Source organism: Lycium ferocissimum, chromosome 4 (assembly GCF_029784015.1).
Source record: "Lycium ferocissimum isolate CSIRO_LF1 chromosome 4, AGI_CSIRO_Lferr_CH_V1, whole genome shotgun sequence".
NCBI classification, from domain to species: domain Eukaryota; kingdom Viridiplantae; phylum Streptophyta; class Magnoliopsida; order Solanales; family Solanaceae; genus Lycium; species Lycium ferocissimum.
The window spans coordinates 22,162,417-22,280,349 of record NC_081345.1 but is presented as its reverse complement, the minus strand read 5'-3'; the positions used below and the strand labels follow the sequence as shown (position 1 = coordinate 22,280,349).

Below are 117,933 nucleotides of genomic sequence, written 5' to 3'. Positions count from 1 at the left end.
ATATGTTTCACAAGAAAGTATTTAGTTTTCTTTTTCAAATTTGTCATTCTCATATCTCCAATAATAATTATATCAACATAGAAAGAAAAGAAAATCATAATTAAGGATACCTTGGTGAAAAGCCTTCTTAACTTTTAGGTAGTAGATTGCCCTTCTTTTAGGGGGCATTTAGCCATAAAGTGACTCTTGTCTTTTTATTGAGTGGAGGGTAACTCAAGTTTTATTATTAAGTAGGTGATGTTTTGATTAGTGATTAAGAGGTTTTGACGCTCAAAGTTTTTATTTTGATACTTTGACCCTTAATTTTATTTTTAATACTTTACCCTCAAGTTTTATTTTTAACACTTTGACCCGACCAATATAAGCCTACAATACCAAAATGGGTCCCAAAAAAAAAAAAATAAGAGCGATATGGCTAGCCGCACCCGTTTTTACCTTTCTTTCCTCCGTGTTCTTCTTCTTCTTCATCGTCCGTTCTTGTCCTTCTTCTTCTTCTTTTCCATCCGCTTGTTCTCATTCTTTTTCTCTCTCCATTCTTCTTATAAATTCCGTCTTTGCTTCCACTATTGCTTCTTCATCCATTGTTGTGCCATTTTGAAGAATCAACAAAAGAAAAAAACTAAACCACCAGATTTACAATTTTTTTGGCCGGATTTCGTTTAGTGCTCATACGGGCATTACTTCATAAGTATTCTTGCTTCCATAACTTCTTCTTCTTCCATTGGTGCGGCATTTTGAAGAATTTGTCAACAAAGAAAAAAACGAAACTAGCAGATTTTGCAATTTTTTGGCCGGGCATTACTTGATAATTTCCGCTCATTTGGTAAAGTAAGATATTGCCGTTTTGTTTCAATTATTTATCCGGGTTTCTGCCGTCGATTTTCCAACAATTTACGTTAGCAATTGTACTTGTTGCAACAAGTGCTAAAGGCGCTATATAAGAGCTTCTAAATTTTTGCAACAAGCTGTTGTAGTTTCGGCAGAAGCTGTAGTTTATGCAATGCCTATTGTAATTCTTGCCACAATTACAATTGTTATGTAGTTATTGCAACTTCTATACTAATTGTTGTTAAATACGTAGTACGAATAAGTTGCAACAGATTTGTGAGTTGTTGCAAGTAGTGTACTACCTGTCGCAACAAGTATCTTACTTGTTGCAACAACTCATTGATCCGTTAGATTCGCCAATCCAATGAACCCAAAAATCGGACCCAAAAAATTGTAAGTCGACTCAACAGATTAGTTAGTTGTCGGAACAAGTGTATTACCCGTCGCAACAAGTAATATACTTGTTGCAACAACTCACTAACTGATGGACGCCTTCAACCTTTTTTTGGATTAAACGTAACTCAAAAAGCAAGTCGACTCCAACCGCATTAGTTAGTTGGTGCAACAAGGATAGTACCTTTTGCAACATGTAATCCACTTGTATGAACACCTTATTCATCTCGTTCCAACAAGTCATTAAGTTATTGTATTTTGTTACTATATAACGTCATGACCTTTTTTAAAAAACAAAATATATATTCAGTAGCATTAATGGGGGACTCAATAACAATAGCAGTTGATTGCACATGAGTGAATGGATCGAGAAGAACAATCGATATATTTAGCATGGAAGGGTAGTCACGTTAAAGGCGATAGCGACGAGTGTCCAAAGAGATGTTGTATTTGATGATTTTGTGAACTTAATCATCACCTATTGTGAATAAACTTGTGAACCGAAAGATCTTGTCATCACTTACATACGCATAGCTCTTTTGAAAATCGTAGGTCTTACTTTTAAGATAACCGATCGTGATCGTTTGTGTACTTATTTGAATGTACGTAGCCAGGCCCATTTTAAGGGTATACGTGGTTGGAAGCACGGTAGAGAACCATAATTTAGTTCAAAACCAACAAGATGTGTTAAATGATAAATTGGATGGGGGATATGGATATGGATATTCCGATAATGAAAGTGGGGGTGAAAGTAGCCGATTACTATACCCGAAGTTTGCGAGCAATACACCGTGTTCTACACACAATCTTCGTTGTAGCCATGTTCAAGATGATGAAACAGTTTTTATAAAGGAATGTCATTCAAGAACAAGGAACAACTAGCAACTATGTTGGAACTTGCTTGCGTGAAGAAAAGATTTTACACTCAAGAAGGTGATTAATTCGCGCACTGCGTATTGCTTTTTATGTGTACATCCGGAGTGCAAGCTGTGGTCGAGGCTGAAGCTTTTAAGTTCGACATATTTTGTATTACAACCTACGTAAAGTATCACACATGTGGTTCCGAGCATATTACTAGCCATAATCCACACGCCACAAATTCATTTGATGAATACTTCAAAGATAGGTTTCCCGATGGTAAAGGCCCATCTACAAAAGATATGAGCCAATCATTCCGCACGAATTGGGTTGTAAGGTAAGTTATTGGAAGCGTCCGGAAGGGCATGGAGATTGCAAAATCTTTGACAAGGGGGACACATGAGCACGGTATGCAAAGGCTTCGACGCGTACCGTTATATGCTTCGTCCGCAAATCCGTGAAGTAAGACGGCATCAAGGTCGATGCTAATAAGTTCAAGTACTTTTTTGTAGCCTACAAGGCTTCGATGCTTGGTTTTGCGCAAATGAGAAAAGTCATAGCTGTCGACAGACATTCTCGAAGAGCAAGTATGAAGGAGTGTTGTTGTTCCGCCGTGGCGCAAGACGCGAGAATCATGTTTTTCCCGTGGCATTTTGTGTAGTGGACAAGCGAGTGATGCCTCGTACAAATATTTTTTTGAACAAATGAGAAAGCTTTGTAGATGATACCAAAGAGTTGTGCATAATTTCGACAGCATCCAAGTATCAAAAAGGCAAGCTTTCAATTGTCTTCCCTTTTATCTCATTATGGTTGTTGCATGAAGCACCTGAAAATCTCCGAACCACCTTTCACAATACGAAGGTCGATTCAGCTTTTATAAAGCAGCAAAATCGTACAATATAGATGAGTTCAATGACCATTTCAATCAAATAAGAGATACCGTGCCTGGGGCCGCCGAACATCTTGAACGTGTTGGATTCCGTCGTACGCGAGTGGTGGCATTCTTCCCCCGAAAATAGGTATTCATACATTACTTTTTCCAACAAGTAACACATCCGTCGGAACAACTACCTCACTTGTTGCAACAGATAATTTAGTTGTTCCAACAACGCACTTAATTGTTGCATTTTGGTATGATACGTAGACAATAATCAAGCTCTCTCCAACAAGTAACACATCCGTTAGAACAACTACCTCACTTGTTACAACAGTAATTTAGTTGTTCCAACAACTCACTTAGTTGTCGCATTTTGTTATGAATAATGCAGACAATAATCGAAGCTCTCTCCAACAAGAACACATCATTGAACAACTACCTTACTTATCGCAACAAAATTTAGTTGTTCCAACAATTCACTTAGTTGTTGTATTTTGTTATGACACAAGTAGACAATAATCGAAGCTCTTTCTAACAAGTAACACATCCTGTTGGAACAACTAACTCATTTGTTGCAACAAAGAATAAATTAAGTTAGTTGTTCCAACAACTCACTTAGTGTTGCATTTTTGTATGACACACAGTAGACAATAATCAAGCTCTCTCCTACAAGTAACACATCCGTTTGATATTTGCCAATTAAGCTGATATTTTCCAATGCCTATAATCGTTTGTACGTTAAGGATTACGTTATTGTTTATTTTCACAGTATAATCTTATGACGTCAAACATTGTCGAGCTTTCATGAACTCAATGTTCAATGTTGAAAGAGAGTTTCCCATTACCGCTTTATTTGATGCCATTAATGGAGATTTGCAGAAAAATTTCACAGAGGCGTACGGGAGCCATCGACTCACCAAACATCTTTGTTCCTTCATTGAAAAAAAATTTCAAAATTTGTCAACCCCTGGGGAACAAGTTATTAGCCCATCAAATAGCCAACCACAAGTTCGCCATTATCGGTCACGGTATTAATACAATCGATCCGCAAAGTAGATCTTGTACTTGTAGAGTTTTTGGCTCCGGACAAAATACCTTATCCACATGCAATGGCGCGCCGTGTCCAATATGGTGACGACTGTTGATTTATGACTACTCATCTTCATATTATAAGGTGGAGAATTACATAATTGCATATTGTGAGAAAATTTGTCCTGTGCCTTCTGAAGAATCTTGGGAAGTTCCTTTGGAGATTTTAGAGAGAGAGATACCTCCTCCATATGTTGATCCAAGCAAACCGGAAGAAGGCGGACAAAGAGGAGTCGTGGAATCGGGGAATCATTTCCAACGAGAAAAAACAAATGCTCCTTATGCAAAACAGCTGGCCACAAAAAAAAACATGTCCAAGCCTAAATGCTCCATAGTTGTAAATTGCATTATGCTTTAATAATAGTTATCTGTTGGAACTTTATGACAATTTAATGTTATTGTTTCTTAGCATGGTAATTTATGTTCAACTTGTTCAAATCACAAATGTGTGTATTTGTTAATAAATTATTGAATAGTTTCCGGTAAGTAATAAACCTGTTGCAGCAACTAAGTTACATGTTGGGGTTTTTTCAACTAAGTTATGTGTTACAACTTGTGATTATCCAACAAGAGTAAGGATTTGTTCAACAACTTAATCACTTGATACACATATACTACAATTATTGCAACAGATTTACATGTGTCGCAGGAACAGATACTCGTACTTGCCGCAACGGATACTACGGTTACGTAACAGATACTACGATTATTGCAACAGATTCCTCATGTGTTTCCGTAAAGCATACTACACTTCATCGCAATGTAGATACTATAGCCGCCGCAACAGATACTTACGGTTATGTTGCGACGGATACATCACTTGTTCACCCATATTTAATGATCAACTATTCGATTCACCCATATTTAGTGATAAACAAAGGAAATCAACCATATTTAGTGATAAACAATGGAATACTTAATCAATTTGATGTATTTTGAGTCAGCAAAGAGGATCTCCTAAGTCAGTATGAACTAAATCAAGTGATCATTAGAGTGAATTGATGTGAACTACTCGATTCACCCATATTTAGTGATAAACAAAGAAAATCAACCATATTTAGTGATAAACAATGGAATACTTAATCAATTTAATGTATTTTGAGTCAGCAAAGAGGATCTCCTAAGTCAGTATGAACTAAATCAAGTGATCATTAGAGTGAATTGATGTGAACTACTCGATTCACCCATATTTAGTGATAAATAAAGGAAATCAACCATATTTAGTGATAAACAATGGAATACTTAAGTCACAATGCAAGTACATTGTTGCAATAACTAAGTAAATTGTGGCAACAGAAGATCCATATGTTCCAACAGATTCCTTACTTGTTGCAACAACTAAGTAAATCAAGGCAATGTACATCCATATGTTCCAACAGATTCACTTACTTATTGCAACATCTTCGACGATTCTTTGGGATTATTTGCAACGAGAAGATCCATATGTTCTAACTGTATTCCTTAATCTGCGGCAACTAAGTAAATTGCTGCAACGAAGATCCATATATTCCAAAGATTCCTTACTTGTTGCAACATCTTCAGCGATTCTTATTTGCAACAGAAGATCCATATGTTCCAACAGATTCCTTAATTGTTGCAGCAACTAAGTAAATTGTTGCAACAGAAGATCCATATGCTCCAACAGATTCTTACTTGTTGCAAAATCTTCACATCTGTTGCAATATTTGCACTAGTTGTTTTATTTTTTACCAACAATTTAGGTATTTGTTCCAACATATCTGTCACTTCCGTAAAACTACTGAAACAACTTAAACAATATATAAGGGTACTGAGCATAGAATATATATTTAACAAATTTACATAATGTGTTCATCTATCATAATTCAAATGCAAGCAAAATATGAGAGAAATTGTTTAATGCAAACATAGTTTAAGAGAAATTGTTTGTCCCCACATTAGCGCTCCAACACCTTATCAATAATTCCACAAGCCCACCTCCTATCAGATCCTCTCCACAGTATTGTCACTCAATAAGTAACGGCTTGGTCATATTCGGGCGGTAAGCAAAGCTTCAACAAAAGCAAGTGACCAGGAATCACATGCCTTATTGGTCTCATTGCGGGGGATATCCTTCTTCCGATCATACTTCCATGATTCATTCAAAGAACTTTTCGGTGTAAGTGTGAGAACATGCCACCTCGCTTTAGCAACTTGGGGAACAAATCCAATAACGAGTACGTGGCGTAAGAAATCACTGTCTTCATTACCTGGGATGTTGCAATCATAAACATTTATGATACCCTCCTCAATGATGATCTCAATAGTGACAAAATGGTTGTCATTAATATTCATGATAGCTATGATCCATTTGGCACCAATCCACTCGCAGCCACCTGGGTAGGGCACAACACCTCTGGAAAAAGCGAGACCATCATCATCCCACCTAGAGCAAGTCTTTGATCATAGGGCACAGAACCCATATTTGTAGACTCATCGGACAACCCTAAGTACACATTGCAAAATGGGGTGATGGTAGAAGTTGAGTCCATGATTCTATCAAGAATCATAGTGCTCGTGGAAATTGTAGCCGCATACGCATTAGCAATAAGATTTCATCTACATACTGCAGTAAAAATATCAAAACAAATACCCACTTGCCTAAATGTGTAGTTAGAGTTGTTGGAACAACTAGTGAACTTGCTGCAACAGGTTATTCACTTGTTGGAACAACTAGTTAACTTGTTGCAACAAATTAGTAACTTGTTGTAACAACTAGTTAACTTGTTGCAACAAGTTCATTGAATTACATGACTTGTTCAAACAAAGATACTGAATTATATACATATATATAAGTGTTGAAACTTACCCAATCCTCTCACCATTCGTGCATGTTTGTCATAACCTTGAAGTCTTCTCGCCCCAAATTCATGCATCGAGTATAGTGCTCTCCCACTCTTTTGGATTTGATCAAGGTTTCAAGCTTCTTTCTTTTTTTGGGGGTTTACACGCTTGAAAATATCAACTTTTTTCAGCACTTGTGGCACAACTTCAAAGCAGGAGGAGTAGCAATAGACCTGTGAGTACTTGTTTTCCTTGCTCTTCAATCAGCAAGTGCCTTGAAAATTGTTTTTTGCCCTCTTGCGAATCCCAATAGAGTGTAGGGTGAGCCGAGCTTTTTGGATGGTCGGACACCCTCTTCCCCGGACATCAAACTCTTTATAAGCTTGAATTCGTATCTTTTTGTGCCTAAAGCAACTCTTCAACCTTATTTATCGGACCCTCCATTTTCGGCTGCAAGTACCGCATTCACAAGCACAAGAATACACCTTGAGGAAGCGGCACCAACCGAAGAATATCTCACCCAACCTATAAGGGATATACGTGGTCCGCCCACCACCACTACTTTGGGGAGTATACCCACCAACTCCACTACTAACTCCATCACCACCACCATCATCATCTCTTCTTTTATCAGCAAGACCTTTCACTGCTTGTCTTGCAACATCAACAACAATATTCATATCAACAGCATCACCAGCGCCATCACCATCACCATCACCACCACCACCATCAACAACACCAGCCCTTATGATGGTTGTGGCTCCAGCTAATTCATTTTTTATCTGATCAATCAATTCATCATACGCACGATTCCCTATGCCCTAAACTAACAAGACATGGCATCCGCACCTCTCGTTTTGTCGGATAAGCCTTGGGTGCACAACCTACAACAAACAAACAGATATATTCAACCAATAATTGTGTCACTTTGGAACAACCCCATATGTTTCAACAACCTCCTAAAGTTGTTGCGAAAGATATTCTTTAGCCGTCGAAAAAACCAAAATAGGCTCATTGCGGCTTCCTCTCGCAACTATTGTGATATTTTCAACGTATTGTGAACTTGTTGCAACAACCGAATAAGTTGTTCTAACATCTTAGAGTTGTTGCAACATATTCACTATCTCGTTAGAAAATATCGAAACGATTCTTTTGCAACTTCAAGAATCGTTTTGATTTTTCCAACATATTTTGAGGTTGTTGCAACGGATAAATGTATCCGTTGCAACAAGTAAGTAGTTACTTGTTATAAAACTATTCGGGATATTTTTCAACGTATTCGACTTACGCTTGGGGGGTTAAAAGGATCAAGATTCATTTTTTTGTTGTTGTTTTTGGTAGTCAACCATCTGAGGATCCTTGGAAAACAAACTTCTTCCGAGTAGTCCCTGACTTGACTCCGTAGGTGAGGAATGGCTTCAAATGCCCAAGCCTAAAAAAAATTATGCCACAAAAAATCAGAATAATCAATGAAGGAAAACAATTAAAAAGATAAAACATTGAAGAAAGAAAGTTTACCACGAAGGCCCAAGGGAAGCCATAGATGTTGGAAGTCTTCACATTAGGGTTCAAAGCTTTGCACAAATATTCAACGAGTCCAACTTAAAACTTTTATAACCCCATGGATAGTTATTGAATGCCTCATGATCCTCCGAGAGTTTAATCAAACCAAGTTCTATATTATTCTTTACATCCCTTGCCCAAAGAATAGAATTCACAAACCAAACTAAGCACAATGACTCCTTGTGCTTTCTTGACATAGTTTCTGACTTCAAGTCTGCTAGAAAATCCGCTACCTTGTAGCTCTTTCCACAAACATCCACTAAATCCAAATCATCATCAACCTTGGCTTTGCCTTTCTTGGTCGCCTTGGATGACTTAGGTGTCTTGGCTCCTTGGATGACTTGGGTGTCTTGGCTCCTTCTTTAATGTAATCGCAGGAAGAGGTGAGAAGGAGCATGACACCTCGGTCACGTGATTATGGCAAACTCCTTGATGCCAAAACAACCGGCATGCCACGATGGCTTATCCATATCTCATCGTTTCTTTGCAAATAATTCTTCGTTTGAGAAGATCATACACAATGGTCATTTGAAACCTTACATTGTTGTTCTCAGGCAAATCTAGATGCATGCCAAAACATGTGGCCCTGAAGAAATCCTCCAAGTCCTCCTCTTGAAGTATCTTCCTAAAGTAATCAAAGAGGCTTTGCCATGACCGATTTTACAACAAGATCACCATTCAAATTACCTAGTTTATCCATCGGCATTGCTACACTGAACTTCTCAAAGCTCGAAAGTTTTGACAACTTCATCGCGGGAAGGTCTCACAATATCACTCCCAATAGAAGAATCAATGTACATCGCCGACCTTTCAAAAGATGCAGTTTTATCCTCTTCATTGTCATCATTATTTACATCATGTTCTTCTCTTTCTTCTTCTTCTTCTTCTTCTTCTTCTTCTTCTTCTTCTTCTTTTTCTTCGACTTCTTCTTCTTCTTTATCTTCTTCTTTTTCTTCTTCTTTTTCTTCGGCTTCTTCTTCTTCTTCTTCTTCTTCTTCTTCTTTTTCTTCTTGTTCTTCTACTTGATCTTCTTTACTTTCTTGGCCAGAAACTCCTACTTGAGAGGTTTCTTTATTCGCTAGTTTGTTCAGAAAGAATATTTGCCTATTCAGCAAGATCATCTAATAATGCCCCCTTAGCTCTTTTACTAAGTATAGATGATTCTCTCCTCTTTTCTTTTTCGTGAAGACATTTTATCTTGATATAAGCAAAAACACTTTGATTGATTTGTGCACCATTTAAAGTAAACAAATAATGAATTTTTACAACGCTATGTTGCAAACTCTATCATATGTTCCAACAATGTAATAAGTTGTTGCAACGATTATACATCTGATTGAAAATATCAATACGAGTTACGGCTTCCTCGGCAAGAATCGTATTGATTATTTCTGGATAATCAGTTGCAACAACCGGTTGTTGGAACATATGATTGAGTTGTTCCAATATTTGCCTATTCGTTTTAACAATTTTCAACAGATTTTAAATCTGTTGCAACAACATATTCACTTGCCCCTCGGCAACTTTTGGGTTTTTACCAATAGATTAGAAATTTAACTCGAACCGTAAAAAAAAAAAAAGTAAGGCCCTTTTTCCTAAAACTTACAAGGACAACAACGGGACAACAACATCTATTTCAATATCGGGTTATCGGTGTATTACAAACACACAACAGTAAAAAAAATTGAACAAAATACACATGTTGCATAGACACACCCTCCATATTCTTCCTCTTCTTCTTTAATCAAAATTAATCATTTTCGTACTTTTATTTCAAAACCCTAACTTTTGAACCGTAAAAAAACATTTGTTTCAATACAAACACATAACCATCACAAGTTAAACAAAATAAAACCAACCTTAAGCTGTCAAACAAATGAACGCAACAACTTACTCAAAAAAAAATCCAAAAAAATTCAAACCCCTTTTTTCAAAACCCCAAGGAGAACAAGAACACAAACAGTACCAAAAACCATAATTTCACAACCACATACACTATTTAACAACACAAACACAAGTGGAACAAATAGAGCAAATACGGGTTTTGTCAAGCCCAACAAGCCCTTTTTTCGAACTCCTAAGGAGAACGAGAACACAAACAACACCAAAAACCAGAATTTCACAACCACATACACTATTTACAAACACACAAACCCCAACAACTCGAACAAATGCAGCAAATAAGGGTTTCTCAAGCACTGAACAACAAAATAAACAACATTGTAGACAAACCCATGTTATTCTTCTTCTTCTCTGACCAAAATCATCATTTTCTCACTTTGATTTCAAAACCCTAACTTTAAAAGAAGAAAAAATTGAGCGATTTTACCTGAGAGAAATGGAGAGCAGCAGTTCGTTGTTGAGTCGGCTTTTGAAGAGGTTAACGACAACAAAGAAGCATTTAGCGATTGAGATCGGTTCATGGGTTTGAACTTGAAAGTTTGAAGGAGCAGTTGAGATGATCGTGTGTTTTGAATGAAATTCGTGTGTTTTGATATGGACCGATGTTGAGTTTGAAATAGATTGGGGGTTGGATTAAATGGTTTGGGGTCTTTTTTGTATTTTATAAAAGATTAACAAGTTTGGCAAAATACATTTTCAACCCCAATTTTCTTAATTCCAAATTTAATTGGCTTTTGACTTCATGTGGTCCCTACAAGTCACCTCTAGTAATTTCCAAACTTAAAAGACACCTTCAGTTAATTTTTCGTTCTTTTAGGGGTGGTCTTTAATTTTTGTCCCTCAAATTACTGGTCTTTAGTTTTTGCCCTTCGCCTAGAATACCCCCAGGTTCTGAGTTTGAACCCGACTTTAATTAGTCATAAAGTAAAAAATAAATCGCAAGGCAAGGCTTCGTGAAAAGTCTGTCTTATACGGCAGACTTTGCCTTAAGGCATAACTAAAAATCTGCTAGATATGGCAGAATTTGCCTTATAAGACAGACTTTTAGTTATGCCTCAAGGCAACGTTTTCCGCATGAGGCAGACTTTAATTATGCCTTAAGGCAAACTCTGCCGCATAAGGCAGACTTTTTGCAAAGTCTTGCCTTGCGATTTTTTTTTTTTTTTTTTTTTACTGAGCGAAGGTTCGAACCCAGAATCTCGGGGGTATTTTCGACCACCTTTTTAAGCGAAAGGACGAAAATTAAAGACCAACAATTTGAGAGGCAAAAATTAAAGACCAGTGCCTTTGAAGGACAATCCGCGCAAAAAATAGTTCCTTAATTCATGTGCCCAAGTTTAAAACCTTAATTATTTTGGACCAGAGGGAGTATATAAATCATTTTTCTGTGCGGAATGCCCTTCAAAGGCACGGCACGTCTTTAATTTTTACCCCTCAAATTGGTGGTCTTTAATTTTTGTCCTTTGCTAAAAAAAAAACCTTGGTTCTGGATTCGAATCTCCGCTTAGTCAAAAAAAAATTATAAAAAATCACAACGTAGAGTTTGGATTCGCAAGGCAGAGTTTTGCCTCAAACTCTGCTTGATCAGGCAGAGTTTGCCTCTCTACCTTAAGGCACAGTTTGAAACTCTGCCTGATCAGGCAGAATTTGAGGCAAACTCTGTCTTAAGATAGAGTTTTACTTTTAGGCATGGCAAAACTCTACTTTCAGGTAGAGGTTTGCATTAAGGCAATTTTATTTTTATTTTATTTAGTTGAAATTTTGAAAAACTCTGCCTTAAGGCCTAACTTTTGCTACGGAACTCTGCCTTGTGATTTTTTTTTTTTTTTGATTGAGCCAGGATTTGAACCCAAGACCTCAGAGTATTAGGCGAAGGTCAAAAATTAAAGACAACTAATTTGAGGGGAAAAAATTAAAAATCAATGCCTTTAAAGGGCAATCGTGCAAATGATCCTATATAAATTGCAACAGAACTCTCGCGACTTCTTGAATTGAAAATTAAAAATCCCATTAAAACTGGTAAGTAGTGTTTGAATTTTGTGTATATAGACTAAAAAAATCCCTTTTTATAGTATCAGGAAGTCATCAGATAACATAATTAAATAAATGTTCATAATAAGTGATACCCCTGTGTCCTAATTTAAATATTTTAATTTGATTGAGCACAAAATCTATACTATATTAAAAGCACGAAACGCCTTAGAAATGTTGTTTGAGAAAAAAATTACAGTAGACAAAATAGTCATTTACCTATTTTCCTAATATTTAGGATTTTAGAATTAATTAAAAATTTAATTTTTAAATAAAACCTAATTAGGTTAGAAAAAGGTATCTATAAAAGAACCTAACGTGAGCGAGCCGCTAAACTTTACCACAAATCTGTAATTTCCGTTTTACTTCATTTTTGTGTGGGCTTATTAGGATTTTCATGTATTGCTTCTTCCATTGCATAGATTTTGCTTTTTATTTATTTTCTGTTCAAGTGTCATCATTTTTTTCAATTTTAATTCTATTTGTTTTACTTTGCAGCCACAAATAATGTAGACAAAAGTAAGTAGAATCAATAGTTTACTTTTTCTTTTTGGATCTACGATAGGTGATTCGAACATTAAGTCTTATATTATTTTTTAATTGTTTTTCGGTTATATTTGCAGATATACATGTTGATTTATTAATTATACAAATTTTATACACTTCCGATACCAATCAATCTTACAATTGAAGTTCTGCAGTCATTCGAATCCACGCATCATACGCACAAATATCATTCTTTTACAGTATTTTAATTTCCTTTCATCATGAACTGTCGATCAAAGATTAATTCTATTTATTGCAAAAATTATTTTTCAGCTCTCAAACCAGAGAACTTTGGTTACGGGATGAAGAGATATCATTTATCCCACCAATGTATTGTTCGCCTTTTTTATCTCTTAAAATGTATTTTTAGAAGATAGAACAGACTAACAACATGCTTATCTCACATGGACTTGCTAACAGTCTTCGTCAAATATTGAAAGATTGATGGTTCTTAATTGGAAAAAGGGTCAAATTTATCCTCCAAGTATGGTTTATAGTTTAAATTTGCCCTTCGTCAAAGTTTGGGATCAAACTTGTCCTCTCCGTCAAAGTTTGGGATCAAATTTGCCCTCCCATTAGGATACTTGATAAATTTGCCCTTATGTGGATGGAAGTCTAACTTGGACTCCATAATACAAAAAAATTAGCCATGTCGGATCCACATAGGCTTCACGTAGACTTCCAAACCCAAATCTCTTTTTAACCCATTTCCCAATCCCAATTCTCTTAACCCGTCTAGACTACTGCTTACACTATGGCACCATGTAGTAATGTGAAAAGCTAGAGTTTTAATCGCATCGAGGTACACACATAATGCATATGATAAAATAGGAGTCATGTAAGAAAAATTCTACAACAGCAACAATAAATGTTTAATACGACCAAGGATTCGTTGTTCTCTCCAGAAACATAGAATTTATCTGACCAGCAAAGCTTTCTTGAACATGACATCTATCTTAGGTGAACTTCGACGGAGCTAACTTAACTCATTGTTGTCGCCTCCTTGTCAAAACTTCTCAAAAACTATTCAAGAGAACTGATAATGGATTTTAAATGGATTTTCATTGAAGAGAACTGAAAATGAATTTTCAAAGCTGAATTGCACAAATTTATTTTGTTGTCTTGTTATCACTTTTGCAGGATCATAGCTTTTCTGATCTTATTTTCGATATACGTTTAGGAATGTATTCTAAGAAAAAATATTTTCCTCTGTTCAGAAATGCTCTGAAGAGTTCATGAAGAAACCTTTACTATGACAAAACAAATGCTGCAGCCTGCAGGGGCATTTTTTTTTTTTTCCAAAAGAGAATTGGGTTAAGAAAATTGGGATTGAGAGTCTACGTGGAACCTATGTGGATCCGACGTGGCTAATTTTTTTGTGTTGTGGAGTCCAAGTCAGACTTTTATCCATATGAGGGCAACAAGTATCCTAATGGGGAGGGCAAATTTGATCTCAAACTTTGACGGAGGGCAAATTTAAACTATAAATCATACTTGGAGGGTAAATTTGACCCTTTTCCCTTCTTAATTTACCAAAAAGACTTTGTCAATTGATAATTTAGGTAACAATTTTTCTCTCGTAATTCTTCATTGCGATAGTATACGTGACATTTTTAAAATATTTATATTCATTCATGAAGCATAGGAATAATATTAGCATATTTTGGTTTAAATATATGAATGCAAAATTTATTGAAGACCAAAACAAAGAGTAAGAAGCCAAACGTACAATTACTACCGATATAATTCATTGTATAGCCACGACTTCAGCACAGGAATTGAAAGTGGCAAAAATTGAGAAAAAAAACTGTAAGTTGTGCGAGGAGAAAAAAAAATAACAAGAAAGAGTCCTATGCCTAAAAGAATTAAAAGTGATAAAAAATTTAGGAGAGCAAAAATGGAAGAGTCCTCATATTTAGGACTTTAAAAAGTAGTTTCTTATTACATCTTTCCTTATTTGAATTATGTAGGAAGTCCTAATATTTAGTCTTTAGGATTTTACCTTATATATATATCTCTTTAAAATCATTAGAATTTTACCTTTCATATACAGTCAAATCTCTCTGTAACAGCATGGTTGGGTCCAAAAAATTTCAGTTGTTATAGAGAATGGCTGTTATACACCTATAACAGCATTGACATTTAAATAATACTTCGTTGTTATAGGCAAAAAAGATGCATAAAATCTAATTTTTATTTTTAATTGTCAAATTATAAGCTTAATCACATTTTATACAACGAAGGAAAATCGTTTAATGATGAAAATATATATATTCATATGATATTTTTTGTCATAAATAGTGTATTAAATGATCAAATATTTGGTCAAAACTTATACTCTTATTATTGGTAATCATAGATATTCCATTTTTATAAAGATGGTTAATTATTATATTACCAAAAAAAAAAAAAAAAAAAAGATAGCTATTATATGGGAGGTAATTTTACAAAGAGCGTATTATTATAAAGTTGGTTGTTGCTGTTATAGGTAAAATGCTATTACAGAAAAGTAAATTATAACATAAAAAATTGGTTTCGAAAAATCTTAGTTGTTATAGAGAGGTGCTATTATATGCGGGTGCTGTTATAGAGAGGTCTAACTGTATCTTACACTTAAATTATATATAAATGATAAACAAAATACAATAAGGGAAAGAATAACATTACAGAAGAATAAAGACGGAGGACGTGTTTTGATTTGTCCTTTCTTAGTGGTTTCGTAGACGTTGTTAACTTGTAGTCTAAACTAATATAGACATACTTTTATTTCTTTTATTCAAGTGAACATTTTTTTTCTTCTAATTTCTTTAATTGTAGGAGTATTGTTTTGGTCTTTGCAAAGTTAAGTTCAACATATCGATATCTACATATTATAAAAACACGAATCACTTTAGCGAATTGTCGTTTACCTTTTTTACCCTTTAAAAATAGATTTCACTCTAGATAAAATAGTAATTTAACTTGCTCGCGTATATTTACGAGTTTGGAATCAACTAAACCAAAATCATTGAAAAACCCCAAATAGGGGCACACATCTATTTGATTGAGAATTTTACGTAATTTTTCATAAAACAAAAAAACAATCATTGTGTATTACCAAAAGAAATCGCTGTAGAGTTCAAAGTAAAATTTAAGATTAAATATCTAAAATTTGAGATGCACTAATATTAAGAATTTGGACCAATAAAAATAATATTGTTCTTTATTTTGAGAACAAATAATTAAATTTTTAAATTAATTAATTAGTAAAAGAATTTAATTAAATTTTCTTGGGATTGAAAAAATATAAAATATATTATCTTATTAAGGTTTTTTTTTTTTTTTTTTTTTGTAATAAGTACATTATATCATTTATGGTTAAAGAAACTTGGAAATAGAGCAAAATCGACTTCTAAACCAACTAAAAAATTCGTTATTAAATGTTTTCTTTGTTAGAACTATAAATAAAATCTTAATATTTAGGAATTTATGGGCCAATACAAATGATTCCAAATAAGAAAAACAGGAGACATAGTTATATTAATATTATATGAACGATGTACCATACATTTTGTTCAATTCAGAGTCCAAAAGTTACTTAGGCCTCATTTGTTTGTACTTATAGGAGGTCAGAATCTAAATGGTTCAGACCTTAAGCCATTACGTGCATTTGTTTGCATTAAGATCTAAGCACTTATTGGGTCTGAATAGGTCTTAATCATTAAGATCTTGAATCAAGTCTTAATATCATTAAGAGGTATTTTTGTATGTAACTTTTTTATCACCAGCTCCAACCCTAACCCCAACCCCAACCCTCCATCTCAACCACACCCCCACTCGCTCTCCACTCCAACCCACCACCCCCACCCCACCACCAACCCCAATCCCACCCCATACCTGTTATATCCCGCATTTCACGCATTCGGATAATTCAAGAAAATTGCGGGAGGTTGAGTACAAGCTTACATTTTAATCTTGATTTGCACACAAGTTGTTTATAAGAGTTATGGAGGCGGAAATATCGAGGAAGGTTAGGGGTAAAAATTGGAATTTTGGAAAATAGCTACTTGAATTACAAGAGTTAGTCATAAAGAATTGGGCTTGAAAAAAAAATAATAAAAAGGAAAAGGCCCAAGGTGGTGGCCGGCCATAGCACTATGGCCCAAGCCATGGTGGTGGATTAAGTGCGTATGCTAACAAATAAAGAGAACCCAAAGAGGGCTCATGGAGGAGAGAAATACCCCCTTGTCCAAAAAATTAGTTTCTCCTGGGTTTCCTAGTCAAGGTTCTTCGACGTGGGATAGTTGTTGGCCATGGTAATTAAGTCCATGTGCTAAATAAATAAAGAGGGCCATGTATTTATTATGTAATACATGGAACTTTCAAGAAAACAAAAGAGAGAGCAAGAAGAGGGATTTTTCTTTTAAAAAATTTATTTTTAAAACGGCTATGGAGGAGAGAAATAGCCCCCTTGAAATCTTGTCCTAAAAATTAGTTTCTCCTAGTTTTCCTACCAATTGGAAGGTGCTCTTCGACGTGGGATAGTTGTTGGAACAAACAAAACACTTATTCTTGCCAAATCAACTTCTAGCCGTGTGGTAGAATATTACGGTTTTAAATAGTTTAGTGGAAGGAGAAACATCGTATGTTCTAATCTTTTCTTTTATATGTTAAGCATAGTTTATGTATGTTGTTAAGTGTGGAAATGAATGAAAATTATGAGAGCATAATTGTTGGAGGTATGGCCGTGGGTTTAGAGGATTGGCCGTGCATGTGTGTGTGTGTGTTGTTAAGGTGATGAATTGATGAATTTAGCATGTTTTTGTGTTGTTGTAATGTGTAGAAAATGAATGAAATCATGGAGGATGCATATGTAGTTGTTGGCGAAAACATTGGGGGCGCTTGTTAGGTAAGAAATGAAGTCATGTTATTTAGTATTTTGATCGTCGTCGTTATGAATTTTATGAGGTAAAAATAAAGCTTAATGATCCCGAGTTGAAGCTAAAGCCGTGTGGGCTGATTTAAGAATTAATATGGCCTTAATGTGGTTCTTGAATTTGTAAGAATAATGATGTTAAGGCATGGTTTGTTGATGTAGTTTATGAGTTTTGGAAGAAGAAAAATAAGTTAGCATTGTTTTCGGGTTTGGAGAGCATTTCGGGTAAGGTGGTGGTGTAGTTGGTTTGTTTGAAATGTTGTATGAATTGTTTATAGTGTCCTTGAATATTGTTTGAATGATCTCGGATTGGTAATTGAGCGTGTGAATATTGATGTTAGTTTGATTATATGCGGTTGAATTGAATATAAGTGAATATCGTCGCATTATGTGAAAGAAGGTTGTTGATGCTAGAATGCGTTTGAAATCAATAGTTGATGTCATTAGAATGTTTTGTTGGTATTATGGTTGATGAATTGGGCCGAGCCATATTCTCGGGAGGGCGCACTTACAGGGGAAGTGCTGCCGAAATTTCTGTAGAATTTGGTGTACGCATGGAATCGGGTTTTTAAATGCTTTTGGGCTAATGTTGAATATTTAATGACGTATTGTAGATCTTGGAGAGTTCGCGACGTAAATTTGGATTAGCTTGGAAAGCAGGCAAGGTATGCAAGGCTTACCCTTTTCTTTGTTGGCATGTCTTAGTTACGTTTAGGTTATGATAAGTTACGAATTTCGAGGTGTTTCCATTCCTGTGATCCGAGCAACCATATGAGCTTATTCATTTCTTGATGTTCACAAGGCATTTAGTTGAACTAAGATTCTTATGTTTCTAGAAGATTAGATTTTAAAAGCCTTATTAAGAATTCCGCCACAAAAGGGCCCGAACTTCAAACGTCCGTAACTCTTGCATACGAGCTCGGAACGCCCCAAAACATAATAGGTAAACTCATGAGACATAACTTTCCCCTAACTCTCGTAGTCGGGCTCGGATGGGGGTCGGCACCCGTCCGTGGGGCCCGCGGCTCTTTTGTACTATTCATGATGATTTTTCGGAAAAAACTTAATATAATTTCATTTGGTTTTTCCATTACATTTTTGGAAAGTGTTTTTTTTTAATTGCATATGGTCTCTCACGACTCTGCTCGTGCACTATGGTCACTCCTTTCACCGAGTCCCGGGGCCGGATGTCATCGTGCGCATTATGTTATATTTCCGGAGTATGATGTGTCCGGTTCGCCGAGCCCCTTCTGGCGGGAACCGTGGATAATGGAGTTATGATGTGTCCGGTACGCCGCGCCCCTATTGGCCGGGTACCGTGGTATATATGTGACGTGCTGTGTGACGGGGATACGGAGACATAAAAACCTTCTGGAGTATGATGTGTTGTGGCGCCAACGACGGGCGGGCGACCACAGTTCTAAGAGCCTTATGCATGATCTATGTTTTATGAGTAAGCATTTTAATATTTTGAAAGCATTTTGATATTTCGAATATTGCATTTACTTTCTGCACCTCGGATTTTGATTATGACTCCGTTTACTATATTTTATTTCATGCCTTGTATACTCAGTACATTTTTCGTACTGACCCCTTTTCTTTGGGGCTGCGTCCCATGCCGCGCACGGTGTGTGTACACGGAGGTCCGTCGGTCCCAGACATCTGCTCTGCTACTTGAAGTGCTCCTTTGATTCGGAGCCTATACATTTTGGTACCGACATTTCTACTATCTGTACATATGTTTGTTCATGGGTACGGCGGGGCCCTGTCCCGTCATATGATTCTGTTACGACTCTTAGAGGTCTGTAGACATATACGTGTGGGTTATGGGTAGTTACCGGTTCCTTGTGTTCTTGTGATCTCTGTTCTGTACGCCCCTGTATGATGTTGGCCTTACTGGCTTACGTATGGTATTCTCCGCTGGATGTTGTGACCGCGGAATGTATATATATATGTGCATGTATTTGTGATAGTTACGGGGCGATGTGTCACTATTTGTAAGTATAAGATCTGACTAGGTCACTTATGGTCTGATGTTGGACTCTGAATACGCATAATCTGTTTGTATGTCGATTATGGTTAATAGGTACGTCTGGGTGCCCAGCTCGGGTACCAGTCACGGCCTACGGGGTTGGGTCGTGACAATACCACCCACCCCCACTCCCCACTTCCCACTACAAACCCCACCCCTACTAACCCCGGCCCACCATCAACCCCTAACCCACACCACCCACCTTCACTCCTCGCCAACCCCACCTCCACTACCTCCCACCCCTCACCCCAACCACCCACCACCCACTCACCCCTCCACCCCCACTCACCACCCACCACGACTACAAAACATCTCCACTATTACTAGTGAGCATAAATGTTTCATTTTTTTTTAATCAAATAATATTTTTTAATTAAATTTGTATTTATTTTCTACTATTTAGTTACTTTTTAATTTGAATTGTATATTTATTATGTTTAAATAAATACATTATGCATATTCAGATATTGAAAAACAAACAGTCTTAATCATTCAGTGTTCAGACCTAGAGATAACATCTTAATGATTCAAATGTGTATTCAGATTCAGACGTCTTAAATAGGAGAAAAATTTATTGGAATTTGGTCATTAAATATTTCCTTATTTAAATTATGTATCTAAAATTTAAGACTTTAAAATCAATTAGAATTTTGTCTTAAATAAATTGATAAAAGAGCCAACTAAATGTTACAATAAAATTCGTAGACATTCTTTGAAGTAGTATGGCAATTGGCAAGTGACATCACAATGGTACTCTAAAGTTCAAATATATTCTTGATGGACAACATAATTTTAGTTTTTTTGATATCTATGAGAAATACTTTTGATCAACAAATTTATTTACACTCAGTATTTGCACCAAATTACACTAATTTATTATGATTAGCGAAATGTCATTCGCCTTATTTACCCTTTTAACATAGATCTCACACTAAGAAAATAGTCATGTAATTATTTTTATAATATTTAGAACTTGAACATCTATAGAAATTTGGTTTTTAAACATTTTCGTATGTGGATTATGTACCTAAAATTAAGAATTAAAAATCAATTAAACTTTTGCCTTAAATAAATTGTTAAAAAAAGACAATTAAACGTTACAATAGTATACATTCATTGAAGTAATATGGCAATTGGCAAGTGACATCCAATTTTCTTTTCTTTTTTGGCTGTCATCCTAATGGTACTCCAATTATAATCTTGATGAATAACAATTTTTTTTACATTCATTACTATTTTACATAATTTTTTCTTTTTGTATAGATTTTTAATTTACACTTAGTATTTGCACCAAATTACATTAATTTATTTTGATTATCGAAATGTTGTTTGCCTTTTTTACCCTTTAAAAATAGATCTCACACTAGAGAAATAGTCATTTAATTATTTCATAATATTTAGAACTTGAAAATCTATTGAAATTTTGGTTATTAAATGTATCCTTATTTGGATTATGTACTTTAAATTTAGGACTTAAGAATAAATTAAAAGTTTGCCTTACATAAATCGTTAAAAAGGCCAATTAAACATTAATAAAAAATTCGTATACATTCTTTGAAGTATTATGGCAATTGGCAAGTGACATCCTAATGGTACTCCAATTGTATTCTAGATAAATAACATAACTTTTTAATACTATATCTATGAGCAATATTTTTGAAGAACAGTTTTTTTTTTAACATTCAATATTATTTTACATAATTTATTCTTTTTGTATAAATTGATTGATTTATTGACACGTACGCTAAAACTAGTTTAAGGCATAAAAGGAGACTTTTGAATCTTGTGGTCGTGTTGTAATGTACTAAACTGTCCTTTGAATCTTGCAGTTTTAAACTTGTCATATAGGATGTTTGAATTTCCAGAATTTCCAACTTACTAAATATAGAAAAATACACTCTTTTTGGACATAACAAAAGGAAAAGTAATATGGAGGAATACTATTTACTTAAAAAAATAAAGTAGGCAACCTGTTTCAACAAAATAACACAAATTATTGATACAACATTAATCCTTTACATTGTTAGTGCATGTAAGTTAAATTCTTATACACACGTTTTTTCTTTCTCCTTTTTCATTCTAAAAGTAGTACTCCTAAATAGTAGGTTTTTTTTTTTTTTCCTCACTCTAGAAGACCCATATATAAAACTCTCACTGATAAAAGACGATTTCACACTTATAATTCGAACATGAAATCTCTACTTAAGAATGGAAGAGTACTTAGCACACCACCACAATCTTTATTATAGTTGGTCTCCTAATTAGTTTCCAAACTCTAACCAGGAGTATTATTCTCAAAAAAACAGAACAAAAGCATCACCATGATCATTGTTATTCCTTTTTCACCATATGATTATTTCTATTTTAGGTTATTAAACCCACAAAGCTCCTGCAGTTTTGAGTTTAGGTTTTAAGGCCCCTTGTAGATGAAGACTCATCACCTCACTTTCTCCACCCACCATTTGGCCACCAATGAACACTGCCGGAACCGTTGGATTGCAGCCAAGTGTCGAAAGCGCCGCCTCTATCTCACGGCCACGTTGCATCTCATCGAGCTCGTAAACCGTCGTGTTAACGCCAAGGTCCGAGAAGAGAGACTTAATGGAGAAGCTCATGCAACAACAACTCTTGCTGAATATAACTACTGGCTTTTCAGCTACCATTTTGCTTACTCTCTCCATTAATTTGTTGTGAATTTCAACTAGTAGAAATGTAAATAAGTGTTGTTTTAGCTAGCTTTGGAGATTGGTGGTTTTTGTTGAGATACTTTGAGTTTTAAGGTGAGGAGAAATGGAGACATATATATAGACTTCCGTGACTCTACATGATTGGAGAAAGCATCCCAAAAGAAGCTACTACAAATTAGATTTTTTTTATTCTACTACGTTGGATGTCAATGCAAAAGTAAACTTTTAGCTAGGTAATGTGTGAATATAGTCCTTAGAATCTGAAGAGAAGAAATTAACAATATAAAGAGACTTTATGTGGTATTTCGGGTTCTTTTATAAATATAAAGATTTCTTATTAAAAAAATCATAAATATAATTTGTACAGTACTATTTTCTTATAAAAAGCTACAAATTGACTCTCATAATAGGATAACGTAACAAGGGGCGGCTTGACCCCTGGGCCACTAACGCCATTGCCGTAGGCCCCAAAATATATAAGCCCCCATATATTATATACATTTGAGATTTTATTTTAAATATTCCATCAAAATTTAAATGAATATTATGCTTATTATTAATGACAAGTAGTACCCAATTTAGATCAACTATTTATTGCCAGCTTCGTCAACAATCATTGTCATTGTAAAAGTTTACTCACATTCGATTTTTACACCAAATTAATGAACACGTGAACATGCCTTTACAGTCTGTAATTTACTAAAATCAAATTTGGCTTTACTTGAGGACTTAAATATGATAAATTACTCTAGTTTGGTATAAATACCAGGAAGTTTTATTCTTAAACTATTTTATGTTTCATTACTCATATTCACTTTTCAGATTGAATTTATTATCATCTTACAACGGATTTTGTACCTGCTTTTAGCTAATTAGCTCCATATTAATGTTTTATACTCAATTTTGAACGGAAAGTTCCAGACGAAATTGTATAATTAGAAAATAATACTCTGCTCAATATATTCTATCAAAAAAAATATATTACTTATAAGAAGTTGATTATAACAAAATGTATTAATTAGAATCTTTGCATTTATAAGGTTAAAAGATAAAAAAGTCAAATATATAATTTTGAGGTCTAAAACTAAGATTTCGCTTTAGGCCCCCTAATCCATTGAGACTCCTCCTAACGTAACTCGACGCCTCATGCATAAGAATTTATCAACCCAAAACCTTTATACATCATTTAAGAGCCGTTATACAACCCATGAGCGGGGACAAGAGTATATCAAGTTGGAGTAAACTTTATCAAATCCATTTCGGTTCACTATTCCATAGAGATTTTAGCAACATGACATAATTGTTGTCCCTTATGGGACATCCAATATCTGAAAAATAGAAGTGGTTAAACATGCATGCTTTTCATTATAATAAAGACATATATTTCACAAGTATTATACTCTATGTTCTGATGATGGTGCCTATTATGAATATTTCTTTAGCGTCGGCCTTTTTTTCTGTTTTAGGCAAATAAATTAACACCGTCAGAAGATATATATATTTGGATTGTGGTTGCAGAATCTCGTGAGAGCATTTGTTTCAGCTGATGCATATACATTGGCACCACATGGGGGAAAAAGTTTCATGATGCGCGATAATGATTCTTATCTCATAACTATCAACGATTGTGATGGGTATTGGGTACGAATATAAGTACTACTCCATGGTTTCTTCGAAATTTCAGGTTTGAGCCTTAAGAATGAGATTTTATTGCCTTTGATATGGAGCGTGTTATTCTCAAAATAGAATTTTAACCAAAATAAAAGTAAGTGCCAACTGCCGGATGAGAAACTAAGAAAAGATTCTTATCTTATACTGAAAAAAAAAAGGACGTGTCGTTGTACGGCTTTTCTCGTTGATGATAGTTCAGTCATTTCTTGTTATCACTGCTATTGCTAGACATGAAATCTAAGGAAATATGGAAGAAGCTAGGTGTATAGAGAATCAAGTCGGATAAGGAAAAATCTTGATATAAATTCCCAATTGTAGAAAGTGACTTTCTTGTATCAATGAATGTTGATGTATCAATCAAGTAGGAATTAAGCATCTGATGAGTTGGATTGGATTTATCCAATGGGGAACTTTCTGTGGTCCAATAAACAAATATTCGACATTTCACTCAACTAAGCAGAAAGGCAAATTAAAGGCGAGGAGAATCAGGATATAGAATTTTGCAATGACTTATTGATAAGAGCAGTGGGTACAGTCAATAACATGTGGAAAAAAACACTAATTCAACAATGGATTTAACAGTATAGGAGTATATAATAAGACATAAGTCATGCAAGATATGTAATTGCTTAACTGCTAATAGGCGAACACTATTTTTTTTAGGCTTAATGCATTTGCCCCCGAACTTGTCCCTTTTTTCCATTTTGACATCTTAACTAAGTGTTGTTCCTATTGAACCTCTGAACTCGTCCTCAAGTGTGTCTATCAAACACAATCTTGACTTACATAGTATTCTATTTTCAATGTAGCAACAAGCTAATATATATTCTAATTTAATTATGCCATCTTTTAGCTAAGATTAGCAGCAATTGAGAGGGGAAAAAAGAGTAAGCTCTTAATTAATTTGTTATGAAAGAGCAAAACCAACAAACCGACACTCTCTCGACCTATTGAATAGCTTACCACACGTCTAAAATATTACTTCACCTTCATTACCACAATTTAATTTTTGCTTCTAATAAAAATCAGATTTAGAGGGTTTGATAGATACACTTGAGGACGAGTTCAAGGGTTCAATAGGAACAATACTTAGTTGAGGTGCCAAAATGGAAAAAAAGACAAGTTTAGGGGGCTTGTAAAAAGCAAAATAGTAGGGAACAAGAGATGAGGTCCACAGGTATTATCATCGTCTGAGTTTTTCCACAAATTCTTATATCCATATACAAAAGAAATGACATAGGATTATCCTATGTGCTACATTTTCTTAGCAACTCAAATTTATGTTTTATAGAATTTCGATGGCATATCAAAAAGGAATGATCATTTTAGTCGAGCTAATCAAATTGAATAATAAAATATTTTACACGATTCTACTAGTCATTGAGTATTTATAGTTACTGTATTTTGGTTGAACCTAAGTCAAATTTAACTACTACACATTCAACACCATTCTACTAGTCATTAGCTTGTTAGCCACCATCTCCGTCCCTATTATTTGTTTTAAGGTTTTTACATACTCACTAAGAAAATCATTTAATAGCATCAATCAGTTTAAGTATTATTTCACTAAGTTACGATTTATATCTCCTCAAATTAGACCATACTGTACTACTCTCCTTAGACTTTAGATCATTAATTTGGAGCAAGGATAGATTTTTTTTTTCCCAATAACTAATGCTCCCTTGATTTACCAAGGGTGCGCACTGTGCAGTGTAGGCACTTATTTTGGACCAAACTTAATTAAAAGCTAAAAAAACATTTAAAATGGACCGGAGATAGTACTCCGGTAGAAACCTTAACTTCTGTACTAGTCATGAACGTTTGTTGCTAATTTGATACTAGACAATATCATTGCTATTGCTATATTTTTCGTTTTTTTAATGAGATTTTCAAGTAAGCTGGAAAGGCTACTCTGAAAATACTTCATCATGAGTTCAAAAAGTCGAATCACTTTTATCAGGCCATTTCTCACACATTCGAATCTAAGTCATGTTGATCCTAACTTAAAAAAATTGTTCCCTTGTCTTATACGATATGCTCATGGTTCTGATGAGTTATGTCCTACTAAAGGGCCACATTAACTAAATTTTGGCTACAAACTGCCTATAAATGGCCCCAGTACATCTCAAAGGTCGGAGTTTACTTGCTGCTTGCTCGCGATAAAGTTTCATATCAATCTACAAAATATTCCCTGAACTTTAGAAAGGCAGATGAATTTATCTAGTTAAAAAGATTTGAGTAGATATTGATTCAACAACTGTTTACGTTGGCAAACATGCATTAGAAAGCTAGAAACAATTTTTTTGGTTCACGCTTTGAATTTTTAGAGGGAGAGTAAGATTTACGGATTAGATTAATGGAATAATAAGAAACGATATATTTAGATGGTGCGTCTTGAAGATTTTTAAGAAAGTCAACGAACTCATAATATGATATGCTAAACACGGGTGTCAATGGCACGGTTCGGGTGGTTATTTTATAAAATTTATACCATACCTATTTTTCGGTTATTTTATTTAGTATAACCAAAAATAGACTTTTCGAAACCGTCCCGTCATCTCGGTTTTTCTTCGGTATCGATACGGTTCGGTTAATTTTTGGTGTTTTTTTAAAAGCAAAAACTTCATGTAAAAGTCACTAGTAAAAGTTAGAATACGATACTCTGGTTGAACTTTGACCAAAAACTCTCTAGACATTTTTACTGTTTAAAAGGTGATAAATCAAGAAAACATGAAAGACGACAAGAAAGAGATTGATCTCACTATTTTACGATAGTATAAAATAATGTTAAGCAAAGACAAAACATATAGTTTGAATCACACAAGTGAGAAGAAATCAATCAAGATGAGACTCAAGAACTGAGTTTACTAAGATTGAGTATCCAATAGGAGAAATATAATTAAAATCATACAAGAGGAAAGAAATCTAATATCTTGTATTTTGCTATCCAAAATCGTTCGAATACCTTATAACTTAGATGTTACTAATCGAAATCCTAGTCCTAGAACTAATTTAGTTTTAATATATAGAAGTAGTATAATAGGTTTCAGTGTTAGGACCTTGGGCGTTAATTATGTTGACAGCTCATAGTTGTTTCCAACACCCCAGGCAAAAGGCAAAAATTCTAATATTTTATTATTTTTAAACTTAATATATAAAATATATTTACCTAGAAATATATTCTGTACAGTTCGGTATTTTTTCGGTTTATTTTTATAAAATAAAAACCAACCTAATTATTCGGTACGATTATAAATTTATATAAAAACCGTCAGTTTTCTTAAAGAAAACCTAAAAATCGATTCGGCACGGTTAAGTCGGTTTTTTAAAAACTATTGACACCCCTAAATTGCCAACGAAAGAAAAATACAATATGATAGAAGGAAAATATAGAAAAGGGACAATAAAGGGGTTAAGTCATCAGGTTATGGTAGCTTACTGGAATAATTTTGTACAAATTTTACTATTTGAAGATAGACAAGTAAGGGGGGAAATGAAAAGGAGCTAAAGAAATGTCTTCATTTCCTATAGAAAAATGCAACAAACAAAAGCCCTGATCATTTGCTTATCCTATTTCAGACAACACTCATTTCAATGATTTATTTTGACTTTGGCCAAAAGTGATTCTGACCGTTTTCTGGTACGGAAGATATTGTAAGTAGTTGGATGAAAATACCTATTCCTTGTAGTGAATGAATATTCCTTGTAGTGAATGAATAGGATTCTTTCACACTTAATTAGAGATTTTGAGTTCGGGTACTGGGAGTGGAAGAAATCTTGATAGCTAGCTTGAGAACGCTTCACCCTCTAATGGGTCCCTTTCATGCAAGCTTCAAAACAGCAGCTATGGTCCCGCAAAAAGTGTAATATGCCTAATATTAATTCAGTCTCCGTACCTTACATTTTTGGCAGAGATGGGTGGATAGTCTCCTCGCATTTTTGACAGAGATGGGTGGATAGTCTCCTCTGATTGTCATGTCAGTCCTGGTAAATTTTTCACTTCATATGTGCGACCAAACCAGTGTTACCAGACCGTTAAAAACAACTAGAATTTTTTTTGTTCTGGAAATAGTAGGCGTATATATAACACAAAAGCACACAGATTGTGCAAAAGTTACATCCCAAAAAGTAAAACAAAAAAACCAGTGTATCCCTGACTGTCTATGTATTGCTTCTATGAACTCTAGCAGGGATTATAAACAACAAATTGTGAAGAATATCTCAGTTAGGAATGTAGCAGTACAGCTCTGGGAGTTGGGACTAGCCCCAATGGACTTGCATTTTTACGTCTGACTAACAAATTACAAACTAAATACCTATCCTTCTTCCACCAGTCAGATAACATCCTGGACAGAAAATCTCAATGCCCTTGAGTCAATAATTGCCAGGGAAAAGAGATGAGAGCATCAAATGACGTTCTGGATAAAATACCAGATGATTAGATCACTAAAAATAACCTTTCCTTCCATTTGGAGGTCCCAGCCAGTCAGCTTACCTCCTCATCTCTCTACTCATTTCTACTCTCACTTTCTCCTCTTTCCCTGGAAAAAGGAACAAATGATGGTTATACACAAACGTGGAACTCATAAACAGTACTGTAACCGGAATAAGAAGAAACTAAAAGAAGAAATACTTACTGAGCCGACATAGTCATCCATTGACAATTGCTTCCGCTTCTTCAGAGCAGAAGGGCTTTCAGCTGCCTGTCTAGCCAAAGTGCGCTTTGATGGGGTAGTGTTCTGTCGAAATAAAATAAAAAATTAACATCAATCTTATTTGCCTCCAAGAAATGAGTCAAGAGGTTGCTATTTAACCTTAGCGAGCTTCTTTTCTTTGCGTGCCTGCCTCTCCCTCTCATCAAATTCTTGATTTTCCCTCTCAATTAACCGAATAAGTGCATCGCATCTTCTGGCAAGTTCTTGAGTGGTACGAGACTTCACAAACCAATCAAACCGAAACAAGGGTGATGTGCGAAATGCAGCCTTCAGCTCATCCCAATTTCCATAGCCAAGCTTGTGAACCATACATATCTGTAGAATTAACCAAGATAACCATTAGACCTGGCAACGGATAAAATCCTAAAAGTTCACCCCACAATTTCAGTCCACTCACCATGAAACGATCACACTCCTCGTTATACAGCTTCCCTTTGTTCTGACCATACTGGATCTTCAATTCCAACCATGGATTTTTGTATCGATCCAGTTTCTTACCAATTGCTTTCATAATCTCATCTCGCCGTGAAATTCTAGCCTCTCCTCTTTCAATGTTCTTAATAATCCTATCATAATCTGCAAGCATTATATCCATTAAACTAAACTACAATTCTCCAAACACGCTCAAAATGTAAGCAAATATTAACTCGTAAATAATTATAATTATTTAAAAGCCTAGTTTTGCATCATCAATTACCGGGCATATTTGTACAAGGCTGCTCTATCTAATAAACTAAAGAAAATAAATATTACAAACAAACCTTTTAATTACCCCACCCCCAAATCAAAATTACAGCTCTGTAGTCTCAGTCGTCCTAAACAGTGTTCCACAAATTTCAACTCTATAAAATAATAGAACAAAACAGTTGCATGCTCTATGTAATGCAAGTTCTCTTTTTCAATGGTGTTTGGATTGGATAACTTTTTCAAAAATCAAAACAAAACCAAGTTAGTTGGTTTCCAAATCATTTTTTGGATTTCGGAAACCAAAGATAACAAAAATAACCCGTTTCAAAGGAAACCTTGTCTTCCTCAACTGCCCACAAACTTATCAACACTATCACTTCGAACCCCCCTTTTTAAGAAAATTACCCTTTCATTATGACCAATATACTTTTCATCCATTCAATCATCTTATGCTATTGTCTCAAGGTGTAAAATTGCAATTTACCTTTTGGTTAGTTCGAGTTTTTATATTAGCACCAAGGGTGTGGCCTAGTGGTCAATGAAATAGAAGGAGAATCATAAAGTCCCAGGTTCAAAACTCATCAGAGGCCAGAAGCCACTAGGCGATTTCTTTCCATATGTCTAAGCCTTGGTGGGCAGAGTTACACGGTACCTGTGTTGGTGGGAGGTAGCAGGTATCCGGTGGAATAGTCGAGGTGCGTGCAAGTAGGTCCGGACACCGCCGTCACCCAAAAGGAAAATTCTGGTTATTATATTGCTACGGTACAATGCATTTTTTTAGTCTAATGCATGCAATTCTAATGAATTGCAACAATATTCATATTGGAGACGGAATTAATTTTGTGGCAGCCAGTGCTAGTTTTACAACACAAATTATAATATTATATGGAGCATTGTTAGCTTTCTGTTTGCCGAAAAATTACAATCCAAAACTTCATTCTGTTTCTAGAAAACTGCCATCACACACATCAATATTTCAAAAAAGATCTCCAAAACTCCAGAAACTCTTTTTTTTAAAAGGTACGATTTATTTTAAAAGTTACCGAGATGGTACAAAAGACTGCATCATAAGCAGTCAACACCTACAACATACACCAGAAACTGTTTTGAAAGAACAAAATCAGAAACTGTCCAAACGCCATTAGAAAACCAAAAAGTAGCACGTTCTCTCGCATGTTCCATATACTCGTAACACTAATCATCATCCAATCTTAACAAATATGTCATGTAAAATGTGGACATTGCTTTTATTCCCCTTTGATCCCCTTTTGTTGGAGCTATTGCTCTTTTGGTGACTCGAACCACGACCCTGGGTTGTAGGTGGGGGGTGCTAATCATCTGAGCAACCCCTCTTGTCGTGGACATTGAATTTAAAAAGAAGGGTGTAGCCAATAGTTGTTCCTTTAATCACAAATTAACTCATCAACACTTACCATTTAGTTCTTTGTATCTTGCTTTGAAAACTTGCGCATATCTTTCAACCTCCTCCTCTGTTTTCCCTTCCATTTCAGCAGAAATACTTTTTAAGTCATTGCGACCATACTTCTCACAAGCCCTGATAAAGGTATTGAAGTCTCTTCTACTCCACATTGAAAACCCCTAGATATCAAAACTTGTCAACCTCCAACTATAATAACTATAATAAAGGTAATTATAAGCGCAGGATGAGTTAGTAGATACACTTACCTCTTCCAATAGTTGATCCTTTTCTTCCTGCTCTTCAGCAGTTAAAGGCTCTCCTGCATCTATATACATGAGACAAATTGAGAACATACTCAGAAGAGGCAGACCTTAATTTTTTCCCATTTAGAAGTGGGAAAAAAAAAAATTGAAGCTGCTTTAAATGGTTAAAAAAGATACCTTCAGGTTCTTCCACCTCTATACTGTCTTTAACCTGATTCTTCTGGTGTGTTTGCTGGAATAAGTAACAACTTTATAAGCCAACAAAAAAGCACATGAAAGGTAGCAGGGAAAACTTGAGATATCCAAAGCTTAACCAACCATAAGATAGCGCACTTCCTTCTCGTACAACTCACTCAGTCTCTGCGTATTGAAGAACTGAAAGTCGTGCCTACAAATGGTAAGGATAACCAGAACTGTGGTTAGGGGAAAATGTAATCAGGTTGCAAGATGCATATGCTCGCAGAACCTTCATTTTGAAATGCTAATACATATGGCCCATCAGTATCAGGAGAGAACAAAAGTAGTACGCAAATTAAAAAAAGTGCAAACACGGACTTACAGCTGCGGCATCCGAGGAATCCGAGGCTCTTTAGGTCTTGCAGGGCCACTTTGACGCATGGTTTGCTTGAAGTATTCAGACTCTGAATAACTATAACGCAAAGGAGAGTCATGTTTTAACTGATCGTAAACTAAGTTTCAGTACATAAAAGGTAAAATTCAGCAACATAAGAAGCATACTTGCGCTTCCTTTCTCTTTTTGGAGGTTCTACCCAATTGTCGCTGACAATTTTCTTGAAATCCACCTTGTTTTCGTCCTTTATTGACACAATGCAAAGGCAAGTTAAACATACAGAAAAAGTAGCTACCAAGCAAGGAGTCACCAGAAAACTGAACAAGTAAGCAATGTTACCTTCTCATCATCAAAGTCGTACAATTCAGCAGCTGCACAAAGTCGGCAATCTATAGTTAAAGAAGCACAAAATTACAAGAGCAAACAGAAATGATAAGGAAGCAAAGCGCATACTGTCGTCCATCTTAAACTTGATAGCATCCTCTGTAAACTTCTTCATCTTGGCATCAAGTTCAGCTGTTGCCTCTTCTCCTTTAGCTATTATTCTATCTATATCCTCATCAGTAATGGTGCTATCTTTAGCACTGAAAACCATTTCAGCACCAAACCGCACCATTTGCAGTAGCTCATCCTTGTTAACAGCTGTATTATGCATCACATGATACTAACAGTCAGTGATTTCATATGCATCTCAAAAGTTATCAAGAGGAAGAATTTGTATGCAAAAATAACTTCACCTTTTTGCTCAGCTAGCCGCCCCTGCTGGATAACCAATGCATCAAGTGCAAGCTTCTTGTAAGCCCTTTCAATCACCTTTTCCTCAATGGTATACTGCATGAATAATTGAAAAGCATATTTCACCACATCACCACAAGATCCCAAAGCAGCATCTTTTCAGTGCATTAGAACATTAGGGAAAGAAATCGAACCTCAGTGCAGAAGCGGAATACTTGGACTTCCTTCTTCTGGCCAATCCTATGGGCCCGGTCCTGAGCCTGCAAATCAACCTGTGGATTCCTGCAATTTCATTAATGCAAAGATGAGATTCAGATAGCATCTTGTTTTCTAGGTTGACAAACCTATAATGTAGAAGATCCTCACCAGTCACTATCATAAAGAATAACAATATCTGCTGTAGCAAGATTAATACCAAGACCACCAGCTCTGGTTGACAATAAGAAGGCAAATTTTTCACTCCCTGGTTTGTTAAAAGTTTCAATAGAAGCATCACGATCCTCGCCACCAGTATTTCCATCAATCCGACAATATTGGTGACCTCGGTACAGCAAGTAGTCTTCAAGGATGTCCAATAGCCTAGTCATCTGAATTAGAAAATCAGAAGAACTGGTTAAATCCGAAACTGAATATCCAGAAAGCTGTTGAAACTTCAGAGAGGTGCAAAAAACGAAATAATTAGCGGGTGAAACCTGTGAAAATATTAAAACCCTTGAGCCACGTTCCTTCAATTTAGGAAGCAACTTATCTAAAAGAACCATTTTCCCTGCATCAAGTCACGTGAATGATAAGGTATGTAAAAAGCTGCTGCAGAAAATGGCAATTAGACACTCCAACAACCCAGATGCATTCAAAGATATCAAAATATTACCCGCATTTTCTACGAGATGCTCTCCTGTTGTGTATGGAGGTCCTGGCTCAGCACCTTGGAAAAGATACGGATGATTACAGCATTTTCTTAGCTGCATTGCTATATTGAGAAGACGCTTGCGCTCCCCTCCAGAATTGACAACCTCAAGATCTTTCTGTAGCAGAGCCTTGTAGTACTGCTTCTGCATCTGGGACATACCAACCTTAAGAATTGTTTCTTTTTTGGGAGGCAGACCTTTCTCCACATCAGACTTCAGCCTCCTAAGAAGGAAAGGACGGAGGACCTGACCAAGCAGCCAAAGTTGAAAACTCAGTTTAGGTTTATAAGGCTTTTCCCTCAAAGTTCAAAGACAGAAAGATCATAGAGTAACTATTGTTCTCTGTTCATCCCAGTGTTTAGGATGGCTAGAGGTGAGGCATGGCGACAGGGGCTTGCCTCACGCCTCATGGCGCGGCGTGGCGTGCGCCTTTTAGAAGCGAGGCGAGAATTAACACAAAAAATTAAAATACTAAATATGCATATATAAATACCCAAAAACTCAACAAAATACTAGCAAATATTTCAATTGAAAAACTAAAGTAGATAGTTGATACTAAAGTCTAAAAGTCTCCAACTACATAGTTTATACAACAATAAAAGGCAAAATTTCATATAACTTAAATGAATAACAATACTGAAATGGAAAAAAAAATTGCCAGAACTGGGTCACCGGACAGCTGCCGGAAAAGTCAGATCTGCCTGAAAAAGGCTAATCTGCTGCAGCGGCTGCCGGAAAGAAAGAAGAAGGAAAGAGACGCAGCTTACCTGAAAGTGGAAGATGGAAACGCAGCTCTGTTTTGTGAAAGTGAAAGTGAAACACAGCTCTGTTTTGTTCTCTTTATTCTGTTTTATTTTAAGTCAGCCACCTTTTTTTTTTTAAAAAAAAAAATTAAAAGGCGTCGCCACAGCTCGCCATTCTCGCCATCATCTCGCCTTTTAGAAAACGCCACGCCTTCGCTGTTCCTGGCGATGAAGGCTTGCCTCGCCACGCCTCACGCCAAAAGGCGTAAGGCGAGCGCCTTCCTAAACACTGGTTCATCCCTTCAACCATAACCTTGTCCTATACTTTTTTTTTGGGTGAGGGGGAGGGGGCAGTGGCGGAGCCAGGATTTTCACTAAGGGATCCAAATATAAACAGCTAAACATACGAAGAAGTCAAGGGGATTCTACATCTACAATATATACATAAAAATAATTTTGTCCTCGTATATACAGTGTAATTATTCAACAAAGGGGATTCAGATGATACTGCTTGGTCCCAATTATAGAAACTACTACTAGAAAGCAACACACCTTATGAAGCTGCTGGACCACCTCCTGCTGGTCACTCTCACCAGAAATCTGGAACCACTCATCAAAAGTCTCAGCTGAGCTAAAGATCTCAGGCAGCAGAAAGTTCAGTAGTGCCCAGAGTTCATGAAGATTATTCTGTGTAATATCATATAATTCAAACATCAATTAGGCTGAAAGAGCAGACATAGAAATGCACATCAAAGACTATCAAGATAAAAAGCTCATTGACATTGCAGCAAAGATGCAAAAAATGGATCGGGAAGTAATTTATAAAAATAGTAAATAAAGCTTGACTAGCAGAAAATCAAGGTGCAAACATATTAATCGGGTTATATTATCAGCATTAATTGGAAAATAGTTTCAGTATTCTTTGGTAGGAGCAGTATTTGAAATCTGAAAGGTTGGGGTAGCATTGTATCATATTAGTTTGAAAATTTTAGATAAGTAATTTGCATTCCCAGAAATTGGAGTAAAAGATGCAAAATAAAAAGGTCAAGTAAATCGAGAATTACTGCCTACATACAAGGAAAATAGTATAAGCATCACCTGAAGTGGTGTCCCCGTGATAAGTAATCTATAATTAGTGTTGTAGAGCCTCATTGTTTTTGAAAGAAGAGAATTTTCATTCTTGATCCTATGTGCCTCATCAATTATGATGTAACGCCAACTGAAGCGCCGTAAGGCGGACTTCTCTTTGATAACCATCTCAAAGCTTGTAACACACACATCAAACTTCCCTGCAACAAGTAACTCCTCACGTATGTATCTCTGTAAATAAGAAAACATCAGAATAGTCTGAACAAGCAATACAATGTGCAAAAGAGGAAAGAAAAAGAGCCCATATAAGTTGTTGCTTACCCTTTCATCAGGATTTCCAAGGAACTTAACAGCACGTAAAACAGGACAGAAACGTTTGATTTCGTTCATCCAATTGCCAAGCGTGGATTTTGGAGCAACAACCATGTGAGGACCAGTTATTCCTCTAAATTCGTGTAGGTAGCCCAGCAAGGAGATGGTTTGCAACGTCTTACCAAGACCCTACGCAATAATAAGAAGATTAAATGGTGATGCTTCTCCTTAAGGTCATAATTGCAAAATGTAGGAAGAATGGATCATCTCATTACAGTTGGCATATGACCATACTAACCATTTCATCAGCAAGTATTCCATTTATTCCATTCTCATACAGTCGAATTAGCCAGTTCAAACCAGCAAGTTGATAATCCCTCATCTTCCCTTGAATACCTGACAAAATATTTATGATGTAATATTTGGATGCTTAAAGAAGAATGAAATGAAGGAATTAACAGAGAAAATTTGGCTGAGATAGAAGCATTTATCCAATGCATTTCTAACTTCAACTGTTTAATACGATGTTATTTTCCCAAATACGCTCATATTTACAGCTTTGAGCAGGGCTAGCATGCTTCAGATAAAAGAAGTATTGGAAAATTCACTAAGTGTGACCCTACAAGCTTGGTTTTCTTTAGAATTCAGTTAGCTTGGTTTTCTTTAGAATTCAGTTTCCCAATCGATGCTCGATAACGCTAAGGTACATAGAGGACTTGATAAATCTCCACACCTCTAAGCCCCACTTATTTCCTCAGCCACCTTATATAGAATAAACTGCTAACAAAAACAGCGTGAATGCTTCCTAGATAGCACTTGCAATGAGGACTACAGTTTCTGTTGTAGCCATCCATCACTAACTCACACGTTTAACTAAACACTATCACTTGTAACGAGAACTTGACTAAAGAGCCTTGAACAGAGCTACTAAAACTATAGACCTCACAGGATGATAAATTGAATAAGTAACTTCTTTTTAAGTAGGACCTATGCCTCAGCCTTCTCAAGATGGACCTCCCAGTTTAGTAACAACTTCATAAAACACAGTTTAATAACAAGAACATATGACAAATACACTTGCATCAAAATATATCTTACAGGAGGGTTGTGCCACTAGTCGTGTATTCCCAGAAAGTTCATCTTCTTCATCTTTGAGATACTCTTCATCTTCTTCCTCTTCAGTTACCTTTGAGGCATGACGACCCCTGGAGAAAGAAAAGGTCATCAAATTAGCCCATAACGAATCCATATACAGAAGTACCTCCGGTTAGTGGCAGAAATTTTCCCCTTTATATGACACGACATAAAGCATATTGTGTGAAGCACGTGTAGACAAATAATCATCTGAAATAACATGCTACCCTCCAAATTTAAAACCAAGTTGTATATGACTGTTACTTCAGGGCTTCAGAATATAACTTATCTTTTTATGTTAAGGAAAGTTTTTTTATTCGATATTCACAGTACAACGCCAGGAAGTGCAGAACATGTAGAAAAAAGGAATCAAGCCCCCTATTTTAGATGAGGAGTCAATGAAGCCCGTCAATGAGTCAGCATCATTTACATCGAGAAAAGGAAACAACTTAACAAACAAGCAAACAAAATGAAAGTCCCCACCAAATTACACAAATAGGAATGCACATTGTGTTGATTTCACGTTGTGAAAGCACTTGCACATAAACTCCCAGTAATAGGTAAAGAAGATGGCATTCTATTGTAAGGAAGAATCAAACAGATAGACCTAAAAGACTTAATATCTTTTTCTTCTTGCTTGAACCTCAGTTCCATATCACTCACTCCATGCACCTTAACATAAACAATCGAATAACAAATAAATTCTAGCTGCTTAGCCAAAAGGCATTGCCCGAAGTATTTAAGTTCTATAAGTCTCCGGAATCACAATATCTGCCTGAGATTCAGAAAACTAACAAATAAAGGCTCAAACAAAGTTGCTCATACCTTCCTTTTGTCTTCTTTTGAGCGGTGGACTGCTCACCTTTGGCAAAATGCGCAAATAACTCAGTTTGCTGCAAGAGATACTTCAATCGCCCCTGTCCCTTGGTATTCTGCCACATATACATCAGCATTCAGTACCACCTTTATGATTAATTAAAACGAAAGAAAAAGGCCACCAACAAGTATTGTCACTGAGATACCATGTCAGCCTCAATGGCAGCATTCTGTGAATCCAACATTTCTTGTATTTTCTGCTTCTTGATCCTCTGCATCTCTTTCAACCTCGCCTTTTCGCGCTTTGAAATTTCATTGGCTGCAACCTCTTCCTACAGGTAGTAAGTACAGCAGAACTTGTGACTTAACATGAAAGCTGCTAGAAGCATCAGTTAATCCGTCATATCCTGTTGTTTGAGAAACAATCTTCTATGTTGGATTTTTTATTGCTTTTTCTGTCAAATCGCCCATTATCCTACTACACACATGGTTACCAGATACGAGACTCAAAATCTCGTGCTGAAGAGTGTGGAGGTTCGAGTCCTCTTCAAGGAATAATATTGAGAATTGAACATAGTTTTGGTTTGCTAAGTAATTTAATAAGGAAATTGCTCAGTGTTTCACTTTAATATGCCAGAAAATATGAGTTAAACCACGAGGAAGAGATCCCATTCCAATAACGAAATCCATATTAACTTTACTTCCCCTTGATTTCAATAGCTCCTCCTAGAACGTAACGTGCACGCATACTTGAAAACATAACTTCAGTCTAAATGACTAAAAAAAGGCCACGTGTCAATTTCAAGCTAGTTAAATTCAGCTAATGTGAATCGTCACTATCCACTTCGCTTCGCTTGGACCTATTTCATTCCAATATTCAATAATTTAGGTTCTCTAATACTAGAGGTTCTCTACATTTTCCATTGATATACATATCTCTAACTAAGCTAAAAAGACTTCTAGCAATCACTGGACCAAATGTAAGCACACCAACATGGTAAGCATTAACTCCAACCGATTGCTAAACCCTAGCTTGGCCAATTTGGCCACGCATTAACAAAATGAGACACGTTATAAGGCATTATTTCGGCACAACCACCAAAACCTGGGGGACAGCTACCCTAATATTAGAATCACCATAACAAATCTAGCAAACACATGAGATCTGCCCCATTACTGCGTCGAACAACCAATTACTCATCAAATTCTCAGAAACCCTAGATAAAATTAACAATTCAGTTTTTTTTTTTTTTTTTTTTAATTTTGTTTTTCATAACAGTGGTGTCCAAACACACACTAATTCATCATCAGGTCCTATATAACCCTACCAAAGTTTAAACAGACCACAAATAGAAAGAATTCACGTAGCAATACTCTTAAGTAACTCAATAAGGAAATTTCTCAGTGTTTCACTGTAACATGCCAGACGAAATATGAATTAAACCGCGAGGAGGAGCTCCCATTCCAATGGCGAAATCCATATTAACTTTAGTTCCACTAATTTCAAAAGCTCCTCCCAGAACGGGCACGCATGCTTGAAAACACAACTTCAATCTAAATGACTAAAACCCCTAGCATGGCCTATTTGGCCACGCATTAGCGAAATGAGACATGTTATTAGGCATTAATTTGGCAAAACCACCTAAACCTGAGTACAGAAACCCTAATATCAGAATAACCAATAACAACTCTAACAAACACATGAGATCTGCCCCATTACTATGTCGAACAACAATTACTCATCAAAAACATGGGAACCCCTAGATGAAATCAACAATTAGGTACTTCTTTATTTTCCTTTTCTCATAACAGTAGTGTCCGTTAAACAGATCACAAATAGAATGAATTAACATTAAATTACCTCATTGTCCTCATCATCTTGGTCTGCCACATCGGTAGCACCGTCGTCGTCCTCTTCATCGTCGTCCTCAGCAATCCTGGCAACAGCTTCAAGTTCCTCTTCATCTTCGACGTCATTAACCTGATCCTGTACTTGCTCCTCCTCAGAACTATCTGATGGAGACTCGTCCGATGATGATCTGGCTCTCGACTGTTTCCCCATGGCTAGGGTTGGGTTTCTCAGTAAATGGAACTTGCCGACTAACTAGCGAGTCGTTACTTGTTAGGTTTGGGAATATTTACTTAGCTTGCTAGACGAAAAGAACAAATGTAGATGTTAAAATGTTGTTAATATATGATGTAATGTGCCCATGAAATGAGAATTCCCGCCACTTGCTGGTATTGGATGGAATCCCGTTAGGTCTTGGAGATTTGTACCAATAGAATGATTTTTTTTTTTTTCACAAAATAGGATTATTTGAGATTAGTCGGTTACTATTTAGCTTTTGTACACTGGACGTTTTGCATAAATTTCTTTTGATTGATGATATACACTAATGGAAGAATGTAGAAAATTTGGGCTTATTTTCTCAAGTTTTGTTGAACTGTCAAAATTTTGTTATTGTTGAATTGGTTGTATGTTTCACTGAATGGGCAAATCTAGCGTGTGTTGTTCAATTGTACATAAACTTTATTGAATGATCAAAAGTCCGTGTTATCGAATTGGTCATGAGTTTTGCCGGATGGATGAATCATGCTTGTTTTGTTTAATTGTTCATTCTATCGTTTTTTAAAAGTTTAGTTTATTGGAGAACATCTATCTATAATTTATAAAATGGTAAAGGTATTTAATTCAAGCCATTTTTTTGCGCGGAGTGCCCTTCTTTTGGGGTGGTCTTTAAATTTTTATTGTGGTCCTCATGCTTTGGTCTTTAATTTTTGCCCTTCGCATTGCAACTTTGAGCTTTCGCGCGATTCCGAGTTCGAACCCCCGCCAAGCAAAATTAAAAAAAAAATCGCAAGACAAGGTTTGACGAAAACATACTTTTGTTAGAATTACAAATTTTATCACGGGTGGGGTAGACTTTGGCGTAGTATCAGATAATTCCTTCACAGATCATACTTTTAATGGGCAGACCAAACTTTGTGTTAGTTTTTGTGCTAATAAAATTCCTTCACAAAGTTACGAAAACTTTTAATGGGTTTTGGGCCTCAAGATCTTGTACACACAAGTATATGACAAGTATCGGTCCCGTACTAGGATGATTAAAAAAGTATGCTCTATCAAATTTAAACTTGCCTTGCGAATTTTTTTTAAAATTTTTATTGGCGTGGGTTCGAACCTGGAACCTGTCTTTTAAAGATTTCAAATATGGGGGCAAAATTTAAAACCGGCCAAAGAAGGTGCATGCAAGTCCCAATTCAAGCTAGATCACTATTTTTTCCTCACTGAGAAGGCCCATCGCCTACGGACAAGAAAACATACTTAGATGGGTGGGGGCTTCGGAGCACATAGAAAGATCAATAGATAGACCAATTTGTGTTATTTTTTGTGCTAATAAATTCAAAAGAGAGTTTTGGGCCTCAAGATCTTGTACATACAACTACTAGGATGGTTAAAGTTGCTCTATCAATAGATTTATAGAGATTGGAAGATGTCTTTGAAAGGGTTAAAACACTATGAAGTCCATGTCCCCTCTTGCTTCAGGAACTAACTTCAGGCCTTGGTTTTAGATGAAGCGACATCGAAATAATTGTAAATACAAGTAAAAAAGGAAAGACAATAAAGTAAGAAGAAGAAACTGGAAAGACTAAGAACAGTAAGATGCGAAAAGACGACGAAGGAAGATGAAAGGGAGAAAGAGAAAGAAGAAGAACAGTAAGATGCGGAAAGAGAAAGCAATTGGTTATATTTGGAAAGTTTCTTAAAACACGGATAAATTAAAAAGATTGGCTTAAAAAAGAGACATGCAATGTCATTTCCTGATAGGTTTACGGGCCGAGCCATGAGTAATAATTTGTAACGTGCTTTCATCTAATTGAGGAGGGAGCTATAAACTGGGCTTAATTTACAAATAACGTTTTTAGGCCACTTTTCATATTTTATCCTTATATTGAAAAGTCTCTCAAACATAGCATATGCTCTTCACAACCAAAAGAATAGAAAAATGTAACAACCCAATCTACATGTCGTGATGGACGCCTAGAGAGCCACCTGCTCAACAAGCGAATTTACTTTAATAGTATCAGACAACGACCCAAAGATATTTAAAAGCAGTTTCTCTGCATAACGGAAGCCCCAGAATAATATGAAGTACAAAATGTACCCAAAAATCTTTAATACATAGTCAATGAGCATCTAACTCGACTCTACATACAAAGATAAGTCATAAATCTTATATGAAACAATAATAAAAAGAAAATCATTCGCCACCACGAACAAACTGTGGTTGGCGCATCTCACCATGATCTAAAACCCGCCTCGAACTGAGATCAAATATGTCTTGCAGTTCCACCAGCGGTAGAATCTGCACCATGCGATAAGTGAATTTTCACGAGCATAACGCCCAGTAAGATTCCTGACTTGCCCCTCTATCTTACTTCTAGTAGCTAGCCTTCAAAATAATGTATGAAAACTAAGCGATGTATGTAGCAATACTATAATTTGATGAAACGCAAAGCTCATATTTATTTGGTGAAACTTATGTAATTTGATGAACTAAAACTTCAGGAACGTACTGACATAATTTGATATTTTGAGTTTTAAATTAAAATATGAGAAATAAAGTTTCATTTCTATTTCTTCTTACTATAATTTAAGATCCTGAAAGTTTCACATAATTGTATGCCTAAAAAGGACTTTGAGAGAGGTTCATGCAACAAAAAATAGAATTCATTAATTTAGGCACAAAATGACAATCTCATGGATCATGTAACTGTTGTTATTCTGTGATCATAAATAGAGAAATCAGGAAAAATTGAAAAATAAGTTTAATAAAAAACATAAACAAACAAAAAATAATTTAGAGGGGAGAGAGTTTTTTTAAAATTTATGTTTTTGATTAAACTAACGTTTTGTTTTTTCCTGATTTTTCTGTTCATAATTACAGAATAACAACAATCTTAAGGAATTTAATCCCCTCAATATACTTGAGGTTTTGGATTACTTTCTCCTAGGATAGAACGAATATACTTGTTATTCAATAACGGTACCTCAAACACCAATAATTTCGTCGAACTCAAAAAACAGAGCAAATCACACAACTATACGATATTTTTATTTTTGGAAGAACAAAGCAGAGGAGATGAGAGAAATTTCAGAATTTTTCGGTGCATCAAATCTGATGAAAATGACTAAGTATTTATAGCCAACAAAGTAAAGGAGTGCAGATGTGTGAATCAATTTCCATGAAAAGGTGCATTGGTCCATTTTCCATTCACACCCATTCATAAAACCCCAACAAGTAGAGTAAGTTCCCTAAAAGGTCACTCATTTATTGAGAATTGCATACTACTATCATTTTTGTTTCTTTTAGGACTAGAATATCACCTAACGATCATTATTTTCCTCATAATATACTAAACACAAAAAACACTTCTTCTCTCCTAGTTAGCATGTCATGTCACATAAAATTCTATTTTTTAATAATATTTTATTTAACTCATCTAATCCATTTAACTCAACCCAAGCCAAACCCATTAAACCAACTAATCATACACATCTAAACCGGTTAAGAAACATAAAACAACCGTAATTTTTTCTTGTCGTTCATATTATTCAAGATGTAATCTTTTGACGTTATATGTGCAAATTTAGTAGAACCTTTACCAATTAGACTCCAAGTAGTTGAAAAAAAAAATTAAGATACTTAACTTCATATGTTGATACAATGTGATAGAAAATAAAAACGTCACGCAATAATAGCTAAAACTCCGCAATGCATTTACCTTGTATCAAGGATTGCAAAATCAGTATCAGGACATTCTCTAGATTGATATTCTAAGCCACAATTGTCGTCACAAAATTAGACTATTTTATTATGATTCAAAATCTTTTAAACTTTCATAAAATTTTCTGGACCACTGATATATTGTTATAATGCCCATCGCAAAGCGCAAGTTGATACAATGTTGTATTCATCAGGCTTATTGCATTAACCTATTGCTAGATGTGGAAGCAGTTCTTCATTTTTTTCAACTACTTGGTGTCTAATCGGTAAAGGTTCTGTTAAATCTACACAAATTGCTATCAAAAGATTAGATCTTTGAATAGTATAAACGACTAGAAAAAGTTAGCTTGTTTGATGTTTGCTAATCGAGTTGGATGAGTATGGTTGGTTGGTTAAATGAGTTTGAGTTGAGTTAAATGGATTGGATAAGTTAAATAAATTTATATTAAAAAATAGAATTTTATGTGATATGGCATACCAACTAGGAGAGAAGGCAAGTTTTGTGTGTTTAGTATATTCTGAAGAAAATAGTGATAGTTGAGTGTTGATGATATTTTAGTCCTAAAAGAAATAAGGAAAAATGTGCAAATATAGTCAAACCTCTATATAACAGCATTGTTGAGTCCGAATTTTTTTTGGCTATTATAGAGAATTACTGTTATACACCTATAACAACATTTGTCATTTAAATAATAGTTGGTTGTTATAGACAAAAAAGATGCATAAAATCTAATTTTTTATTTTTCAATGTTATAAAAAATTGACAAAATTATTTAGATTTTAAATCTCAAAGATATGCATACTTCACTACTTAGACATTAAAGAAAGATAATACAATTTCAATAAATTCATAATTGAATGTATAAAGTTTTAAGCTCTAAGTCACACATTTTAAATCTACTAGAAAATTAAATTATTTCAAGAATTATGGAGGAAATTTATAATTATAGCTGGTTTCGTAGGATCCGTTTTAAAAGGATTAGGAATCAAAGATTTGTCTCTTTGCTTACTCTAAAGAATAGGACTCATGCTCCTTATTCACATTATTTACCTTTTTAAAAATTATTTATAAATAAAAATAAAAAATAATATTTTGCCATAAATATAGTATATTAAAGTATCAAATTAAATATTTGGTTAAAATTTCTACACTTATTATTGGTAATCATAGATATTATATTTTTCTAACGACAGTTAATTAATATTTTACCAAAAACAAAGGAAGATAGCTGTTATATGGAGGTATTTTACAAAGAAATCATCGTTATAAAGTTGGCGTACTCTTGTTATAGAGAAGTAAAATATAACATAAAAAATCGATTCCGAAAAAAGTTAGCTGCTACAAAGAGATGCTGTTATATGCAGATGCTGTTATAAAGGTCTGACTGTATACCCCTCAACATTATGATTTAGAGCATATATAAACCTCGTTAAAAAAGTGGTGTATATATATTCCTGCAGTTGCACAATGGTGCAAATATACCTTTTTTGCTGATATAGATTTTATTTTTAATTAAAAAAATGTCACGTGGCTTTAAGAAAACAAGTCTACCTAATTTTTTAGTAGACTTATCTTTTTTAAAGCAACGTGATAATTTTTTTTCTCATGGGTCGGGTCTGGTTCGTTTAAAAAATGGGTAGTCTTATTTTTTTATTTAAAGCCAATGAGATATTTTTTAAGACGAATGAGACAACCCCCGAGAAAAAAAATTGTCTCTTGGCTTAAAAAAAAATTCTACTAAAGAAATGGGTAGAATTATTTTTTAAAGCCACGTGACATTTTCTTAATTAAAAAATAAGCTAAATGATTATAAAAAGTTTATGGCAACGAAAAGGGCATATTTGCACTATTTGCATAACCATAGGGATATATTTCCAGCATTTGTATAATGGCAGGGGTATATATGCACCACTTTTTTAACGAGGAGTATATCTGTTCTAAATCACAAAGTTTAGGAGTATATTTACACCTTTGCTCAAAAAACAAAAGGGATATTATTAGGCAATTCTTAATACATGATTGACCTTTTAGGGAAGTATCATGGTAGCATATCGGATCGGATGGTTTATTACGCTTAATGGTAAAAAATAAGCTAAATGATAATAAAAAGATATCGTTTGTATCGGCTAAATATAAGAGAAAATGAAATAAGTGATAAAAATAATGACCCAACACATTCTCACTCTTTTGCCTATAGTTGCTCATTGAAAGTGCAAAAATGAAAGCCACGTTTGAGAAGTTTTCACAGATCTGCTTCTAGCCCATGTAGTTGGATGCTGGAAGATAGTTCTCTTCTGATATATAAAGCACAAATGCATTAATTGGTGCCTATGTGGGAACTTGCTAGTTGTAGGATCTTAATCGGTTCATTCAGCAAACAATACTTGTGTCTTGCGTGCACTAGCGATTCTTGACTTGCTGTGCTTTACCCTTTAGGTAAATTAGGGTTATTTTCTAAGAATTAATTAAGTGAATACACTATTTACTTTTGATCAAATGGGCTTGGCTCGCCGAGGCTTATCTTTAGGTTTACAAATTATAATTACCATACATATTTTATATGTTTAGGGGTAAAAATATAATAAAATATGATAAATTCTTAATAACGATTTACCCATAAGAAAATTAAGTAATCCGTCCCCCGCACCGATAAGCCGTTAATTATAAAATTTAAATCTATTCCCCACCGTCAGAAGATAACCCAATACCAATAAGCATTTCATTTCATGTGATTCAATTTTAGTAATCATGGGGATTTCATCATGTGATTCAATTTTAGTTCCATAGCGATAAAAAGTAACGAAGATAGGACACAATATTTCAAATTATAGGGAAAAATTAGTGTTACAAAAACAAATTCAAAGGGTATATCTGAAATTATCCTTGAAGGAAAAAAAAAAAAAGTTTTCACGTGAGGTAACACGTGCACAAGGAGGGAAAGAGGCCTAACCTTTGCCCAAACGCGATAACGAAAACATTAACGACCAGCAAACACTCTGTGATTTTAAATTTTAATTACCACCGCATCACGGCTTTTTCCGAATGCCACGTGGGAATCTATTTTTTTTTTCTTTTTCAAATATAAAGGGAGAAATCCACGAGTGCACGCAACCACCAATCGCCTACTTGACTTAAATAATTGTCTTTTGTTAAGCCCAAAATAGTTGACCTTTGTTCCTTGTTCCTTCATTCGTTCTCTACTGCAATTTTTTTCCTGAATTTTGCTCCTACAAGTTATGGATGGAAGAATTTTGTTAAAGGGAGTTATATTCATGTGCTTAATTGCCTGTTCAACTGGTAGAGGTAAATTATAAGTGCTATATACACTACTTGTTTTGATTTGAATTTTTAATTTGCATAAGTTATGGGTGCAGTACATTATAATTGACTGTATTGCATCCATCTAAGAACTTCAATTTTTATCAGTGCAATAGCAAGTGAATTAAATTAATATTCTGGCTTTAGTCAAGCCGAACAGTTGCTATATAAGGACAAGAAAAGCTCAATAGTTGAGTTAATTCCTTAGATCATCCAAGTTATGAGAATTACAGTTCTGTTGTGTCTTTTTTGGGACAACAAAGTCATCCAAGTATGCTCATATTTCCTATTAAATAAATCAAGCCGGAAGGCTGCTTAGCTTGGAAATTGAGGGCTACACACATTTAAGTAATCCTCAGGCATGAATTGGGGATACTTGAATTTGTTCTCTTCTTAGCCTTGGTAATGCATAATTAACCAACAAGACACTATTTCATGACTGGGAACAAGAATGGGCTAGGAATGGTTTAGGTCTTTAGGATGCTAAGGAAGACAACAATCTAATGAAGTTTATGACCAAGACTGATATTTTTGGCCGAGGTAGAAATTTAAACCTCCTAATATTTCAGCTGATAGCCTGAGACACTGGGCATATTGCATATACTTTGTAAGCTAATTGTTGTGTTGAGTCACCGAGATGGAAAGAGTAATTCACACTATGTATCAACAGATAAGTAGTGGTATCGATGGATACTTTGAAGTATATCTATGGATACTTTGAAGTATGGTTATGGACAAATGGAAATTAAAGATTCAAAGAAAGCAACCTAGACAGGGTTGTACAGGCATTGTTTGCTTTGTTATGTATTTAGATGTAATTTTTGTGCGCAACAATGAATTATTCCACTGATGCATTATATTTGCAAAATGATAATTGGCATGGTTGGTTATGATAATAGATTTATAGATAGCTACTTACAGTTAAGTTTTTTTTTTTTTTTTTGGCTGTAGAACTCAAAGTGAAGGATCAAGGGACAATCTACAATCACACGCTTGCCACCATATTGGTGGAATATGCTGCAACGGTAAGTTTTGGGTACATTTCGAATAAGTGAGTAGGATAGAGGTCAGAAATCTTTTAATGAAGGTTAATCGCCTACATCTTTTGGTAGGTGTTGTTGTGCTTAGCTGGATATCATGATGGCCAAAATTGGACTTTACCAATAAACGATTGACTGATATCCCAATTTCCAATTTCTTTCTGTGTAGTTCTAATTTCTATATTCCTTAAACTCTTCTTACTCGTTTTTGCTGCATTTGATTTGTGGTCAATATATTCCATACTTCATCTGTTCAGGCTGTTTTATTAGGGGGCCAATTATATCCATACTTGTGACTTTCTTGCTGGAATTTCGTCTCCTAGAGAATAACAAACATGATCTCTGTATTTTTAGGTTTATGTGTCAGATTTGACAGAACTATTTACTTGGACATGCCCAAGATGTGATGATTTGACGAAGGTATCCTGTTCGGATTGTTTTGTAAATATTCTCCAGGTTGAAGAGAAGCTTTATGTAAATTTCATCCCGTTCTCTTCTTATCTGATTAATTTGTCCAAGCCTTCACCCTGTGCAGGGGTTTCAAATTTTAGAGCTCATTGTTGACGTGAAGCGATGTCTACAGGTGAATATCGAATAATTCATAAGCATGCCTTTCTCTCATTCAGAGGCACTAGTTTGGTTCTAACTATTGATCTCCATTGCAGGCATTTGTGGGGGTGGCTCCAGATCTTAATGCCATTGTAATTGCCTTCCGAGGCACTCAGGGAACCAGGTTTGATTCTATTCTCAGCCATACTCATCACCCATGTGGTCCCATAGAATAAAAGATGTCTTATTTTGCAGATAAGAAGTCTGAGTAGTTTATTGAGATGGATATCTTAGTAGACATATAAGAGTTGTTAGTTTATTGAGATGGATATCTTAGTAGACATATAAGAGTTGTCCTACATAGGTCCCGTTCAAAACCATTTTTCTAGAAAGGGAAAATTGCTATCTACTTTTAAGTTTTAACAGACGTATGACAAATGAATGGACGTAAGAGCTTTTATAACCAAGCTGATAAAACCATGCAGCAATCTGGATCTATTATTATGTTGTTATCTTCTAACTGTTTGGATGCAAGTTAGATCCCTAGCAAAGTAACAATTTGGAAAATGTGAACGACTTCTAAACAATCATTCTCTGTTTTATGGGTTTTAGCCAATATGATTATATAGCAAACCTGTGTTGTCTAGCAGAGTTTGTGAATTACAAGACGGATAGATATACTGCTCGAATTATCCGTTTATTCAAGTATTTTGGTTTGCACAAGTTGTTTTTTGACTGATGCTTGATCACAAAAACATTTGATTGATGCTCGTGGTGTGAAGCGAAATTTTCTGATTAGCTACTTCCAGTGTTCCTAATTAGTGTTAGTTCAGACAGGCATTGCAACCCACAGCTAGGGCAAAGATAACACCTTTTACTGCATTCAAAGTACACTTGGAGGTCTTTTTGCTGTTTTTTCCTATGCAAATTCAGAACAAAATGTTTAAAAGGGTTAATTTTTGACTGATGCTCGTGGTGTGAAGCGAAATTTTCTGATTAGCTACTTCCAGTGTTCCCAATTAGTGTTAGTTCAGACAGGCACTGCAACGCACAGCTAGCTAGGGCAAAGATAACACCTTTTACTGCATCCAAGTTACACTTGGAGGTCTTTTTGCTGTTTTTTCCTATGCAAATTCAGAACAAAATGTTTAAAAAGGTTAATTTTTGACTGATGCTTGATCACAAAAACATTTGACTGATGCTCGTGGTGTGAAGCGAAATTTTCTGATTAGCTACTTCCAGTGTTCCCAATTAGTGTTAGTTCAGACAGGCATTGCAACACACAGCTAGCTAGGGCAAAGATAACACCTTTTACTGCATCCTAGTTACACTTGGAGGTCTTTTTGCTGTTTTTTCCAATGCAAATTCAGAACAAAATGTTTAAAAGGGTTAATTTAGTCAGTAGGTATTGTATTAATAACCCAAACCATCTTTTGATCTTGGGGAAAAATGGATCTTCTGTAAAGATTTACAGAATAGACAAAATATGAAGGTAACAGCATAAAATTTCTCATATTTCTAAGTCTTATTTTGGATCTCATTTTCAATTTAATACGGACCACCCCTCTAGCTTCTCATGTTGTGAAAGGGAGCTCCCCTACTGTTTATGTTAGTTAACAAGACCTTTGAACCTAATCAACTTAGCAAAATATGTTATTAAATTACCATTAGTACCCTTGGGCAAATTTTCTATTTTCATGCTATAAATTCTTTGATGTTTACAATTATAATCTTTTGAAAAAAAAAAAAATAATAATAAAAAAATAGCTCCCTGCTTCCCTTGCCAGTTGCCATTGCCACCTTGCCCTTCCCAGCAAACCTAGCCAAAGAAAAAGGGCACACATAGCAAAGAAGGTTTTTTGGTTAGATATGCATTTAAAGTTGATGCCATTGACTTCAGATGAAAGGAATGAGAGGTCTGGTCACCGTTCAAGGTAGAGGACGCCCATTTAGTTTTTTAAGTAGGAGGGAAGTCCAAGTAATTCAGGTTTCTTTCTTTAATAATGGAGGAGCATACTGTGAAGGTGGAGAGACTGGGAAGTTGACCAGACCTTCAGGTCTAATAGTCTTTTTGACCTAGCTTCTAGGATGGCAAAAGTGCTTATTTTAGAGAGTTGAGGTGTTTGGCCAAGCTTTTTGGAAAATATAAGTATTTTTGAGTAGCAGAAGAAGCTGTTTTTCTGTAAAAAGTAGCTTTCCCGAAGAAGTACTTTCGGAACCTTGGCCCAACACAAATTGGTGCTCTAATATTGGCAAAAGTGCTTTTCAAATTGATTAGCCAAACACAAACTGCTACTCTCCCAAAAGTACTTTTTCGAAAAACACTTATGGCAAAAACACCTTTCAGAATAAGCAAAATTTGGAAGCTTGGCCAAATAGGCTAACTGTAAGTTGTGGAGTGTAGCTCAAGAGATTCTCTTTGCTCATGCTGTGTGATTATTTTTAAAATCCACTAAGCACTGGTCGATCTTCTCATGTAGAAAGTTGCATTGTGCTGTATGCATCTTCAACATATTGATAACTAAGTTCACATGTTAACTTTTTTGATACAGCATACAGAACTGGGTTGCAGATCTATATTGGAAGCAGCTTGATATAGAATATCCTGGAATGGAAGATGCAATGGTGAGTGTGCGACACTTCAATCTCTTCTGCTTCTGATTTGTGTATTAATCTTCTTTTTTTGCGGGAAGATTAAAGTCAGTTTTGCATCTTACAGGTTCATCATGGATTTTATTCTGCTTACCACAATACAACATTACGCCCTGGAGTGTTAAGTGCTGTCAAAAGAGCAAAAGAGCTGTATGGAGACATTCCCATTATGGTTACAGGGCATTCAATGGGAGGCGCCATGGCTGCATTTTGTGGATTGGATCTCATAGTATGTTTTAAAGACTTGCTGCTATTTTTGTCTGACTTCCCATTGTCTATATATTTTGCCTTGCTTTTCCAATTTAGATACTTCTGCTTATAGAATACTCTTGTAGGGATATTACTTTTGCACTCCCTGACGAATAGTTACCTGTCCCAATTTCCCAGTTTTCTTCACAAATTATGATTTGATACGATGTGTTGTATCTCTCTTTTACTAATCTTTTTCATTGATCAGTTGTCGACGTTCGTACTTATAATTAGAAAAGGTGGAACTGTACTTGTTGCTCGAGGAACTTGTGAGATAACAAAGAACTGGAAAGAAAAGCTAGTGATTATATTGATTTATTTTATGTATGCTTATTCCAGGTAAATTATGGGTCACGGGATGTTTCAGTTATGACATTTGGACAACCTCGAATAGGGAATGCTGCTTTTGCGTCCTACTATAGCAAATGGGTGCCAAATACAATTCGTGTCACACATGAACATGATATTGTGCCTCATCTGCCCCCATACTATCACTATTTCCCTCAAAAAACTTATCATCATTTTCCTACGGAGGTAACTGTTCGACAAGCATAACTCAAATATTTTTGTGCCTAATTTTGAACTGCTTGAAATCTGGCCGTCATTTCAGTACTTGGAAAAGTTACAAGGAATGTGATAGCAACCTTCTGTGTAGTTAATATCTTGAGTACAGTGATTTAGCTATTCAAAAGATGCAAATGTATTTATTCAAGAAAACAATGTAACACACAGAAGACTGTTGATTTGTACTTGAACTCTTGCTATCTGTTGAAAGATTATTATATATTTTTATACACTGTTGTATGTTGCTCGCAATCCCATTTTATGCTCGAATAAAATTGAAAGTAAGCTGTCATTTATTTAGTAACTTTCATCAATTTAATGGCTGTTGTCATAAATTAATCCTTGGTTTTATTCTTGTTATTGAAATCTCCGATATTGCAGGTGTGGCTCCATAACCTTGGGTTTGGACTTCTTTCTTATACCGTTGAAAAGGTCTGTGATAATTCTGGGGAAGACCCTTCTTGTAGCAGGTAACTTCTCTCTGTCATGAGCTTATCTGTCATCAATTTACAGGAGATCTGCAAATTGGTGTATATTAAATGTAGTGCCTATGCTTTATTCTTCTGAAGGTGGGAAAAAAGACAAAACTAAATAAACGGATTATGCATCCATATTTCACTTTGAAACTCATGTAATTAACCTATTTTTCTTGGCGGCTGTCCGTGCACTTTCCGGAAATGACGGAAATACAGTCCAGTGCCGCGAAGGCGATATTCTGAATTGTGATCAATCCATAGATACCGATAGAAAATAAATAGGAGTGCATGCTGGTCAGATAAAAAATCAGAGGAGAAATCATTATGGAGTAGCAAATTGGTATTAGTAAAGGGCACACTGCATCATTGTCAGTGTCACTATGCTGATAATGTTTCTCATTCTTCAGTCAAAAGGAGGGTTGATTCATTCTACGAAATTGTGAAGAATAGAACTGTAGAATCTCTGTGAAACACTGAGCACAAACATTTCACCTGGAATGAAAAATTGGGACAGAGAGGATAAAAATTGAAAACAAAGCTAGAAAAGAGTTGATACTTTGTCCTACTAAATTACCAAAGAAGACAGAAGGTTGTAGTTTCTCTTTCGAACAATCACATTTCTAAGAGCTTTATTGGTGTTTCTAAGTACAACCGTTTTACGTCTCTCACAGTCAGATGGTTTTAGAGCTTATTCTAGAAAGGAATTACCTCATTCCTATTTTGTTGACCTAATTTCTATATATTTAGTAGATGACTTTCTTCTTTCACCATGATCTTTTTAGCTACTCTTTTTCCATTTTTGATTCAATTATTGGTGTTTGTTCTTGTTTATAATTTAGTTTATAAATCTATGACCTTTATAATTCGAAAATAATACACCAATCTCCGATGATAAAACTGAAGATTAATCAAGTCAACCCATTTGAACTGAATTAGGTCATACGAATCAGTTAGGAGACAAGTTCAAAAGGGTTCTTAGAGAGGTTAACTATTTGAATTACGATATCAGTATAGATATTGATTGTCTGATAACCAGACTCTATAATTCTATGTGAAACATGTTCAGTTACCAAAGGAGTGGCCAGCCTGGCCCCGCCCTTTTCTGATTGTCTTTGTGTAGTGGAAAACTCGCTGAATTTTGCAAGAGTTGTTGGCCTGTTTGCTAATTTTCTAAAATACTCCAGGTCAGTGACTGGTACAAGTATTAAGGATCATCTGAGGTATTATGGTGTGAGATTAGGAGGTGAGGATGGATTCTGCAGAATTGTGGAACGTGGTCTTGCTGCATATGGCACAGTAGATGTTGATGGAAATGTCATTCTATCCAGAGATATTCCTGCTTCTGTTTTGAGGATGAATGTGGAGTCAAATGAGAAAGGGCGATCGGTATAGAGGTTTTTGGGATTATTTCTTGGCTTTGGGGAGGTGAATACCGGTCCCTGGTAAGGCTTAAATTGGAGCTGTATACCCTGTCAATTGTGCAGTTTGGTCATAAATTTAGTTCTTTTTTCTTATGTGTACATATATTCTATTCTATGTAAATAAACAAGAATTTTTTTACTATTGTAATGAACTCCGTGTCATTCATTATGATACATTCAGTTACACTAATGAGAATTGTGACTGTTCAAGTTTGAAACCGAAGTGACGAAGCTATAAGTGAGATTATCAATACAGTTCAATTAATCAGAAAGCTCTCACAAGTCGCAACTCAATGAACCCCCAATCAACAGCAAGAGTTTCACTTTGCACATAAAGACTATTTTAAGAATTATTAGTTGGATAATGTTATCAAATAGTAGGAATATGTTTAACATATTTATGCTGCATCGACTGATTTTAATCGACACCATCTAGCACACACTACTCTACTAATAAATAAGTTGAAAATTTTCATACGCTGATTGTTTTTGCATTTTTTTTTCAATAATTAATTTGACAACATAAAATTAAAATCTATAAATTCATCTATTTAAAAATACTTTTAAGAGATCTAAACACTCTCTGAAAATATTACCAGTTGTTTTTCTTCTTTTTTAAGAAATATATTAATTGAAAATTCTAAATCAGTGAGTATAGCTTATCCATCAATTTTGTGAACCTGTCCAATAGAGCAAAAGGAGTTTAACAAAAACAGATCATATCCGGAAGGCGGATCAGACAATAGGAACGTGGATACCATTGGAGGGAAAGCTTAATCGCGCTCAGTGTTCATTCATGTAAAATCAATAAATGCAAGCCGGGAGCGAAAGCACCATTGTAGTTACAGTTTGACAAAAAGGTAATTTAAGCTTAAATTCTATGTTTGTAGTAAAAGAAAATTAAAATCAGTAAATATCTATTCAAGAATGACTGTTATTCAGAATCATAAACTAAAAATCTTGAATCTGCCTCTAAATTCCAGATATGTGTCTTCTTCGTACACCTTTTTATTACTTGATTAAGTGACACGTATTCTTCACTTTACGTAACTTTTAAGTTAAATTATTTTTTTAATTTAATTTAAACGTCAAGATTAAATAAGAATTTTTCACCAGCAAAATGTCAAGCAACTAACCTTGGTCAATAGCTTTGCGTATCTAAACTGTTTTGTGTAAATGCCCATAACACCGTTATAACCTTTATTTTCCCACGAATCTGGGTTCACTATTCGCCAAATAAGAGTGCTTGTCCTTTTTGTCTCCCATACCCCACGAGCCAACTAACCTACCTTATCCTCTTCCCTCATCCCCACGCCACCCTTTGGAATATTGTAATACTCCATCCCAATTTATTCCACATCTTTTCCTTTTTAGTACACATTTCTTTATTTGGAAATAATTTAATTTTAAATTTTACTTTTACCTTAACAAGTCTTTAGGTTGTTTTAAATTATAAGAATTCCAAAGTATTCTTTTATTATCTAAACTTCATGTCCAATCAAATTGCATTACATAAATTGGAACGGATGGAGTATTTGCTTCTTTCCATTTATGATATGGTATAATTATTTGCAATATCTTAAGGGGATAGTCTCACTCAAATAATTAAATACCTGGATATAAATGTCCTTGTCCACTTGATAAGATGCCATTTTCACTTTGATTGAATTTTGGGTTTTGATCTATCCCTCACCTATTCCTCTGCCCTCCTCCCTCGGCTAATTACCATTTTACTTTTTGGTAGCGGGGGTGGTGGGTCTACTTTAGTTTCGCTGCAAAATAATGGAAAATTCATGCAATGAACGCCTTGATTTTGGCAAAATGGGTTATGGGTACGTAAAACATAATGTACATTTATGCATTTTTACTATATAAATATTTTTAACTTCAGATTTAGTCTGTATTAATGCTAGGATGTGTCTCTCTAACTATTTGATTAGTGAACTAAATGATGAAATGTCCTTATTTAGCTAACTTTGATTTCATGTGTAACATTCTTAGTGTCTGATTGGGAATTTAATTGTTCTCATCTTCTTCATATGGATATTCCTCTAAATTTTGGCAAAATGGGTTATGGGTACGACAAACAGAAAGTACATTGATGCATTTTTAATGTACATATATATTTTCATAACTTCAGATTTAGGCTGTATTATGTGTATCATCAGAGAAATGCTAAGATGTGCCTATAACTGTTTGATTATTGAACTAAATGATGAAATGTCCTTATTTAGCTGGTGGGGAAACTTCGATTTTATATTATGTGGATTATCTCTATATAAGCTTCAAGATTCAAAACATTCTTAGTGTTTGATTGAGATTTGAATTATCCTCATCTTGTTCATATTGATTTTTCTCTATAGGTTGTTTTAGAAAAAAATGTCTCTTTTCCTCTTTAATTTCAATATCCTACATGTCATGTTTAAGACCACAAGATTAAGAACATCTTGGTACATTACACATATCTTTAGTTTAAGACCACAACGTTTAAAAGTTTTCTTTACTTTGTTAAACTCCGTATCCAGTCAAACTAAGACGAACAAATTAAAACGGAGGGAGTATTTATCTTTATGTGTTTCGGTGTTTGTCTTAAAGTACCATGGTGTACTGATTAATTGATTTGTGGATATGTGATAGATGCAAGCACTATAGGAGAAGATGCAAGATCAGGGCACCTTGCTGCAATGAAGTCTATGATTGTCGCCATTGTCACAATGAAGCAACGGTAACTTTATTGGAGAATCCGCTTTTATCGTCTTTAATTTACTTACTGGTGACTGCTGTATTATCAATCTGATGACAGTTTGTGCTGTGTTTATTTCATTAGAACTTGTTCCACAAGATCTTTGATCGGCATGAACTGGTTCGACAAGATGTCAAGCAGGTACTGTTTTGCGGTTTATTCTTCCTGTCTATATATTATTCCCTCAGTCCCAGTTTTATGTGACACTTTTTGCTTTTCAGATTCAAACTATGTAAAACTTTGATCATCATTATTAAACTATTTTTTCAACATATGACATGAGAAAAATTGCAGCTTATAGTACTTTTTGTATAGTTTTGAATATCTAAATGTTAATTTTAAAATATTAAGTTGATCTAATCCAAGTTAACTCTTGGGAAGTGAAAAGTGCCACATAAATTGGGACTGAGGGAGTATTGATTTAGAATTCTTACATGAAGTATGTGTTATTTTGGCATATCAGGTCATTTGCTCAGTTTGTGATACAGAACAGCCAGTACGTGTCCCTTGATCTGAATAAAGCTTTTTTGAAGTTGATTTTTTTTTTCTTTTCTTGTTTGGTGATATAGATTCTCACTGATGTCTTTCTCTATTTCAATTTAGGTTGCTCGCGTTTGTACAAATTGTGGTGTAAATATGGGAGAATATTTCTGTGAAGTGTGCAAATTCTATGACGATGATGTAATTATCCTGTGCTTCTACTGAATGAGATTCATTCATTACCCTTAAGCCTCATAAAAGCTGAATGTCCGTTGTTCTTTAGTATTTGGACACTTTTACTAACTGCCTATATCAATGCTCTTATTTCTAAAATTCCACTGTTACAGATAGACAAAGAGCAGTTTCATTGTGATGATTGTGGAATCTGCAGGTATACACTTTGCATTGGTAGTTTTATCTAGAATACTTGGTGCTTCTGAGGTCTGCTAATTATAATATTATCTTTTGTGCAGAGTTGGCGGTCGTCAGAACTTTTTTCACTGCAAGAAGTGCGGTGAGCATTAGAATTTTGTATTATTTGAGGCTCCAAGGAAACTGCTCTCTTTTTCTTAAGTTTGTGATATGTTACTTTACTTTTTCTTTATTTGTTAAACTATGAACACATGGGTGATTCTGTACTGCGGGACTCTATTGGGTCTCATCCCTTACAGTATTCTTCTATTCGTTCCTAACTATTGACTCGTCTTCTATGGGACCAGAGAAAGGATTACTAGTGACTAAAATCATTTGGGCAGTATATGAATTGATTTCTCCTTTTAGATCGTAGTCGTAAAGAAATACCAGATACGGGAGCATATTACTCTATAGCTGCTATTCCTTGGTTCAAATAGTTCTTCTAATGTTTCAATTCTGTTTTTTGATTTGGGAATGTGCTTGTATATTAGAAGCATGGAACTTTGTATATGTACTGGAAAATGATGAGTCAATGCTAAGATTTTATATTCTCACTCTATACTAGTTGTAGACACGATTGCTACATGCATGGTCCATCCGTCATATATATCTTTCTTTGTCTCCCGTCCGAAGTGTCGAGTAATGAAGTTTTATCCCAGTATTTCCTAGAGTTCTCATTATGAAGCTCGGTCTAAGTGTGCTTTGATTGGTTGAATAGACTCCCTGCTTTCTCATGTCACTAGTTAATTAGTTTGTTGGACAATGCAAGCAGAGAGTTAAAGATGGAGAAAAGATTAAAGCTTTTCAAGTTTGTTTCTCTTACTTATGGAGTACTTGTCAAGTGGGCCGGACTGGCCCACTCTTAAGACCAAAGGGTGTTGCACCTAGGTGAAAGGGGTAGGGGTGTAGGAGGGGATAGCTGGACCGGCCCCCTTATAGACCAGTTCTGGCCCACTTCCATACCAGCCCCCTAACTAGACTTTTTTACTTTTTACAAACTTGCAATTTATAAATTGTATTGAAAATATAAAGTTCAAAGTTATACTTGATAAAATTTAAAGCTTTTAGCCTTTGAGATTAATTTTTTAGTTCTTTAACTTTTTGTGTTTAAATTTTGGAATTTTAAATTAGAAGTTTTACAACAATAGTCAGGCCCACTTACCAGTTACCAGCCCACTGAACCCCACTTTCTTAAGGGGTGGGTGGTCTCACCAAAAATTCCGAAAACCTGCCCCCAGCCCTTGACTGGCACCCTACCCCAACCCCGAGATCCCTCTTCCCCTTGGCCCATCCCAGACCGGACTGTCCTTGTTGACAGGCATACTCTTGCTAAGTTAGGAAATTTTCCAACTATACTCAAATTTTACTTTTCTTTTCTTTTTGGTACAAATTCATATTAAGCTGTGGCTTCTTCTATCTTTATCATTTCATTGCTGAAAATGTTAAAGTTTCTTACCTTATGCTGTTCATTCTGTAGGCTCTTGCTATTCAGTTAGTTTACGTAATAACCACTTGTGTGTGGAGAACTCCATGCGGCATCACTGTCCCATTTGTTATGAGGTATTGTATATTAAGTGTTGTTCCTTCACTGTGGATCCTGCCACCACTTCTTTTCATTCATGCTACGATAATTTTTGAAATGCAGTATCTCTTTGATTCTCTTAAAGACACAACAGTAATGAAATGTGGGCATACGATGCACACTGAGTGCTACCATGAGATGATAGAGCGTGACAAGTAATCACTTAATGTTATCTATTTATGCTGTTTGTTTGATTCTTACTACATAAAAGGGCAAAGTTTATGTTATCTGACTTTCATTCTATCTGGTACTCAGATGCTGCTGTCCCATATGTTCCAGATCAATAATAGATATGTCGAGAGCTTGGAGAAGAATGGATGAGGAGGTAGGTTTTTTGAACTGGTGCAATAATAACTCTAGGAGGTTGGTTGAGTCCAATTTCCAGAGAATGCATATTATCATCTAAATTTTTCCACGCTTAAGAAACTTGTGCATGGTTGATTACCTTTCAAGCCTGCTAAAGAAATTGCTGTTATTTCTTAAGGGATCAAACTTATATAGTACGTAGAGCATTAGTTTTGTAATTGTACGAGGTTGATCTGGGTTCAAGTTCTCGAGGATGCAATCTTATTGTAGAAATTCTGTGCATGCTTAAAAGCTTAGGGAATGTTGGTTACCCTTCCTAAGCAAATTTCAAAATTTTCTCTTAATTCAAAGGGCTCACACTTCAGAACAGGTTTAGCATGCTTACAAATGTTTGGAAGTGTTTCAAAACTTTTTTTTTTTTCTAGTTTCAGTTAACAAAGTATGTGCTGGAACAGAATGTTTTTACTCTACTTGTATCTCCCAAGGTGAACTTATGCTTATGGGGATGATACTCATTTCCACGTGATCTTTTTGCTTGTCATTTTATCTTATGACATTCGTAGTTACTTTGGTTGGTCGCTGTTGAATATTGTGTTCTTGTGAACTGGCTTAAAAATTTTCATCTCAAGCTAGAGATGCTGTTTCCATTACATTGCAGTTTCACTTTAAAACGGGGATACTGGAAATTGGTAACTTTTAAATTAATTGGACTTTTGCTTGAAATTTATTTTTAACTTGTTTTCAAGAATTTTGGAAACCCAGTTGAACTCATAACCTGCCTCAACTTCAAAATCTTCTGTTTCAGATTGAAGAGACAATCATGCCTGAAGATCTTAGAGACAAGAAGGTACATACACTTTTTTCTTAACACCATTTTTTTGGCATTGTACTGTTTTGGAAGTCTATTTCAGAGGGCTCTCCAGGGATGGGGTGTTTAAGGTTCTCCACATTAATGAGTCTGTTTTGCTTAAACACAGACTTTTTACTGATTCCGATATTTATAGAAGAAATAATTGAAGTCCATGCTGAACCACCTTAGGGTTCAATCTTTGTCATCCATGGCACACATCTTTGCTTCTTACATTAACTGTGGTTAACCCATCTAACTTGATCACTTTGCAGGTTTGGATTCTATGTAATGACTGTAATGATACAACCGAAGTATTCTTCCACATTATCGGGCAGAAATGCCGACACTGTGAATCATACAACACCCGGATGATTGCACCTCCAGTTCTTCCTCAATAACAATTTTCTTACTGGAATAGCTGATTGTTGCACGCTCGAACCTGGTGCCAGGGGCGAGAAACAAGAGGATGATTTATGGTGTGATCTTCACCAATTTGATTCTTTCCTATGCTTTCTACATGATTTGCCGCCATTGCATCACAACTCAATTTGCATTGTGGATATATTTGTAATATTATTCTTGGGGTCCATTATTCTTTCTCCAAATGATGTGGAGTAGAAAACCAACTGATTGATACTGGACTTATATGTACCATACATGTTTAATTAATGTATCAAAATAAAGTATGTTTTAGCACTATTGTGTTAAAATTGCCGAATTGGATGAAGGTACTAAAATTCATGTAACCATTTCAAACCCTGATGGGTCTAACCTGCTGTAACATACACAAGATTTATAATCAATGTAAATATGTATGAAGGAGCCTTTTCGCTGTACACATGCTTCTGGCTCTTAATGATCTTGCATTACTGTCTTACAGCTGATGTTTGCTTCACAAGATGATTAAAGACCAGATTTGCTAAGTTTATACACCACATCACCAGCAAATACTTATTGCATCCGGTGTTTACATCAAATCATATTAAATTACCATGGCTAAGTGACTTAATGAGGTGAACATATATGTTAAGTAATCATGGTTAAATGAAAGGCTTAATGCATATGCAAACCCCCTAAACTTGCCTCTTTTTTCCACTTTAGCTCCTCAACTAAGTATTGTTCCCATTGAGTTGCTGAATTTGGCCTCAAATGTGTCTATCAAACACAATTCGACTTACATAGCATCTCACATGATCTATCCTTGAAAGTTAAGCTAATATATGTATGAAATTTGACTATGTTGATAAAGATAATGCTATGCTGATGATGTATTCATATGTGAATTTTTAATTCTCTTTGTAAAATATGTTTTGATTTTCAGTTATTTTAAGTTTTAATTTTGGGATTTGTTGGGTCTTGTGCCAACCATACTTGAGTGGAAAAATAAAATTAACTCACCATATATGCTGTGTAAGTCGGATTGTGTTTGATAGATACACTTGAAGCCAAGTTCAGGGGTTCAATAGGAACAACACTTATTTGAGGTGTCAAAATCAAAAAAAAAAAGAAGGGCAAGTTTAGGGGGCGCTTATGCATTAAGCCTAAATGAAAATAATGTATGTGCAAACACATGTCATGTATTTATTGCTTTGGTATTAATACCCTGTGGGTAGGTTTTTATAACCCCAGCCCCCGCGCGCGAGAAAAGAAAAACCCTTTAAAAAGAAATCGTTTATGCCTTTATGGCTTCTAGCTCCTCTGCTTTTTCCTTTCTTCAAAAGTAGTGGCCATCACATTGCTGAATGTCATTTTAAATGTACATCAAAAGGTTTCTAATGAATTTCTTTATGTTTTTTAATAGCAGATAATCAAGTGCGCTTGTTCACCAATAAGACACTATTTCTACTTGATTAGTGAAATAGGGGGAATAAAAGCGCATTACGAATTCATTCCCCCCCTAACTTACGTGCAATTAATTAACAAGTAGCAAGCAACTAGGAGCAGCAATGGTTCCACCTTTCATAAGACTAGGAAAAAGAGCTGACCATCTGTTTGCACATCATTGCAGAAACTTCTTTAAAACAAGACTTGAGATTGCAATCTGCTAACAAGAATAGCTTAACACAACCAGAAAAGTCCATGTAAAACCATATAGTAGATCAGTTTGCCTTCATTGTTTGGAGAATCTAACATAGATCGAATGCAATTCGGGAAGATCCTCAAAGGACCTCAGGCACAACACATGACATTTAGTTACACCCTTTACATTTTTTTGATAATAAATTATTTATTATTGGATAAAATCTGTATTTTGGTTTTGTTTGGTTTCGGTTCAACTTTATTTTATTTAATATCTAAACGAAATGAAATATCATTGGTTTTTAAATTTTGAATTTACACCAACTCGAACTAAATCAAAGCACACACTGCTTGAGTTGTTAGGTTCGACTTTTGATTTTTCTCGAATACATTAATTGCACCAGCACCTGAAACCAGATTACTTCGAACCTTTTTGATTTTCCAAGTAGTACACTGATAAATCTCTCAAGTCTCAAGATTTATTAGTCACAAGATTTTAGAAAAAAAAGCATTTTAGGAATGATTGACAAGGACAGGGTTCTCCTCTCCAGCTGTACACAGATGCCAATCCCATAATGTGCTAAATATACTATACTTGTCATAGATTGTAGCGAAATACACAAAAAATGACCTGTAGTTTTAGTGTGAAAATGAAAGCCGGGTAACAAATGATGCATCAGAAAGTAATTGTGAAAATGGACGTCCTAATTACTCCAATTATTTCGAAGAGGTGAAAGATGTAGCAGCAATTACTCTGAAATTCCAAGGAACTGAGCAAAGCTCGGATATTTGGGCTCCCATCCTAGTTCAGCACGAGTCTTGGAGTTGTTTAACTTCTTCCCTAATGGATCACTAGTTCCTGAAAGAAATTACACACAACCGCTTTCGCGTGACACTTTGAGCAAATACGAGGAATAAAGACTAAGGATATAATCAGTTACCTGTGAAACCCTCAAACTTCTTATCAAACTTTCCACTTTTATCGACTAAGTCCATCACTTCCTGCCTGCAATGAGCACAAGGTAATACAACATGGATCAGAAATTCAGAATATTTTAATTACTTCACCCAAAACATGAAGAGTATTTAAATGGAATGACCTGGATACAGGGTGGTTGTCACAGCCCAAAAAGATCCGACCACGAAGTCTCTTCTTCAAGATGGTAACTGACAATGAAGCTGCATCCTGTTCGAATAGACAGGCCAAAATATCAATATCAATATCAATATATTTACGTAATAATACAAGCATGAAAGGACAACAAAAGTGCAACTTCCAGAATAAACATGATGTAAAACGTAAATGCATAGTCACCTCATAATGAATAAGATTGAGGATGTGGTCGGGACGAATATCACAGCTCCCTTTATGTAACCAGTATATATGTGCACCTCTATCTGCTTTGTGTTAATGGTTAAGGTAGGTGCATAAACAATAAAGATCTAAAAGCTCCACAGAAAGTAAGATGCCAACTGAAGCGCGTAATGAAGGATATATAAAGGCCAGCCAATCTAACTACACAACCATCAAAGTCCAGCACTACTTTCTCTGCCTTGAGAAGTACATCGGTTCTAGGACTCCTTCCAATTGCAACTACGGGGCCATCCTATATATTGACATAAAAAATGTGTTTAATTGAAAAAAGGAATACCGCTGGAATAACACCTGACTCATTCTTTTTAGTTGTAAACTTCATCAATTAAAATGTATCAGTTCCTCTTAAAAGGCAATTAAAACACTGTATTTTAACTTTAAATACATAGAATCCCACCTTGAGTTAATTAATCAGAACAAGAAACTGTTACTTGAATAATGTTTTTATAAGATTTAACACCTCGTTTATTGCTCCATTGTCGAAGCAGTCATATGGTGCAGAGCTTGAAGTAAATAGGAAGGAACCTTCGCCATTCCAACTTAGTGCAGCCTCCCTGCTCATTCACATGCAAAAGAAAACTTAATTACAGGTGGCATTAAGTTTTTACGTTAAACTGATCATTATATGATCATCTTGATCAGCATCACCTAAGCAAGTCTGAAGGAAGCAAAAAAGCTGAGAAGCAGTCACATGTGGAATATATTTAGTTAATTCTCAGTTAAAAATCACTTGCCAACTAAGCAGAAACAAACTTAAAAGCTAATCTGAGTAACTCATAAAGATGAACAAATCTATTGCAAAAGAGATATTTATTATTCCATCTAATAAAAGTGGCATTTATCCCTAACATTTAGAAGATGCAACAAAACTTAATAACAACTAAGCCTTAACCCCAACTAGTTGGTATAGTTCACCAAATAAAATCTCCGTTTAACAAAAAACCAGAAACTCACACATGTTTGCTCATTAGTGAACCACGAATTACTATGATTTCTGTTCTCCGTCACGAAACATCAATAGAAACTATCCACCTTTTTACTATTTCTTACAAGAAAGTCTAGCACGAATTATTAACCTTACCTAATGTCACCAGCGTAGTCTTCAGTCTGGGATGGAGGAGCACAGAATATAACATAAGGGAAGTTGTAAGTCAGCTTGGTTTGTTTGGAAGATGGATTAATTCCCATTTTAATCAATTCATCATGGTGATCGGTGGTCACTGTCTGCCCATATATCTGACAGCCTGGGTATTCCTGCCACATTAAAGAATCTCAACACTTAACTTCTAATTCACAAAGCACACTCGATAAGCAACATAGAAATGAGAAATCCACCAGTCTGTTACACTTATAAGCCAGTGTCTTATACTCTAATTACAATTTAATTTAAAAAAAAATAAACATTACTGGTGTGTTTGGTATGGAGGAAAACATTTTCTAGAAAATAGTTTTCAATTTTGTCAAAAAACATTTTCTAGGAAAACATATCCTTAAAAATGAGGAAAACGACTTCCCTAGTGGAAGTAGGGAAAAAGTTCCATAAGTGATTCATTCTTCCCCATCCTCCAACATACCCAAAAACCCCCCATAGTCCCCACCTCCACCACCCCCATACTCCTACCCCCTAGCCCCACCTCCATAGTGTTTGTCTAGATTTTATTTAAATGATTTTGAGACAATATTTTCTGCTTACTTAACAAACACCAGAAAATCACTTACTCTCCGAGAAAACATTTTCCTTCATACCAAACACACCCTAACTGATACGACCCTGGATGGCTCGAGAGTGATTATGAGAGCTAGGACTCATGGTGGAGCTCGGCCTCAAACCAATGACGTTCCATGGAGCACATCCACCATATTTGGGGTGCTTCAAGAGGTCTCAAGTGTGTATCTTCATACTACACATTCGTTGATGATAGAGATGAAGCCTTTGGAGGCCATTGAAGACCCATATGTGAAGGTGATCAAGCTATGGGAGATAGCTTGGAAGGTGGTGGCTAGTTATGCAAAGAGGCTAGTCTTAAAAGCCAAGCCTTCATCCATCGAGAAGACCACCAAACAAGGCCCTTATTTCATTAAAGGTATTATTGTAATAGCTTTAGTAGTCTCTTATCTTACTTAGTATAAATACTATACTTGTCATTTCATTAGGGGACTTTTGATGAATTGAGATTGAAGAAGCTCTTTTGAGTGTAGTTCTCCTTGTATGGAGAGTAGGTATAGCTAGGATTAACTAGTGTTAGGATTAGTGGGTGGATTCCCTTATCTCTTAACTTAGAACCTCTCTTGGATAATCTTGGATTAGATTTTCATTTATGAGTTCAAGTTTCTCTCCTTCCTTGGATTGTATTCATCTTAGATTGTTGATTAATAGGTGTAGGTATCAAGTCCTATGTTGATTCGTCACAATTATAGTTGATTATATCCTTTCTTTCTTCTATTCTCATCCCCTTTTCTTCAATTCTCATCCCTAAATTTCTTACTATCTTTAATTTCCGCGTTTGTGGTTTGATTTTGGTTTCTCCCAAGTCGAATCGTATCACTAACTTAACAAACAAGAAGTGTTTGGCTATAATCATGCTATTTTTGAACTGGTGTACTAAGTATGTGCTTTAGGGACAGAAAAAACTCATGGTCCTTCTTTAAAAAGAAATACCTCTCTCCATTTTTCAGCCACTAGACGACCAAGAACACCAGGTCCAACAATCAGCAGGTCGTTCGCTCCAATTTTACCCCTAGACGAAGCCTCCAATTCTTCATTGGGAGCATCTTCAATAAACAATAAATCAGACAACGGGAATGAAACTAGAGAAGATAAATTTAGTAAGAGATGCATACATTTTAGGAGTAAAGCATAAAACATTCTTCCTAAAAGTCATCAGCATTTGAATAACTCCTTACAATCGGATACTTAAAATCGCCAACTTATTTTTCCACAATCACATAAATTCCTCTCAACAAAACTAATTCAGTATATATATATATATAACTTTCAAAAACCCATAAGACTTGACCTAATTAACGAGCATAACACCCTGTAAATATCTGGTTGACGCTCAATGGTAGTTGTTGACGGTGATGATGGCTAACAAAAATGTTTTAAAATTCCCTTGGGCGAGGCACTAGCTAAACGCCTTTTAAATATCTGATTGCTAAGAAACTACTCTTACATATATCCTAAGAAATTTGACAGTCCAATGGCAGCAAATATAAGCGCGCAACTAAACAGTAGCTAGAAATTTCTGTATACATCGAAATAGCCCCCCGTGACATCAGCTATAGATACTGTGCAAATGAACTCAATCGCTCTCGTTAAAAGAAAAGTAGAAGCAAAAGCTAGTCCTTTTCAATACTCCTTACGTCCCAATTTATGTGACACAATTTGACTACGCACGGAATTTAAGAAAGAAAGTCAAAAACTTTTAAAATTTATGATCGAAAATAAGTCTTACATATATGTGTGGTTATAAGTAAGATAAAAGAAAATTTTAAAATGAAATTCTTTCTGAGTATAGAAATGTGACATTCTTTTTGTATAGACTAAAAAAGAAACTGTGTTACACAAGTTCGGACAGAAAGAGTAATAATCAACGCTTGATCAGCTAATTTTTCGTTCCAAAGTGTAATTCATAACCAGAATTGCGTGGGGAGGTGATCATTACAGGTGATTCAGTGTGTGTGTGTGGGTGTGAGAGAGAGAGAGAGAGAGAGAGAGTACCAATGGTAGATGAAGCTTTGACTTGGCAAGAATTGGAGGACATTGTAGGTGATGAATGCTTGAGGTGAGAGAAATTAGGGATTGACAGATAGGAAAGTGAAGTTTTTGAGAGATTGAAAGGGAGGAAATTAGTGTGGTGGGAGACTCCAATTGTGGTAGTTGCAGCAGCAGCAAAAGCAGCAGTAGCAAAACCAGCAGTAGTAGACTAGTAGTTATGGTGCCCATTGGTTGGATAATAATAATAATGAAGGGAGTGGAGTGGATGCTGGCCTCTACTCAAACGGGAAATCAGCTATTTTTACTGGGCCGCTTTTAGTTGGGCCTCGCTGGATAGACCCATTTGGAATAGGATCATTTGCACGATTGATCTTCAAAGGCACTGGTCTTTAATTTCTGGCCCTCAAATTGGTGGTCTTTAATTTTGGTCCTTCGCTTAAAATCTCTTGGTTTCGGGTTTGAACCCTCGCTCAGTTAATTTTTTTTTTTAAAAAAAATAGCAAGATAGAGTTTGGATTCGTAAAACTCTGCCTTCCTTCAGGCATGAGGCAAAACTGTGCCTTAAGGCAATTTTTTTTTTTTTTACTGAGTTGAAATTTTACAAACTTCTGCCTTAAGGCCTAACTTTTGCTCGAATAGGCTTAATTTTGCTACAAAAGTCTGCCTTGAGATTTTTTTTTTTACTGAGTTAGGGTTCGAACCCAAAACTTTGAGGTATTAGCCGAAGGTCAAAAATTAAAGACCACCAATTTGAGGGACAAAAATTAAAGACCAGTCCCTTTGAAGGAAAATCCGCACAAAAAAATGTTTAGAATGTTACACCTCAGCCTGTTGGATTTCATGGGCCAGAATTAGAGTACATGAGTTTTCCAGTAATAGCATAGGTTAGTCACTTATTAGTAATTAAAATAAAAATAGGGAATTTTACATAGTGTAGAAAACATATAAGAGATATTTATATTTAGTAACTACACTTTAGTTTAATTACATCTAGTAGCTAAATATTGTATTTCAATTACACAAGGTAATTAATTCCAAACTCATCTCCTCTTATTGCATTGTATCAATCTTTTCTCTCAACCCTCTCTCTCTTCTCCCTCAACTCACTCTCCTTTTTCACTCTCTCTTCTCCGTCGGCGAGCCATCACCGATCATCTTCTCCAGCGTCTTCGATCGAGTGTATTTATCAGATCTGCAACCGAAATTCTTAAGACTCAAGATCGATCGCGGTGGCGGACTTCGCCGTTGACGGTGGTGGGAAAGAAATGGTTGACGGCGGATGACTCGAACGACGTCGTCGTTGCCGGATCTGAGTGTATTTGCTCAGGTCTGAGTATTTATCATTGTTGTTGCTTGAGATGTATTTGTTTTTGTGTTGAATACATGGAAATAAATGGTTTCTGGTTAGATCCTTACCGGACGACGGCGCCGTTGCCGGCGATGGAAAAATCTCCGGGGATGTATTTTAAGATCTGAGTGTATTTTATTTCTTGTATCTCATAGCTGAGTGTATTTTTTTCTCTTGTATCTCAAATCTGAATGTATTTTTTTCTTGTGTCTCAAATCTGAGTGTATTTTTTTCTTGTATTTTAAATATGAGTGTATTTAAGTGTATTAGTTATTTTTTAGTGTAAAATGGAGTGTTTCTTTATGTATTTTTCATTTGTATTTTGAAGGAGATTTTTTTTTTTGTATACAAATGAATACAGTTGAATATCCCTGTATTTTTTTGCATTTATGTTGTTTGAATACAACCGAATTTAAATACATTAAGTTGAATACAGTGTAAAGTTGTTATAAAATGAATACAACTAAATTGAATACATCCGAATTGAATACAGCGAAATACAACTGAATTGGAATACAACCGAATTTGAATACACATTACTGTAGCTACGAAATGTAATTAACAAAAGTGTAGCTATGCCTAAAAATATATATTCCCAAAGTGTAGTCATTTGTGTAAGTTGCCCTTAAACATAATCACTATTATAGAGTTTCAAATTTAATAGATGAAACTTCAAGATAGTGTTGACGGAGTATTCATTTGTTGCTGTATCGGCATGGTTTGTGATAGATTTTGTGACCAGAGGTTGCTGGAGTATGTTTAGGCTTTTTGAGAAATTTCATTACAATTTTCAATAAATCGGTTAGACTTGATGAATGGATATCATGGTTGTTTAATCGGATCATAATACTGAAAAACTCACAAATCCATCATTTAAATTCATCCCTTGGAAAACAAGCATAAGATTGGATCACCTCACTCTAGCTCCATATGGTAGTAGCACTATAGTTTTCTCAAATTCAGATGTGCATTCAAATTTGTCAACTAAGGGCCTGTTTGGAAAGCCACCAAGAAATTGGAATTGGGTGTAATTGAGTTTAATTACACATTTTGACCTGATTGTTTGATCAAGTAATTACACAGTTAGATGAGAATTGAGTGCAATTGAGGTGATGTAATTACACTCTCCAATTTTTAAGGGGGGATTGAGAATTGGGTGTAATTACACCCTATAGTTATAGGGTTACATTTTAGTTTCTTTCTTTATTATTTTATTTTAATTTCATTTCCTTTTAAATCTATTTTTTATTTCTATTATTTTAATCTTTTTTAATTTTTACTTTTTAATTATTTTTTATTTTAAAAATATTTATTTAATATTATTTATCTTTCATTTCCTTTCTTCTCATTCCCAACCTTAACTTCTTGTAGTTTCATGTAATTGATCATATTTTTTTAATTATTTTATTCATTTAGCATAACCATGTTATTATTCTAATTTTTGAAATTACACTTCTTAATATTAGAAAGAATGAGTCATTAACAAACTTGGCATATAATGAGCGATCTTATTAAAGTAAAATTTCGTTGTGAATGAGGTTATAGACTTATATTTTCCCTTTCTTTTGAATTATATTTACTTAAGTTACGTTGGAACTTACTTATGTAATGTTGGAATTTGACATAAGAGTATTGTGTTAAAACTTTTTCTTTTGGATTTTGAATTTAGGTTATAATTTCGATTTTAATGTATTTGCTTTAGTACTATTCAGGGGCGAATCCATGGGTAAAAAATAGGTCACGTGAACACATGGTCACTCGACTAAACTTGGTATATTATGTATATAATTCTTAAAATATATCTAATATTAACTGAAGGAACACATGATCAAACTAGACTGAGTGGAGCACTGGTTAAGTGCTGGGTTTAATCCCTTAAGGTTGTGGGATTGAATCCTGCTAAAATGCAGTTTTGCATCTTTTTTTAAAAAAAACTTCTAAGGTGAACTCATCCTCCTGAAATCCTGCATTCATCTCTAGTACTATTAACTTGTTATTTCAGATTACATGCTGTTTTTTCCAGTTACAATTGATAGATTTTTTTTTTTTTTTGTTAAACATTTGAATAATGTTATGGCATTATATTTATAAATATTATTTTTTTTGGTTTAACATCCAATCCATGATGTTCTAATAAAAAAAGTCTGATTTCAAGTTATCATTAATTAAAATTAAAATATTATTAATTTGAAAAATAGATATCAATTATTTTTTACAATATTAGTTACAAATATATGATTATTAATTAATATATTTTCAAGAAACAATGTGTTATTAAATAACTAATTTAATACTATCATTTATAAAGGAACATATTTTTAAATTTTAATTTTAATTTTTTACGATCAAATTTTATTTTTAAATTAAACTAACTGTGTAATTACACTTGTGCAACCAACAACACGCTTGTAATTACAATGTAATTACGTTATGACAAATAAACAGGTCGTTGTAATTCCAATATTGTGTAATTACTAGGTTTATTGAAGATCCAACCATTTCTTGCTTAGATGAACGCACCACCAAAACACAAAGAAAACGAGAGAGAGAATTGAAGAAACGAGAGAGAGAAAAGAAGAAAACGGTCGTGACGTTTACAAAGAAAACGAGAGAGAGAATTCGAGAGAGAGAAAAAGAAACGGTATTTGACGTTTTTGAAGTAGAATGTACGGCTGTGTGGATTAATCTCACCCATACAACACACACACATGATAGATCAATCTTCCACCCTTAGATTAGAATCATGGCGTTTAAATATGGTCATGTGAATAAAATTTGTTATACTGGACAAATTAGAATAGTTAATTAGTTTTGTCCATTTACTACATAGTTTTGTGTATAAAGAGAGGTACATACCGATCAATAAAGAAGACACGGATTTTCCAATTACACCAATTCCTCTCTCTCTCTTTCTTCAATTACCGTTTCTTCGATTCTCTCTCTCGTTTTCCATCATACTTCTTCTTTTCTCTCTCTCGTTTCTTCAAATCTCTCGCTTTGTGTTTCCATTAGCATCTACAAGAAATGGTTGGATCTTCAAAGGTTGTGTATTTACTACCCTAATAATTACACCAATTCCAATTACCAGGTGGCTTTCCAAACAGATAAATGCGTGTATTAGCAACCAACAATAAGTTAAGATTCATCAACAAAAGCTGATTAAAACATGGACATATTTCTTTGAACTAGAATTGGGAAGGCACTACTCTAGAAAGCAAATCATGATTCATGAATATGATGTACCTTAATTGCTTCCACTATATATGTAGGGACAAGATCGAAAGCAAACTTTCTTATCTCTGGATCTTATTTAATTATACCTGTTACGTTAAGAAGGTAGTAATAAATTCATCTATGTCCAAGCAAGGCACATACTATTGAAGATCCAACCATTTCTTGCTTAGATGAACGCAAGCGTACGTACCCTCCATGGAAACACAAAGAAAACGAGAGAGAGAATTGAAGAAACGAGAGAGAGAAAAGAAGAAGACAACTATGATGTACAAAGAAAACGAGAGAGAGAATTGAAGAAACGAGAGAGAGAAAAGAAGAAAACAAATGTGACGTTTACAAAGAAAACGAGAGAGAGAATTGAAGAAACGAGAGAGAGAAAAGAAGAAAACGTGACGTTTTTGAAGTAGAATGTCTCAAAAATGGATTAATCTCACCCATACAACACACACACATGATAGATCAATCTTCCACCCTTAGATTAGAATCATGGCGATTTAAATATGGTCATGTGACCAACACGAGAGAGAATAAAATTTGTTATACAATGGACAAATTAGAATAGGACAGGTGTAATTAGTTTTGTCCATTTCTGTCACGCCCCGAACCATGGCCTGGGCGTAACACGGCACTCGGGCCTTGCTTACATGTGTCCGAGCGAACCTCATGGCTTGCTTGTCAACATGGGCATCAAACAATATAATCTATATGATGCAATTTAAATAAATCATGGAAATATAATTTGCGGAATAAAATCTTGAAACCATCTCATAGCATGAAATATTATGAAGACATAATAGTCTGTAATCATGAATGCACCACTGACTCTGGAAACTAACATCTTGTCTATGAAACCTCTAAAACATGTCTGAATACTAACTACCCTGTGACATGGCCCCAGGACTACCATAACATACTAAATATAAAGACTCCATGTTGAACCCGGGAGGAGGGGGCTCGCGGTAGCGTGACGAGGTGATCCTTTGCGCAGCGTATGCTCTGAAAGTCGGTATCTGCACCGTGAAGTGCGAGGACCCGGCAAAAGGGACGTTAGTACATGGTGAATAGTACTAGTATGTAAAACTGGCGAAATGAAGAACATGGCATACATAGGTATAGAACATGAACGAAACTGAATGTAACTTGAACATGAGCATGAAACGTGAGAAGTTAAAACAAGATAATTGAAAATACATGAATATAAAACTTCTTGTAACGTGGGAATGCTATAGTGTAACCGACAACATGATACGGTACTTGCGCCCTACCAGAGAACACTCACACCTTTCCGGGGATATGAGATTTACGTGAAAATAAGCATGTAAGGATCAGGCAAACGTAATGAAGGTGTTGCCTACTTGCGACAACCCTTATCCTACGGTGGCAACGTAGTTCGAGGTTATACGAGCCTTCTCTCGGTTAACTAAGCAATCCCAAAAACATGAACATGATATAGTTGGCTAAGAAGCCCATGATTTTCGTGAAAGAGCTTGTAATAACTTGTAATCATGATTTCACGAAATAACTTGCAATATGGTTTCATGAGATAACTTGTCATAATCTTGTAAACATGTTCTTGATTCGTGAGTAGAAACAATAGTTCATAAATATATAGATATATAATTTGACTTGAAAACATGCTTGCAACTTGCTACATAAAATCATAAACTTTCCTATGAACATAATGAGAATGCATGAGGAAGAATTCATGATTCGTGGATTAAGCTAGGGTTCCTAATAACCGTAATGGAAGATTAGGAATACAATAACGAATATAGATACAAAATTCATATACATAAATACATAAATATGGGCTACCAATATGTTGGGTTTAATGCCTTAGGTTTGTGCTTCATGAATATCAAGAAACGGAGCATGGGGAAGAACGTGAGATTCCATGTGGATGGAAGTTCTACATACCTTAATTGCTTCAACACTTGAATTAGAGACTTGCGTTTTGAAAGTATTTCCCCAATTCTTGATTCTTGAATCTTGAACGGGTTTAGTTAGGGTTTACCAAAAATGTTGGGTGGAGGAGATACCAAAAGCAAGAAATCCCTGTGAGATGTTTAATCAACACTTGCGTGTGCTCCACAAGGAATACCAATGATTTAGTTGCTGAATAATGAGTCCCCGCCCTAGAAAACCTATTTATATTATGTCCAAAAACGAGAAACAACTTCTAGACGAAATACACGACACCGTATTCGGTTAGCACATGGTGTCGCATGTAACATGCGAGTCGCATGTTGCACCGCGTAAATGCGTGGTGCACACCCTTACGCCTTCTTTGGTACCTCTGTCTGGATGCGACATCATATGCGACTCGCGTAGTACCACATGCGAATCGCGCATGGTGTCGCGCATGTGGCACAACCCACGTCTTCTTTTGGCCTTCTCTGTCAGCAGATGCGACACGGTATGCGACTCGCATGTGTAACATGCGAATCGCACATTGCGTCCTAGATCTTGCCTGGAAATCGTTCATTTCTTTTAAGTCTAGGATCATGATCAAAGTTCGAGTTAAAGGTACGGGGGTGTTACAATACCTCCCTTGGGGAACATTCGCCTCGAATGTTGGGTCTGATTAAGAATATGACCGTAGGTATAAGGCTTGGATACATGAACATACGAATGAAACGACATACCATACAAGAACTTGACATGATTACTTGGGGACATGGTCATGGATCATGAGGGCGAATGCGGGATTACATGGGTCTCAAACATGAGGCACATAACATGGCGTTGAATCGATACGACATGAGAAACATGACATGACATGACATGGGCTATGGAAAGTTACCTTGGAAGTTATCGCTTGTTGATCAAACAAAAATGGGTACTTTGATTCATATCCTCCTCGGCTTCCCATGTAGCTTATCAACCTTCCTCAATCCAGGACTTTTACAGGCTACTTCTGGTTCTCAACTTGCGAATCCGACGATCAAGAATATACGGCGAATCTCCTCGTAAGTCAAAACCATCCTTAACGATATGGTATCAACAAGAACAACTAACGACGGGTCCACTACACACTTCCTCAACATGGACACATGGAATACGGGATGTACGGCAATCAAATCTTGTGGCAACTCCAATTCATAAGCTACTAGACCAACCCTTGGCACTCGTGGGTCCAATATATACGGGACCGAGTTTGCCTTTCTTGCCAAATCTCATAACACCCTTCATAGGTGAGACTTTTAAGAACACCCAATCATCAACCGAAAATTCTAAGTCCACTTCGCCTCACGTATTGTAAGACTTACAGCGACTACGAGCCGTTTTCAAACGCTCGAATTAACTTGACCTTCTCCATACTTTGATAAACCAAATCCGGTCCTAGCAACTGCAGCTACCAACTTCGAACCAACCAATTGGTGATCTACACCTTCGCCCATACGAGCTTCAAACGGTGCCATCCCAATACTAGCATGATAGGCGTTATTATACGAAAACTCGATGAGAGGCGGTCATCCCGATTACCTTGAAATCCAAGACGCATGCTCTCAACATGTCTTCCCGAAATCAATAGTACGCTCCGCTGTCCATCTGTTTGCGGATGAAAAGGCGTGCTAAGGTTCACCTTGGTACCCAATCCTTTAGGAAGGATTTCGAATTCGGCTGTGAAATCGAGCACCACGATCCGAAATGATGGACACCGGTGTCCCATGCACGACAATCTCATTAACATACTGCGCTTGGCATAATCTTACCCGTGGTCTTGACCGGCAAAAGTGTGCCGACTTAGTAAGCCTTGTCAACGATCACCCAAATAGAGTCGTGTCTCCCTAGGTTAACGAGGTAAACCCGACACGAAGTCCATATTGATCATTTCCCATTTCGGCATTTTAATATCGATATTGCGAGCCAAGCCACTGTGCCTCGGTGTTCGGCGCACTTTCACTTGTCAGCCAATTCGGACACTTAGCTACAAAGTCTGCCACATTCTTCTTCATATCGATCCACCAATAAATCTCCTTAAGATCATGATACATCTTAGTAGAACACTGGTGAATGGAATACACGAATTGCGAGCTTCGACATGATTCTCTCTCCGAGCCCATCTACATCCGGAACACACAATCTACCTCGGTACCTCGGGTACCATCATCTCCCCCTTGTTCAAAAACGTCGTCTTGTGCTTGGAATCCCTTCTTTCGAGTGCGGCAAGTAGGGATCATTAAGCTGGCTTTCTCCTTGACTTCAACAACTAAAGAGAAAAGAGCTATCCAACAACCACACCACCATCCTCTCGAGTCCAAAGTCGAACTCCAAGATTGGCTAAACGATGAACTTCCTTTGTCATAACTCTCTTATCTACGTCCACGTGGCTATACTTCCATGGAACGCCGACTAAGAGCATCCCTACAACATTTGCTTTGCCTGATGGTAAAGAATATCCACATCGTAATCCTTAAGCAATTCGAGCCATCTCCTTGCCTAAGATTCGGCCCTTTGCTTGAAGATATACTGCGAGGCTTTTATGATCCGTGAAAATATCAACATGCACTCCATACAAATAATGACGCCATATCTTAAGTGCAAAAACGCAGCCATTTCCAACTCTAGGTCATGAGTCGGATAATTCTTTCGTGAACCTTGGTTGACGAGATGCATAAGCTACAACCTTACCATGTTGCATTAAGACACATCCGAGACCAACTCCTGAAGCATCACAATAAACCACGAACCCTTCGGTTCCCTCTGGTAGAGTCAAAACTGGCGCAGAGGTTAATCTCGTTTTCAATTCCTCGAAACTGCGCTCACAGGCATCTGACCACTGAAATTTAACTTCCTTCTTCATCAACTTGGTCAATGGTCTTTGGAAATAGATGAAAACCCCTCGACGAAACGTCGGTAATAGCTTTGCTAGACCCAAGAAACCTCATGGATATCCGAAACTCGATTGGTCTAGGCCAAGTCTTAACGGCCTCAATCTTCCGAGAGTCAACTGAACACCTCACTGAAATCACATGACCTAAGAAGGCTATCGACTTGAGCCAAAATTCACACTTAGAGAATTTTGCATACAACTGGCGGTCCTTGAGAATCAAGAACTATACGAAGGTGTTACGCGTGCTCGGCCAATTACCTGAGTAAATGAGGATATAAATCTATGAAGACAATGACAAAGAGGTCGAGGTATGGCTTGAAGACTCTATTCATGAGGTCCATAAATGCTGCTGGGGCATTGGTCAACCCGAAGGACATAACACAGAATTCGAAATGACCATATCTGGTTCTAAAAGCCGTTTTAGGAATGTCTCGTTCCCTAACCTTGAGCTGATGGTAACCTGACCGGAGATCTACCTTGGAGTAACATTGGGCACCCTGAAGCTGATCAAATAAGTCATCTATTCGTGGAAGAGGGTATTTGTTCTTGATTGTGACTTTATTGAGGTAGCGATAGTCGTGCCATACGCAAGTTAACCATCTTTCTTGCGCACAAAGAGCAGGGCACCCCGTGGAGAAGAACACCGGGTCGGATAAACCCTTGTCTAGAAGATCTTTGAGTTGAGCCTTAAGCTCTCGTAATTCGAAATTGAGCCATCCTATAAGGTGGAATGGATATAGGTTTCGTACCGAGGAGTAGGTCAATTGCAAAATCGATTTCTCTATCGGGAGGGATTCGGAAGATCTCGGAAAGACTTAAAACTCATGCAACGGAGAGGCGAAGAGTTGGGGTGCGGGAAGCCGAATCCACAACCCGAACGAGATGATAGATATAACCCTTAGACACCATTTTTCTTGCCTTGAGGTAAAGAGACAAACCTACCCTTAGACTTCTTGAATTACCCTTCCACTCTAAAGCGCTCGTGAAATTGAAATTCTACATTTTTGGTTCTACAATCAATCGCGCATAACATGAATATAACCAAATCATGCCCATGATTACATCGAAATCTACCATTTCTAACTCACATAAGTCCGTGGAATCAACATGATGGTGAGCACTCTAACTGACAACCCTTATAGACACGTCGGGCAAGGACGGACTCACAACCGGAGTTAATGACTTCAAAGGTTCTTTTAGCTTTTTTCGGGTTCAATACCAAATTTTCTCGCAACATAAGGGTGACATAGGATAGGGTGGATCAGGTCCATGCAGAAACCTGAGCATCGAACCGAAAACGGTAGAGTATACCCGTGACAACATCGGTGCGAGCATCGGTATGTCCGACGCTTGGACCAAAGCATACAAACGGTTTGGGCCACCGCTTGTATGCCGGATCCTAGCGGTGCACGTCCCGCCTTCCGAGTTTGATTATTACGAGGAACCGACGAATTTATCGGCCGGGTCCGATTACCTCCGCGCTGTCCGACCGAAGGCAATCTCATTTGAATATGGCGGCGCGACCACACCCATAGCAAATATTTGATCTGACGGCGCTCCCACGCACCTCCCACACACTTAGCACAGTCGGATGGGTAAGCTACTCCGAGCCACCCGGCACGAGCCCAGAGGCACGACGACTGAAATTTCGACCGCCGACTATCTTTCCCCGAACTCGGGAAACCGGAGCCTTTCTTTGTGGACGGAGCCGGTCCCGCCGACTCCGTTGTTAAAGAATTTCCCGTTCCCGCCAACCGTCTGGGTGACTTGACCCTCTTGTCAACTCCTTGTCTCTTTCTCTTTCTCGCAAGGCTTCCTCCTCCTTTAGCCTCTCGTCTCCCTCGTTGTCTCCGTACGAAAGCAACCATCTGAGACGGTCATTCCCCCATTCTCGTGCAAAGACAAGCCGGCCCCATCATAAACGAGAATCAAGTCCTCCAACAAACCTTCTCACTTCGCCTCATATCCGGTACCATATCCGAAGCATGCTCGCCGTGACCGACAAACTCCAACAAGAGTCCTCAACTGACTGGGCCATTCGTTTGACCGAGAATTTACCCAACCTTAGCTTCACGACCTCTCTTGGCATGAAGGGTCCAAGAATGCACTTGCAAACTCATCCCATGTAGCACGGGTGCATCCTCACCTCGGGATAATTCCCAAGGTTCGTACCAGCGTTAGGCATGATACTTCTACTTGGTGATAAACTCAAAAGTAAACACTTGATTTTAATAGCCATACTCAAGATGTTACCGAAGAGCATCTATGTAGTCCCGAGGGTCTTCGTCTTTCTTTGTCCCCGTGAAGATCGGGGATTCATTACGAGGAAACATGGTCCTAGAAGACTATTACGCTCCTCGAACTTGACCGATTCCGACGTTGGGCACCGAGCCGTGCTACCGCGCGGAAGAGCAGAGAGAAGCATTCCACATCTCCATCCGTATCGGTAGAGGGGTAACTGTGAGGCGGTTGGAGGCTGGCTCGTCCGAGTCGGAACGGGGCCTCTTCGCGAGTTGCTTCCACGCTAGCCCTCGGGTGGCGGGCCGTGTTCTTTTTAACTTGTACGTTCTCGTAAGGCATTTTTCGAAAATACGTACACGCACGAATTCAGGAAAATATCCTAAAGTAATGCTCTAACTGCGATCTAGAAAATACTTACGTAAAGAGTGAGACAACTGGATGTTCGTGGTCCTTCGTTTATATGTATGGGCCCCTTACACATATAAAAGTGACTACATCGACACGGTTTTAACTCCCCTAAAGACTCGGGAATCTGGGGCTCGATACCAAGTTTCTGTCACGCCCGCAACCATGGCACAGGCGTAACACGGCACTCGGGCCTTGCTTACATGTGTCCGAGCGAACCTCGTAGCTTGCTTGTCAACATGGGCATCAAACAACATATCTATGTGACAATTTAAATAAATCATGGAAATATAATTTGCGGAATAAAATCTTGAAACCATCTCATAGCATGAAATATTATGAAGACATAATAGTCTGTAATCATGAATGCACCACTGACTCTGGAAACTAACATCTGTCTATGAAACCTCTAAAACATGTCTGAATACTAACTACCAGGACATGGCCCTGGACTACCATAAACTGCATACTAAATATAAAGACTCACGTCGAACCCCGGAGGAGCGGGGCTCACCAATAAGCGATACCGAGGCGATCCCATCGCCCGCGTGCGCGTATGCTCCCCAAAGTCGGTATCCGCACCGTGAAGTGCGAGTGCCCCGGCAAAAGGGACGTTAGTACACGGTGAATAGTACTAGTATGTAAAACCCGCCGAAATGAAGAACATGGCATACATAGGTATGTAACATGAACTAAATGAATGTAACTTGAACATGAGTACGAAACGCAGTAAAGTCCGAAACAAGAATTCAATGAAAATACATGAATATAAAACTTCTTGTAACGTGGGGAATGCTATAGTGTAACCGACAACATGATGCAGTACTTGCGCCCCTACCAGGAGAACACTCACACACCGGGGGATATGAGATTTACGTGAAAATAAGCATGTAAGGATCCAAACCGCATAAGGTGTTGCCTGCTAGTCGACAACCCTTATCCTACGGCGGCAACGTAGTTTCAAAGCATACCGAGCCTTCTCTGCTAACTAAGCAATCCCAAAAACATGAACATGATATAGTTCTAGAAGCCCATGATTTTCGTGAAAAGAGCTTGTAATAACTTGTAATCATGATTTCACGAAATAACTTGCAATATGGTTTCATGAGATAACTTGTCATAATCTTGTAAACATGTTCTTGATTCGTGAGTAAAACAATAGTTCATAAATATATAGATATATAATTTGACTTGAAAACATGCTTGCAACTTGCTACATAAAATCATAAACTTTCCTACGAACATAACGAGAATGCACGAGGAAGAATTCATGATTCGTGGATTAAGCTAAGTGGTTCCTAATAACCGTAATGGAAGATTAGGAATACAATAACGAATATAGATACAAAATTCATATACATAAATACATAAATATATGGGCTACCAATATGTTAGGTTTAATGCCCTAGGGTTTGTGCTTCATGAATATCAAAACATGGGGAAGAACGTAACGCAGATTCCCAATACGTGGATGGAAGTTCTACATACCTTAATTGCTTCAACACTTGAATTAGAGACTTGCGTTTTGAAAGTATTTCCCAATTCGATTCTTGAATCTTGAGCGGGTTTAGTTAGGGTTTACCAAAATGTTGGGTGGAGGAGATACCGAAAAGCAAAGAAATCCCTGGAGATGTTTAATCAACACTTGCATGCTCCACAAGGAATACCAATGATTTAGTCGCTGAATAATGAGTCCCGGACCCCAAAAACCTATTTATATTATGTCCAAAACGAGAAACAACTTCTGGGACGAGAATACCACGACACCATATCGCGATTCGCATACGGGTCGCATGTGCAATACGCGAGTCGCATGTTGCACCGCATCGTCGCAGTGGTGCACACCCTTCACGCCTTCTTTGGTACCTCTCCGTCACTGGATGCGACATCATATGCGACGGGACGCATGTACCACGCGAATCGCACATGGTGTCGTACGTGGCGCACGACCACGTCTTTCTTTGGCCTTCTGCACGGCCATGCGCACACGGACGCGACTCGCACGTGTAACATAGCACACGGGCGTCGAATCTTTCGGGTTCGTTGCCTTTTTAAGTCTAGGATCATGATCAAAGTTCGAGTTAAAGGTACGGGGTGTTACAATTTCCTCTTCTTTCTGTTACATTCTGTTGCATAGTTTTGTGTATAAAGAGAGGTACATACTGATCAATAAAAGACATACGAGAAAATTTCCAAAATGGTACGGTATCAAAGCAAAGTGAAAGCTCGATCCAAACCTTCATCAAAATCATCTTCTTTCAATCTCATGAAATCAATACGGGGCGATACAACACCAACAATAAAGTTATGTGGACAAGGCAATCACCTATGACCACAAAAATTTCCACCCATATCATCTTAATAACGATTCACCCGGAACGGTTCTAGTCAACAATGTGTTTGATGGTAGAGGATACTCAAAGTTGAGAAGATCACTCCCACTGCACTATCGACCAAAAGGAAACTTGGTTTCATTAGCGGTGCCAGAAGCTCATCCGAAATCTACGAATACGAACAATGGACGAATGATATGGTCATTTGTTGGATCTCAAATTCACTATCAAAAGAGATTGCCTAGTGTAACAACTACAAAAACACAACTTAGTAACAAACCTTAGAACAAAGATTTGGCAAATCATCCCTAAACTATATCATTTACAAAAGGAATTATCAAGTCCGGTTCAAGGAAATAGTGACATTGCTAGGTACTTTACCAAGCTCAAAGACTATGAATGAATTGGATGACCGAATGTTGTTATTTCTTGCTCACGTGTACGTGTGTGTGAAGTAAGTCCAACCCGACGAAATCCTTAGAGACGCAGGTTGATCTCTTTTTGATGGGATTAAACAAGCAAGAGGAAACATTCTTATGATGAACCCTTTACCCGGATGGATCTTGCATACTCTTTACTTTTGCAAGATGAAAATCGAGAGAAATGTATACCAATTCTAATCATACTACCGAGATGCCTCTTTTATGGTAACTTCACAAGGCGGAGGGTTATCGAGGAATGGAAACCGGTTTTTAAAACACCAAATCAAGACATCATAAACTTGGAAACAACACGCGGAGGAACAAAGAATGATTTTCAAAATACAAGCCTAGAAAGGCAAAATACAACCCAAATGTGATCGCACATATTGTGGGAAAACAAAGTCATGTATCTGATTGTTGTGTGACTTCATGGTTTTCCAAGACTTTGAGTTTACAAAACCAAATCCTATCAAGGAAAGCAAATGGAGCAATTCTTTGAGGAAGAATTTGAGTTTGCTAACAACACAAGAGTAGAAGCATGTAAAGACAATCGAACAACCATACTCCATACAAACCAATCAACACAACCATGTTTCATACGAGCAAGCCATCAATATAAAAATTGGTGCAACAAGTTATTAAGGAAGTAAAGATGGGACAAGCGGGAAGTTCAAACAAGACAAATGGTGGTTTCAATGCGGAGCAATTCTTTGGTACAATTCTAAAATATTCAAGCACTTGTTTATCGGCTTTTAACACACGCACTGATCATTGATTCAGGTGCATCAGAGCACATGTGTTTTGATTCTAAATCTTTTATGTCTTTGTCTCCTCTTCCTGTTCCTATCAGCATCACCTTGCCTAATTCTTTCAGGATCATTGTGACTCATGCAGGAAGTGTCTCTATTCTACCTAAAATAACTCTGAAAAATGTCCTTCATGTTCCAGATTTCAAATATAACTTAATATCAGTTCATAAGTTATGCAAACGAAATGTGATGTGTTATTTACTCTTAGCGGATGCATATTACAACCCTTTAACGAGGAACACTCAAGTTTTTGGTGAAGCAAAGAGAAGGACTCTCTGCTTGTCCATAGTTCTAAGTCTAAGACCACTTTCAAGGAAAATGTAGTTTCATGTCAAGAAGGAAGAAATTCCATTTAAGTCACAAATGCTTTTTTTCCGGTTTAAGAAATGTAATTCCTAGTATAACTCTATGGCATGTAAGATTGGGACACGTTCCTTATTCAATAATGAAAAAGTTTCCTTTCATTCATTTTCCTTCAAATCTTCAACATGTTTGTGATGTGGAAAAAGCTAGGCAAACCAAAGTTGCCTTTCCTCTAAGTCAAATTCAATCCAAAGGAATTTTGATCTAATTCATCTTGACACATGGGGTCCATATAAAACTTGCACTTATAATGGATATAGGTATTTTCTTACCATAGTGGATGATTTCGATAGGGACCTGGACTTTTCTGCTAAGTTCTAAATCCAATGCTTTTTCTGTTCTAAAGGATTTTTTGATCATGATTGAGAGGCAGTTCAATAATAAAGTGAAGGTTATCAGGTCTGATAATGCTCTAGAATTGGGAAAAGGCACACAAGAGGCTCTTTCTAAAGTCTCAAGGAATAATACATCAAACATCATGTGTAGGAACACCACAACGAATGGTGTAGTGGAAAGAAAGCATAGACATCTCCTAGATTGCAAAAGTCCGATGTTTCAATCTCACTTGCCTAACTCATTTTGGGGGGAATGTATTTTTGTGACAACATACCTCATTAAATTTTCCTTCCAGAAAGTACTAAAAGGAAAAACTCCTTATGAGATTCTTTTTGGCAACAAACCAAAATATGACATTTGAGGTGTTTTGGGTGTTTGTGCTATGCTTGACCTTAGCAACACGGACAAAGTTTGAGCCTAGGGCTATGGCTTGTGTTTTCTTAGGCTATCCCTCAAGGACGAAAGGTTATAAATTAATGGATTTGAGCACAAAGAGAATTTTTATTTCCCGAGATGTTCGCTTTTTGAGCAACGCTTCCATTTGCCTCTAGTATAAACTATATATATATTTTTTTCTGTACCACAACATACTGCATCAGACTCAGTCCATCATGTCCCTAATTCACCTTCTAATCTTTTTACACATCTCACTGATACACCTACCAATTCCTCACCTATCCTACATACTGAGGGATCTTCTTCTCCTACTCAGCCTCCACAACCTATGCCTACCATAGACAATACAACAACCAACCTTTCACCTATATCACCTTCACCACTTTCTATTCCCGATATGTGTTCCGATCCACTCCGTACTAACTCCATCAGTCACGGTACATCGAACGTAATTGTTAGAAGGCCCGGATACCGGATGATTATATATGCAATCCATTCTAACCGACCTTAAAAGTCTTCGTTTTTGTCATCCTAACCCTCCCTGCTTTTCTTTTGCTTCCCTATCTCTCTCGCAAAACCAACATGTCTTTCTTTCAATCTCATCTATAATGCACCTAACTCTTTTGCTCAAGCCTCTAAACATCCAGATGGACAAAAGCTCCATTGCATGTGCACATCAATCATACCATTTGTCCCATTACCCCCAGTGCAAGAAACCACTACCTTGCAAATGGGTGTCCCTCCTTTATTCCAATTTATTTCCTCGGGCTTCTAAATTTATGGACAAGCTAAACACTTTATTTTCACTATTATTAATTTTCACTATTTCACTATCAACGTTACTAGCATTATCTTATCACAAATTTCAAAACGGTTCGTCGTCATTTTATTTTCGGATTTTGTGCTCGTTAAACTAATTATACTTTATCAAGTCTTTATTTTCTACATGTTAATTTCACATAATATATATTGTACTAGTTGTTAAATTAGAAGCCTGGGAATAATCAAAATAAAGGGGGAATGGCCACAATTCAGCCCATTTTCGGACAAATTTATTAGCCCACACGTTAATTAACTTAGGCCCAAACGGACCAGCCCATTTTTTTTACCCAACCCGGCCAGCCCATTTCCTTTAACCTAATCCCTTCTCTCTCTCTCCCTTTCATTTTCATCCTCAGCCGTCTCCTCTCTCTCTCTCCTTTCCTCTTTCCACAAAGCTCAAACCTTCACAACAATGGCAGATTTTTGCCGCTCTATTTTCGTGCAATACCGCCCTTTTCTCCCTGTCATCTCCTTGTCTTCTTCTTCCTCCTCAGCATTTCTAGCAAAAAAACAGAACCCCTTTAGCTGTTGAACAGCTTGCCCATATCATTTCCACGCAAAATTTGTCCCATATCTGCTCTACCTGCGTCTGTCCTGTCGTTGAAATGGCAGAGATTCCCTTCCTCTTTTTTGGTTTCAAGACGCATGCAATCCTCAAAGAACAGAAAAATCGGTCCATTTTCGGTAACCCCGAATCAAATCACGTGAAATGAACCCAACGTTCGGATTAGCAGGTTTGTTTGACTCGATTTTGAATTTTAGATTTCAAAAGCCCGCCCATTTTCGAACCAGAAAAACCCTAGAAATCTACTATAAAAAGGACCTTAAGCCATGGTCCGAGGGGAGGGATTTTTTTTCGATCACTACATCTGAAAACATTCATTGTGGAGTGGTAAATTATTCATTTTAAATTCGGCTTTTACTTTAGAGTCGAGGATAGATCGAAGGCCTTCAAGCCCCATTCACTGCACTCGAAAGAGGTAATAATCCCTCTTTTAGTTAGTTTCAGTTTCAGTATAGGTAGCCTAGTAGCATTTTTGTATTCATGTATGCTTCGTCGTCTAATTGATTCAGCTCTAATATAGCGACAAGAAACTTCTACGTATGTTTCGGTTAATTTAGCTTCGGTTGATAATACTTATGTGCTCGTGCTTCGATTTAGTTGCGTTTGGTTTCGTGTTAGTATTGATGATATATTGTTGGTTAAGTGTGTTAGACAAATTATTTCGCGTTATTCGTTCGATGTTTGGGAGCTGTTTAGAATGGATTATTAACTGCTAAGATGAGTTTTAAAAAATGTATATTGTGGTTTGGTGGCATAGACTGAATTTCAGATCTTTAAAACGTATTTAGAATCGAATATACATAAGATATACCGCAGAGTGTCAATGTAAGAAGGGCATATACATTCGATATATAACTGATATACACCGTGGTGTGTATATCTTAGGTATTGTGTGATTAAAACAGATCAGCATAAAACCATTTCCATAATTACCTTTCAGCTATAAGTTTGATTTTCTGTTTGGGTTAACGCTAACACGAAGACAGTGGCAGTGAGCCTCGATTATTTGCTTTTCCATGATTTGGAGTTCACTACCGCATATGCTCGTACTAAACAGGCCCTAAGATAGCATTAAATCCGTGATATGTAATTCCCCTTTCCCTTTTATTTCGCATTTTATGTGTTTAATTTATGGAAATCGATTGTTTTTTTTGTTGTTGTTTTGATTAGCTTGTCGTGTTTAGATTATGTTGGTTGGTTCCTAAATTAAAAGTTATTAGGCACAATTTGTGAAGATTGGTCCCCTGTTTGTTGATCTCTTTCTCTGATAGTCACTTTCTTATTTTGGTTCAGTTTAGTATGCTTTAGTCTGGCTGCATTTAAGGCGTAGATTTAAGGCGTTTAGCTTGTTTAGCATAACTGTTGGTTAACCCGGTCTGTTTTAAGCATGTCTTTGAGCATTATACGAATATGAACATCCATCTCTGTGTCTGTAAATCTATCCATTTGCAAATATGAACATTCTTGTCAAATACCACTCTTATGTATGAATCAGTGTTGATGTCAATTGGTACCATCAAGCATGTTTATATTTTAATTCAGTCTTTTGTTAATTTGAAACTGCTTTGCCTAAAGTTTGGTCAGCTTGGTTTGAAATAACAATATGGTCAAGATATTGTTGTTTCCCGAATCTCGCTGTTTCAAGCCCAGTCTCTCGGACTCCTTTATCATATGGGGCATGTCATTTAAATCTATTTTGTGTTAGAGTTAGTCCTTGGTTTGATTAAATGGATCATGACATTATAAGTATGCTCGATGTACCAGTGTTAAATGTCCAATTTGCGAAGTCCTGTTATCAGATTGGAAAGGGAGTATGTAAAGAAAGAGTGCATATTCTAGCTACTGATTTGTTCAAAATTTCTCTTTTGGAACTGCTTAATAAGTTTCATGATCATGTCTAGGTCTTTGCTTAATATTCGAATTGAAACTCGCTCCAGTTACAGCTTAGGGGATACAATTTATTTTTGAAAATAAACCAGAGAACATATATTGGCCAAACTTTTACTATTTCCAGTTTTAAATTTGCGCAAGCATCGGTCTGCAGTCTTCATTCGAAAACTAGTTTGAAACGTTGATTATAATGTTTTACCGGTTAAATATTGGCTTAATGATTTAAAGGATTCCTCCTCTGACCAAATTTTAGTAAAGTACAACTAAAAGCTTTATTTGAATCTTAAAATCTTCGTGATTAGAAATGTGGTCATCTTTTGATTGAATAGAATTTGTGTGTCAGCCTTGCTATGTCCTATTACAACTTCTCTGTAATGCCTTGAGTTTTCACTAAGATTACTCAGTCTACTCTTGACGAATTTTGTTTTCAAAACTCATCGTTTATGCTAATGGTTGTAATGATTGTGAAGATCATTGAAGTGAAGATCATAGGATCAGATCTGTAAACTGTAAAGCATGTCACGTTACTGCCTATGCAATAATTGTGATTCTTATATTGCTAAGTATGCCATGTTAAATTTTGTATATACGTGTATATGGTCAGTGCAGCCCAATTTTTTATTTCCCGTGTTTAGTCTTATTCATTGATTATATGCTAATCCTTTTCTCTCGTTTTATGCATGATCATCGCATACGGGTCCGAGGGACTCGTTTCCTCTCCGCATCGCGTTGGGCTAAAAGCCCCAACATTACTTCTCTCTTGAGTCAGCCCCTGTCCGCGTAGAAAACAAAAAGATTCCGGGTCCATATAAGCCCGGGGGGAAGAAATTATTGGGCAAAAAGCCCAATAGGGACTAAATGGGCCGACCCATTCCCATATTCATCCCTCTATTCTATTTTCCTCTTGTGCATTTAATTTGCCTTGTATGACTAACATTTTACTTTGTTTCATTTTCTTAGCTTAGATAAATTCTAGTAAATTTAGTGGGTTAGTTTTAATATAATGGGTAGAATTTAAGAAAGAAACTCACCATTAGTCCCATAAGCTTTTTATGTTAAACTATTTATAGCATATATAATATTTATTGATTTGCAAAATGGCATGACTATATATTTTAAGTAAAGGGAATCATATTTTATTCTTACTATCATATACTTTTCAAAATGTCACTAATACGTAAATATTAATCCAAGCATATTTTATAAGTATTTTTTAGATTGATCTGATTATACATATTTTTAAGCCAAACATAGTTAAATAAAGAGAAAGAAACTCACGTCCTTATAAAAGCTAGATTTAGTTTGCATCTATCCTATTAATACAATTTTAGTCAAAGTTCAAATTTGCTAAAGCCTATTATTTATATGCAAACCATTATATTTCAATAGTATTTAAATTTACTTTCAAATAGTATTTTAAAATCTTCTTTTATGCAAACTATCATATTTTCTACAAGTCTTATTTTAAATGGTATTATTGTATTTTCATTTAAAGTCTTAACAACATTTATAAATCTTATTTTAAAAGCGTTTAAAGTTTTTTTTTTATCTATGCTAAATTATTGATTTTTCTACAAGTTAGTTTAGATAGCCTATTTATACTTTCCTTTAAAACCTCGGATAAAAAAAAAAATATTAATAAATATAATGCAATATTTAAAAGCTATTTTCTTAAAATTTCAAGACACCTTATTTAGCATTAATTAATTAACCTAAGTTTGGTCGGATAACCGTAAGTTAACGGATTCTAAAGGATGCCTATCCCTTCCCTTTAGGATAATATAGAACCCTTACCTAGAATCACACTGGTTAAACAGACCATTAACGGAGGTTTAGCTAGGCTTTACCTTAGTTAATAATTAGGTGCCCTAATTCACCTTAAAATCAATTAGGTGGCGACTCCTTAAAATCAATCAATAGGAATCATCAATATGTTATACTCTAATTCTGACTCCGGTTAAAATGGGGTATAACAGCTTGGCGACTCTGCTGGGGACTATTAGGTTCTAACCATAACAGACTTAGGTTAATAAATAATTTGTATAAAGTTTTGTTTGCTTTATTTTGCCTTTATTATTATTTTTCCTTATATACTTTAAGTGTTTTGTTGTTTTATTCATTATGTGATTTTTCTATGTAATTTATCGCTTTCAACTGGCATTCCGTTCATATCTCTTCCATTCTCGGAAAATTCACACATATTCACACACTTAAAGCGGTTTCGCGGTTCGCGGCCGCAAACTACTAAATTACCCCTTTAGTTGGATTGATCTGGTGGATTTAGTCGATCGGGGTGCCGAATAACGGTGACCGCGTACGGACTTTCCACTCCCAAGTTGTCCACTTGGGGAACCTTGTGTCTAGGAAACCAACTCTTAGTCAACCTAGCGTAGAGCGAAACCAAAACCTTGTAAGGACATGCATCATTTTAAACCTAGGAGGCTTAATACCCTTGGTGTATTAAGTTCATTAGTCAACCTTACCAAATGTCCAATTGAGTCCATGACTCTAAGTGACACTATTCACTATCTATGTGCATTATTTGAAGGACAAATGTGTGGAATATGTGGACCTAGTACTCTATAGATAAATATTTCGGGAAAACTGACATTTTGTTGCAGGATTGTCGTGGAGCATCCAATTAATGCCGGAGGTTTGAAGACAACCAAAGGAAATTAGTGGAGATCAAGTAGTAGATATCTTAGATTAACTTTGAATTGTATTATTATTAACTGGCATGTAATAAATTTTTATTATTCTTGTAAATTAGTTTTAGGAAGAGTTATGGAATGATACATAAAAGACATGTTTGTCCTTCAAATGTTCGTTAGGCCTACCTCTGGCATAAAGAGGTCCCTTGCATTATAGAACGCGATGTATTATGTGCAATAATGTGTTTATATGCGATAATATGTCCTTACCGTATACTGACTCGTTTTCTTTTTTTTTCTTATTTTTATCTTTTTCTTTTAAACTTATTTTCAAAACAAAAAGGTTGACTTGTGCTAAAGGGGAACTGGCGGAGCATTCATATTTCACACGGTCTAAAGCCAAGAAATCAGACTCTGACTCATCATTAATCACCTGGTTAACCAAAAAGACTCGTTCTAAAATGGAGCAAAGTTTGATCAATGCAACCACTTCATCTGAGCCATCTCTTAGTTTACCTATCACAAGTGATCCCACATCCTCTAATGAACCAGAAACACATTTGGAGGTCATTGCTCGTCTGGAGCAACGAGTGGCTGAACTAAGTCACATGGTACTGCAAAATCGGTCATTTTCTCAAACTCCGCCACATATGACTCCATCTCAGGGGGTTCGTCAGACTTTGCCCATGCCACCTCCATTCCCAAACTTAGACGAACTTAACCAAGTGAACTATTTTACCACTTCTCAACCAGCTACTTCTGAACCTCTCACCCACCTAGTCACTCAAAATGCTCCTCTCTTGTTTACAGCTACTTCTTCAAAGACTCAGTACATATCGCATCATGTTACCTACATCAAGTTCCGCCGGTATATACTTATGCCACAGCCCCGCCATTGACACAAACCCAAGGGCTATGTCACGCGGATGTTGATCATTATGTCGAAGTCGAAAAGGAGACAAGGGCGATTAATGATGAAATGATAAATAGAAAGCTCAAAAGTTTGGAGGAGGCTATGAGAAGTTTGCGTGGACTCGGTAGTAACCAAAGCGTGAGATATGAAGAATTGTGTGCATTTCCCGAGGTAGAATTGCCACCGAGTTACAAGATTCCAAAATTTGAGAAGTTTGATGGGTCGGGAAATCCTTTCTTCCATTTGAAAGTCTATTGCGAAAAGTTGATTGGCGTAGGGAAAAATGAAGGGATAAGAGTCAAACTATTTAATCAAAGTTTAAGTGGGAAAGCTTTGGAATGGTATTCCAAACAAGATACAACCAAATGGCGTACTTGGGATGACTTGGCAAATGCTTTTGTGGATCATTACAAGTTTCATGTTGAGATCGCTCCTGACAGAATTTCAATTACAAAATTAAAGAAGAAGTCAGTTGAATCATTCCGAGAATATGCTATACGGTGGAGGGAAGAAGCATCCAGGGTACACCCTCCGATGGAGGAAGCAGAAATGGTCACTTTCTTCATTCAGGCATTAGAACCAGAATACTATGAACGTTTGGTGACAATGGGTGGAAAAACTTTTGCAGAAGTGATCAAAGCTGGGGACATGATCGAAGATGGCATTAAGACAGGAGAATAACAAGTCTAGCGACATTGCGCCTACTAGTAAGGCCATACAAACTGGCGCTCTCGGAAATGGAAAGAAAAAAAAAAAAAAGCGACAGTGGTAATGGCTCTGGGAAACACCTCATACCACCATCAACAACCTCCACGATACCAGTCTAACGCTCCCCACCCACAATATTTTCAATATTCATCGCATCCATACAACCAAGTTTTGTCATCTTACCAACCTCAATCACCACAAATTTCCTACCCCGTCTACCACACACAACCAACATACCGACCTCCACGACCACCAACATACCAAGCTCCACCATCACAATCTCATCATCCAAACAATGCATCCGCACCTCGCCCAAATAGACCTTTTCGTAATTTTACACCGCTAGAGAGAGCCGTTAAGCGTTGTTTTTGAAAGACCGCAAGCTTCGTGCTTATTATATCCCGTGGAAGGTAGAATTCCGCATCCACCGCCCGAAGTTTTTATCCTACTAAAACATGTGCATATCATTCGGGGGTAAAAGGCCATTCCACTGATCGTTGTTACGCATTGAAACATAAGGTTGAAGATCTTATTGAAGCAAAACAGATCATGGTCAAACAACCGGTACCAAACGTGGATAACAATCCACTCCCGACCCATGATGGGGCCACGATAAACATGATTGGAATAGATGAAAATGATGATAATCCGGCCAAATTTATAGTGCCTGTGAATAGCGTGGAAGATCATGGTCTTATAGCCGTTGCTTCTCCGGCTATAGTGGTAAGAGGTTGTGTGCCTGTCGAGATATTAGGAGCTTCATCAACACCCGTGGAGATAGCTCAAGCGCCAAATCGCCGCAGTACTTAATACCAAAGCCGTACCATGGAATTATCAACAAGCTGTGATGGAATGTCGAGGGAAAGAAACGATCACTGACAAGATTAAGACGTCAGGAATGACAAGGTCCGGAAGGTGTTATACCCCGGAAGAGCTAGCTAGGTTGAGGCAAACCAAAGAAAGTGATGCGCCTCCAAAAAGGGTTGTGACGGAAGCCGAGGCCGAAGAATTTTTGAGGAAGATTAAGGCCAGTGAATACTCAGTTGTGGATCAGTTGAAAAAGACCAATGCCCAGATTCCTATCCTTTCTTTGCTTTTGAGTTCGGATGTACACATAAATGCACTCTTGAAGATTTTAAGTGAAGCATGTGTTCCGACTGAAACAACTAGTGAGACATTAGCTGGAATGATTGGGCACGTGCTTGACAGTCATCGAATCAGCTTCGATAATGATGAACTGCCTCCAGAGGGATGTAGTCACAACAAAGCGCTCCATATAACTGTCAAATGTCGTAACATGTTTGTGTCTAAAGTGTTGATTGATGGAGGCTCTGGGCTTAACATTTGCCCGCTAGCGAGTCTGAAGAAGATCGGATATAATACTAGCGAGCTTAAAACAAGTGATATGAATATTCGAGCATTTGATGGGGCTCAAAGGCGTCCTATTGGAGAAATAGAATTAAACGTGTTGATTGGACCAGTTGAGTTCATTATGGATTTTCAAGTACTTGATATCCCCACGACATACAACATGTTGTTAGGAAGGCCGTGGATCCATCTGGGCCGGAGCCGTGCCATCTACTTTGCATCAAACTCGTCAAATTTGAGTGGAATCAACAACAATATGTGTACAAGGAGAATGTGACACGTCCATCTATCGAGAGCAATCTATCCCATTCATTGAGGCAACAGGAGGGTTTGATGGAACAACTTACCATGCGTGGGAGGTTGTGAATGTTACTAGAGTGGGTGACGGGAGTCAAATTCAAGAATCGAAAATGTCATGCGCCGCAATCATGGTTGCAAAGGAAATGCTAAAAATGGGTACCAACCTGGATTTGGGTTAGGGAAGACATTAAATGGGCGGGTTGAGCCTGTAGTCCTCCCTGCACAACAGTTTACATTTGGTTTGGGATATGAACCAACTGAGGAAGAAGTGAAGAAGGCACGAAAGAATAAAGGAAAGGAGATTTTCTTGCCGAAACCCATTCCTGATATTGATCAAACTTTCTCAAAACTTACCATCTCCAAAACTTCAGATTCGTCGTTGAAGTTGCCTATGATGATATTGTGGAAGGGATCAAGAATTTGTTCGTGGAAGATGAAGATGATCATACTGTGGTAATTGAAGACATTGCTGAAACACCGACCTTACGGGCTGCCGAACCAGGACCTGAGTTGAAGAATTGGATTTGCATCTCAGCCCCGGTTCGCGGGAGTTTCGATAGTTTAAGTTTAAATTTTCTTTTGTAATAGGCCGGAGGCATAATTTGGAACCTTTTTGTTTTTGTCGCGTCGCCTCTATGTTTTGTAACGGCCTTTCTAAATTAAGATTTTGTCATTTGTTGTAATGAACTACGCTTGACCTGACTTCCTTTTGGATACGTAGGCAGCCCATATCGGGTTCGGTCACTCTTTTCAAAAATTTTCGTGTCTTTGTTTTGTAGGTTTGAACTACGTGTGGCCTGATTTCCTTGTGGATACGTAGGCAACCCACATCGGGTTCGGCCCTCCTTTTATTAAAAATCTCAAAAGTTCTTATTTTACTCACGAACTACGTCTGGCCTGATTCCTTTGGGATACGTAGGCAACCCAAGGCGGGTTCGGCCCTTCTATTTTAAAATTTCAAAGTCTTGGTTTTATCCAAAATTTTCGTCCCTATGAGATACATGAGGATTTTGTGTAAAGTTTTGGTCTTCCCATTGTTTAAATTTATGTGTCGTAGTATCTTGAAGTGGGACAAATTTTGAAATCGGTCAAATCGCTTTCAAAATTTTTCGTTATAACTTCTCACTTTTCGATTGTTTAGAACCAAGCGCCTCCAGGACTAGAAACTGGGACAATTTTTAGAAGTAGCACAAAAGTGGTCTTATAATTTTAAATAAATAAAGTTTGTCCATGTCTTTTTAAAATGTCGATAAGTTTGAATTTCAGTCTTCATAATCATTTTGTCTATTAGAGCCACTAAGTATCCCCTTTCGAAATCATCCAAAGCTCATTACTCTTAATATTCTTTATTACTTATTACTGAAACTCCTTGGCCAAGCAAAATATACGGTGGGGCATCGAAGAATGTGGACGCGATCGAGACAAGAATCAATTCAAGGACCAAGTTCCCCGATATGCACAAGTCAACCAATTTTCTTTTAAAACTCACAATTTTTCTTTGATGAGACAGGTTTCAATTAACATGAATGTGGGGCATATTTGAATTCCCTTCAAATTTTAATTATGGACGTGGGCAAAGAGTTAGCTTTCTTCAAAGGCAAATATTCTTCAATGTGGATGTAAATTTAGCTTGCGCTAAACGGTGGACGTTGTTCCACTCTTCATGGAATTTTGATCACAACAGTGGACATGAATTTATCTTCTCAATCAAAGGCCGTGAGCGTAAATTCTTTCAAACCCAACTATTTATATATTCTTATCACTAATAGTTGTTTTAGCTCGTGGCATTTCTCGATGGATCAAGGGCACATAATCGTGGATTCAATGTTCTTCAAAGTGGATACGGACATGGTCACCTGTTATTAGTTTAAATTCTTCAAATTTGTCATCATTTTGTACATATTTATTTATTTCACGTCGCTAACAAGTTTCTTTTAGAATGTGGTATTTAATGAGATGACAGGATCGAAATCTTGCATCATATGTCAAATCGTGGGGACAATTGTAGATTTAACTTACGACACAACAAGACGTCAATTAGGATGTGGAATTATATCTCTTCACGAATGATTTTGGATGTAGACATAAACATGGATATACATTTCTACGTGAGTAGATGTGGATTTATATTTCAATATCGTGGATTGTGTGGATGTGGATTTATTTTTCTGCGTTGTGGATATTGTTGACGTGGAAGTGGATTTATCTTTTACATTATAAACATTGTGGACGTGGACGTGGACGTGGATTTACCTTTCTTGCATTATAAATTTTGTGAAAGTAGACGTGGATTTATCATTTTTCGCCCGAATGACCTCGTGGATGTGGACATGGAAGTGGATTTATATTTTACATTATAAATTTTGTGGAAGTGGACGTGGATTTATTTTCTTTACATTGTGGATATTGTGGACGTGGAAGTGGATTTATCTTTTTACATTATGAACATTGTGGACGTGGATGTAGATGTATCTCTTCGCTCTTAAAATTTGTGGAAGTGGATGTGGATTTATATTTTTGTACAGTGGAAGTGGATGTGGATTTATATTTTTGTACCGTGGAAGTGGATGTGGATTTATATTTTTGTACAGTGGAAGTGGATGTGGATTTATATTTTTGTACCGTGGAAGTGGATGTGGATTTATATTTTTGTACCGTGGAAGTGGATGTGGATTTATATTTTTTGTACCGTGGAAGTGGATGTGGATTTATATTTTTGTACCGTGGAAGTGGATGTGGATTTATATTTTTGTACAGTGGAAGTGGATGTGGATTTATATTTTTGTAACGTGGAAGTGGATGTGGATTTACATTTTTGTACCGTGAAAGTGGATGTGGATTTATATTTTTTACCGTGGAAGTGGATGTGGATTTATATTTTTGTACCGTGGAAGTGGATGTGGATTTATATTTTGTACCGTGGAAATGGATGTGGATTTATATTTTGTACCGTGTAATGCGGACGTGGAAGTGGATTTATCTTTTCGCCCTTAAAATCTGTGGAAGTGGATGTGGATTTATATTTTTGTACCGTGGAATGTGGATGTGGACGTGAATTTATATTTCTACATTATAAAGTTCATGGAAGTGGACGTGGATTTATATTTTGCATTGTGGATTTTGGGGCATAGACGTGGATTTAAATTTCAGTACAGTGAATTTCGTGGATGTGGATTTATTTTTACATTATAGATCTTGTGGATGTGGAAATAGATTTATCTCTTTGCACTTAAAGTTTGTGGAAGTGGATGTGGATTTACATTTTATACCGTGGAATGTGGACGTGGATATGGATTTATATTGGTGCATAGTGAATTTTTGTGGGTGTGGATATGAATTCATTTTTTTTCTACGTCATGAGTTTTGTGATGAGGGCATGGATTTCGTGGATAAGGACGTGGATTGATATTTACGCACAGTGAATTTTGTACATAAGGGTTTGAATATGGTCATAAATTAGACTCCCTTAAAATGTGGTGTCATCATGGTTTTAGCTTTCCTCAAAAAACAGACGTGGATGTGGATTTAGCTTTCGTTAATGTAAATGTGGATATCGACTTAATTTCTTTTTCAAGTGGAAGCCATAAATTCAATACATCTCCAAAGTACGATGTGGATTGAACTCCCGAAGCATGGGTTATAAGTATAAACTTCCTCAACCCTATTTCATTTACATATATTTCTTTATCACTAACAAATGTTTTTAGCTTGTGGCTTTTTGAAAATGGCAAGATTAAAATGGCTCTGCACATCAACTCGTGGAACTTTATCTTACGCAGTGAACTGGGGCATATTTGCTGAAGAGGAATATCAAACTCACAAGCGAAGGTCACGGATCTACTCTCGAACTCAATTCCGCCTACGTCCACAAACACGTGATACGTAGGTTAATTTCTCTTTCATATCCATCGCTAAAACTTTACTCACAATCTTGTAAGTCTTTTCTATCCCAGTCTCACCATAATTTAACACTGGGGCAATTTTTGAGAATCTGCATCGTACCTAGTAGAGTCCTACTTATGGGTGTGTTGCGCGCCACATTTATAATTAGGAGGCTATATACGTTCCTTTCTCGAACATTCTCATCATCTATCCTTACTCCTCGAAAAAAGCACAACTCATCCCATGTAAATCATGATTTTCCGACATTCCTTCTATCCCATAATTTTTTCCTTCTACCCCCTTAATCTTTTCCACTATCTATTCTGACCCATATTTTCCCAAGTTCTTCCGAATTCATACTTGTCGGTCGGAACAAAATCGGCTACTTCGTCAACTTCTTCGCCCGAAAACTCTTACATCGTCTCCGGTCGAAGAGGGGCATCTGTTGACACCCAATTTTGTCCCTCCTTTATTCCAATTTATTTCCTCGGGCTTCTAAATTTATTGACGAGCTAAACACTTTATTTTCACTATTATTAATTTTCACTATTTCACTATCAACGTTACTAGCATTATCTTATCACAAATTTCAAAATGGTTCGTCGTCATTTTATTTTCGGATTTTGTACTCGTTAAATAATTATACTTTATCAAGTCTTTATTTTCTACATGTTAATTTCACATAATATATATTGTACTAGTTGTTAAATTAGAAGCCCAAAATAATCAAAATAAAGGGGAATGGCCAATATTTTACGAATTATTTTCGGACAAATTTATTAGCCCACACGTTAATTAATTTAGGCCCAAACGGACCAGCCCATTTTTTTACCCAACCCGGCCAGCCCATTTCCTTTAACCTAATCCCTTCTCTCTCTCTCCCTTTCATTTTCATCCTCATCTCTCTCTCTCTCTCTCTCCTTTCCTCTTTCCACAAAGCTCAAACCTTCACAACAATGGCGATTTTTCCTCTCTCTTTTCGTGCAATACCGCCCTTTTCTCCCCGTCATCTCCTTGTCTTCTTCTTCCTCCTCGATTTCTAGCAAAAAAAAACAAACCCCTTTAGGTTGAACAACTTGCCCATATCATTTCCACGCAAAATTTGTCCCATATTGCTCTTTCATATATCCCGTTTGAAATGGCGGAGATTCCCTTCCTCTTTTTTGGTTTCAAGACGCATGCAATCCTCAAAAACAGAAAAATCGGTCCATTTTTGGTAACCCGAATCAAATCCACGTGAAATGAACCCAACGTTCGGATTTCAAGGTTTGTTTGACTCGATTTTGAATTTTAGATTTCAAAATTCCCGCCCAAGTTTTCGAACCAGAAAAACCCTAGAAATCTACTATAAAAAGGACCTTAAGCCATGGTCCGAGAGGGGGGATTTTTTTTCGATCACTACATCTGAAAACATTCATTGTGGAGTGGTAAATTATTCATTTTAAATTCGGCTTTTACTTTAGAGTCGAGGATAGATCGAAAATTCAAGCCCCATTCAATAATCGAAAGAGGTAATAATCCCTCTTTTAGTTAGTTTCGAATTCGAAAAGGTAGCCTAGTAGCATTTTTGTATTCATGTATGCTTCGTCGTCTAATTGATTCAAGGTAATATAGATCAAGACTCGCAACTTACGTATGTTTCGGTTAATTTATTCTCTTTGATAATACTTATGTGCTCGTGCTTCGATTTAGTTGCGTTTGGTTTCAGTTTAGTATTGATGATATCAGATGGTTAAGTGTGTTCTGTTCGTCGCGTTATTCGTTCGATGTTTGGGAGCTGTTTAGAATGGATTATTAACTGCTAAGATGAGTTTTAAAAAATGTATATTGTGGTTTGGTGGCATAGACTGAATTTCAGATCTTTAAAACGTATTTAGAATCGAATATACATAAGATATACCGCAGAGTGTCAATGTAAGAAGGGCATATACATTCGATATATAACTGATATACACCGTGGTGTGTATATCTTAGGTATTGTGTGATTAAAACAGATCGTATAAAGATAAACCATTTCCATAATTACCTTTCGTTGGGTATAAGTTTGATTTTAAATTTGGGTTAACGCTAACACGAAGAATAAGGGCGCGAGCCTCGATTATTTGCTTTTCCATGATTTGGAGTTCACTACCGCATATGCTCGTACTAAACAGGCCCTAAGATAGCATTAAATCCGTGATATGTAATTCCCCTTTCCCTTTTATTTCGCATTTTATGTGTTTAATTTATGGAAATCGATTGTTTTTTTTGTTGTTGTTTTGATTAGCTTGTCGTGTTTAGATTATGTTGGTTGGTTCCCTGTTTTGTTAAAAGTTATTAGGCACAATTTGTGAAGATTGGTCCCCCATTTTGTTCGGTCTCTTTCTATAGTCACTTTCTTATTTTGGTTCGATTTAGTATGCTTTAAGTCTATTTTTAAGGCGTAGATTTAAGGCGTTTAGCTTGTTTAGCATAACTGTTGGTTAACCCGGTCTGTTTTAAGCATGTCTTTGAGCATTATACGAATATGAACATCCATCTCTCGTAACTTAAATCTATCCATTTGCAAATATGAACATTCTTGTCAAATACCACTCTTATGTATGAATCGAATGTCAATTGGTACCATCAAGCATGTTTATATTTTAATTCGGTTTTTGTTAATTTGAAAAGTTTTGCCTAAAGTTTGGTCGATTGGTTTGAAATAACAATATGGTCAAGATATTGTTGTTTCCCGAATCTGCGCTTTCAAGCCTTCGTCTCTCGGACTCCTTTATCATATGGGGCATGTCATTTAAATCTATTTTGTGTTAGAGTTAGTCCTTGGTTTGATTAAATGGATCATGACATTATAAGTATGCTCGATGTACCAGTGTTAAATGTCCAATTTGCGAAGTCCTGTTATCAGATTGGAAAGGGAGTATGTAAAGAAAGAGTGCATATTCTAGCTGCGATTTGTTCAAAATTTCTCTTTTGGAGCTTGCTTAATAAGTTTCATGATCATGTCTAGGTCTTTGCTTAATATTCGAATTGAAACTCGCTCCGATTCTGAATGATTAGGGGATACAATTTATTTTTGAAAATAAACCGAGAGAACATATATTGGCCAAACTTTTACTATTTCCGGTTTTAAATTTGCGCAAGCATCGGTACTATGATCTTCGTTTCGAAAACTAGTTTGAAACGTTGATTATAATGTTTTACCGGTTAAATATTGGCTTAATGATTTAAAGGATTCCTCCTCTGACCAAATTTTAGTAAAGTACAACTAAAAGCTTTATTTGAATCTTAAAATCTTCGTGATTAGAAATGTGGTCATCTTTTGATTGAATAGAATTTGTGTGTCAGCCTTGCTATGTCCTATTACAACTTCTATTAATGCCTTGAGTTTTCACTAAGATTACTCGGTCTATCTTGACGAATTTTGTTTTCAAAACTCATCGTTTATGCTAATGGTTGTAATGATTGTGAAGATCATTGAAGTAAGATCATAGGATCGGATACATATTTCTAAAGCATGTCACGTTACTGCCTATGCAATAATTGTGATTCTTATATTGCTAAGTATGCCATGTTAAATATATATATACGTGTATATATATCGGTGCGTTTTTGATTTTTTATTTCCCGTGTTTAGTCTTATTCATTGATTATATGCTAATCCTTTTCTCTCGTTTTATGCATGATCATCGCATACGGGTCCGAGGGACTCGTTTCCTCTCCGCATCGCGTTGGGCTAAAAGCCCCGAACATTACTTCTCTCTTGAGTCGGCCCACCGTCCAAAAAGGAAAAAAAATGAAAAGATTCCCAGAAACAAAGCCACAAATAAAAATAATTGGGCCAAAGCCCAATAAGATGGCGACGGTTAAAAATGGGCCGACCCATTCCAATATTCATCCCTCTATTCTATTTTCCTCTTGTGCATTTAATTTGCCTTGTATGACTAACATTTTACTTTGTTTCATTTTCTTAGCTTAGATAAATTCTAGTAAATTTAGTGGGTTAGTTTTAATATAATGGGTAGAATTTAAGAAAGAAATAATCACCATTAGTCCCATTCTTCTTTTTATGTTGAACTATTTATAGCATATATAATATTTATTGATTTGATTTTCAAAATGGCATGACTATATATTTTAAGTAAAGGAATCATATTTTATTCTTACTATCATATACTTTTCAAAATGTCACTAATACGTAAATATTAATCCAAGCATATTTTATAAGTATTTTTTAGATTGATCAATTATACATATTTTTAAGCCAAACATAGTTAAATAAAGAGAAAGAAACTCACGTCCTTATAAAAGCTAGATTTAGTTTGCATCTATCCTATTAATACAATTTTAGTCAAAGTTCAAATTTGCTAAAGCCTATTATTTATATATGCAAACCATTATATTTCCGAATTTACTTTCAATAGTATTTTAAAATCATTATATTTCTTTTATTAAATAGCATTATTCTATTTTCTCCAAACTATTAGTTTTTATTTTATATTTTCTACAAAAGTCTTATTTTAAATGGTATTATTGTATTTTCATTTAAAGTCTTAACCGCATTTATAAATCTTATTTTAAAAGCGTTTAAAGTTTTTTTTTCCTCTATGTTAAATTATTGATTTTTCTACAAGTTAGTTTAGATAGCCTATTTATACTTTCCTTTAAAACCTCAGCAATATTTAAAAGCTATTTTCTTAAAATTTCAAGACACCTTATTTAGCATTAATTAATTAACCTAAGTTTGGTCGGATAACCGTAAGTTAACGGATTCTAAAGGATGCCTAACCCCTTCCCTTTAGGATAATATAGAACCCTTACCTAGAATCACACTGGTTAAACGGACCATTAACGGAGGTTTAGTTTTACCTTAAGTTAATAATTAGGTGCCCTAATTCACCTTAAAATCAATTAGGTGGCGACTCCTTAAAATCAATCAATAGGAATCATCAATATGTTCATCGATTTCTGTTGAACAAATTGGGGGTTGTTTCCCTACCCTCCAATTTGAGGGGGGATATTGAAGATCCAACCATTTCTTGCTTAGATGAACGCACCATGACAGACCCTCCATGGAAACACAAAGAAAACGAGAGAGAGAATTGAAGAAACGAGAGAGAGAGAAAGAAACGAAACGGTACCGTGACGCGTTTACAAAGAAAACGAGAGAGAGAATTGAAGAAACGAGAGAGAGAAGAAGAAGAAACGGTATGACGTTTTTGAAGTAGAATGTCCGGCGGTGGATTAATCTCACCCATACAACACACACACATGATAGATCAATCTTCCACCCTTAGATTAGAATCATGGCGATTTAAATATGGTCATGTGACCAACACGAGAGAGAATAAAATTTGTTATACAATGGACAAATTAGAATAGGACAGGTGTAATTAGTTTTGTCCATTTCCTCTTCTTTCTGTTACATTCTGTTGCATAGTTTTGTGTATAAAGAGAGGTACATACTGATCAATAAAAGACACACAGAGAAAATTTCCAAAAATCTGTGTCTTCTTTTACATACTGGCCAGAATATATGCACCTAATTAAATATAATTGAAATACAACAAATTAAAATACAATCTAATTATGATTCACCTTATTACAGTAAGGGAGACCTGAGTTTTTCATAAAATGTTTTAAAAAGAAGTACTGTTAATTTCCTAATAAAATAATAATGGCTCAGATGATTCGAATAATCCGTTGTCTTCAAACCCAAGGTGATGGAATATATGTCTTGCTCCAACAAATTCGAATACCTCAAGCAACATATTTCCCGAGACGCACTTTCCTGTCCGTCTGATACTGAGGAAGAAGGATAACTTTCTTGGGGTGAAGCAGCCTACTGATCAGAGGCGACAGAAGACGCATTCTAAAGGCAACGTAAAGGCAAAAGAGCAAAGAAACTAGTTCTCCAACTAGCAGAGTGAATAATGGGAATCTTGTTTTTTCTGGCGGCGCCATGATAATAGAACAGAAAAAATAACTGATGGAAATAGATGAAACTGAACAAAACATCATAATGTGAACGTGGTCGGTACGGCCTCTGTGATGAATCAACAGATAAGCCAAAGATACCGAAATATAAAATGCAATCGAATTCAGGATGTAAAACGGGTAAAAGAGATTATCTTTACTGAAGTAGCTCTTATCTTGAGGCGGAGCAGGTAAAGTAACGTTGCTATTGATGTTGTCGTTTTGGCTAATTTGCCAACCTCCACCAGGAGGGCTAAGAATGGATTGATAAGAAGAAGTTGCAATTAATACAGCCACTACTAGATATGCATTTCGCGTGTGCTTTGGAAAACTTTTATCATTCTCGGAATCCACAAGTCTCTCAGCTACCTGTCTACAGTCTCTGAAGTCGTATGAGGTCAGATTATCCTTCATGGACATGATATTAGGAAGCTCTGACGACTCCTTAGCACCGGCTTGTTGCAAAATTTCTTTAATTTCCGCCTTGTTGATCATGTGATGTCGAATTTTGCACAGATTGCCGAATTGAGGTACGAACGATGTCAAGAGCTGTCTCATTTGCTTCATTTCTAGCATAAAGGTAAACTCTCTCTTTTATCAATCGCTTAATAACCTGATAACCATGTTTCATATAAACAAACAAAAGACTCAATCATTATTCGACGTTAAGCTTTAAGAAGCAAAAAATAAAATAAAAATGATATTAATCAAGAAAGTAGATACCGATTTTGAAGCCACAGTGTCATTAAAAGCTTATTGCAGGTATTATGTAATTAAAAGCTTATTGCATGTATTATAAGGAATACTCCCTCCGTCTCAAATTTATGTGATTCGTACTTTTTTACTTTTCCAGATTCAGATTATATGAACTTTAATCAACATTTTAAACTGTATATATGTACTTCTTTATCATATTGACACCAGAAAAATTGCAAATTATACTCTGTAGTGTTATTTGTAAAACTAATTTTTTAATATCTAAATTTAATTTTTAAATATTGAGTCGATCTAATCAAGTATAACTTTGAAAATTAATCAAATAAACTCTTAATAAGCGAAAAGTATCATATAAATTGAAACAAATAGAATATTATTGATTAAACAAATATGTCAAATAACTTTAAATTTCTCATTTTACTCTAAATGAGATGCTATGACTTATTTTAGACCACAAGTTACAAAAGTTTTCCTTTCTATTTTAAACTTCGTGTTCAGTCAAACATGACCTTCACATAAATTGGAACGAATGGAGTAGTATTTAAAAAGTTAGTATACTTATTAACATATACTGTTTTTTAATTTTCCTTGACAATATTAAATTAGTGATAACCTATTCATACATTGTTAAATTAGTGATAACCTATTCATACATCCTCTTTTTTTGAAAATAAGATAAAGACATTACTTGCTATATCAGATACTCCCTCTTAACGACAAAGACGAGTATGTTGAAGGCGATTAAATTGAATTCCTTTCCTTGACAAATTACAGTGTATAAATAAAGTAAAAATAAACATTTTTGTATATCTTTGAATTGAATATTAGAAAGAATGAGAACATGACATACCTCAACTTGACTCGTCTGTGCAGCAATGTGCAACACTGTATTGCCTTTATTATCCTTCCATTCTAGTACATGCTTCTTGTCTGTTCGAGTTATCCAACCCATTATAACTTCGAAAGCATTCTTACTTCCCCCTAGCACAGCCAGATGCACCGCCGATTCTCCTCGAATAGTCAGTTGCTCGACCGCAGTGGGGTAGGCAACAAGAAACTCCGCAACAAGATCGGCATCATCATTTTCCGCTACAAAGGGGTCTTCATCTCCCTGCTTTGTACTCCAATGAGCCCAGGATCATACTTTATGAGATGCTTAACTGTCTCTCGCTCTCCATTATGCAAGGCTATATCCAAAGGGCTATATCCACTGGGATTTAGCTTCTTCCCAAAGGAAGGCTTTAAATTCAAGATTTCAATAGCCAAGTCTGTGTTGCCAACAGATGCAGCTACATGTAATGGGGTTTCTGCAAAATCTCTCTGTTCTATGATTCTAAGAATTCCCGGTTCTGTTTCGACAACTCCATAGAAAATATCAATATTCCCTATTAGAGCTGTCCGTTTCAACACTTCCTCCATCTCTCAGTATTAATTAATCAACTCCTGAACATTATTAAGTGGTATATATAGTATAGAGTATCATAAACTGAAGCTTTGTTCCTGGTTATTTCTTAGCTTAAATTTTACGCCGATGGTCTTTTTCTCATATACAAAGACTAGTCAAGCTTTGTTCCTGGTTAATTCTTAGCTTAAATTTTACGCCGATGGTCTTTTTTCAATAGACAAAGACTACTCAAGCTTTTACTTGCCTTTAGCTTTATTTTAACTTTTTGAGATCTAACTATACAAATGGTTGTATTCAGCTCCTCTCCATTTTTCTTCTATACATTTTTTTCAAGTTCTATTTTAGATTAGAGATATATAGCATGAATTAAAATTAATGATTAAAATTTAATTGACTAAAATAAGACCCCAGCTATGATTACATAATTAATAACTTATTCATAAATATATTAGAATATTTTTCTCTCTCTTCCTATTTTATTCCTACCAAATAAAATATCTTTTTTGATTTACCCGATTATTTTTTGCCACTTAATTTTTCCCCCAAATAGACCCATTATTCAATTGGTGATATTTTTCATTTTTTCAATTATAATGCGTACTAATTCACATAATATAGACCCTATTATTCAATTGGTAATTGTATATTGTTGAAAGAGTTGTCTATATTTTGGAAACTATCACCATTAAATTAAAGAGTTGTCATGATTGAAAAAGATGGAATATTAAAATAGGAAGACAGATAAAATATTTTAATATATTATGGATAAGTTATTAGTTATATAAAGTATGGTTCCTTGTTTTAGTAAATTAGATCTTAATCATTAATTCTAACTCATGCTATGTGTCTCTAATCTAAAATAGAACTTGAGAAAAATGAAGAGAAGGGAAATGGAGAGGAGTCTAATCTAAATTGTTATACGTAATAAGTAAGAAAGCCTAAAAGCAAAGAGAACATAAGAACATAAATGCACACCACAGCGAATTCTTTGCTAGTCGGCCAAATAAGCTGCGACGAAGGTATATCAAAAAGAAAACATCAGCCACTTGATTAATCAAACGCAAACGCGTTCAAAAAGAGAATGTTAGCCACTAGAATGTTTGCATTTGGTCACATAAATCTATATTTTATCATAAAGTTACATATAATAATTCTATCATGTTCTTATTGGTTATTGAAAAATAAAGTGCACAAACGTTAAATATGTATATAACATTTGAGCACTAAAGAAAATATTTGCGCACCTGCAAAATTTCAGTATAATAAAGGAGTCTAACTAATCAAGCACCACATAAATATTGCCAACTCATTTTTACAATTAAAAACACCAAAACTGGCAAACATCTTTAACTCTCTCAAGATCAATGCTCCCTTAGGTCCTCTTTCTATTTTCCTCTACTAGTCACTAAGTACGTCTATTTACACGTAATTCCGCGTCACTTTTTATAGAATAACAATGAAAATCTTTAATATATAACTCAAAAATGCTTGTTTGTTAGGAAATAATAATGAAAGGCAACAAGAGATGTAGAGATAGAATAAGGAGAGTGAAAGATTTCTCTTAAAATTGATGTACAAAGTGAATTGATTTAGCTTTTGATTTATAGAAAGAAAGCTATTGGGAGGCTTTTCATGAAGCTGTTGCGAGGCTTTTTAGAGGTTACTTGTAAGTTGCTTGTTTGAGCTTTTTGCAAGCTACTTGCTTGTTTACAAACATCTTTAGGAAGCTGTAGGAATACTTGGACATCCACAATACAATGTATTGTTATTAAACTGTGTTCAAAAGTAGATGTCAATAAACCAAATCTGTTATATAATCAGATAACAAAAATGCGTTTAAAAAAATGTAGAAGAAACAAAAAGATATTCGGAGACCACAAAATTTACTGTGTCCTTAAAAAATTTGATCCTCTCACAATTGCCCAAGTTATTTAGATTAATTCTTTCCAAGATAGAACGATGTTGCCTCTGCTCAAACTGGAAATGAACTATTTTTACTGGGCCTCTTTTAGTTGGGCCAAGCTGGATAGTCCTTGAAAGCCCATTTGGAAAGTGACACCTCAGCGTGTTTCCACGTCGTTGGATTTCATGCGAGAAAATTGAAGATATGGGATACCGTAAGGGGTGCTTTTCAACTTTTGTTCTCACTTCACAATTTTTTTTAATAAAAAATTAACCTTAATTTTAAAAAATTGTGACGCAAAATTTATGTTGCCCATTACGCATAAGGTGCATAAGTTAGTTTTGCCTGTGAGACAGGAATTCAAGACATTTTAATAAGTTCAGAGGCGGATCCAGAATTTAAATGGTGGGGGCACTATTATCTTAACATAAACGCCAACAAATTTTTTAATGACGATTGAGAGATAATACTGTGTCGGACCGATCACTAATAGCATTACAGTGGTGAAAATACAAGTATATAGGTCAAATATGTGTAGTAAATAAAATTTAACACAGTGAAACAAATGAAAGAGATAGCTCCGTGGCTAAGGCCGTGCAACATGTGGTAACAGTGCAGGTTCGAATTTGGACGAGCAAATTTAACACTAATTATTTTCCTAAAAATAGGCTCAAAAAAATAATTAAAAGTGACATTCGGGTTCGATCCGGGATGACATGTAAGGGAAGCAGCAGTTGCAACCAACGTGCCTCAAAGACACTTTCATTTGTTAGAGTGCACAATTAAATATATACTAATTTCTCAAGGTATATACATATATATATATATATATACATAATTTTTTTTGAAGGGTGGGAGTGCACGTGCTTGAGTTAGAGAGATTGGAGATAGTGTAATGTTGCCTAATGGACAAGATTTTTCAGTTGTATTGACTAACGTTAATAGTTTGGTCCAACCATGTCCATGTCGTTACTTAATTGGGCAAAAATGCTCTTATTTCATATAAAACATAACCAAACACAATTAGAAGACTAAGGGTCCATTTGTCCATGAGAATTATTCACTTTTTTCCGGAATATTTTTTCACTTTTTTCACTTTATGGTGTTTGGCCACAAAAATTCCAAATACAACTTCAAGTTGTATTTGGAATTTGGAAAACAACCAAAACTGTTTTTCACTTTTTTTCCCCACTTTTTTCACACTTTAAATACATTCAAATAACCAAATATTCTTTGCAAAAACTATAACTAAACATAACTCCAACTCCAACTCCAAAATACCAAATAAAGTGAAAAATATTTGGTTTTCATGGCCAAACGCCTACTAATAATGACATATTTTTGGACCTAAACACATACATTAAGAATATATTTGGCCCAATTTAGTTCCTACCTGCAATTATGCAACAACTTGTACAAGTGAAGTTGCATTTTGTGATGCAACTTGGTTAAATTGTAGAGAATCTTCTCATCAATTTAAGGCATTACATAAACTACATTTCGAGCCATCTTTAAGCAACTAAACGTGCCACTTTGTAGTTGTACAATTTAAATTATAAATTCCAGGTAAAGATACAACATCCATATTATCATATAACAAAAAAATTCATAGAATTGCTTCGAACCAAGGCTGTCTTTCATGACATGCTTTCATCTTATGTTGGTGTTAGTTATAATACTGCTTTTACACATAATTCAAAACATGACTTTTGAAATCAGAACAGATTCGAGAAGTACATCTAAGAATTTATAATCGATCAAGAAGCAGAGTTCTCACGTTATATTATGTTAATCGTTGATATTCATTTGGGAACGTCACTGGCATGCCATAGTTCATTTAGCTTGACCAATTCATATTTTTTAGTCAACGACTATAACCCAAAATTAAAATATCTACATGTTCACAATAACTTCACTGGCAAAAATCATTTTCTTTTTGCTGTCCAGTGGTTGAGAAGAACAAAACTTGTGTGAGGTAAAATGAAGCGGAAACGTCATTGAAAAGAAAGACTGGTTTTGTATTTAATTTTGTTAACCAAACTGTGCTCAAAACAATAAACGTCGTTAGTAAAACAATGTTCAAACTACAAAACAATGTTTCAATAAAATCGAGAAAAGAAAATGACAAACACAGTATTCGAGTCCACATAATTCACTGTGTGTCCTTAAGGAATTTAATCCCCTCAAGTACCCGAGGTTATGGATTACTCCCTCCCAGGATAAAACGGATATACATGTTGATAGCGTAGCGGTACCTCAAACCCCACCAACATCGTCGAACACAAATTCGACAACAAATCCCACGACTCTACTATAATTTTATTTAAATACTAATGCAGAGAACAATTTAGAGAAAGTAAGAATTCAAAATTTTTCTATATCAAATCTAAGGCAAAGCCTTTTAATTTATAGATGAAAGGGTGAAATGGAGAGGTGCAATCCAAAAGGTGCCTTTTGGGTGCACTCCAAAAGCTACCATTTCTCATTTCCCATTTACACCTTAAAACCCTAACAATCCCCCACATGAATGGGGAATGACTCTATGATTAAAACATGCATAAAAAATTGTGTGATTCGTAAGCAAGGATTAATTGCATCTGAATAGGTAGGTTTCCCTTTGAACTTTCCATAGTGAACATATGTCGGATATACTTGGTCAATCGATAGATTTGATATCTTTGAACCGTCGAGCTTTGGTGTATACCTAAACAACAACATGTCACACAATTAACCCTTTAACCGTCTTTGGTTCTCACTTTTGTGTTCGTTTCAGCCATGAACACCGCCTGGTTTCATGAGTGCGTAGAGCATGGGCCTTTACCTAACATACTCCTTGAAGTGGCTTACACTTCACACTCACGTTAGTGATTCCTAAATGTGTCATCCCGTAGATACACTATCTGGTCATACCTGCCAAACTTAGAAACCATTAAAAAGCTTAAGCTTTATTAACTCGTTAAATAGCCTTAATGCTTTATCCTTGTTTCTGAACATTGTCTTCATTATGAGAATAGGTTGAGTTATTTGACAATGTTGAACCGTCATTCATAACTTTGTTTGATCTCTTTGAACCTAGCTCTTGGGATCTCCAGTCTACTAGGTAGAGTTACCGCCACGATGACTTGTCCTAGGCCTTAACCCATTCTCCACAATGATCTTTCAACCGCCTCTCTAGTTAGGCCTTTTGTAAGTGGATTCGATACGTTATCATAGTCAATTGTGATAACTCCACTAGAGAGTAGTTGTCGAACGGTGTTATGTCTTCGTCGTATGTGACGAGATTTATCGTTATACATAACGCTCTCTGCCCTTCTTATTGCTGCTCGGCTATCACAATGTAGGCCAGAAAGAAATATCTTTTAAGAAATTCCGAAGCCATTCATCTTCTTCACCAGCTTTGTCTAGAGCTATGAACTTAGACTTCATTGTAGAACGAGCAATACATGTCTGTTTGTACGACTTCCGTGACACCGCTCCTCCACCAATCGTGAATACATATCCAGTTGTGGATTTGGATTCTGTTGGTCCGGTGATCCAATTTGCATCACTATATATCCTTGAATAACTGTGGGATATTTATTATAATGCAAGATAAAGTTTTGCGTATGTTTTAAATATCCAAGAACTCATTTCATTGCCATCCAATGCGTTTGATTGGGATTAATCGTGTACCGACTAAGTTTACTTATAGCACAAGCTATATCTGGTCGCATACAGTTCATGATGTATATTAAACTTCCCAATACCCGAGCATAGTCCAATTGACACTCACTTTCACCTTTGTTCTTTGCAAAAGCAAGGTTTATGTCAATCAGAGTTTTTGCAGTTATGAAATCTAAATATTTGAACTTCTCAAGTAATGTTTCAATGTAATGAGACGAAGACAATGCTAGACCTTGAGGAGTCTTATGGATCTTAATTCCTTAAATTAAGTCGGCAACTCCTAAGTCTTTCATATTAAATTTTCTAGCTAGCATACGCTTAGTGGCATTTATGTTAGCAATGTCGTTACTCATTATCAACATACCATCCACGTACAAACAAACAATGATGACGTGATTTGGAGTGTTCTCAATGTAAACACATTTGTCACTCATTTGTCTTAAATCCATTTGACAAAGATCGTATGGTCAAATTTCGTATGCTATTGTTTGGGTGCTTGTTGTAGCCCGTAAAGAGACTTAACAAGTTGACACACATTCTTTTCTTTTCGGGGAACTACAAACCCTTCGGGTTGTTCCATGTAGATTTATTCCTCCAGATCTCCATTTAAGAAGGTTGTTTTCAAATCCATTTGATGGATTTCAGGACCGTACATAACGACTAATGCTATTAACACCCAAATGGATGTAATCCTTGTTACCGGCGAGTAAGTATTAAAGTAATCAAGACCCTCTCATTGTCTATACCCTTTGACAACGAGTCTTGCCTTATATTTATCAATACTGCCATCAACTTTCATTTTCCTTTTGACAATCCATTTGGAACCTAAAGGTTTGTTTCCCGGAGGAAGATCAACCAATTCCCAAATATGGTTGTTCAATATGGATTCTATCTCATTATTAATTGCCTATTTCTAAAATTGAGCTTCCGATGAAGACATAGCTTCGTTGAAAGTTCAAGGCTTATTTTCCAACGAAAATATTAGAAAATATGGTCCAAAGGAAGTAGATGTCCTGTGATGTTTGTTGTGTCTTGAATTTTCCTCATCAAGAACATCTTCCTTTGTTCTTTCCCGAGGTCATTTAGATCCTTCGCTAGATGACTCACATTCCTTTTTATACGGATATATATTTTTAAAGAAATCAACATTATCTGATTTAGTTTCCATATTCACATGAATGTCGGGATTTTCTGATTTGTGAACCAGAAATCGATATGCTTTAAAGCTTCCCCCACAAGTTCTGCGGTAATCCAGAACTTTTAAATAAAGCATTGATCATCTCCTTTAAATTTGTCATGTGAACATGTCAAGATACACATTGGCAGCACCTTTTCGGAGACTTTACGTTTGGTATATCTTCAACTATTTATGCCAAGCTTTTTATTGGATAAAATAGACTTTCTTTGACATCTAACATTGCAACAACTAGAACATCTCATTCTTGGTTCTCAAAACAAATGGCAGAAACAAAACATATCAGTGAGGGTTTTTTTTTCTATAAATAAATTGTCCCACCAACATTATTAGTTATTTATGCACTCCATGCACCAGCATGAATGATGAATCACAAGAATGGTCACAAACATAAGTTTATTAGAGAACCACATGACACTTTCCGGTAGGATCAATATCATCCTTTCTCCCATGGTACTTTGGAAAAAAAATAAAAAATCACATGGAGTTAAAGAAAAGACGTGTCTGTTCACACGTTAAAATTCCAATTAAAATTTTCCTTTAATTTTCATCTCTATCATCCATTCGTACCACAGAATGCAATGTACATCCTTACTATTATAATCTTTCTTTTCTCTTAACCAGAGAATAAAACGGTGAAGTATTTATATCTTCAAACCGAATAATTTTTCTGGCACAAACAAATTTAATAAATCGGTGAAGTTTTTAGATCTTCAAACCGAATGCAGAAACTTATATATACTCGATGAAGTTTTTATATCTTCAAATCGAGTAACCAAATGAGTAGAAAGTTACGAAAACTTTAATCTCAAAACTGGAGTAGAAGATTCGAAGATTTTAGTTTCCAAAAAAGTAGCTTTTTATTCCTGAAAATAAAAACTTTTTATCTCAAGAAATAATAAAAAAAAAGTACTTTTTTTCCTTCAAAACAATGAGAACCAACGAAGGTTTTATTTCTTCAAACCAACACAATTTACTAACTTCTAAAAATATTCTTTGAACCGAATTTACTAACTCAATTTTTTATTTTTTAAACCGAATAGTCAAAAATTTCTAAACAATGAGTAGAAAACCACAAAGCTTTTAGTCTCCAAGGTTACGAAGACTTTAGTTTTTCAAAAAACAGAAAGATTAGCTTACTGAATTTACAGTTTTTCCTTCCAATCAAGCGATCAATATCGCTAAATTTCATTGGAAAATATATCTACTTTGACGTTTTCGTTAGAAAAGTCACGACCTTTCCAATATTTGTGATTTACTAAACTCATCATATATATATATATATATATATATATATATATATATATATATATATATATATATTTAACTTGTATGAGCTTTATCCTTGAAAGTAGGGTCAAACCAAAACAAATTTTAATTTAACCAAACCGAATAAAAAAACCGACATTTGGTTTGGTTTGGTTTTAGAAAACCATAATATTTGGTTTTAGTTATAGTAAAAAATAACCGAATAAATAACCGAAAAACCGATAATTATATACATAAAATTTATAATTATTTATATGTATAATATTAACTTTTCATAAATAATTAAAGATATTTTATACCTTTTAATTATTAATTTAATTTTTCTACTTATTTTTAAGGCCCATGTCTTAAAAGAATATGTCGATCAATATCCTCAACAACTCTAATAAAGTTCATTGAAAATCCTATCTCTATTTTACATTGCTTGTCTTTCCTCAACGTTCTCGTTAGAAAAAAAGTCATAAGAAATTTAAAGAATGTAGAGAGAGAATATTTGAATTGTCACGGCTAGTCATAAATTGAAAACCGATTCAAATCTCCAAACCGACAATAACAAACCGGTTATATATAATATTTTTATGGTTTTAGAATTTAAAAACCGATAAATTGGTTTGATGATTTTAACCAATGAAAGGAACATCCCAAAAGGATACAACAATATGATGACAGATCACGTGAAGGAAGGGAAAAACAAAAAAAGAATTCAATAAGACAAAGAACTTAGTATGCCATTAAGGTTTCCTTTCAATGTAAATGAAAATTTCCTGATGGAAACCAATCAAGAGAAAAATAAAACCACACTGATTCACTTTGAGTTTTCCTATTACTCATCCTACTTTCTGCAATATTGGTTCATAAAGCAAGTACTACTATTACACATATTTATTTTCCCATCTCAAGAGCATTTTTCAAGCATCAATGTAAGCCTAATCCATGTCTTAATATCTTGAAAATAATCCTCCACACATTTCATGCATGTTATCAAATTGAATACCAACTAATTAATTTTATGGCACAAATAGAATATATTTTGAGATCTTCAAATAATAAACGTCTACCTTAACTCTTATAAAAACTGAATTTCATAAAGGGTAGAAAATTAAAACATGAGAAGTAAAAAAAAGTAGAACCCGATTTACTCCCGGCTTGACAACAAAATCATTTCTTCATTTTATCAATTAATGATTGAGAAAATACGATAAAAAGTAGCGTCTTTTGTGTTAAATATGGAGAAAATCACTTTTTCTTTGAATTGCATCTAGTGTTGGATGCAATCACTGACGTCTTCGCAGCATTTCTGAGGATTGATCACATTCCTAGACACATGCTCTGTTTTTTGTTGATTCCATTTCCCATATATAAATATGATAAAATAATACCAAGTATCAGCCATCCTTATTTGATCCAGATTAGGTGTGCCTTCTTTGTTTACCCTTAAAATGGATAACAATTAAATTTGTACGCGGTACTAAGGATATGTGGTTTAATTTAACACGACGTTGGATTATATGACAAACAAAGAAGTATAATGAATATATAGATCTGACCAAGATGAGTGCTGATTGGCCTCGGGTACTAAGAACTGAGGTCAATCCCCTGTGACCGGATATTGAACAGAGAACAATGGTGAAAAAACTTAGAAAGATCAATGAATCCTCATAATTATATTGCTTGCTCAATACATAGGTGTGTCTGTGTAAGAGAAAAACTGGGCAAAAATAAAGGGGGGGCCTCCTCTTTATATAGTAGAGGAGTCCTAACCCTAGTATAATTCTAAATAAGGCACAAAATCCCTCAGTAACTGGTGGCGAGATCGGTGCCGAAATATCCGGCTGGTGGCGGATATTTTGGTCTCCCCTTTATGGTGGTTTACTGTCTTCTTATCGTGCCTCGACATCTCATTCCAATCCAAGCTAGAGAACCCGGGACCTGGTGCGACGGTTCTGACTCCAACCGAACCTAGCTTCTATGTCGGGAAACTGAGGATATCCATGCCCTCGGCTTTACCCGTATATAGAGAGTCCCCTATTTCCCGAGGGAAAATATTGACTGCAGGAAATGGACCCAGATAGAGTTGAGCATGCCGTATCTATCCGCCTAGGACAAGGCATTCTTGTCAACTCTTTGCACTCTGCCCGATGTCAGCTCATTATTACTTCAGCCGCCAAATCATTCTTGGGAACCCGCCCCTTGACAGAATTCTTGAAACCCTAAAAAGCGTTTTGAAGTCTCCTCTATATAAAGCCCATAAGTCTTCCTTTTGCCATGCATCTTTGATCTTTTAACCCTAAACCTTGCTTTTCTAAAAAAAACCCACTGCATGCTCATACCAAGTTTCATATCCTTTCTCGAGTTGCGAATCTCCTCCTTTTGGACGTGATCTTCCTTTTCTTGGCTTTATACGTCAATGGCTTCTCTTCCGTTATTAACCCAAGGTGAGGAACATTCTGCGTCCCCTCCCTATTCACCGCCTCTGTTGCCAACGGGGGCCACCGGTCCTGATGAGGAGTTAGAATTTCTTGCGGCGGATATTCTTCCATGGGGTTTCAAATATGCTAATGACTGCAATATATCTTATCACCTCGATTTTGTTGAGAAGTTCGAGTCCTGTATCGATGATGCTACCATTCCTATAGTCAGGAAGGATTGTGACTTTGGTGTGGATGTTGATGTTCACCCAGTTGAAAGCAAGATGAAGATGAATCATCATGTTGCTGGTTACTCGATGATCTACACCTATTCTTTTGCCACTGGGTTTTATCTCCCCGTACCTTGAGTGATTGAGGACTTCTGCCGCCGATATTGGGTGCGTATCGGTCAGGTCCCTCCCCAGATTTGGAGGCTCGTGTACTACATCGAAATGCTGGCCAACATAGCCGGGATTCCTATCACCCTCGATCACTTGTTGTATATATATGTACCTCGGCTAATCCGAGGTAGGATAATTCACTTGCTCCCTTGGGGAACTCGAGGCCTCATAGACCTTGAAGATGATTAGGACCGGGAATGGCTTCACCGGTATGTGAGGATACGTACAACCCAACTTCACCGCCTTTTGTCCACCGATTTCTCGAAGATATGGAACTCTACTCTGAGTCCGATCGAACCTGAGCTCATCGTCACCATCTTTGAATGGGTAGTCACACTTTTAGGAGCTTCTCGTAACTTGGGCCGTTCTTTGAGAAGAATGGCACCTGAAGGGTGGAAAGGCAAAATCCACAGTAATTTCCAATCTGTTCGTGGGATTTTCATTTTTCAGTATCGTATTTTAACCCCGATTCTTTGATTTTCAGGACTTCCAACAAGAAGATCTTTGAAAGGAAAAATCATTGTCGAAGAGGGCGCTGAAGATGCCGTTCGGCGTCAGTGAGGACACCCAGTCGTCGAGTTATTACAAGCACCTCAGTTGTTTATTCGGGGATTGGCTCTCGGGTCAGAACGCGCCATATCATGGAGACTCGACGAGAAATGCCTCATGGTGGACCCCCACAAACTGTAATTCTCGATAAGGAAGATCATCCAGAACCAAGTATCCCTAGTTCGTCTACTCCCGAGTACAATCCCGGGATCGTCTAGTCGGTGACTCATACCGTTCCAGCTCCCTAAGGTATAGGCCGAAGTTCTCAAACTTTGGCTCACTATACCGGCTTGGGGGAGGGGGGGTTATCTTTTTCCTTTTGCTGGACTGATGTATCCGATAAAATCGGGAACTTGTCATATGGAGCGAATTAATAGAATTTTGTTGCTCGGTCTCTTACCGGGCTTTACTGAATGCATTCAACTCATATCTCCTTTTTGAATTTGTACCTTTGTTTATGTTTTCGAAACGTCCGATCCATTGTTATCTTGTTTTGTCGAACTCGGAACAATGCGCAAAAAGTCAAAACGTCTTGTTAGCGACACCCATGTTCGTCTACTTTTCCCTCCGCGTTCGACCTTGGTCTGTTTGACCCTTATTTGTCGTGGTCGAGGTGGGGCCTACTGGACCATACTCGACCTTGTTCGTATCAACACTGATGCTTATTCTTTTCCATGTTAAAATCTTGGTTCCGGGAATCAAGGGTAGCTATGGCTCCTATCCGGGAATCAGGTGTGCATTGGTAGCCTGAAGAGGCCAGTCGGGTTCTTTCTCCTATACTCTTCTCATGAATGGATAAGATCAAAGTCCCATCCGTCGCGTCGTTCTGACACCAGCCACGCGTCAGGACCCGATTGGATGAGAGGTCGGTTACGGAATGTCAACCGTCTCGGCCCCCCTATAAAAGCTAACCTCTCCCTTTCACTTTTTCACTTTCTAAATCTTCACCCAAATTTTTTTACCATCGAGCATTTGAATACACATATCTTCATATAGTCAACGTCACATCTTCATCAGATCTTCAAACCTTCATACAGACCTTCATACCTTGTTATTCTCAGAACAATGACCAAGTCTTTCAAAACTAAAGCCGGTAAGACATCCTCGGCTCCAAAATCAGAACCGGCATTATCCGATTTTGTCCCGTCCGATTACGTAATGACCAGGGATTTCAAGGTCGAGAAACCTTCCCAGTAAGGGGATCCGGGTGCTGACATATCGGATTATCTATGCACGATTCCCCCGAATAACCTCGAGCGGGTTACAGAAGATTGTGGTTGGAAAGATATGGAGGTCGTTATTCCCATCCAATCCGAAGCCATAATGACCTATGCGGAGGGGTATCTGAGTGTTTATACCTACCCCTTCACCTTTAGTCCGCTCGACTTGGTGATTGTGGACTTCTGCAAGAAGTACGAGAAATGCCTCAGTCAGATCCATCCCTCTTTTTGGAGGATCATGGTACTCCTTCGTTATTTTACAACGAATGCGAATGAACCTTTCACGGTCAGT

At 36.1% G+C, this 117,933-nt stretch overlaps 7 protein-coding genes across 7 annotated transcripts; 2 read left to right on the top strand and 5 right to left on the bottom strand.

Moving 5' to 3' along the window:
* Positions 1–21,809: 21,809 nt before the first annotated feature.
* LOC132051843 (monothiol glutaredoxin-S3-like) lies at positions 21,810–22,659 on the bottom strand. The gene has a single exon (XM_059443090.1). It carries the CDS (start codon positions 22,515–22,517, stop codon positions 22,209–22,211), a length of 309 nt encoding a protein of 102 aa, XP_059299073.1. The 5' UTR covers positions 22,518–22,659; the 3' UTR covers positions 21,810–22,208.
* A 5,683-nt stretch (positions 22,660–28,342) lies between these two features.
* Positions 28,343–39,911, bottom strand: LOC132051842 (ISWI chromatin-remodeling complex ATPase CHR11). The gene is made up of 25 exons (XM_059443088.1): positions 39,449–39,911; positions 37,794–37,919; positions 37,597–37,703; positions 36,736–36,842; positions 35,936–36,033; positions 35,647–35,826; positions 35,335–35,556; positions 34,789–34,923; positions 33,457–33,739; positions 33,278–33,351; positions 32,952–33,172; positions 32,780–32,867; positions 32,588–32,681; positions 32,304–32,492; positions 32,190–32,221; positions 32,018–32,094; positions 31,839–31,928; positions 31,598–31,667; positions 31,457–31,511; positions 31,283–31,341; positions 31,030–31,195; positions 29,307–29,485; positions 29,009–29,224; positions 28,832–28,933; positions 28,343–28,735 (listed from the first exon to the last, which is right to left on the bottom strand). Exons 1-25 carry the CDS (start codon positions 39,647–39,649, stop codon positions 28,718–28,720), a joined length of 3,189 nt encoding a protein of 1,062 aa, XP_059299071.1. The 5' UTR covers positions 39,650–39,911; the 3' UTR covers positions 28,343–28,717.
* A 6,577-nt stretch (positions 39,912–46,488) lies between these two features.
* LOC132051841 (lipase-like) lies at positions 46,489–53,864 on the top strand. Its single transcript, XM_059443087.1, has 10 exons — positions 46,489–46,680; positions 47,647–47,720; positions 48,090–48,155; positions 48,271–48,318; positions 48,401–48,468; positions 50,837–50,909; positions 51,004–51,165; positions 51,525–51,719; positions 52,131–52,219; positions 53,410–53,864. Exons 1-10 carry the CDS (start codon positions 46,614–46,616, stop codon positions 53,615–53,617), a joined length of 1,050 nt encoding a protein of 349 aa, XP_059299070.1. The 5' UTR covers positions 46,489–46,613; the 3' UTR covers positions 53,618–53,864.
* Positions 53,865–55,233: 1,369 nt separating this feature from the next.
* On the top strand, positions 55,234–60,859 carry LOC132051840 (E3 ubiquitin-protein ligase MIEL1). Its single transcript, XM_059443086.1, has 12 exons — positions 55,234–55,478; positions 56,284–56,371; positions 56,474–56,530; positions 56,853–56,885; positions 56,993–57,070; positions 57,217–57,260; positions 57,343–57,383; positions 58,761–58,843; positions 58,929–59,020; positions 59,121–59,190; positions 59,977–60,018; positions 60,294–60,859. The coding sequence occupies exons 1-12, from the start codon at positions 55,429–55,431 to the stop codon at positions 60,417–60,419; spliced, it is 804 nt and encodes a 267-aa protein (XP_059299069.1). The 5' UTR covers positions 55,234–55,428; the 3' UTR covers positions 60,420–60,859.
* A 1,741-nt stretch (positions 60,860–62,600) lies between these two features.
* LOC132051839 (uncharacterized) lies at positions 62,601–67,397 on the bottom strand. Its single transcript, XM_059443085.1, has 10 exons — positions 67,346–67,397; positions 67,137–67,307; positions 66,075–66,187; positions 64,497–64,669; positions 63,876–63,969; positions 63,539–63,647; positions 63,356–63,447; positions 63,141–63,226; positions 62,982–63,046; positions 62,601–62,899 (listed from the first exon to the last, which is right to left on the bottom strand). The coding sequence occupies exons 1-10, from the start codon at positions 67,359–67,361 to the stop codon at positions 62,790–62,792; spliced, it is 1,029 nt and encodes a 342-aa protein (XP_059299068.1). The 5' UTR covers positions 67,362–67,397; the 3' UTR covers positions 62,601–62,789.
* A 35,298-nt stretch (positions 67,398–102,695) lies between these two features.
* On the bottom strand, positions 102,696–103,331 carry LOC132053821 (uncharacterized). The gene has a single exon (XM_059445921.1). It carries the CDS (start codon positions 103,329–103,331, stop codon positions 102,696–102,698), a length of 636 nt encoding a protein of 211 aa, XP_059301904.1.
* Positions 103,278–105,066, bottom strand: LOC132054464 (ankyrin repeat-containing protein BDA1-like). Its single transcript, XM_059446467.1, is given in 3 exon segments — positions 103,278–103,524; positions 104,479–104,720; positions 104,723–105,066. Coding segments are annotated over 3 exon segments (708 nt in total). The 5' UTR covers positions 105,048–105,066; the 3' UTR covers positions 103,278–103,383.
* Between the last annotated feature and the right edge of the window lie 12,867 nt (positions 105,067–117,933).

Excerpts from the sequence above, each read along its gene's own strand:
- LOC132051843 (XM_059443090.1), bottom strand. The coding sequence starts at position 22,517 with ATGGAGAGAGTAAGCAAAATGGTAGCTGAAAAGCCAGTAGTTATATTC.
- LOC132051842 (XM_059443088.1), bottom strand. The coding sequence starts at position 39,649 with ATGGGGAAACAGTCGAGAGCCAGATCATCATCGGACGAGTCTCCATCA. Across the intron at positions 33,352-33,456 it reads GCATCTCGTAGAAAATGCGG|GGAAAATGGTTCTTTTAGAT; the intron begins GTAATATTTTGA and ends GACTTGATGCAG. Across the intron at positions 33,173-33,277 it reads GGGTTTTAATATTTTCACAG|ATGACTAGGCTATTGGACAT; the intron begins GTTTCACCCGCT and ends TTTCTAATTCAG.
- LOC132051841 (XM_059443087.1), top strand. The coding sequence starts at position 46,614 with ATGGATGGAAGAATTTTGTTAAAGGGAGTTATATTCATGTGCTTAATT. Across the intron at positions 48,469-50,836 it reads CGAGGCACTCAGGGAACCAG|CATACAGAACTGGGTTGCAG; the intron begins GTTTGATTCTAT and ends TTTTTGATACAG. Across the intron at positions 50,910-51,003 it reads CTGGAATGGAAGATGCAATG|GTTCATCATGGATTTTATTC; the intron begins GTGAGTGTGCGA and ends TGCATCTTACAG.
- LOC132051839 (XM_059443085.1), bottom strand. Across the intron at positions 66,188-67,136 it reads CAAAGCTTCATCTACCATTG|ATGCTCCCAATGAAGAATTG; the intron begins GTACTCTCTCTC and ends TGTTTATTGAAG. Across the intron at positions 63,970-64,496 it reads GACTACGCTGGTGACATTAG|GGAGGCTGCACTAAGTTGGA; the intron begins GTAAGGTTAATA and ends GTGAATGAGCAG.
- LOC132053821 (XM_059445921.1), bottom strand. The coding sequence starts at position 103,331 with ATGTCCATGAAGGATAATCTGACCTCATACGACTTCAGAGACTGTAGA.
- LOC132051840 (XM_059443086.1), top strand. The coding sequence starts at position 55,429 with ATGGAAAATTCATGCAATGAACGCCTTGATTTTGGCAAAATGGGTTAT. Across the intron at positions 56,372-56,473 it reads ATTGTCACAATGAAGCAACG|AACTTGTTCCACAAGATCTT; the intron begins GTAACTTTATTG and ends TTATTTCATTAG. Across the intron at positions 57,261-57,342 it reads GATGATTGTGGAATCTGCAG|AGTTGGCGGTCGTCAGAACT; the intron begins GTATACACTTTG and ends TCTTTTGTGCAG.